Source organism: Sinohyriopsis cumingii, unplaced genomic scaffold (assembly GCF_028554795.1).
Source record: "Sinohyriopsis cumingii isolate HCF-2022 unplaced genomic scaffold, ASM2855479v2 utg001923l, whole genome shotgun sequence".
Taxonomy (NCBI): Eukaryota; Metazoa; Mollusca; class Bivalvia; order Unionida; family Unionidae; genus Sinohyriopsis; species Sinohyriopsis cumingii.
The window spans coordinates 530382-674560 of record NW_028316083.1 but is presented as its reverse complement, the minus strand read 5'-3'; the positions used below and the strand labels follow the sequence as shown (position 1 = coordinate 674560).

General features: G+C 36.9%; 1 protein-coding gene and 2 long non-coding RNA genes across 3 annotated transcripts; all 3 read left to right on the top strand.

Moving 5' to 3' along the window:
• The first annotated feature begins 23812 nt into the window (after nucleotides 1-23812).
• Nucleotides 23813-26068, top strand: LOC149771366 (uncharacterized). The gene is made up of 3 exons (XR_016418306.1): nucleotides 23813-23922; nucleotides 25106-25337; nucleotides 25940-26068. It is a non-coding gene; the product is annotated as an uncharacterized LOC149771366 (long non-coding RNA).
• A 3461-nt stretch (nucleotides 26069-29529) lies between these two features.
• Nucleotides 29530-91312, top strand: LOC149771365 (uncharacterized). The gene is made up of 5 exons (XM_089948548.1): nucleotides 29530-30769; nucleotides 40525-40693; nucleotides 51470-53161; nucleotides 56481-56551; nucleotides 87725-91312. The coding sequence occupies exons 1-5, from the start codon at nucleotides 29906-29908 to the stop codon at nucleotides 89225-89227; spliced, it is 4299 nt and encodes a 1432-aa protein (XP_089804674.1). The 5' UTR covers nucleotides 29530-29905; the 3' UTR covers nucleotides 89228-91312.
• Nucleotides 91313-97951: 6639 nt separating this feature from the next.
• LOC149771364 (uncharacterized) lies at nucleotides 97952-106508 on the top strand. The gene is made up of 3 exons (XR_016418308.1): nucleotides 97952-99147; nucleotides 102200-102304; nucleotides 106241-106508. It is a non-coding gene; the product is annotated as an uncharacterized LOC149771364 (long non-coding RNA).
• Nucleotides 106509-144179: the final 37671 nt, after the last annotated feature.

Here is a 144179-nt window from a genome sequence, read left to right as displayed (position 1 = left end):
AAAGATTGCTTTTTATTAAATAGGGAACCATATTTGGCTTGGTATCCCTCCTTGACTAAACTATTCTCGAAACAAACTTGACCCATTGGAACACCACAACAAACTTAACTTTTTAAACCTAACAGTGACCAAACTGGTATATGTCGCTTAGACATAATAATTTAAAATAAGATCAGTATGGCTATTTTTATGTACACTAAGTACTAATATTAGACAGATATGTTAGGAAGCAGGAAATTTAACAGATTCGTTAGATTTGAACTAATTGCACAGGTGGTTAACACATTATTGGTACCTTTTATTGTCCATTAGTAAAAACGGGACTTGATTTGAAATAAGTACGGGCTAGCGTTTTGGTGAGTACTTAACATCCATGGCTGTCTTGCTGAGCACCTTTTTCCTCCTTTACCACGCTCGGACAGAAAAATGAGTGTGTGGTGAGACAATTCCCACTCATGTTTAAAGTCTTTCAGTCAGGTTGTTAAGGACTAGTTAGTCCTACACCTGAGTGGCTAAATTTAAAAATAGTCTGTGAGTACATAAAAGCCTGGGGGATGAGGCTCTCTTTCCTTCCCCAGGAGTAATTAAAAATCACGCGGTGCGTTATTAAACCAGTGATACATGCTCCATTAGAGCGAAAATCACTTTAATTCAAGTAAGCAGGCAAGCAAATTCGGGTACCGTCTCTAGCACTCTTGATGACACCAACTGTCTGGGTTATTTTCTTTCTTGCAAGCCCCTATGTTCCACTTCTGTTTGTGATAATAACTTGTGATACTTCACATTTTCTAAAGTAGAAATCTTTACAAGCCGTACAAAATACAAAACTTATATGACTTTGGCTTTTGACACTTGCACAGACTCTTCACTTTATAAGTGTCACGAGAAAATTGTATATCCAAGTTTTACCATTTTCAAAAACACGCACACACTTGCAGCTTGACCAGAAATATGTATATCTTGTTTTGTGGATAAGTCACAGACAAGTCCAAGCATATATAGGTGGTTATGAACGTTAGGAATATCCCTTCCTTTTTACAGAAATATCAAAGTTTGTATGTGCATTTTCCCTTTTCCACTCTATATTAGTGCTTAGATTTGTTCCAAAAAAAAAAAGAAAAAAGAAACGAAATAATTTTGAAGAAAAAGAAACAACTGAATTTTGAATTCAGGTTTCTCTCTGTTTATAATTTTTTTTCAAGTTGACGGTGCATGACAGAGTACATTCGCCTACCTTTCCAAAGTGAGAGGCATTTCTTCACATGTCATTGCCTTTGTTAAATTCGGTTTCATTGGTTAGTTATCGTTAATCTTTAATTTTTTTCATGCATTTCTTTTTGATAGAAGATTTAAGGCTTTCTATTGTTGTAACGGTATTTATGTTGTTTGGTCTGTTGATGAAATTATCTATAGCAAAGTGCTTAAGATTTTTCAGTTTTTTTTATTATTTCAAGCCCTACAAAAGGAGACCAAGTTTGTCTTCAAAGACGATTGAAACTCTAAATTACACGGGCGTGAAGGAAAACATCGTTGTGTTTAATCTAATCATGCTTGCCGTATCTTTTTGTGTTTTAGAGGTCATATTTCTTCTTAAGTAAATACACGCATCAATAGACAGACAGATTGGGTCATCATCCTTGAGTTTCACTGTACTTTCGGTTCTTTACTTCATACAAACCCCAAATTTATTAGTTTGAAAAAGAAAAGATAACATGCCCCTCAATACTGTAACACGTCCGTTCTGACTCTACCGATGTGAGTGTTTATGTCGAAATGTTTAAGTGAGATATAAAAAAATGGTCAGCTTGAAAACGCGAACCAATACTGTGACGCTCAGTATTTTGATGTGGTAAGAGGAAATGGTACAACACACACAAAGAGGGCTTGTAAGTTCACATTTCAGTCTGTCTGCACTGTAATGGTAACAACGCAAGAACATAGGGATTATTATGCCACACAGCCCTAGAACATAACAATGCATCACCCGTTGTAAGCCATTTCATTGGCTATACTTATTTTCTTACCGCGTTCGCTTCGAATTGACTTGAGTAGCTATTCAGACAGTGACGAGAATGGCCATGCTTTACTGGGTCTATCCTATAGGCGATTTATATAAAAAAATATTTTTAAAAATTAAACTAATGCACGAACAATCGTACCATGGGCGATCCCATGGAAATTGTGTCCGTCTTATTGCAAAATACATCAACATTTAATTTAACCGTGCAGATCGCTAGAACAAACCTCTGATAATATACATTTTGAAAAGTGTTGTGTGACACGGATCGCCATTGTCGCTTGGTGTATGCTTTCTTGTTCGAAAAGAGATCGTTTCGTCTTGACTATAAAAATCTAATTTGACTAAGTTTTACGCACTACTTGAACTCACACATTTACGTTGTAGGTGTAAGCCGTCGTTCTCAGTTTTCTGGAAGTTCGTTTTTGCGTTTCTCAGATGTGATACTATTTTTTATGGACCGAACGAAATTTCTTTTGGCGTGAATCAGGACTCGTGGTTTTGTGGCATAATTGGAGAGCATTGATTAAAGCTCAGTTATGTCGTCTTCGAAATCGCTGACACGGATTTGAACTAAAACTTCAGGTTTTGTGTGAGGCGATACGGTACATCATTGCTTTTTACTTCCTCAATGAAATCGTTTCATCTTATTGCAAAATTACATTTGACTAGGTTTCATACGCAGCAGGTCCATGTATATAAGGAGAGTGTCTTAGCGTCAGAGTATTCATTCCGCTCTCAAACGATCAAGAAGATGGAAGAGTCAGCACAGATCGACCTGCTGGTCAAATATTTGCTAAAAGTCATACGAAAGCATAATTCACATGCGAAAGTGGCAACAAAACTTACTCTTTTGGTCGTTGATTTGATGAGAGTCATACGAAAGTGTGTAAGTGCTAATGAAGTTTGCTATATCTGCAAAGGTAAATGGGTATTTGTCTCCAGAATACCTGCTTCGTCTAAGAAAGAGAGACAAAAGTCAAGATACCTAATATCGTTGTCAGGAGAAAGGACACTGGAATTCAGAGTACCCTACGAGAAAAGAGAAGAAACAAAAACAAGACGAAACAGAGAAGAGGGATTCAGAAGAAGAAAAAATTGAAGATGATGAAGAACTTGTGCCAGTAAAAACATGGAAATGGAAAAATTGACAATGTGAGCCGATGCGTTGGCCCTGATGTGAAATTTCATACTACCTTCTAAAAGAGAATAGACCAGAAAGAAAACGTAAGTGTCTCTTGGTCTTGACATTGTATAATAAGGATGGCGTGTTTTGTTTTTACTCACACTTTATGAAATTGTTCTCTTTCACCTCTCTCTATCCCTCTGGATCATGTTTTAGTTAGAATTAAAATGGAAGGATGTTTTCCTTCACGCACGCTCTTTAGGCATGCAAGTCCGTAAACAATAGTCAGTCTATTCGTCCATCATTTTGTGTCTTGATGTTTCCTAAATCACACACTGATGCCATAAAATAACGGGTTAAATGGGTTTTGTAGTGTTGGGAGTGGGGGTGGGTGGGGTGTAGGTGTTTGGCAGAGTTGGTCATTGCAGGTGAGGGCTTAGGTGCTTTCAAAAAACTTTTTCTTCTTCACTCTGTGTTGATGGAATATAATGTGTTATTTTCTTCACTCTCTGTTGATAGTATATATATAAAGGGTTATTTCTTCACTGCGTGTGGATAGTGTATAATGGTTTTCTTCTTCTTCCCTCTGTGGTGTGCGTGTGTGTGTGTGTATGTGTGTTAGCGTATGTTGTGTAGATCGCATATTTGGTTGTTTTTCTTCTTCTTCCTCCCGAGTGTGGATAGTATATTTGCGGTTTGTATGCGTTAGCGACGTTGTGTGGATAGTACATTTGGGGTTTGTATGCGTTCGCGTACGTTTGTGTGGATAGTTTATTTGGGATTTGTATTATCTCCCTTCTGTGTTGATAGTGTATTTGGGGTTTGTATGCGTTCGCGTACGTTTGTGTGGATAGTTTATTTGGGGTTTGTATTATCTCCCTTCTGTGTTGATAGTATATTTGGGGTTTGCTTTTTCCTCTTCCCTCTGTGTGTGTGTGTGTGTGTGTGTGTGTGTGTGTGTTCGCGTACGTTGTGTGTGTGTGTGTGTGTGTGTGTTTGTTCGCGTACGTTGTGTAGATCGTATATTTGGTTGTTTTTTTTACTTCCTCCCGAGTGTGGATAGTATATTTTGGGGTTTGTTTTTTCCTCTTCCCTCTGTGTGTGTGTGTGTGTGTGTGTGTGAGTCTGCGCGCGTATGTTGTGTGTGTGTGTGTGTGTGTGTGTGTTTGTTCGCGTACGTTGTGTAGATCGTATATGTGGTTGTTTTTTTTTTCTTCCTCCCGAGTGTGGATAGTATATTTGGGGTTTGTTTTTTCCTCTTCCCTCTGTGTGTGTGTGTGTGTGTGTGTGTGTGTGTGTGAGAGAGAGAGAGTCTGCGCGCGTATGTTGTGTGTGTGTGTGTGTGTGTGTGTGTGTTTGTTCGCGTACGTTGTGTAGATCGTATATTTGGTTGTTTTTTTTTCTTCCTCCCGAGTGTGGATAGTATATTTTGGGGTTTGTTTTTTCCTCTTCCCTCTGTGTGTGTGTGTGTGTGTGTGTGTGTGTGTGTGTGTGAGTCTGCGCGCGTATGTTGTGTGTGTGTGTATTGGTCTCTGTTTGTCCCTATAAAACTCACTTTATCCCTATCAGATACACTCTACCTACCTACCTACAGTAGCGCGTATTCAGCTCAGCCACTTGCAACACTGTTGCCATTTATCCCCTAGTGTTCAGTACAGTGACGTCACTGACGCTGGAAATTTTGAGACTATAAATATCGACTTGGGGATTTCCATATTTTGTAGCTATACATATATACTAGAATTCATGAACAGGAACGTCACTCAAGCTGAGGCCATAAAAAGATAGTGGGATTTTCCAAAGGAAAAACCCACAAGTTGGAGCTATAAATAGATAGTGGGATTTCATAGGAATTTCAGCTGATTATAGATACATAGGTATTTATCCACGATCGTCACAGAAGTTGATATTGTAAGTAGTTACTAATTTTATCCATTTTAATCTAAACCATTGTAACTTAATTTTCGGAGATATGTTTATTTTCCTTTAAATTCTGGGACAATTTCGTCATTTTAACGTTACTTTTAGTCACATCCATTTTGTCGTTGAGCATTTCCTTGATTATAGCTATTTATAGCATCATTACAATTATGCAAATTTTTGAACACCCCAGCAAGATTTCAGGTCTTGGTAATGCTTTATATATAAATCTCACGCTTGTACTAGTGTATGTATGTTTCTGTCTCTGTTGTGTTTGACCCTCTACCATCATTGTCCCTAGACAATCCCACCATGTTCAATTCCCCTTGACGCTATACAGACCCACCATGTTCAATTTCCATATGTTAAATTCCCCTTGACGCTAGACAGTCCCACGATTTATTCCCATGTTCAATTCCCCTTGTCGCTCAACAGTCCCAAAATTTATTTCCCATGTTAATTTCCCCTTGTCGCTCAACAGTCCCAAAATCTATTTCCCATGTTAATTTCCCTTGTCGCTAGAGTGGCCCACGATTTTTCTCCATGTTAAATTTCCATTGTCGCTAGAGTGGCCCAGGGGTCTCTGTAATGCTAATTCCCATTGTCGCTAGGGTGGCCCACCTTACTACTACTGTGCATGTTTCAACTGCAAAACACTTCACTTTACAGACTTTCTCGAAAGTGCAAAATATCTGTGAAGCACCCTGTAAACTCCGAAGTAAACCGGAAGTGTAATGGTGGACAGTCTTTGACAGTGTACAAGACACGAAGCAACGGATAAGCATCGGTTAAAAGTGGCCATTCAGAATCAGAAAGGTGCATCTATGGTACATGGGGGAAACGGCGTGTCATGCTTTCTTTACAGTGGTATAAGTTATCAATGACTAATTAACTGATTTGTATTAAGGATGGTGTTTTCTTCATTAGTCTCCCATTGAATAAAGTTTCTGATATTTATTCCAAGTAGTGCTTTGAAGATGCAGATAAGATTATATTTTACTCCAAGGCATTATTATCGTGGGCTCTATATTATCGCGGCAAACGGGATTTTCCGATTCTTTTTGGACACGCTCCGTCTAGCGGTTGTTTACAGATGTAAATGGGTAGCCGGTAAGGACGCAAATATCTTATAGCGCAATTTCCTCTAAAATGTCAATAATTTTTATATTTTTACAATGATAAAGAATGGACATCGTTCTTTCTTTGTAAAGTGCATGCAATTACGTGTCGTCATATACAAAACTCCAGTCGTATTTGCTATACCTGCATTGGCTTTGACTAGAAATATATTCAGTGTATCGTCTGATGTTTGATGATTATAGGTCATGTACTGAAGGTGACGTACATGTCCTTACAATGTTAAGGCTGCAATTTCGTTCCATGATAGCCAGTATGGACAAAATTGAGAAAAAGTTGAATATGATCATACTTCTCGTACGTAAATAAGAATACAACAATTAAACATTATTGAAATCAGTAATATTTCAATAATAATAATAATAATAATAATACATTTTTTATAAATTAAATTATTTGCCCACATTGCAATTTAAATTCATATAAATTTAAATAATAATTGTTTTTAATTTGTAATGTTGTTATTCATTGATTTCCACTGTAATCACATTTGTGTGTTGTATTTGATCATTGGATCCTAAAGTTTATTGTGAAAATATTCTGCCAGTTCAAGCGTGGACATTCCTTCTCATGCGTAAGCTGCAATTTATCTTTATAGGTATAACGGTACCAATTGCGCATGTCCAGGTGGGCGGAGCTTAAGGTGTAAGGAAGATTGTATTTCGAAAAAAAAAAAAAAAATAACTGTGATTGGTGCATTATGTAACAGTTGTACTTTCTGTTAGGCTTAAAAAAAATTATGCCTTTTGGCAACATGTGAGATTATGTTAATTCCTATCTAGATCATATTTTGTATGTTTTATGATTTTTTGAAAATGTGGTACACATGTCTAAAATTGTGTCTGTTGTGACTAGATAACTCTTACCCCTGTCTAGTTCCAGCAGAGTTATCTCTCTTAAATGCAATGGAGTACCTAGTTTTGTCCTTGTCAAATTGACAATCTAACACTGCTCTCTAGAAAAGTGTGTGACATGCTCGCTAAAGTAGAATAGAAAATATATTTATTTCCCTAAACATTAGCATTAACGTGTATGGAAAAACAATTGGTACTGTGATACCTTATTATGATACATGCATGCTACCATACGTATGTTAGGCAAATACCGCGATGATATAGAGTTGTTCCCCCATGGTACGCTAATCTGCATCAGTAATTATATGCTGTTTTATTTACATTCACGTTTGACATAGGAATACAAAGAGGACAAATCATAGAAACATGAGTAAGCAACAATAGCAAAACAATTTTAATATCTATAGATAAGAACGTTAAGTACCGCCATAATACAGCGTTCCACACTGCTGGAGATAAACTATTCAAATGTGTCTTAGACTGTGATGAAATATGTACGCGCGGAATAATTTGAGGAGGCACAATAGAATACATACATGAAATGAACCAGTATAATGTGAAATTGGTGGTAAAATGTTCAAGCAGAGCAATGATTTGAAATGGCATGATGTCCAGGCAGGGAATGCAAGATATGATATAGAGTGGAGACAAACCATTCAAATGTCATTTCTGTGCTAAAGTATATAAGAAGATGATTTGAAGAGCCACAAAAGGATACACACTGTAGATAAACCATTTGAATGTAAAATCTGCCATAAAATTTTCAACCAACGTAGTCATTTAAAACAGCACATGAGAATATATACTTCAGAACGTCCCGTCAAATGTGAAGTTTGCGATGAATCTTTTATAGACCATCATTTGAAACGGCACATGAGAAAGCATACTGGAGAAAAACCGTTCAAATGTGAAGTTTAGCAGAAAATGTTTATGCAGAATGATAAATTAAAGGTGCACATGAGAAATCATACTGGAGATAAACCACTGAAATGTGAAGTTTGTGAGCAAATGTTTACGCATAATAGTAATTTGAAGGTGCACATGAGAATACATACTGGAGAAAAACCATTCAAATGTGAAGTTTGTGAGAAAATGTTCACCCAGAAGGGCAATTTAAAGGTACACATGAGAATGCATACTGGAGAAAAACCATTCAAATGTGAAGTTTGTAAGCAAATCTTTACGCAGAATAGTGTTTTAATGATGCACATGAGAATACATACTGGGGAAAAATCATTTAAATGTGAAGTTTGTGAGAAAATGTTTGCACAGAATGGTAATTTAAAGAGGCACATGAGAAAACATACTGGAGAAAAAACATTCAAATGCGAACTTTGTGAGCAAATGTTTACACAGAATAATAATTTAAGGGTGCACATGAGAATACATACTGGAGAAAAACCATTCAAATGTGAAGTTTGTGACAATATATTTACATACAATAGGGTTTTCAAGGAGCACATCAGAATACATACTGGAGAAAAACCATTCAAATGTGAAGTTTGTAAGAAAATGTTTACGCGTAATGTTGATTTAAAGGTCCACATGAGATTACATACTGGAGAAAAGCCATTTAAATGTGAAGTTTGTGAGAAAATGTTTACGCAGAATGGCAGTTTAAAGGTGCACATGAGAATACATACTGGAGAGAAACCCTTTAAATGTGAAGTTTGTGAGAAAATGTTTAGAGATAATAGTGCACTGAAAAAACACATGGTCATGCATGTTGCAGATATTAGTGAATAAAGAGTCAAAGCATAAACATATCAGTTTTATTTCCTAAGATTGCTTTAAACAGATATTGTGACTATTGATTTCTGTATATTATTTATATATATATTTTGGCATATGTGCTATTAAGTATGACCATTAAATTTTGGAGGCGGGTTAGAAAAATATCATGACCTCAAATACCTTGAGAGAAATGGTCTTCACAATGCCCAAAGGATATTTTTTAAAGAGGCAAAGGGCATTGTATTTTGAAAAGTCATAAGCTGAGGATGAAATTCTGTGTACAGGAATGGACATAGTTATTTTACTGGTTGTTAGACACAATGTTGAAATTGCTGTGCAATAAATATCAAAGGAAACTAAAACTGACTTGTGTTAATTTGCCTCTGCAAATATTTCACATGAAACAATGCTATCCTTCATGTGCTGATGTCAACCTTTGTCAACTTGCTCCAGTGTTCAAATAATTTATCAAACATTGTCCAATGGCAGTTATTTTTTAAAGGGTAACTGGAGATCTCAGCCTATAATAAAGTTGGCCAATAACAAAGTTGTACCAGTACAGTTTCGCCCCATAACATGCTCTGCTCATTAGAAAGCCTGCCCACAACAAAAGTCAGCCTTACCATTGATCTTGTTTATCTTACTAAGACTTGTTGCTGTTTAACAATAAATAGCAAAGTATGTTCATTCTGGACTAATGTTTGTATTTTTTTCATCATGTTTGGCTTTGTAACACTTGTTTTTAAACATGAAAGATTTGAATGAAACATGTTACTTACTAATTTGTTAATTATTAATTATTATGCAAACTTTAAGGGTTGGATATTTTATAAATGGGTGTTTTGAGTAAAAAAAATAATAAATGAATTGGCATTTAATCTACTGATATATTTATCTATTTAAAGCTAGTTACAGTGTTGTGTGTTGAACTTTTGTCTATGATTGTGGATTGTAAGGGTCATTTATACATAACATTACATTTTTATTTTCGTCCATCATTGTTAATTATAAGATGATGTTTATAGCATTATTTCATAGCTATTTTTGGCTTGACTTTAGATTGTACTCTGAGATAATAATTATTTGTGAACATCGTGTTTACTTACAATTCTTTTCAGGACAAAGTGTTTCCCTTGAAAATAGGAATAGCTGATATTTATCATGTTGTTTACTAAGCTTGAAGTTAAAGACCTGACCTTGTTTACAACTTAGAATGTTCTGGAAATGAGCTTTTTATCCACATCATGATCATCTTTAATTTTTTTTTTTATCTCTGGATGAGTTAAAGAGAAGCTATTAATTTCTTCTTTAAGTTAAATATATAAAATCATAGTTGAATTCAGATATAATATGAGAGGAATCATTTATTTAAATATTAATTTGAATCAAAATGTGCTCATTGATATTTTGGGTTAAATCTCTATTTTGAAATTATTGTGAATTCATTCCAAGAAATTCAGGATTATATCATTGGGATACTTCATGACCATTGACACATCAGCACATTGAAGACTTGAATTCATTTGGATCACTCTATACTTTTTTACTTTTGATGGAATATTTGGGCTTTAGTTCGCAATACTGTACATTCCTTTTAAGTTTTCATTTTTGTATTCAAGATAAGTAAATTATTTGTTGAATTATACAAAACTTGTTTGTTTTACTTTTTTTTCTGTCATTTAGTTGAAGACCAATGTGTGTATGTGAGAAACCTGCCAGTAGTTTCCCATGGGTCAGTGGTTCTTACCAGGGTCTTCACAGGTTCTTTCAACACCAATTATACTGGCTTCCATGAATAGCCTATCTTGTGATAAGAATTTTCATTGCCTCCAAAGCAACAATGACAGCAACCATAGTCATAATAGCCAGTCTCTCAATGAGTCTAAAACAAGTCAACTGCAGTCTCCTAATTACAGTCATATGATGTAAATTATACAAACGAGAGAGAGAGAGGAGAGAGAGATGGGTGTAATTGATACATATCAGGGCAACTACATTTGTATTTAATAAGAAATCGTTTTGACAGTTGTACACATAGGATGAAGATAGAGCCACTAGATCTCTCTAATCTTAGGGTAGTCGCTAAGAATTCAGATGGTGGAGTCCAAGGACTCTGATTTCTGGAAAATGTTTGGTTCCCAGAAGAAGAAACTAAATTGGAGTCCCAATTCTAAAGTTAAGATACCCATCAACCACCATTTAGCTTTGAAATGGTTTATACATAAAGTATAAGGTGCAAAGGAAGTCATTGCAGCTCATTTGGTAAAACGTTGAATTCATCATCATAGGGTAAAGGTGTCAATACCCTCCCAATTAAGTTCTAGAGATAGGTGTTACGAGTTTATGCTATTAAAATAAGTAACAGAAGAGAGTGAAGACAACACGATTGGTACAATTTAAAAAATAATTTATTTCACTGAAATACAAAGTGAAAAATGAGCAAAAAGAATTTACGAGCTTGCGAGTTAAATCCAAAAATAATCCAAGAATTAAAATCACAAGTCCTAGTAATAAAATGTCCTGAACAAAACTCAGTTCAAGCCCAAAAGAGATCCAAAATTGAAGGCGATAACGTGTCTGGTATGGCCAGCGTCGTACTGATGTGTCAAAAATCTCTTGTTGAATCACATAAATATTATTCCAGGTTTGAATTCCGTATAAATTCTAATGAATGTCTTTATCCATGAATTCTGTCAAAGGACTTTTGTATTTCCAGAAAAAATAATCACTTGAATTCAATAATTTGAAGAAAATAAATTTATCCCCAAACTGGACACAACACAATACAACTTAAAGTGCCAGATGTTAAAGCACAACTCGCAAACTCTTCACAATCACAAGATAATAGTTCTCAGCTTGACCTCAAGGTCACAATTTACATTGTCTAAAAACAACCATTACCAAATAGAAATGAGTTTTTGAACGATCTAATGAACCTTGTTTATTTTGAATATAAGACCCTATAACATTCACTTTGGAATCCCCAGAACTCTGACCCAAATCAGCATGTTTATGCCTTCTTGTTTACTTGAATAATAATTCGGTTAATGAGCTCATACCCATAGAAAATAATGAAGAACTGGTCGGCCTGGTGTCAGGATAATGTGACTGGGTGGGACATCATGCTACATGTGTGCGGCATGATGCCCCAGTTCTAGACATAACTATAACCTGCCACACTGAAGACATTGTAGCGATATGACTGCAAAATTGTTAAAACTGCATTAACAATCCAAATCACTCAAACATCACATTTGCATACCTAATAAAGTCGCATTGAGGTGGCTCTCTACAGTTTAGTATTTTGTATAGGATTAGAATTTTAAAGAATTTAGAATTTCTACTGGCTTCCTCGCAGGGTAAACTGGCTATAAAAAATGCCTTGTATATCTTAGGTACTGTATAATTCAAAGAACATTTAATTCCCTTTATGTTGGTGTATGATTGATGGGTGTAATATGGGTTACAGAATATACTTCTTGGCCTTACTCCAGATGTGCATGTCTAAACAAAACTGCTAGCTCTACTTGGTCATTTTCCTTTCCTGGATTTCAGAGCTACATTGTAAAAATAAAGTACCGATAACATTTTCCATTTATATTTATTATATTGGCAATTCATTCATTGCACTTTCAGAATCTGGTATTGTCTAGCTTGGCAAAATGCATTTTCCCTAATGTAATAGCTGCTTAAGATAATGTACCTTAGGGTGTTACCGGCAGATTTTATGCACAAATATAATGTTGCATAGACCTGGCTAATACAAAATTAATAAAAAATAATATACATTAGTGAGGTCAATAAGGTCCATATAATAAAGCAAAACATAAGAATATGATTCACTTGACCAGACTAGTCAATGGAAATTCAAAGAATAAAAGGTTGATACACCCCACCCCCAAATTTATACATGCATTTTTCATGTCCGAAGACCATTGTTAAGAATATATGATGCTCACAGTGCAAACACAAGCCCTTCCACTGGGTGATAGTTTTGAAAAACATTGTATACTTAATAGCTTGATGCAATTCATACTAGTTGTCATCAATGCAGTTTTTCAGAAATTCTACTTGACTTGAATCAATGTGTATACTGGTATGAGTGGTTCACTCTGCTTTCGATCCGACTGTTGGTTTTTCGCTACCTGTGTAATGTGCAGTGACTACCTGAGGTGTACATGCCTCTTATCAGTTTCAAGAACACAACCCGGAAATACCGAATTCGCAAATGTGTCCATATCTGTAATTATTACACAATAACAACCCAAAGAGTCACACCATATCTTTAAGTTAACAAATTTACCAGAGGACAATTTACAAAACTGTCCCTTTCTACCTTTAGACTAATTCAGATTGATTTGTTTTGAGCACAAGGGAACAGTCATTTTAGTTATCAGTGTGTTTAGCCCATACACAATTTCCACAAGTACAATATCCAAAGAAATGTCAGCCACATTACATCAAAGTAACCTAGACATATGCCAACATTCTCTCCACTGTGCATGTTTCAGCTGCAAACAACTTCACTTTACATACTCTCTCAAAAGTGCATAATATCTGGTGAGCGCTCCCTAAACTCCGAAGTAAACCGGAAGTGTAGTGGTGGACAGTCTCTGACAGTGTACAAGTCACGAAGCAACGGATCAGCATAGGTTAAAATTGGCCATTCAGAATCAGAAGGTACTTCTTTGGTACATGGGGGAAACGGCGTGTCATGCTTTCTTTACTGTGGTATAAGTTTTTAATGACTAATTAACTGTCTCGTATTAAGAACACTCATTACTGAGAAGCACACTCATTACTGGGAAGCAAAGTAGTGCGATTTTAAATACTTGATTTTACTCAAACTCTTACCATGGCACGAACAAAACAGCCAGAAAGTGAACAGATAGGAACCAAGTTTCCTCGTAAGAGCGCACCCTGAAAAGGTTTTGTATGTGGTTGGCATTGTTTGCATCTTGTGTGATCAAATCTTGATTACATTTTGCTTTACATTTGGCTTTTTGCTAATATTTTGAACGTTTACATTTTGCTTATTTTTTTTTACTTATATTTGAATGATATCTAGTTTTTCACAGTTTCCCAATACTACCTTAAATTTTGGTGGTATATTTTTGAGTGATCAAATATTGATTACATCTTGTTTCATTTTGTGATTTTGTATTACTTCAGAGCAGTTTAAAACTACTCTTGATTTTTGGTTTGAGAATAGTTAATATAATTAGTTTCAATAGACTGTCTTTTGCAGTATTTTGTCTTTCTACTTTGCAGTTTTAATTGACTTTGTGACATTGTATACATACTTGATTTTGGACGCAGTGGTGTGAGACCCACTGAGTGAATCGTACTTTCGCTCAGGTGAGCTCTACTAGTACAAACCCAATTAAACTGGAGAGTTGCAATAAGTACATAGAGAATAGAAACAACAAGAAAATCATGTATAGAGGAGCAAAGTTGGAAACGTATTTTCAAGCTAATGTAGAAAAGGGGAATGGAAGTGAAATTCTGATAGCTTCGTACCCTACAGGATGCCAGATGTTGGACTTCGGGATAGTCAATGACTGTCTGCGACAGTCCGATATAATTACGGCTATTAAATTGAATGGTATTGACATTAACAGGATTGAGGGAATCCAAAATGGGGGACGTATAAATGCATAATCTACCCCAAAGATTTCGAAACCCCCAGAATAGAAGAAGGGGAAATTAAAGTCAAAGGCCTCAAAGCAATGGTGTCAAAGGCACTGCCTATAATGATAGAGGTAGAGCTCACAACCAGAGAGATTTTCATACCAGGGCTCTCTCTAGAGATAGACAGCGAAGTCCTCATAGAGAAAATGTTGCACAAATACAAAGTGAACATCAAAGGACAAAAGATGGCAACATTATGAGGATATCAACCTATAAAAACAGGGGTAAGGATAGTAAACATCTTAAAAGAAGACACTACAAAGGTCCCAACCCTTTTCTATGTATTGGGGTTTTCTGTGGCAAGATCATGGTACAAGGACTGTGAAAATGAGAGGCATTGTAGTAGATGTAGGAAAGTAGGCCGCGCGCGTAGAAATTGCCAAAACCCCTACGCTCCAAAAACGTATGCTAGCGTGGCAGCAGAGACACACATTGTCACTGAGGGGGAAATGACAAACTATCCGGAAGAACCAAACCAGATTATAGAGCCAACCCTGGATAGAAATATCAAAATTCCTATGCCATCTTTACTTGACACAGTCAATAGTACTAATGTCAATCCAAATGATATCACAGTGTCAAAGGAGTTAGAATGGGAGGACTTCGAAACCCCCCAAAAGACTTGTAAACCAGAAATCAGGTGGGATGAAGGGTGCGATATCGCAAAAAAACATACTTCCTACTCCAAATAGAGGATGAGATCTCAAATGAAAACGAGGAAGAAGAAGGGCCGGTGGACCTGATACGGTTAAAACCACTCACGTAAACACCGGCGCACAATAAGAGAAAACATAATACTTTTTCACTAAGCTCCTCCCTGGAAGGGGAGTTGAGCTTAGACGAGTACAGTCTAAATAGAACACAACATGCCATAATACCGACACTACGAACGACAATAGAAATCAGGAAAACAAAGAAAAAACAAAAAAAGACATGGACGATAAAAAATGACAATGAAAACGGAAAGGACAATGAAACAGACGAGACAAACAACGAAAATGACATGGACATAAATCTAGAAACGGACAATGAAGAAACTGACAAAACAAAAAACGAAACAAATATGGAAGAGAAACCAAATAATGAAAATGAGGCACTGGTGTTGCTCCAGAGCTAGACTAAATACATTAAATAAATTATAATCTAAAACCTAAAACAAAATTGCATAAATATAAATATTAAAAATAAAAGTGATGCGGTACTTTGTCAAGTGTAGGCCCAAAAATGGAAGAAATAAACGTCCGAATTGCGACAATCAATAGCAATGGGATAGACAAAGAAAAAGTAGAAAAATTATCCAAAAAAAAACAAACTTTGATGTAATTCTGATACAAGAAACGCATAATGGTTTTGTACCAGAACTAAAATCTCTTTTAGAAAACAATTTAGATTATATAGTGGTCTGTAATGATTATATAAATAAAGATAGAAGAGGTGGAGTAGCAATAATTATTAAAAAAATAAACAGGGCTTAAGTTGGGAACGCTACGAGGAGGGGAAGTTTTTTAAGAGGGCGATTACTACACATTAAAATTTACAAGTGGCATATAATAATTGTATATATACCAGCAAATAGGAACCAAAAAGAAATATTTAACGAAATTCTTTTCAAATACCTACAGGATTACTCTATGGGCAACTTAATATTAGTGGGAGCTTTTAACTGGGTAGGATGAAATTGATAGAACAACTGATTTGACAGTAAATAATAAACCTTTTAAAGAGGAAATGACAAACTTAATAAATAAACATAAACTAGGTGATATATATAGGAAATTTAATAAGACGGGATTAAACTTCGAATACAAACAGGGAGAAGCCAGCAGGATTGATAAGTGTTATGTAACAAATTTTAAAACAACGATATACAAAAATGTAGAAATTAAAAAATGTAAACTTTCTAATCACAAAATGGTTGTAGCTGAATTAAAAATGCAAAGTATATGTAAATGGGAACCAGGACAGTGGAAAATAAACAACAAAATTTTAAATGATGTGGATTTTATAAATATAGTTAAAAATGAGATAGAAATTTTTAGAAATGAAGAAAATGCGGACACAATTAAAGAATGGGATATCTTAAAACAGACAATGAAAAAGACAGCTATACAATTTTCAAACATAAGATCAGAGAATTTAAAAAAGGAAAATAAAATCAACTAAAATTAATATTAAATATAGCAATAAATGAAGAAGAAAATAAACAGTTGATAATTAAGATAAAAGGAATAGAAGACGATGATGATCAGGGGATAACAATTAGAGCGGGTAAATTTACTGGAATATACAAAAGAACGAAAGGTCTATATAAACGGGAAGAATTGAGAATAGGGGGAGAGAACATTTTAAAAAAAATAATGTACATAATGTCATTTATACAGATAAATCTGAAATTTTAAATAGTATTTACTTATAGAGATATATACACCTCACAATGTACTGAATGTGATACAATAAACAACTCTTTAAACAATATAGCGTGTGAGATGATATCACCAGAACACAGAGACTTGTGTGATGATGTCATCTCAGACGAAGAAATAACGAACAACATTGGTATACTTACAAAAGGGAAATCACCAGGGAAAGACGGACTTATCGTGGATTTCTAAAATAAACTCAACGGAGAACTAACGCCGATCCTAAATGCTCTGTATAATAATATCTTTTTAAGTAAAAAAAAAGTATGTAAAAATCAACGAGGGAGGGAATAATTACAATAATTTATAAAGAAAAAGGGGATAGGGATGACATAAAAAAAACTGGAGACAAATATCAATGTTGAATAATAATTATAAAATCTTAAGTAGAATATTAACTATCAGAGTAAAATATAGCTTAGGAAAAACAATCAATATAAATCAAACTTGTGGCGTAAAGGGAGGGATATCCAAAGTAATATTTAAAATATCTAAACTGTAATAGACTATATCAATGAAACAGGTACGAATGGAGCTATGGTACTCTTCGACAAGAAAAAACTTTGACACATTAGAACACGACTATATACAAAAAGTGTTAGAAAAATTCGGTTTCAGAGAAAATTTCCGAAAATGGACTGAAATTCTACATACAGGAATAACTTCATGTGTACAGGTTAACGGGAAGTGTAGAAATAATTCGACATACAACGATCGGTGAGGTAATGTTGCCCACTATCCATGTTATTATACGTAATAGCAATTGAAATTCTAAGCCACAACATAAGGATAAAACCAGGAATACAAGGTATACATATTCCAATCCTAAAAGAGGAATTTAAATTGCTCGAACATGCTGATGATTGTACAAACTTTATGAGATGCATACTCTTTTCTACACTTAGAAAAAGAATTTGAAAACTTCGGGAAAGCATCAGGTTCAAAAATAAATCATGATAAGACCGAAATTCTAAACATAGGAGACTGGACAGGAAACCACCATAGTCTACCTCCCCATCTACTAAGAGATACAGTTAAAGCGCTAAGGATATACTTTGGGACAAAAGTGATCATAGAAAACTGCAAACACATAATCGAAAAAATCAGAGAAAATGCACAAATCTGGGCCCTAACGCCACTATGTATAATGGAGCTGCCCAAGTGGCTAAAACATACTTGTATTCAAACATAAATTATATATATATGATCCATTGATATGGAAAACAACATTTTAAATAAGCTAAATAATGAAATAATTAACTGCATATGGAATTACAAGACCAATTACATAATAAAAGAGACCCTTTAAAGAGCAAACTGCAGAGGGGTCCTGTGACTACAAACCCACCTACTACTAAAACCTTCAAATATAATAAATATAATGAAAAAAGTGCAACCCTTTACGGGGACAGCATGGGAGGCACTGTATGTCTACTGGTTTGGCTGCACTATGAAGAACCGACCAGAGATATATAAAAATAATAAACTAATAAAGAAACTTGAAGTGCCAAGGAAATTCAGAAATATAAAAGAAATACTTTTAAAATATAGAGATAAAATAGAGCTATGGCAACTAGAAACAGGAAACACTTATGAGTGGCTAAGAGAAGAAATAATACAAATAATAAGATGTAGAGTAAAACAGAACAACTGTGAGATAAACTGGGAAAGAACTTGAAACATTGGAAAAAAATAAGATTTGTCAAAATTCAACGTATAAGTTTTAAATATCTACACAATGCCTGGCTTGCAGGTGAAGAAGCTGTTACACGTTGCATGATTAGAACAGTACCGAAATGCCCTTTATGTGAAGTAGCAAATTTCACAAAACTCCATACGATTGCCCAATGTGACAAAACCAAAAATAATACAATTAGTTTGATAATGGAAATATGTAAGAAGTATAAATATCACAGGAATACTGTTATATATATATATATATATATATATATATATATATATATATATATATATATATATATATATATATATATAGATGTATATTTCGAAAATAAGGTAGTTTTAAAAATAATTGATTATATTACCACAGTTGTGCTATCCTGTGGCCATGTAATAATAATTGTCAAATAACAGTATAAAAAAAATTAAACCCAACTAGACATTATGAAATAGCGTGATACAAGACCGGGGGAGGGGAGATGGGGAAGGGACTCCGGTATACCGCATAGGGGTGGTACCGCAAACGGACTGCAGCCTCATTCTCATCTCTCATCTCATGGGGAGTGTCAAAGAAAACAAAATTACAAACAAAAAGAAATAATCTCATCTTCTAACTTGTTTGTTTTATAAATTTAAGATTTTAAAACTGGAATAAAAATAAATTTTAATTTACTTTTTAAAAAATACCATTCTCCCTTTTTTTAATTAGAGAGACGCCGCCTTTCAAAATTTGATAGGAAAGTATAGGGAAGCAGTGACCTGCATACTCATCCGACTCCTACATTGTTTAAACCTTCAAGGCTAAATCTGTTAGCACTGTTAAGGCTCTCAGGCGTTAACAACGTATACTTTTGTACTGTACGGTATACGTTATATGCCTGTAAGGCTTAACAGTGTTAACTGCCACATAGACTGTTCTTACGCATGTGCGTCATTTTCAGCAAACATCGGGTCAGTGATAAAACTTTTTCTATAGGCCTAGACGAATAAACCGGTACGTTCCAAACGAAATTAAAACTGTCAGTAAATTGACATTTGTAAATAGGGTTCTAAATACAAGAACAAAATGGGCTAGCTTGTAGCCAAGTAGGATTTAAAGTAATATTTTGTACATCAGTGTGCTTAATACATCCTTGATGAAGTATGCTTTGTCGGAATCATCGCTTTTGACGCACTTAAGAACTTTTACTTTTCATAAATGTAAAGCGTTCATAGTGATACATATCATTTCCTTTGAAAACGTTTATTTATTTTGCAAAGTATGGATAACATATAACTATGATATATTTTCTAGTACTCTTCGTTGCATGCTTTCATCCAAGCGACCCTTTTTTCCGTTAAGTTCTTGTTGTATATCTCTTATTTTGACGCACGTCACGTCCGTTGCTACCGAAAAAAGATAAGTTATATTCCAGTGCTACTTCAATAGCACATAGGAAGCACACGTTTATTGGAAACATGAAACAAACATAATTTAGCATTCCAATAACCGTTCATAGCTATTTATTATAAGATATTTTTTTTAAAGATTTTGTCCTAGAAGCTATACGAATCTACAAAAATAAAATTGGATATGAATCACAATGTTATTATAATAAATTGTTCACATGTAAATAAAAAAATAATTAGATTTATCTAAAATGACTTGTCAGCATTTTGTATTTCTTGGCAATGTGTTAATGTAGAATACGTCATTTATGCAGAATATGTCACTGAATGTACTTTTTGATGCTTCAAAACGGTTGGGCAACTTTCATAACTTGTTTTTTGTAGAAATGCAAATAATCGATGAGAAAGATATAATATTAAAGGATATTTTTAATTAGAAGCTGCAGACGTACTTACGAAATATGCCTTACAGGCACTTTTTTTTTTAAATATACACAAATTTTGTTAAGAAAGAACCACCTAAAAAGTTGGCAAAGACAGCTCCACATAAAACTTTAAAAATGCATTACAGTATTCTAAACAGTGTCACTGATTTTGTCACCCACCGTGTGTCACATTTTCATAACATGTTCACTTGCCGATTTGCTGTCTATTATTCGAGTTGTTATTAAAGACTTTTATGAGTATATTTTATTTCATTTCACAAGCATTAATGATAGAATTTTCAAAGACTTTTTCTGTCTATATGATGATTAGTGAAAACATATTTTTATGACTTAATTCGGTGAACTTCAGCATCAGAACATGAAATAAAATAATTACTTTAGCCATGGGCTAATTGACTTACACGATAATTGAGTACTGTTTAGCTCTGCTGGTCAAAGACCAGAAGGTCTTATGAGATGTTCTGTTCTTCTTTCATCTCTCTTCCAATATACAGTGTATGTCCATCCCTTAGCACAAACCTGCCATTGCTGCATGTCCTAAAATACACGTCAGATTGCCATAAAACTTTCTACACATGCATCCCATTTTCTAGCTGCTCCAAATGAAAATAGCACTGCTCTGACATCCAGTAAGGACACAATTCATGTCAGTAAGAAGTTTTCACTAGAAGATATTTAAATGATGCCTAGTTTCTCCTAAATTAAAATGTAGATTTTAAATCCAGTATGGCCACCAAGGCAGCCATCATTAAAAGTGACTTCATAGTTAATGTAATGTGCCAGACTTGAGATCAGAAGAGTACAGGTTCGAACCCTACCATCAAATCAGCTTGGGTCAGCTACATGTAGTGTGTCCTTGAAGACACTTTACTTCAGTTGCCTAAGCACTTAACAGCCTACATGTTATGCTGTCAAAACACTCATACCACAAAAACGTGTAATATGATTGGCCATATCGCAAATGTTATCACATTTTGTGGACCTTGATGCTTATTCACATAGCTTAAATTCATATTACCACTATTGGCGAATTCAGTTCAAATAGTACACATTCTAAAATTGCCATTAACTTGTAGTATCCTCTATTATAATATGTAAGTTTTGTTTGCACTCTTGTGGAGTAGTTAAGGAGTTACTTGGTCATTTGTCCATCATGTTTGGACTGATTTCTGAAATGTTTTTCTGGTGGCTTTTAATCACTCTAATTTTAGATTTATTATTATTAATATTATTGGCATTATCATTTTTTGTAGTATAATGGTTTTGACAAAGGGCAGAAAACCAGCCAAGAGAAAATATATCTCTGAGAGGTAGCTCTATGAGGGTCAGATAAGAAAGGTTTTCAGATAAATTTGCCAGTGACAACTTGGTTGCAAGTATTTCGCACGACGTGCCTTTAGTAGATAATCATACTGTGCCAGTACAATCAGGCATTCAGACATCATTTGATGTAGGAAATAAAGAATTTGAAGGTGAGTTATAATGTTGAAACTGTTCGGCTGCACTGCGTTATTTAATAGAGCTTTTTCTGCCATGGAGATGTAACATAAGGTCCATGTGCTAGTGAATGTCATTTGCTCCACAACATATATTAAAAGGATGTGGCTTTTAAAAAAAAATGTGTAAAAAGCCATTCATTCATAAATATAAAAGACAAGAACAGTTTGTCAGAGAGGACGGGTAAGCTGTAATTTGTGTAAATATTGATCGGGTTGTATTATCACGACCAGTATATATTGTAATGCCACCAAGAGTTCAATGTGTGTATATCAATCCTGATTATATGCCCTTGTGTCGTTAGCACGATTATGCATAACTGCTTTAAACACATTTTTCTTAACCTGTTTTTATTCCCTCCCTTTCATAGAAGCGCTGGGATATTGTGATATGGACCTTCATGGTTGTACATGTGTAATGTAGTGTAAATTCTCTATATTAGACCCTTTAAGCTGGGTGCATAAAACTTGGGTCAATTATAGTTATGTTTTTATTGTATGCACACTGTTTGAAATTTTATTCATCCACGGGCTTTTAGTATTTGTGATGTTAGACAAATTTGACAGTTGGCATGTGCGATCATTGTGATAAAGTGACCAAGATGTCAGCACATATCATACAAGAACACCTTGGACCTTGGTCATGCATTGTTACCCTGGGGTCTATCTCTATAATCTATAAGCCCTGGCCACCAAGAAATTAGCCTCAGAGTCATAACTTAATAAATATAATAAAGTACTCTGACATGCAACCAGCAACCCGTCCTGCCTAATGGTCTGGGAAAAAATTGTGGATAGACTTTAAATGGATATTTCAACAATTCCAACATATTTTTTACTTTTTAAGCAATGATTGCAGTTTGTATCTATTTTGGTAGTGTTGTGCACATTGGTTAGTTTTCAAATGTCCCCACAATATGTAACATTGGTTGGATGATGTTTTACACATTTATGCTAAGCAAGAATTTATTAACATTTCCACATTGTTAGTTAACTTAAATTCTTTTCTTTATTTTTAGATCCATGTGCCCAATTGACAACATACCAGAAGCAGAAGTCTAAAAGTGGAAAACTGGACTGCAATCCAGCATCAGCTTTTGAATATTGGAATGGAAGTGACCTTTATGCCTCCTAGCCACACCTGCATCTCATGTACTCAGACTGTTGACCAAAGTTTTCGTTGCATAGATTGTGGTACATCAGCACTATATTGTCAGTCTTGCATAGGTATTTTCCACAGCCTGCCTCATCTTCACACGTTTGAAGCATTTAAGGTATAACGGTATAGGAAAAAAGATTATACAACATACATCTTGCTTAAAGGGTTTATTCTTTGTTTATCAGAAATCTTTTAAAATACTGTAATGCCTTGATAATAAGCATTTGTGCTTCTTTTAAGTAAAGTTTGTATATGCTTATTTAGATAGGAATGTATCCAGATGCAACTGTATATAATCTTACTTTTTGCAAATCTTTGGTTAAGAAAAGTTATAAAGATGGAGAAGGTATAATCTTAACAATGGTGGTATTGAAATCTTCATGCTGATAACTTAACAAAGAAGAATACATTCGGAAAAGTACACTTTTATGTATTTATTGGTAGAATATTTGCTTTGAAAGTACAGTAAAGTCCAGTTCTGCTTGGACTGATCTTGTACTAGATTTTTTGGCACCTAAACTTCAGGCTGTAAATCTAGTCTTTGTCCAAGATTTTATCTTTCTTATAACAGAGATTGTGGGAAGGCAATTGAAGCCATTTCACATTTCAGATTATGTCAACAAAAGAGCTAATTTATTCTACTTTATTGTGCTGATTGGTCATGCAACTTGCTTTTATTTTCACTTTTACATTTTCGGATTTGTTTCTCGAATAAGATTATAATCATTGATTTATCTTTCCCAGAATAGTACCTTCATATATGTTCATGTGGATACACCAGTGTGGACACAACCAGACAATCATACTTGCATATCCAGCTATCGTCAAGACATTGTTGTAGTAGATGACAAAGGTAATATGTCATAAGATGTGAATATATAAATAGTTAAAAGTTTTAAACCTTTGTGATTTTAGAAAGAAGCTGTCACTTTCTGCAGTGTGGAAGCAATTGATCCGATATTCATCAGTGAATTTAATCCTAAGATTTTGTTCAGTGCTAACATTTTTATCATGTTAGGAGGTTAAGTTTACATTATACAGACCACACATACAGTGATGTATATTTGTTAATTCATACTTGTAATATCCTGAATTTGGGTAGTTGCCTTTATAAATAAAATCCTTGAATTTCAATACAGTTCATATTGTTCTTGAAAAGTCATTTAATTGTTTGAAAATCTCTGCACAAAACTTCTTGAATCCAGCTGATAAAATGCATATGTTACAACTGAATAAAATAGGTCACTTTAGAAATTAAGAATTCTGATATTTATGCATTCTCTCTCTCCCTCCCCCCCCCCCCCATGAATACATAATTAAACTGGAATCAAATTTAGTGGGTTAAATGATATACAATACTGGTGGATTACAGTGCAAGATATGCAGAAGGTTCAGTTTCAATACCCTTCTGCATGGACCAGTTTAGCATTAGACTAATGGGTGAGTTATACTTGGTAATGTGGTTGCTTTGTCTTTGTTTTTGTATCCCTCCCGATTTTGTATTATAGAAAATTCATTGAAAAAGATGCTGTGAAAATTGTTAACCGTGTGCCCAAGGTGCAAACTATTCTGTAATGATGTCTGTATATATGTTCCCTATATAATTTCCATGCCAATAACTGTACCATGAACCATTACCAGGAGTTTTGTCTGGCTTTCACTTTAATTAAGGAGGAAACCTATCATTTTCAGAATCAGCATGTCATTGTTAAAGTTCACTGTGACTGAAAATAAAATAGGCTTCTGCCCATAACGATCGGCTCTGTGTCAAAGACCTAAACTTTGTTAATGACTTACATGTGGTTTAAAGAAGAAATATAGTGATTTTTGTAAAAAAAATTAAATTGGGAAGACATAATATATTCTTGATCTCCAGTAAACAATGTATGGGAACAATTGTTCCAATGCATTACATGAAATGATACAGTTGTCTGTATTCGCTGTTAATTGTAAATTGAATTTATCAACAAGTGACTGTAAATATGTTCATATCATTGGAACCAAAGACTGAATATTCTACATGCATTTTCTTCCAGCCAGACAACATAAGCGAGTCATACAATTTTGCAGCTGTGAACTTCCAGCTGAGACCATGCTGAGAAGCTACCTTGGCCATCATCACCAAAAAAACCAGTACCTGCTTTCCACATAGGCCTTCTTGAGTAGTTGACAGCACTTATGTTGGAGTGCCAGGTGTCTGCTAAAGGATTTTGTGAAGCTTTGAAAACTAAGCACTCTAAACATCAACAAGGCCTGAATTAGTAAGAGGTAGATACTTACATTTTAAATTTTAATAGGTAGATTGAAATATTTTCTTAAATGTATATACATTTAGTCAAAAGCATGTCATGGAGAAATCTTAAACTCTTGCAGACACTATCTTTAATAAGAAATGCTTAATTGCTGGATTTAAAGTAATTTGTTTAATTCTAATTACATTGAAGTTTTAATGCTGCAATATATCACTGAAGAGTACTAGTTGAATGGACACAGAGACATTTGAATAAGTGCAGTTTGATAATATTGGCTTTATTTTATTTGCTTTTCAAAGGTTCGTTTTATTATTGTATATGTTGCTAAGTTAGAAATGTAAAAGATGTTCTGATAATTAAGTTTACAGTGATTTCTTCATTGCAATTGTTCTGTTTTGCATCCAAGTGTTTCATACTTTGTTGTGTCGTGCTAAGTCTTATACATAATTGTATACATTGTGTAGCTGTGTTCAGTCACTCTCTCTGTCTGTCATGAGAAAAATTATTGTAACATAGCATGTTGCGAGGAAACCTGTTTTAAGCAGGCAGATTGTATTAAAAGAATCAGAAGTGAACATAAATCTGGTATCAATTTTATTATATTTTTCTCTTTTCCAGGTGAGCAATGTGTACAAAATTTTGATGAAAGAGTGCCTGATCCAGTATCGAAATTTCCAACACAGACTTCGCCACCCTAAGCATCTTTGTGAAGATCTTGGTACCGGGACTCAGTGTCCAGCATGCTTTCAAGTACATTTATTATCTTCCTTTTTATACTGAACATGAATGACATATTTTCATAATATATTACAACCTTTTTTCTTAATTTTCTTGTCAGTATTAAACTTTGTTTGTCAAATATAACATACGAGTCCAATGTTGTGAGAAATAATGAACCAGGAGATCAATGCATGTCCTTTCTGTGTTACTAATAAATAATGTAAACAAATAAAACTTTAGAACATGTAAACTCCTTACGTTTTGGTTCCCTCTAGCTGAATACTGTTGTTTATACATTATGCTTGGTAGTGTTGGGCGTTATACCTCTTGATCTCAGAAATATGCTTATTGAACATTTAGGGGCTGTTCGTTTAGTACATGTGCACACGACTTAGACCACTAGGCGACCCAGGTGATTAGAATTATGCTATAGAAACCTTTAAAATGTTGCAGCCACATCAGTGCCCAAATACCGAGGCTCCATACCAAACACCCCATGCCTATATGTTTACACAATCGATGCCCCGTTAACCAAGTTGATTCAGCCAAATGGAATGGGCTAGAGTTCCCCCTTTTCTAGTAACAGAATTGAATAATACATACCACAATGTCGGCCAACAATACATCATTTTTGTAAGCATTGGATCGTTTGTTTTTGGTCGAACCTCCAAATGGTATCAAGAAAGAACAATTGTCCTTTGATTAACAAAAGTGATTTTCAGAAAGTATACAAAACTATCCCACATTTCTACCCTAAATCCATATGAAAATGTGATTTATAAATCTCGACATGAAGACCCACTCCATAACCTTCTTGAACTTGTAGCCCAGAAAAACCTAATTTTAAAATCAGATAAATAAATACATTATTTTAAAGATGGAAACGTTTACCAAACAGCAATACCGAAGGCTTTAACAATGTAGGGATCTGATGGCATACTGGAGAAGTAAGAGACACAGACGTCGCAGGGCTATACCACAAGGCGCAAAGCGAAGTGGCCAGGCCTGCGAAAGAGCCCCAGAAAATCCAGCATGCAGGCAATGAAGAAACAAAACAAACAAATGGGGAATAGTTTTGAAGGGGCAAATATAGCCCTGATATATATATATATATATATATATATATATATATACTTATATACTTATGCTTTAAAAACGTTTCTGTCTTTAAACTTGGAAGATAAAAATAATGCCGATTGCGTTAGTAATTACAAGGATATGTCAATCGATAAGAGAAACATGTATAAAGAAATGAAAGACCATGTGGCTTCTTATAGGACATATTCGATTAACTTCAAAATTTCAATCAAAAGGAAAAAGAGAATCGCCACACTATAAGATCATACATTAAAACAATAGGTTTGATTTACCTCTATATAAGGCACCGATTCTCTTAGAACTTATTGATTCCAAAATTTAACTAAATATCTTCAACTCAATAAAACTCTTTAATAAAAAAAACAAAACAACTGAATATACAAGATGAGAACTTGAGGGGAGATTCGACTCAGATGCTGTCCTAACATATACATCTATAGCACACACACAATATAGCAAATACTCACATAGTATACACAGGACTTAGGGGACCCGTGGCAAAGGTCACCATTACCAAACAAGGGAAGAGACTCAGACTAGGATAAAAATTTAGATCGGACGAACAACCTTTTACATAACACTAAAGAAAGAAAGAAAGAAAGAAAGAAAGAAAGAAAAGAATACCCGATCAAAAATTTTTTGGTATAAATTCTTTTATAAAAGAATGCAAACACCAGAACCTTAGGTGTAAACACAAACACATAAAAGCACTTTTAATTTTTTTTTAATTTAGCCCCCCCCCCCCGACACACACATAAAAAAGATTAAGGATAGGGTTTTTGTCATTAGTCTCCCCCTGAATCAAGTGTTTGTGATATTTATCCCACGTAGTGCTTTGAAGATGTAGATAAGATTACATTTTACTCCAACGTATTATTATCGCGGGCTCTATATTATCGCGGCAAACGCGATTTTCCGATTCATTTTGGACACGCGCCTTCTATCGGTTCTTTACAGATGTAAAGGAGAACCAGTAAGGACGCAAATATCTTGTAGCGCAATTTCCTCTAAAATGTCCATAATTTGTATAAGTTTACAATGATAAAGAATGAACATCGTGTTTTATTTGTAAAAAGCATGTAATTACGTGACCGCTCTGGTGGCCTACTGGTTAGAGCGTCCGCCACGGATGCGGGAGGTCGTGGGTTCGATCCCCGGTCGAGTCATATCAAAGACTTACAAAAATGGTACTAACAGCCACTTCGCTTGGCGCTCAGCATTATGGGGCCATCCATAAACGACGTCACGCGATTTTGGCCGATTTTTGACCCCTACCCACCCCTCGTCACAAATTTTTTAAACAAATTCCTTCCTCTCGTTATACATCGTCACAAATGTGTGAACCCCCTCCCCACAAAGTGCGTGGAGTCATTTATGGACGGTCCCTAAGAGGTTAGTGTTAGGACTGGTCGGCCTGGTGACAGGTTAATGTGACTGGGTGGGACATCGTGCTACATGTCTGCGGCATGATGCCCCAGTGCTGGACATCACTATAAACTGCCACACTGCAGACATCGTAGCGATATGACTGATTTTTTTTTTTAAAGCTACGTTAAACATCCAAATCACACACACACACGCGCGCGCGCAATTACATGTCGTCATATACAAAACTCCAGTCGTATTTGTTATGCCTGCATTTGGTTTGATTATGAAATATGTTCAGTGTTTGATGTTTGATAATTATAGGCCATGTACTGATGCTGACGTACATGTCCTTACAAGGTTAAGGCTGCAATTTCATTCCATGGTAATCATAATCATACTTATCGTACATAAATAAGAATACAAAAGTTAAATTGTCTTGAAATCAGTAATATAATAATAATAATAATAATAATAATAAATGTTTATAAATTTAAGTTTTTTACCCACATTGCATTTAAAATGCATATAAATTTAAATAATACTTATTTTTAGTTTATAATCTTGTAATTCGTGGATTTCCACTTTAAATATCTTTGTGTGTTTTGTTTGATCATTGGATCGTTTTGTTTATTGTGGAAAGGTTCTGCCAGTTCAAGCGTGGACATTCCTTCTCATAGGTAAGTTGCAATTTATGTTTATTATAATACCTGCTTGCTACCATACATATGTTAGGCAATACCGCGATAATATAGACTTGTTCCCCCATGATAACGTTAATCTCGGTCAATTATTATATGCTGTTTTATTTACATTTACGCGCTTCGTTTGACAATTTTTTTTTTTATAGGAATAGAAAGAGGAAATATCATAGAAACTTGACAGATTATAAGTAAGCAACAAAACAGTTTTAATATGTATCGATAAGAACATTAAGTACCGCCATAATACAGTGTTCCATACTACTGGAGATAAGCCACTCAAATGTGAATTAGACTGTGATGAAATATTTAGGCTCAGAGTAATTTGAGGAGGCACAATATAATACATACGTGAAATGAACCAGTCTAATATGAAATTGGTTATAAAATGTTCAAGCAGAGCAATGATTTGAAATGGCGTGGGATTATGTCCAGGCAGGGAATGCAAGATATGAAACAAAGTGGAGACAAAACATTCAAATGTCATTTTTGAGCTAAAGAATCTAAACGGGAAGATGATTTGAAGAGCCACAGAAGAATACATATTGCAGATAAACCATTTGAATGTAGAATCTGCCATAACATTTTCAACCATGGTCATTTAAAACAGCACATGAGAATACATATTAGATAACGTCCATTCAAATGTGAAGTTTATGATGACCGTTTTCGATACAATCATTTAAAACGGCACACGAGAATGCATACTGGAGAAAAACCGTTCAAATGTGAAGTTTGTGAGAAAATGTTTACACAAAATAATAAATTAAAGGTACACATGAGTAATCATACTGGAGAAAAACCATTCAAATGTGAAGTGTGTAGGGAAATGTTTACACAAAATAGTAAATTAAAGGTACACATGAGAAAACATACTGGAGAAAAACCATTCAAGTGTGAAGTTTGTGAGAAAATATTTACTCAGAATGGTAGTTTAATGATGCACATGAGAATACATACTGGAGAAAAACCATTCAGATGTGAAGTTTGTCAGAAAATGTTTACGCGGAATAGTTATTTAAATGTGCACATGAGAATACATACTGGAGAAGAAACATTCAAATGTGAAGTTTGTGGGAAATTCTTTACACAGAATAGTGATTTAAATATGCACATGAGAATACATACTGGAGAAAAACCATTCAAATGTGAAGTTTGTGAGAAAATGTTCACACGAAATGGTGATTTAAAAGTGCACATGAGAAAACATACTGGAGAAAAACCATTCAAATGTGAAATTTGTGAGAAAATGTTTTTGCACAATAGTGGTTTTAAGATGCACATGAGAATACATACTGGAGAAAAACCAATGAAATGTGAAGTTTGTGAGAAAAAGTTTACGCAGAATGGTAGTTTAATGATGCACATGAGAAAACATACTGGAGAAAAACCATTCAAATGTGAAGTTTGTCAGAAAATGTTTACACAGAATAGCAATTTAAAGATGCACATGAGAAGACATACTGGAGAGAAACCATTTAAATGTAAAGTTTGCAATAAAATGTTTAGGCATAATTGTGCACTGAAAAAACACATGGTCATGCATAATAAGGATATTAGTGAATAAACAGTCAAAGAATAAACATATATGTTTTTAGTTTGGAACATTTGCATTAAGTAGTAATTGTGATTATTGATTTCTGTATATTATATATATATTGGCATTAGTGCTATTAAGCATGACCATTGAATTCCCTTGATGCTTGGAGGTGGGTTAAAAATATCATGGCGTCAAACAGCTTGAGAGAATTTTGTTTTTACACAGGCCAAAGGCAATGGACTTTGAAAAGTCACAAGATGAGGATGAAATTCTGTGTACAGGAATAGACATAGTTTCTATACTGGTATTTAGACACAATGTTGAAATTGCTGTGCAATAAATGTCAATAGAAATTAATATTAACTTGTGTTTATTTACCTATGAAATAATGTTGTCCCTCATGTGCTGAAGTCAACCATTGTCCACTTGCTCCAGTGTTCAAATAATTTATCAAACACTGTCCACTTGCTCCAGTGTTCAAATAATTAATCAAACATTGTCCATGGGCAATTCTGTTTTAAAGGGTAACTGGAGATCTTGGCTTATAATGGAGTTAGCGAATAACAAATTTGGGCCAGCACAGGTTAAACCCATATAAATTTAATTAAGTAATTTTCCGTTAACATGCTCTGCCCACAAAAGAAGTCAGCCGTACCATTGATTTTGTTTGTCTTAGTAACATTTGTTGCTGTTGAACAATAAATAGCAAACTATGTTCATTCTTGACTAATGTTTATATTTTTTGATAATGTTTGGCTTTGTAATATTTGAGCAAGAAATATTTGAAGGAAACATATTACTTACTAATTAGTTAATCATTAATGATTAAACTGCATGCAGGCATCAGCAAAATGGTCTCCCAGTCTCTGGAGGGCTTCCTCGGTGTGGGTCACAAGAGCTGTATCATCTGCAGAAAGCATCTCCCTGATGAGCACAGCTCTAACTTTGATCTTTGAGTGCAGTCGTGCCAGGTTGAACAGCCTCCTGTCAGACCTGGTGTGTAGATATATGCCATCCGTGGACGAGTCAAAGGCATAGGACAAGAGCAAGGAGAAGAAGATCCTGAAAAGTGTTGGTGCCAGCACGCAGCCCTGCTTCATGATACTGTTAATTGGTAAGGAGATTGAGGAGTTCCCTTCATATCTGCATGGAAAGAGATTATCATGCTGCAGAGTTTTGGGGGCAAACGATCTTACTGAGAAGTTCAAAAAGGCCCTTCCTGCTGACCAAGTCAAAGGCCTTGGTGAGGTCGATGGAAATCATGTATAGTGGTTGACCTTGCTCTCTGCTCTTCTCTTGGATTTGTCGTAGGGAGAAGATCATGTCTGTCGTCGACCTGCCTTCTCTGAAGCTGCACTGGGATTCCGGGTACAAATGGTCCACCAGCAGCTGCAGCCTGTTGAGTATGATGCGGGCATACACTTTGCCAGTGATTCTCAGGAGCGAGTTCCCTCTGTAATTATTACAGTCGCTGCTTTCGCCCTTGTTTTTGTAAAGGGTCACAAATGTGGTATCGCACATGTCTTGGGGGACTGCTGCTTCCTCCCAGCAGAGGCAAAGTAACTCATGCAGTGGTTTAAGCAATGTTGGTTTCCCACGTTTGATAGCTTTGGCCGGGATGCTATCAGTACCTGGTGCTTTGTCATTTGGGAGGAAGTGGATTGCTTTGCTGAGGTTGGCACTTTGTCGAGCTCCTCCATGGTGGGCAGATTCTTTATGCTGCTGAGGGCTGCATCGGTGACTGACGTTTCTCGGGACTATAGCTCTGAGTAGTGCTCTGGCCATCTGTTGCCCACGGTCTATGAACTTCTTTCCCATCAGAGATTTCAGGAGAGCAACCCCTTTCACTGTTGTGCCTAGAGCCTTCTTGATGCCACTGTACATACCTTGGATGTTTCCGGACTTGGCACTGCACTGGATCCCTTCACATAGTTGTTGCCAGTACTCGTTTGCACACTGTCTAGCGATGTGATGGGTGTTGCTTCAGACACTTCTGACAGCAGCAAGCGTCCGTTCATTAAAGCATTTTTTGTAAGCTATGAAGCCTTTTCGTTTCTGCTCGATTTGTGGTTCCATCCTTGATAGGTGTGTGTTGAACCAGTCCTGGCTGGGTCGTTCCTTCTTGCCAAACGTTGACATAGCTGTACTGTAGATGGCACCCTTCATGGCGTTCCACTTGGCTGTAGCATCGTGCTCAGACAGGTCCTAGAGAACCTTGTTAAGGGCAGACACATACTCCTCCACCTTGGCGGAGACTGACATCTGCACAGTGTTTATGCGAGGGCATCCTTTTGGTTTTGAGTGGTGTAGTGTGTGTGGCTGTAGCTGCACTCTGTTGCTCACGAGGGCATGGTCGGAGTCGCAGTCTGCACTGTGGTAGGTTCTGGAAGAGAGGACGCTGTTAAGGGCAGAGCACCTGGTGATGACCAAGTCGAGTTGGTGCCAATGATGTGACCTGGGGTGTTTCCATGACACTTTGTTTTGTGGCTTACACTTGAAGAAGGTGTTTGTGACACACAGGCCATGGTAGGTGCAATAGCATCAGCAGTCTCTGACCATTTTCGTTGGTCTTTCCTGTGCCATGATATCCGAGGCAGGTAGGCCATGACTCGTGGTCCGCACATACTCTGGCATTAAAGTCGTCGAAGAGGAATAGTAGTTCGTGTTTGGGGGCATCCTTTGATATGTTCGTCCAGCTGCCCATAGAACTGATCCTTTATGTCTTCTGACGACGTGAGGGTGGGGGCGTAGACACTGATGATGTTGACAGGACCTGAAGTAGTGGTGAGGCGGATGGACAAGAGATGCTCAGTGCCCCCTGTGGGAGGTTCAACCGAGGCCAGGAGATTGTTTTTGATGGCGAAGCCCACTCCGTGCTGGCGGGGCTCCTCAGGTTATCGACCCTTCCAGAAGAAAGTGGTTTTACTCTCTGAGGGCGCCACTAGAGGCGAGCCTGGTTCCCTGGAGGGCAGCTATGCTGATATTTAGTCTGGTGAGTTCTCTATCGATGATGGCCGTCTTTCTGGTGTTGTCCATTTCTCTGAGATCGTCGGAGATGCCTGTACACATGGTGCACACATTCCAGCTTGCGAATCGAAGAGCTGGAGTCTTCTTTATTGGTTTCTGTTTATTTTGTCTGGTGTGGAGTTACCGTCTGCTTGAGCAATACACTGAGCTCCAGACACCCACTGGAGCAGGCAGACGATGGCGGGTAAACACCTTATTGACCAGGGGCTGCCCGGCTTGAGGCGGGCGGTAGTCGGCCAGTGGAACACGATGATCCTTCCCACCGTCAATGCTGACCCACCACGCCAATCGGGTGGGACTTATAACCCGTAAACTGTCAGCTTCCGTGTTATTTCCTCACTCAGTAGCGAGACTGGTGTATCCTCTCCAGGGCGCAAGCCTGGGCATGGAGTATGGAGATCATGGGCTGCCCAGACGTCAGGATCCCCCTCTCGTCCTTGCTGGTGGGGTCCAAAGGAATGGTGAGCATGACATTTGGTACCATTTTGGATGCAGCGGCTGCCATGAAGGAAGTCGTAGTCGACACCCACCCGCCTCGGGGGCTCCAATCCGGATTTTCTGTCTGGGTTTTCTCCCGTAGCCTTTCCTTCTCCTGAAGATATCCACAAGGCAGTGGAGCCATCATCCAATGGATGGGACTTGGTGGGTTTTAAATCAGAATTTCCTTCTCCTAGACGAACTGCCTGACAAGGCTAACGGGCTCCATCTGCTCGGGTTTGGAGTCAGAGTTTCCCTTCTCTTAGACTGGTTGACTGCCAAGGCTAACGAGCCCAGTCTGTCCACCCAGTTATACCGCTGGGTACTCGGTCTCCCCACACATCAGGCTCTGTGAAAACGGGGCCCCGCGTGAAGGTGCTGCTGTGGACACAATAGAGTAGGAGAGACCATAAGCAAGTAACCCCCTGTCCAGCAGAGCGAAACAGCGGTCCTGCGGAGATCACTACACCTGGAAAGGAGAGGCTATGAGAGACGCTTCACTGTCCTTTGGCAAGCGGGACGTCAGGCCCAGGCCTCGCACACTCCGCACCATCAGATTGGAAAAAACAAATGTCAGCGTGCAAGATACCATCATTGCCCCTTCCATCAAAATCAACGGTGTCACCCTGGAAGCAGTCAACAACTTTACCTACCTGGGGTCAACCATCAGCAACACTCTCTCGCTTGATATGGAGGTGGACAGAACGCTTGGAAAGGCAAACATCATAATGACACGACTAACGAAGAGGGTGTGGGAAAATAACGCGCTGACAGAGCACACCAATGTCCAAGTCTACCAAGCCTGCATTCTCAGTACCCTTCTATATGGAAGTGAGACCTGGAGTACCTACATGAGGCAAGAGCGCCGGCTCAACTCCTTCCATATAAGGTGCCTAAAACGCATCCTGAAAATCAGCTGATAAGACCGTGTTCCACACAGCGAGATCCTGCAGCGTGCAAGTACCCCCAGCATGTACTCCCTGCTGAGCAAACACCGGCTTCGATGGCTGGGACACGTCCGGCACATGGAGGATGGAAGGCTGCCAAAGGACATCCTATATGGACAGCTGGTCACTGACATGAGAAGAGTCGGCCGCCCCTAACTCCGTTTCAAGGATGTATGCAAAAGGGACATGAAGGCATGCGACATTTCACCCGATGGCTGGGAAGTGCAGGCCGAGGACCGAGGCACCTGGAGACTAACAGTAAGCAAGGGCATATCAGTCGCTGATGCAAGGAGAGGCCAGCTGGCGGCGGTGAAACGTAAGAGAAAGAAGAACGCGGCAGCTACCACAGTAACTCAGGCTGCCCAGTATGTCTGCACCAACTGCAATAGGGACTGTCACTCACGAATAGGCCTTCACAGCCACAGCAGACGATGTCAACATCCCAGAGACAGACAACACCCCAAGGCCGCTATTCGCAAGGTCTCTCGAGACAGTCGCCAATGATGGTGATGAATGATTATGCACACTTTAGGGGTTGGATATTTTGTAAATGGTTGTTTTGAGTTAAGAAAATAATAAATGAATTGGCATTTAATCAGCTAATATATTTATCTATTTATAACTATATATTTTGTGTTGAACTTTTGTCCATGATTGTGGATTGTAATGCTCATCTATACATATCGTTATGTCCCTTGTGGTTGTTGTAGGGTTTAACGCAATTTTTCAGCACACGGTAGGCTATACATGGCGGTCAGTATTAATGGTGGAGGAAGAACTCGGGAAATTCCCGGAAAGAACCACTGACAATCGAGAAGCTACTGGCAAGCTTTCTCACATACCCACATTGGCCGAATTCGAGACTCGAACCCACGCAGACAGGTGAGATGACAGTGATCCGTAACGGAGAGCGCTTTAGACCAATCGGCCACATTGGGCCCCACATTATGTCCCTGATACAACTTAGAATATTCTGGAAATGACCTTTTGGCCCACATCATGATCATCTTATTGTGCCTTAATTTTTTATCTGTGGATGGGTTAAAGAGAAACTATTAATTTCTACCTTAAGTTAAGTATCTAAAATCATAGTTGAATTCAGATATAATTTGAGAGGAAGCATTTGTTTAAATATTATTCATTTGAATCACAAAGTGCTCATATATATTTTGGACTAAATCACTACTTTGAAATGATAGTGAATTCATTTAAAGAGGATCAGGATTATATCATTATGATACATCAAGACCATTAACATATCGCACATTCAAGACTACTGTGATATTGTTGCAACATCAAACTTCATCTTGGTAACCTTTCATTTTTGTTCCTAAATTTGTTGACTAAAGTAAGAGGGTTGTAATCAGTGAATATAGCATTCGGAGAAATGGGTGAATCAATACACACCTCAGTTTGTTGCAAAGCCAAAAATCAACCTAAGTATTCCGGGATAGTGAAATAATTTCTCTAGTGTTTGAATGTTTAGTGAAATTGCACATTGGATTATCCACACAATAAGTTTCTTCTCGAGTTAATACTCCCTACATCACTTGCATCAAGAGACATTTTAAGTGATTGATTGAAATTTGCAGCTAAAAGAAATTGTGCACTCTTAATAGTAGCCTTCTAAAACATCCTGATATTTTTCAGACTAATAAAAGTTAGTTTTCTTACTCATCAAATTGATCAGGGCTCAACAATTATAGAAATATTTGAGCAAAATATTTGAAAAACTCCAGCTGTACCCAAAAATCGCATCAGTTGCTTTGTACTGCTGTTGCTAACCACTGGAGATATAGAGATAGTCTTAACCTTAATGTCAATAGCTGTGACTTGATAATATCCAACAATATGTATCACAAGCACAGCAATACCCACTTTTACTTAAATTAATGTAAAATTTGCTTGATTCAGTCGACCAATGAATGTATGGTTTGTGTGATTTTTCTAAAAGTCGAATATAATGACGTCATTGATGCACGCACCAACGCTGTCTATTCCAGATGTTAACATATCAATACAGGGTGGAATATGTAGGGATAATTTTCATATCAAATGGCATCAATTTATGTTGATAAAGTCCATCTGGAGTTACAATGTCGTAAAGGTCGAACTTCAGTTCATATGTTGCATTTCAAATTTTGCCAATGCACTCATCGATTCCTGCTATTGAAAATGAATCTGTACGGAAAGTGTTATCTGGTCTCAACACAAGAATACACGGTTAACTCCAGTTAATTTTAATGGGCCCAAATAAAGCATTTTCCAGCAAATATTGACTTTCTGTTTCCGATCATTCCTGCTTGAGGGAATGTATCATGTAAGGATGTTGTTTTACAGGTGTAGAAAATCTACAATTTCAACATCATGGTAGATTTTATTTATTCGTTTTGGAGCATCTGTAACCAAGCGCTCATATTCACGTGATAATTGTTTTAGTTCACTCTTTTCTGCAGATTGATTAAACAAAAGTCGTTACAATCCGTCTGCATAAATTCATTGAAATTCTTTATGTATGAGAAGGACACAATTAAAATGATTGATTATCAGGGGTATGTCTATCAACATACTCCTTTAACAGAGTGATATTACAAATTTGATGCTGTTTTCACCTTCCAGGAATGTTAATAATATGATATGAAAACTACTTTCTTTTGTATTTCTGTCATGCCTTCCATTTATTAATGATTGTAGAGTGAAGATTACTGCTTCGTGCTTCACACGCCTTTGACAGCTTATATTTAAAATCAGAGACATAACCAAGAAGATTAATCTCTGAATCTTTTGTTGAAAGAAGTTTCTCTTTCAATAAGATTTATGGTTCATGTACATTATGTTCAAAAACATGTTGAAAAAGACTGAAACTTATTGGTTCTTGAAATGATTCCCTAACCCCAAACAGCAGCAAATAAACACCTTTTGCCTAATCTTTTACATTATCAAGATATATGACAGAATCATTATCTTCAAAGTGGGATGAAATCGTTCCAAAGCTCCTTGACTTTCAAGGTGAGAGGAAATAAGATATCTAAATTGTTGCATGAATAACTAGTTGTAATTTCCAGATGTAACATTTGACTCTCCCTCAGATTGCACAGATTTAGGATGTCCAGAAAGTGTGAAAAAAGAAACTTTTTGAAAACATTTACTATCTTTTTATTAATAAAATTCCTTAAATGAATTGCTTCTGGAAATTTTGTCGACGCACTAATTATGGTCAAAATTCAAATAGGCTGTTTGCCTGATTGGGTTTTTGTACCATTTAACAAGTTTGTAGTATATATAAACATCTCTTAATATTGTTCGGTAAAAATGTTTAAAATGACTCCCAAATGACAAGCTTTATTAATATTTGTATTATGGATAATGCACATTTACAAAAAATGTGTCTAAAAAATAATATATATTGATATATTATTGATGAATGTTCACTGTTTCATCAGAACTACGTTTATATAATAAAAATTATGCATAATGCATTTAATCAAGAATTGTATAAATAATTAATCATAATGTATTGAGAAATAATTTAAAAATGCTCTTTCATTTATAAAGAATTAGTAAACTTATTTTTATGATATTAGTTTATACTTTCACTAGTTATTCTGTAAATTAGAATAATATAAAAATATTCTTAACTAACTGTAAACAGGGGACATAATTTAAAAAAAAATTATAAAAAAAACATTAATGAAGTATAGTGTTTTGGAATTTAGACTTTTTGGATATACCATACTAAGATGGTGAATCCAACACGTTTCCTTTAGCTGACGTTCCATCTCGGAATCTACTATAACAATAGGTTGAAAGAAGAAATCTTAGAAAGTATGGGAACTCTTGTTAAAATGTGTGGAAACATGAGATGAAAATGATTGATCGAGATAATTTTGTTATGTCTGATCCATGTTGGTTCATACGTTTATGTATTTGTTGACTGGTTTGTCCAATATATTGGATGCCACATTTTTTGCATGTGATCAAATAAATAACATTTGATGTTGCACAATTAATATCACAATGCATGTTAAATGTTTCTTTTGTATTATTACTAATGAAAGAAGTATTTTCATTAATACAAAAACAGTGCGAACATCTAGGTCTATTACATTTAACTGAGGATGCCTTTTTATATTATATTTTTTTCTAGTTTAGAATTAATTAGGAAATCTTTAAGATTTTTAAAGCGAAACCGGTCACACGTTCTACGTGTTGGTATTGTTTAATATATATGTGTGTGTGTCTGTGTCTCTGTGTGTGTGTGTGTGTGTGTGTGTGTGACCCAGGAACATCAGTTTGATACCTCAACAGCTGGTACCTCAGGTGGTCTCCATTTTCACATAAGGACACCATTTCTTTTATAAAATAACAAACTGGTACTTGTTTGGCTTCAATATTTTCTTTTAGTTCTCTGAAACAAATACGAGGTCTCAGAATCTTGTTCCTATTAGACAATGAGTGATTATCTTCCGTCACTTTAAGTAGAATTGAGAGAATGAGTAGGGTCAATGTGATCAGTAACCCTTAATTGATGAATACCGGGAGCAAGAGTTGCCGTATCTAAAGACTTGACGATAAATGTTTGAGCTAAAATAATAATTTTCTGATCAATACCATTGTCATGGGCTCTTTTCGCCTAGCTCTTGTAACTGAACAAGCAAGATATATATCAAGGATTCAGGGATTTTAATTTCAATACGATCAACTTTTCTCAGTTAGAAGTAAATTAACCATAGTAACTCGTTCTGAAACTTAAGTTTTAGGACAAAATTGTCCACTCTTCTCCATGAATTAGTTGTCCATAAAGGATGTCCGCAGATAATGCCTGTTCTCCTACCCAGCCTCTCTCCTTGTCGGCTTCTGTCAACATATGGCTTACTCCGCCCCCCCCCCCCCTCCGCTGAGGACGTCCCCATCTAGGATTATACACTGCTTTATGATCTGGCAGTGAAATAGTTGGTGCTCTCAAAATACAACGCTCACTGATCTCATCACAACATGTAGCTGAAACCAAATAAAAAAATAAACAAAAAGTTCTTTCTTTAAAAAAGTCTTTATTCAGCACATAGAACTAAAGTTGTCATCACACAGAAAGCTAAATTCGATAGACTGTCAATGTCTTACTCCACTTCAACAAACACAGACTGTAGCCATTCAAACAAGTTGTGAACAATTGGCAGACCATATCACTGCATTCAGTTGCGGATGTTGATGATGCAGTTGACAGAATAGAGACAAGAGATTCATGCTTCACAACACCGACGTCTGCCACTTCAGCTTGTGTGCTCACTGCTGCATGCCTGTGAATACGGCTATGATTGTGCTTTGCAGCCTGATACGGAAAGTACAGACCACACTGATTACAAACGCGCTTCTTATGATCAGCAGTCACCAATGGATAGTATAAATCAAAGGACATCCTCGGGATGTCGTGTGAAGGCTGCAAATGTAAAAGAGCCAGCCGTTGATAAAGCGACTATTGCTGCCAACTGGTGCATAGGTAATCCCATTATCTGTACTGTAGTGTGGGCCAGGTGGAGGTAAAAATCATCATTGTAGCTAGTGCGACGCTGAGCATAGCATGATTCACTGTTGCACTTCACAGTCTGCAAGCAATACTGCGACTGTTGAATGTGCCGACTTCACCACTCATCTGACGGTGGTATGATGTCCAGTTTTCCTGCATCGCATGATGCAAAAGATGCTACCAGATCAAATCCATCAATAACCGTTGAGTTCCATATTTCTGTCAGCACTTCACTGGTCTTCTGGAAATTGGCCCTTTCCAACTCTACATCACATCGGTCGCGTTGTTGTAGGCAGAGTGCCCTGGCTCAATGCACGCAACGAAAATCACCTCCACGTTGTTGTAATAGAACGCTCGATAGGCTGTAGTTAGTGTTTTAGGAAATCGAGAGTTCTCATCCGGACTGCCATGACCACAACTGGCATCACTGATCCATTAATACACGTAACAAGCTGAAAAGCAGGAAATTGTTTGAGTTCATCAAAATCAACAGTGTGTGTCATTGCTGTGCTACTGGCATGCTTCCCACTGCGAATGAAGACAGCAGTTTGCCCTGAATACGATACAGCCCATGGTTTTATAACACATGCAGCATAGACTGATGGGATCAGTTTGTGGCGTTCAGCAATAAAGCATTTGTCATCTGGCAGCTACACACGATACTCCATGTGCATCAGAATGGGCGCCTGGTTATTTTCTGCTCTAATCCTAGAAAAATAAACACAGTGTTCTCCCATAGCGAGAGCCAGATCTTTCAAGTAGCAGATTGTAGCTGATGAACATCAACGTGAATGCACCTTTCACTGTTTTCTGCCTTAATCGGCTTGACATGCACTGTGGTTATGTGACGCTCACCTTCAGTCGTCGCCAAATTACGTGGACGTCGACGTAGATATGTTCCTATTCGACTGATGCTGAAGCCATCTTGGACGAGGGCTTCATGCAAGATATTCAACGCTTTTCAGCCACTAAGCTTTTCAAATCGTCGCCTCGGATCAGCAGCTTCTCCACTCTGGTTGGTCATCTTATAAGAAGTGCCTTCCGACTTTCTGCCGACAAAACTTTTTGAGTCGCTGTCCAATGACTGGATGTTCTTCCGTAACTTCAGTCATCTTTCTCTTGAAGACAAGCCTGGAGTTATGTTTGCGTGCTCGTTCAGCTTCTAGACTTTGTATTCTTTTCTCCAGCTGCACTTTTTTGCCGCCGAGTTTATGAGACTTTGTTTTCATATCGTCTGTTCACAGTCCAGTGTTTTTACCTGTAGAAGATTAGCTAGTTGTGCGTTGACAGATTCTAACTCATTGCTTGCTGAGTTTTGTGCTGGTGTGGATCGTTGTTTTTTTCTTTCTTCACTATATATGATACTGTTCTCTTTTGCGTCTCCGCATCCGTCTCTCTTGCTATTACGTTAGCAGAAGATGCCTCTAACGTCTCTGAATGAATTTAACTGTTTATTATCACCACATTTGACGGAAGGTCTTGAGATAACATGGTTATCATCGAAGTAGTTGAATCCTATGCTTGGCTTAGACTGGCCTTAGGCGTCACATCGTGGGCCCACATGCTCATCAGACTACTTTTTTCTTTCTGCTGCTTTCGCATGCCAAATTCGTGTTAAGTTTTTTTACTTCTTCTTTATTCTGTTTACAATTGTTCCAATGCATATGTGCACGTTTATGTGCCAGATCTGCCTTCAGATAAGGGTGTGCAGCAATAAAAGAAGCCTGAAAGTCGCTATACAGTTTATAACGCGCATCCATTATAAGCATCGGTAATAAACAGAATAGTCTTTAATAATATGTAATATTAGTTGCAAAAATATAGATATTAAAAACTCTATTAAACAATATGTTGACTATGTCACTATTTAACACACACGTGTGTGGAAGCCAGCTGGATTCGAGGCTTTCAGATGTACTGTGCGTAGCAATAGTGTAGTGGTGGCTATTGCAGCCAGCCAACTGCTTCAAGGGAGGCTATCGCTAGCTCTGCAGTCGCATGATCAGTCAGGCTCTTCGTCACAGGCCAGTCACTGTATTATCTGAATTGAGAACGCTGTACAGGCAGTGGTGCATCTTACTTGGCCATTTGCCTTCTCCCTTAGGTCCGCAGGGCTGATATGTGACCATGTAATCAACCTCAGGCACTGGGAGCCAGACCTATGTATTAATGCCAACCCATTCATATATATTATGTGGCACGAATCGTACAAATTGAAATTAACAAATATTTTATACTTAGGGATCACCCATAAATGACATAACAAAAGTATTACCTTGTGGACGTCTGCAAGGTACTTTACATGCCCTTACCCTTATTAGCAGTTATCCGCATTTGACCAAACCCCCCTCCCACATCTTTGACGTCGTCCTTAATGGATTAACCCGAATAAGACAATTTTCAGACTTACCATATAATAAAAGACTCCGAGACTGTCACCTAGCTCTGTATATTTTAGTACGTATTGGATTGAAATTATCACAGATAAGTGATATTTAACATCTCGACATGAATGGTTTATAATTCTCCATAATAAAATTAAGTTTGTTTAACCCAATAACTATATTGTTTTCAGTATACAATCGTAACCCTGTCCTCATAGAGATAAGACCATTTGGAACATTTATGTCGTCATTCTTTTTATTTATTTCAGGTTGTTGCAATTAAAAATAGCAACGCATAGTCTCTTGCAATTAGTACACGTAGAAAGAAATGAGGATTTCTGATTAGTCGTATCAAAAGTTGGATTAGTAAAGTTGTGCCAGATTGAGATTTCGAAGTCCATGTATAAACCTGAGATGAAATTGTACCAAAAACATGCTCATAGGAAGACTTATTTACAAAGGAAATTCTGTGAGTTCAAAATGGAGGTACATCTAAATAAGTTGGATTGAGGGATAAGCCAGATTCAGTTTCAGATTGAAAAGGTACAAATGGAAATTGAGATGGAAGTAAGATGACTGCAGTTTCAGAAAGAGATGCAAGTAAGACGAAAGCAGTTGCAAAAATAGAGTAGAGAGCGAGAAAGACAATTGCAAATACTAGTAGCTAAGGACGAAAGAGAGAGAGAGATTGAAAGACAAATGCAGATACAAAAAGAACAAATGCAATTTGATAAAGAAGAACGAGAGAAAGACAAATGCAATTTGCGAAAGAATAAAAGTAAATGCGTTTACAAACGGAAAAGGATGAAAAGGAGTTTCAAATTAAATTAAAAGAATTAGAGCTGGTAAAAGGAAAATATTCCCCTACTTTTGATGTTTGAAGACATATCAAGTTAGTACCTCCTTTTCTGGAAAAAATTAGTAGGTCAACATTTTAATGGTTTTGAAAGAATTGCTAAGAGTTTTTAAGTGGCCAAGAGAGCATTGTACTTAATTATTACAATGTGCATTAACTGGTAAAACTAGTGATATTTATAATTCACTGTCACTAGAGCACAGTGCCGACTATGATATAGTCAAGGACTATATATTGATGGGATACGAGTTAGTCTCTAATGCTTATCTGCAAAATTTCAGAATATATAAAAAAAGAAGCTGGACAAACTCATGTCGAATTTGCTAGAGAAAAGGAGCAATTATTTGATATATAGCGCTTAGCCAAGAAAGTTGAGCGAGATTATGAAAGTCTCAAACAACATGTATTACCTGAAGATTTCAAAAACTGTGTCCATAGTGACATTATCTCTTGTCTTGATGAGCATAAGAATGAAACCTTGGAAAATGCTGCTCGTGCTTCTGATGAGTATTCTTTAACTTATAAATTTCCTTTTCTAAATAAGACATCCACTCAACAGTCTTCCGGCAGAAAAGTATTTCAACCTAATACAAATCTAATCAGGCATAACTTTTAAAAATTAGGCTTCAGATAAGCTTTATTCAAGATCTTTGTCTCTCTTACGTGTACCTATTGTAAGAAAAAAGAACACGTTGTTTCTGTTTGCTATAAATTGAAAAATAGGCATCAGAACCATGACAGGCCTATTCCAAATGCTCTTATTTTCTAAGAGGTCAAGGCCACGGCCATTTATTCAAAGCAATACATTTGATGGGTTTAATAAATTCCCGTCCGATTTTATCATGGATAATTATGAAGCAATGATATCGAAGGGTTCTATATAACTCTTGGGTGATTTGGTCAATCCCATCCCTATTAAAACTTTATGGGACACAGGAGCTTCTCCTAGTATTTGTTTGTTATGTACTTTGCCTTTTCAGGGAGTAGATTGCGGCTTTGTTAATGTTCCCCTCCACTGTGTCAATTTGTCATCAGACTTAGTCTCAGGACCCGTGACTGTCGGAACAGGGTATGCTGTACCAGTTGAGGGCATTCATTTATTGCTAGGCAACGACCTAGCTGGAGACAAGTTTGTGGTTAATCCACTTGTAGCTGATAAGCCTTGTTTGGACCAGAAAGTCGATCCAATTGATAAGAACTCGCTGATTTATTCCCAGCGTGTGCAGTCACCAGAGCTATGGCAAAGAAAGCTCTTGAGAATGATTTTGATAAGGAAAGTTTTCATTTATCTGACACATGTATTGGTCAGGCTTTTGATGGGGTCACTTTCACGCCTTGTTTGGATCCATCCGAGGGTATTGATCACAGTGATCCTATTTTAAGTACTCATGCTCTTTATTCTAGTCATGGTAATAAACGACAATCACTTGTCGTCGAACAGGAACACAATCTTGAAATATCCTCTCTGTTTCAAAGGACCATTAGTGAAACTGAAGCCTCTGACTTACATGTCTGTTATTTCATTAAAAATAGCATTCTTACGAGAAATGGAGGCCACCCGAGGTACCTGCTGTGATGAATGGTCAGTAAACTATCAAATTGTAGTTCCAAACTCTTACAGACAGGACATACTTAGCCTTGCCGATGAAACTCATTTGGCTGGTCATTTAGGGATTAATAAGACTTATCACTAGGTCGTGACTCACTTTTATTAACCAAAAGTCAATGGTGATGTTGGTAAATACTGTAGATCTTGTCATACTTGTCAAATGGTACGAAAACCCAGTCAGAAGATACATAAGGCTCATCTGCAACCTATTCATGTATTTGACGAACCATTTAGTAGAATTATGGTAGATTGTGTTGGTACCGTACCTAAGACCAAGTCAGGTAACCAATACTTGTTGACCATAATGTGTATGTCAACAAGGTTTACAGAGGCAATTCCTTTGAGGAACATTAAATCTAAAACAATAGCTAAAGCTTTAATAAAAGTTTTCTACTCAATTTAGCATTCCCAAATCTGTCCAATCGGGTCAAGATTCCTATTCTACGTCTTGAATTTTCCAACCTATTATGCTTGAATTTGGCATTCAGCAATTCAAGTCAAAAGTTAAGTTATGGTTAAAAGTTAAATTATGATTTGACAGAAGTAACATGGATAGAACTTTTGAGTCTGGTAATAGAATTCTGCCTCTCTTGCTAATTCTTCAAAATTTTCTTCAGTTTAGATATCACGGCCCTTACAAAGTTAAGAAGAAAATGAATGAGTTAAGTTAAAATTAAACATGGAATTTATTACGTTGTACCCATCCCACTCAGTGAAGATTTAAGTGAAGAAATATAATCGGATTCTATTGATGCTGTAGTGAGAAATCTTCGGAATTATGAAAGATCTGGACCAGCAACTTTCACATTTGCAACAGCCAGATAGAAATGATTTTAAACAGTTATGGTTTGATTGAGTACTTCTTTCCAATGTTCCTCCAAGAACGAACAACATTTTCCATGAAGTTGAAATTGTAAGTTCCAAACGTGTGAAACAACATTCGTACAAGATGAATCCTCTCAAACAGGAATACTTGAAAAAAGAAATTCAGTGTTTTCTGGAGAATGAATTCTTAGAGCCCAGTAAAAGTGATTGGAGTTCATTGTGCATACTTGTTCCAAAACCAGATCCATTTGTGCACTGATAATAAGAAGGTAAGCAGTGTGACAAAAAAAGATTCATTTCCATTACCAGGAATCGATGACTGTATTGATAAGATCAGAAATGCCAAGTATGTCACCAATGTTGACCTTCTGAATGATTTTGGCACATTCCACTAAGGGAACTTGAAAAGGAAATTTCAGCATTCGTGACTCTAGATGGACTCTACCAATATAAAGTAATGCCGTTTGGAATGAAAGGGGTTACAAGTACTTTTCAACGTCTTATGAACATGACCCACTCTGGTCTAGATAAGTGTGATGCTGACAGCGATAACAACTAATTTTTCCAGGGGGCTCGGAGTGGCCGAGTGGTCTAAAGCGCTCTCCGTTACGGATCACTGCCATCTCACTTCTGTCTTCGCCGGTTCGAGTCTCGAATTCAGCCAGTGTGGGTATGTGAGAAAGTTTGTCGGTAGCTTCTCGTGGGTCGGTGGTTATTTCCAGGGTTTTCCCTGATTCTTCCTCCACCATTACTACTGGCCGCCATGTATAGCCAATCGTGTGCTGAAAAATGACGTTAAACCCCACAACAACAACAACAACATCAACTAATGTATCCAAAAGTGAGTTGTGTCGTGCTAGTGTAACATTTCTTGGACATATCGTGGGACATGGACAAGTTCAACCTATAGATGCAAAGGTCAAGGCTATCTCTGAATTCCCTGTGCCGGTTAGTAAAGAGTAATTAGTGCAATTTTTAGGCATGGCTGGATACTATCGGAAACATTGTTCCAATCTTTCCTGACAAATTACTTGAGCAAGAAAAAACAAGTTTCTTTGGAATGAAAAATGTCAGGATGCTTTTGATCACTTAAAATCCATACTTAAAAGCGCGTTAGTTCTTACAGCTCCAAATAATCGGGAAGGAATGATTGCCTTTGATATTGGCATTACGACATTTTGACGTTTAGATTAGTTGAGCTCCTTCTATTATTGTGTTTAGTGACCACAACCCGCTTAACCTTCGACAGGACGAAAAATAAAAATCAAAGACTACTAATTTTATGTGATCTTAGTACTGTAGTGGGCTGATTTCGTTGCATGGACTATGTTTGTGATATTCTTCTTAGCGGCTAGATAGATTTGCTTATGAATCGTGAATCTGGTGGAAAGCCAAAACTTATCAGGTTTTCAACACTTTTTGATAATTACTCTGCACTTGCTTGCTGGGGCATGTTTGTCAAGCAAAGAACGGAGGCAGTTATCAAGTTGTTTTGCTGTAGGGGAAACAAGGTTGTCAGGTTTGCTAGGATGTCATGCATTAGTTGGGTTTTATTTAGTTAGGTGTGTTAAACTTGCACAACTTAGAACGTTCCTTATCAATCTGATCCTGCCAGAACACATCTGAAGCATCTTACTTTGTAAACACATTTGCTCCTGCAAAGACTGGCATAATTTCTCCAAGTGTTGTAAGTTTAGAATTTTCTCTTCAGAGAGCTTTATTTAGATTCCGTTTATCCAATCCAGTTCTTAACTTTCCGTTTGGCTTGTGAACAATTACAAGTGAGTTGATTCATTCAGCAAGCTCTTCCACTTTCCCGATTACATCCAGAACTTCCCATTTCTCAATTTCTACTTTCAAACATGATTATATCACGAAATGCAAATATTACTTTTCCGCATGCTTCAACAATTGGTTCTGCATCTTCTGTTACCTTGATGTTAATCTTGTTTGGCAAACATCCAAGATCATCCAACAGAACTACATATTCTTCAAATATATGTCTTAGTTTTATGTTCGTGTTTTATTTTTGTCTACGGCAAGCACACATTTGACTAATTTCATTGTGTCACAAGTACTACGTTCAATAATAGGTCTGACATTACTGTTACTTATGATGAAATGGGGTGCATACAGGTAATGTATACTGGTAATGTTTTGTCTTAGTTCTAGCATAATCTGACCTCCTACTGGGATGTCTCCTCCGTGCTTTATAATCAGACTAAAAGTGTCAAAATTTGTTGACAGTTATAGGTAGAAGAATAGACATGTGCTACCTTCGACTCAATTAATAATTAACAGTGACAGGACAAGGACAGTTTATAAATGTGATCACGCACCTTATAATTTATTTAATCTGAGATTATGATTTTTCCCCACTACATTGCTAATGCAAAATAATTGACAATTGAAAGAAACGAGCGAAGAATACAATAATAAACGACCATTGAAAAAAATAATCTTAGATTCACATTACTTTTATATGAATTGTGGATCAAAAGGCCTAGCATATAATTTGAAGGGTACGCAATGGCGATTTGGGCAGGTCGAGTTCGTTATGGGACAAGAAGGTTAGTGGGCAGATTCTGCTATAGACTGAGCTGTAATCACAATCATTGATTTCTGAAGCTCTGTAATTGTAATCTAATCGTCCTCATTGGCAGTTTAATGGCATAGTGTACTCATGATTATAAATGATTACAGTCAAGAAATTACTAGCTATATTCCTAATAAATATAAGAATAATAAATGTTTATAAACAGTTACAAACTTAGAATTGTTTGATTTTCTATATTATAATGTATGGTACATGCCCAGAACAAATCAAGATAATAAGGAAATACAAGTCCTAACATCTCTCTTAATGACTATTAGAAACCAACTGCCTCATTTTCCAAGTGGTTCCATTTTGGCTTGTTTACAACCATAAAGGAGTAGTCAGTAAGGACACAAACATCTTACAGCGCAATTTCCTCTAAAATGTCAATAATCTGTATAAGTTTACAATGATAAAGAATGAACATGTTTTGTTTTTGTTTTTTTCAAAGTGCATGCAATTACGTGTCTTAATTTACAAAACCCCAGTCGTATTTCCTATACCTGCATTGTCTTTGACTAGAAAATATATTCAGTGTATCTTCTGATGTTTGATGATTATAGGTCATATACTGATGGTGACATACATGTCCTTACAATGTTAAGGCTGTAAATTCATTCCATGGTAGTCAATATGGACCAAAATTGAGAAAAGTTTGCTTATGATCATACTTCTCGTATGTAAATAAGAATACAACTGTTAAACTGTCTTGAAATCGGTAATATTTCAATAATAATTATAATAATAATAATAATAATAATAATAATATTTTTTTTATAAAGTTAAAATGTTTGAACACCTTGCATTTAAAATTCATATAAAGTTAAATAATATTTGTTTTTAATTTGTATTGTTGTTTTTCATGGATTTCCACTTTAATTACCTGTGTGTTCTATTTGATCATTTTATCATTTTGTTTATTGTGGAAATGTTCTGCCACTTCAAGCGTGGACATTCCTTCTCATAGGTAAGTTGCAATATATGTTTATTATAATACTTGTATGCTACCATACGTATGTTAGGCAAAAAACCGCGATAACATAGAGTAGTTCACCCATGGTACGTTAATCTAGGTCAGCACTTATATGCAGTTCTTTTTACATTCACTCGCTTCGATTCGCAAAGATTTTTTTTATAGGAATAGAAAGTGGAAAAATCATAGAAACTTGACAGATTATAAGGAAGCAGCAATAGCAAAAAAGTTTTAATATGTCCGATCACAGAGGCTCGTAGATAATATTTGAGAGAAGTAACATTTTATTTTTATTCAGATTTATTACTTTCATTTTTTATTTATTACAATGTTGATGATGATCATACTTATCGTACGTAAACAAGATTACAACAGTTAAACTAACTTGAAATAAGTAATATTTCATTAATAATAATAATAATAATAATAAATTAATCTTTTATTGCCCACATTGCATTCAAAATTCGTATAAAGTTAAATAATAGTTGTTTTTAATTTGTAATCTTGTACTACATTGATTTCCACTTTAATTACAATTGTGTGTTCTATTTGATCATTGGATCATTCTGTTTATTGTGAAAATATTCTGCCAGTTCAAGCGTGGACATTCCTTCTTAGGGGTAAGTAGCAATTTATGTTTATTGTGCTGCCATACGTATCTTAGGCAAATACCGCGATAATATCGCCCCCCCTCCCATGATAGGTTAATCCAGAGGTGGGCAAACTTTCCAGTGCAAGTGCCGCATACACAAATTTACACCTTGTCGCGGGCCACATAGTTCATTAAGTAAAATAATTAATATTCAAAATAGCAAAAACAAAAGGTTTTTCTAAATAACATCATGATTGATTTTCAGTTGTTGATATGTTGTTAATATTTGAAAACTTAAACTTCAAAAGAAGCACATTTATTTCCTAAACAGAGTAACATAAACAGAGTCGCACTGACACTGTATGATGACTTGTTCCTAGGCCGCATGAAAACCGTTGGCGGGCCGCATGAAAGCCGTTGGCGGGCCGCACGCGGCCCGCGGGCCGTTGTTTGCCCACCCCTGAGTTAATGTTTGAACAATTCTGTTTTATTTACATTTACGTGCTTCGATTGACAAAGATATTTTTTATAGGAATAGAAACAGAGAAAGTCATAGAAATGTTTCAAATTATAACTAAACATCAATAGCAAAACAGTTTTAATATGTACAGATAAGAACGTTAAGTACCGCCATAATATAGCGTTCCAGACTACCGGAGATAAGCCATTCAAATGTGAATTAGACTGATGAAATATTTACGCGTAGAATAATTTGAAGAGGTACAATAGAATACAAACGTGAAATAAACCAGTCTAACGTGAAAATGGTGGTAAAATGTCCAAGCAGAGAAATGATTTGAAGTGGCATGGGATGGTATCTAGGCGGGGAATGCAAGATATGATACAAAGTGGAGAAAAAATATTCAAATGTCATTTTTGAGCTAAAGAATGTATCACTGAAAGGTGATTTGAAGAGCCACAAGATAAACTATTTGAATGTAAAATCTGCCATACAATTTTCAACCAACGTGAAGATTTCAAACAGCACATGAGAATACATACTGGAGAACGTCCATTCAAATGTCAAGTATCTGATGAACGGTTTACACACAATAATTTAAAACTGTACATGAGAATGCATACTGGAGAAAAACCGTTCAGCTGTGAAGTGTGTGAGAAACTATTTAGTCACGATAGGGGTTTAAAGGAGCACATGAGAATACATACTGGAGAAACACCATTTAAATGTGAAGTTTGTGAGAAAATGTTTACACACAATGGTTTATTAAAGGTGCACATGAGAAAACATACTGGAGAAAAACCATTTAAATGTGAAGTTTGTGAGAAAATGTTTACCCAGAATGGCAATTTAAAGGTGCACATGAGAGAACATACTGGAGAGAAACCATTCAAATGTGAAGTTTGTGAGCAAATGTTTACACATAATAGTGTTTTAAAGGTGCACATGAAAATACATACTGGAGAGAAACCATTTAAGTGTGAAGTTTGCGAGAAAACATTTACGCGGAATGGTAATTTAAATGTTCACATGAGAATACATACTGGGGAAAAACCATTTGAATGTGAAGTTTGTGAGAAAATGTTTGCACACAAAGGTGATTTAAAGGTGCACATGAACAAACATACTGGGGAAAAAACATTCAAATGTGAAGTTTGTGAGCAAATCTTTACGCACAATAATGTGTTAAAGATGCACATGAAAATACATACTGGAGAAAAATCATATAAATGTGGAGTTTGTGAGAAAATGTTTACGCAGAAATGTGATTTAAAGGTACACATGAGAATGCATACTGGAGAAAAACCATTCAAATGTGAAGTTTGTGAGCAAATGTTTATACAGTATAGTGATTTAAAGGTACACATAAGAATACATACTGGAGAAAAACCATTCAAATGTGAAGTTTGCGAGAAATTGTTTGCGCGGAATGGTAATTTAAAGATGCACATGAAATTACATACTGGAGAGAAACCTTTTAAATGTGAAGTTTGTGAAAAAATGTTTGCACACAAAGGTGATTTAAAGGTGCACATGAACAAACATACTGGGGAAAAAACATTCAGATGTAAAGTTTGTGAGCAGCTCTTTATGCAGAATAATGTGTTAAAGATGCACATGAAAATACACACTGGCGAAAAATCATTTAAATGTGAAGTTTGTGAGAAAATGTTTATGAGGAATGATAATTTAAAGAAGCACAGAAGAATGCATACTGGGGAAAAACCATTTAAATGTGAAGTTTGTGACAAAATGTTTACACATAGTTTTGATTTAAAGGTGCACATGAGAATACATACTGGAGAAAAACCATTCAAATGTGAAGTTTGTGACCAAACATTTGCACAGAATAGTGTTTTAAAGATGCACATGAAAATACATACTGGAGAGAAACCATTTAAATGTGAAGTTTGTGAGAAAATCTTTATGCAGAATGGTAATTTAAAGGTGCACATGAGATTACATACTGGACAAAAACCATTCAAATGTGAAGTTTGTGAGAAAATGTTTACGCAGAAAGGGGATTTAAAGGTGCACATGAGAATACATAGTGGAGAAAAACCATTCAAATGTGAAGTTTGTGAGAAAATGTTCAGGCATAATAGTGCACTGAAAAAACACACTGTCATGCATAATACTAATATTAGTGAATAAATGGTCAAAGAATAAACATTTCAGTTTTAGTTCCTAAGATTTGCTTTAAATAGTAATTGTGACTATTGATTTCTGTATATTATTTTTATATATATTTTGGCATATGTGCTATTAAGTATGACAGCTACATTTTCTTGACTTTTGGATGTGGGTTAAAGAAATATTATGACATAAAATACCTTGAGAGAAATGGTCTTCACAATGCCCAAAGAATATCTTTTAAACAGGCAAAGGACAGTGGATTTTGAAAAGTCATTAGCTGAGGATGAAATTCTCTGTACATGAATGGTATACCGGTAGTTATTTTACTGGTAGTTAGACACGGTGTTGAAATTGCTGTGCAATAAATTACAAAAGAAACTAACTAAAATTAACTTGTGTTTATTTGCTCTGAAATTATTTCACTTGAAACAATTCTATCCTTCATGTGCTGTTGTCAGTCATTGTCCACTTGCTCCATTATTCAAATTCATAAAACATTGTCCAAGGACAGTTCTCTTTTAAAGGGTAACTGGAGATCTCGACCTATAATGGAGTTGGCCAATAACAAAGTTGGGCCAGTACAGATTCAACCCATATAAATTTAATTAAGAAATTTCCCCATAACATACTCTGCTCATTACGAAGTCTTCCACAACAATAAGTCAGCCTTACCATTGATCTTGTTTGTCTTAGTAACATTTGTTGCTGTTGAACAATAAATAGCAAAGTATGTTCATTCTGGAATAATGTTTGTATTCTTTTTCATCATGTTTGGCTTTGTTACACATGTTGTAATTGAAAAAGAAAGATTTGAATGAAATGTGTTACTTACTAATTAGTTGATCATTAATTATTATGCAAACTTTAAGGGTTGGATATTTTGTAAATGGGTGTTTTGAATAACAAAAATCTAAATAAATTGGCATTTAATCTGATGATACATTTCTCTATACATTGTGTGTTGAACTGTCCATGATTGTGGATTGTAGGGGTCATTTATACATAACTTTACATAATTATTTTTGTCCATGATTGTTAATTATAAGATGTTTCAAGGATTATTTCATAGCTATTTTGGCTGATGATTGTAGAATGTACTGTAAGATAATATTTATTTGTAGACATCATGTTTACTTCAATTTCTTTTCAGGACAAAGTGTTTCCCTTGAAAATATGCATACATGATAGTTGTCATGCATTTAACTAAACTTGAAGTAAAATACCTGACCTTGTTTACAACTTAGAGTCTTCTGGAAATGAGGTTTTGACCCAAATCATGATCATCTTTTTTTATTTTATCAGTGGATGAGTTAAAGAGAAACTATTAGTTCTACCTTAAGTATCTAAAATCATAGATGAAATCAGATATGATTTGATACAAATCATTTATTTAAATATTAATTTGAATCACAATGTGCCTATTGACATTTTGGATTAAATCACTATTTTGAAATTATTGTGAATTATTTCAAAGAGATTCAGGATTATATACTTTGCATACATCACAACCATTGACACATCAGTACATTCAAGACTTAAATTGATAAGGATCACTCTGTACTTTTCTTTACTTTTGATGGAATATTTAAGATTTAGTTCACAATACTGTACATTCCATGTAAGTTTTCACTTTTGTATTCAAGATAAATAAATTATTTGTTGAATTTTACAAAAGTTGTTTGTTTTACTTTTTTCTGTTACTTAGCGTAATACCAATGTATATATGTGAGAAACCTGCCAGTAGTTTCCCATGGTTCAGTGGTTCTTACCAGGGTCCTCACAGGTTCTTTCTCCACCAGTGTTATTTGTTTGTGTGAATTGCCTATCATGTGCTGAGAATTGGCATTAAATCCAAACCAACAACAATGACAGCAACCATAGTCATAATAGCCAGTCTGTCAAGGAATCTAAGACAAGTCAACTCCAGTCTCCTAACTACAATATAATGATGTAAATTATACAAGAGAGATAGAGAGGGAGTGACTGAGTGAGTGGAATAAGAAGAAAATAAAATGGAATCCGTATTCTAAAGTTTGGATAACCATCTATCATCAGAACGAGAAAGTTCATCTGTAATCAGATATTGTTTCTGTAATATCTCTGTTTCGGTATTCTTGCAACATCCAACTTCATCTCGGTAATCTCTCATTTTTCTTTCCCAATTCGTTAACTAAATGCAGCAATCAGACAAAGGGTTGAATCAATAAACTGATCTTTATTGCCAAACCCAAATTAACCTAAACACTCCTGGATAGTGGAATAATTTCCCTAGTGGTTAAATGTTTAGTGAAATAGCACACTGGATGGTCCATGTCATGTTTTTCTTCTCGAGTTAATACTCCACCCTCCCCTACATCACACTTGCATCAAGAGACATTTTAAATGACTGGTTGAAACCTGGAGCTAAAAAATCTGGTGCACTCTTTCGTGTCATCTGTCTCCTCAAATGAATATTTTGCCTAAACATTTATTTGCGAGATTCACATTTGAATGATTTGTCTCTAGTGTGTGTCCTCATATGAATCTTCAAATGATATCTTTTCGGAAAATCTTTCGCACAAACTTTACACTTGAATGGTTTATATCCAGTATGTACCATCATGTGCTCTTTCAAATTTCTATGATGAAATATTTTAGGGCCAATTTCACATTTGAATGGTTTATCTTGAGTATGCATCATCATGTGCATCTTCAATCCTCTGCTGCACTGAAAAAGTTTATCACACAATTCACATTGGAATGGTGTATCTCCAGTATGTATCATAATGTGCATTTTCCAACCTCTACTGGACCGAAACAGTTTTGCACACATTTCACATTTGAATGGTTTATTCCCAGTATGTACCATCATGTGCGCATACGAAGGACTACTATACCTAAACGTTTTATCACAAACTTCGCAGGTGAACGGTAAATCCCTGGTATGTAGCATCATGTGCATCTTCAACTGAATATGCACCTAAACATGTTGTGACAAAGTTCACATTTAAATGGCTAATCTCCAGTATGTATTCGGATGTGCATCTTCAAATAACCACTTCTCGCAATGCTTTTTATCCGATTCGTATTTAATGCTTTATCTCCAGTATGCGTCATAATGTGCATCTTCAAATGACTACTATGCCCTAAATATTTTTTCGCAAAATTTTCATTCAATTGACTTAAAACCCATATGTGGACCAAAAGTAAGAACTTAGGTACGATTTCAAAGTCTTGGACCTTTTGTTTTTTTTACTACACAAAATTGATCTCTCAGAAACTTCACGGCGTTGTTCTGTAAAGTTGGCAAAAGTTGTTTAGACATGTAACTTTGTCCTCATTTATTGCAGTTCCCGAGAACATGGATTTTACTGATGGCATAATTGTTGTTGCAGAGAATATGCTTTCATTCCTTGATATTGTGTTCTTAATTATATCTTATTTAATTTATATTTGTTTTAATTTAATTGTTTATTTGTTAGTTTTAACTTTTTTCTATTCTATTACATACGATTTTGGTCTGGTGTTGTATACATTTTTAACATTTTTTTATTATAGAAAACTAACTTTTAACTGAATCTTTTCATAAACGCCTAATAATTGAAACACTGTTTCTATTTCTGAATAAGTAAAATGATTGGGTTTTTTGTCATGGTCCTAATGTTACCACATGATTTTAAGATTTAAACATCATCACATGACCCTCTATTTCGCAATTCCAGGAGTTCCAAAATTGTGCAAAAGTTCGATTTAATAAAGATGTTTTGTGAAATGATTTTATTTTGGGTTTTTAAACACTTGATGTCAAGTTGTTTTCCTCTGTTGTGAACAGTTTTGAGTTTTTGAGCTTTATTTTGAATTTTTTTGAGACTATTTGGATTATAAAAGATTAATTCGTTTCTCTTGAAATATTTAAGTGCTCATACAGAATTCTTGGACAAAGACATTTCTGGAAATTTTATTCAGAGATTCAAACAGCGGAATATAATTGGTTGTGGAACAACAAAGAACTGTATATACAACAGCACTATACTGGCTATAGTATACGTCATCGCCTTCTATTTCGGATTTTTCGCCGAAACTCAAATTTGAATTCATTAGAACATTTTATTATTAAGACTTCTAACATTTAATTCGTGGATTATTCTTGGATTATTTCTGGATTTGATTTCTTAAAACGGTAAGTTCTTATTTTTTTTTTTTCATTTTTACATTGTTCTTCCAGGGAAATAAATTATTTATATTTTTCAAAGCTTGTTGTTTTTTTACAATTTTTATGTTACTGTTTATTAAAGACGAAAGACGTAACAATTTATGACGCATGCCAATTTCACCACCTTAACAGACTCTAAAATTAGTTTTACAGGAACAGCAGGATGCATATTCATATCATTTTGAGCTTGATAGCAATTATTCAGTCACACCACCTATAAATTTCTTATAGCTCTGTTCGTGACAACTCTCTTTCCTCGGGCATGTGAATGTTTACACGTCCGAGGATCTTCGGCGTGATATAAATAGATGTTAAACTAAACATATTGACACAATGGGCTCTGCAACATGCATTCTATCATAGTGTAAAACCATACATCAAGAAAGTTTTAGAAATGGTGTATGAATATGGGATAGTTAGGAAATACAACTAACTGATTCCCAACATATGCCTTCTTAAGATGACGATTTCATTCGGTAAATATTGCTAATAGTGATGATGGCAATTTATTTTAGTTTTGAAATAGATTATTGTGAAGTGTTGATGGAAATACCATTGAGTGATTCATAGCCCGAAAATGATGTCTCGGGTTTGCCGCCCCACACTGAATCCCTCATAAACGCAAACTTTTACGTGACATGTTTTCACAATTGTCTATTATTTTCACATTTTGATTAAGGGTAGTATGATTAGGGCAATACTGCGTGTGATATCGTGCTTTTAATCTGGTTTAAGCAGGGCAATACAACGCAGATACTATGGTCACCATTTCCCCATGATATAGTCGTTTGGCTTCATTGTTTTTAAAATTTAGTCAGGCTAATTCTATTATTTATTAGAGTGAATTTCGAAAGGATGAGAGGCGTTGGTTGATAATTATATAAATTACTTTGATGTTCTCCACAAGGTATGCACTGCTTCGGTGCATAATGTTTGATTTAAATTTTGTCAAGATGTCTAGACCTGCATTATCTCTAATGCCAAAAGAATGAAATCCAAGCATCCAAGCATCCAAAATAACACACAAAATTTAACGATAGCCGGAACGAAAAATTCAGTGGTTGTAATAATCGTCAGTGGACCAGAGTATATATTCTATCCTTCCCGTGAATCTGATTTTAAAGTTTGTTAAGATGGCAAAAATGATATGCGTCATGCGGAAATACCATTTAATATAAACATAGTAATTGCGATAATAGGCCATCATCGAACTCCATGCTCTGCTTAATAAGTTGATACAGTTACATTTGCGAAGACCTTTCCTGTAAACTTTATAACCTAACATAATCTATCATTTTTAGTATATCATGTTTCAGATCTAGTCAACTTTCCCTGACTTTGAAATGACATAAAAACCCTCATGCAAAAGGACTGAAACTACTCACATTACGACTCAAGGTTTGGGTCCTCATTGGGGCTAAAACGTGACAGACGTGTGTCGCACTGAAGATCCTAATAATTCACATAATTCCTTGGAATACTATCTGGTAACATTGGTTCAGTAGAAATCATCTTTGCATGCTTGGATAAAATATTCACTATAAAGCACTTTTCTTACTAAAGTGTAACTATTTTATGATCAATAATAATAATAATAATAATAATAATAACAATAATAATGATAAGTATAAATAATATAGTACAGGAATTAGTTCTTAATCTTCAAATTGAAGCTAAAGTAACAAGGTTGTGATGGTATAATGTATGCGTCATCCATCATGTGGAGAATCTTCTGACATTAAAACAATATTTGAGGCCTGGGAGATCAACAGTCTGATTAGGTACATTTTCTTATCTCGAGTGATCAGTATTGATAATTACCATTGATTATTAATGGGTGAACAATACAATGGTATAACTAGTCCGCATGGCTGACTGGTGATTAAAAGAAGTGATGGGCACGTTTGAAAGCAAATTTCGTTGCAGTGGTTGATTTTGTTTCTTTTTCATTAAAATTCTAAAAGTTATTTTGAGATAAGTGGAAACGCTGGATTTAATGAAACGACTGCAGCAACTTCTTTAGTGTTTCAGAGTCAGAAATCTACCTCGGGCTATCTGCAACCTAAATGGTTGGGAAAAACAGAGAAATCCCAAGATTTGTTTACATCGGATGTGAGTGCCACCTGACTAACATTTATCACCAGATTGGCATAAAGGCTTTCCCGCTGCCCATTGAAGATCCCGTTATTCATGCCTCATTGACTAACATCTATGCCCAGACAGGCATCAAGGCACTGCCTCTGCCCATTGAAAATGTCCTTATTCATTAATCCTTGACTAACATCTATGCCCAGAAAGGCATCAATGCTCTGCCTCTACCCAATGAAAATGTCCTTATTCATGCCTCCTTGGCTAACATGTACGACCAGAAAGGCATTAAGGCTCTCCTTCTGCCTGCTGAATATCTCCTTTTACAGGACTACGTAACTAACATATATGCCCAGTAGTGCATAAAGGCTCTATCCGTTGAAAATCTCTTTATTAGTTTTACTTCCACTATTATTACAGGCATTATTTGCAAACTAGAATCATTACATTAAAATGAAATAGGTTTGTTATTTGACATTTTTTCTAAATCACTGATGTTAGCTTATTGACTTACACATGGATACATACACACATATACACAAATTTCTAAATAGGAAATGTATAACTATTCGTTTAAGTATTATTGAATATAATCATGCAATTTATGGTAACTTTCATCTCCAAATGAAACCAGTAATTGTACCGATTTAAGGATTACGCTGATGTGGTACCCATGAAGATGCTGAAACACTGTACTACAAGGTTGTTCTCATAGAACTACCACGTGGTTGACACAGAATACCAGGTGGTTGTCATTGTACAACCAGGTGATTGTCACTGTGCTACCAGATGGTTGTCACAGATTTGTCAAGCATCTTTTATAAAAGAAGCCCCCACCCCATTAAAAAATTGTTCAATTGTTTGTCCATTAATCTGCATACTAGAAATCTTGTCGATGAAAATTTTCCCTTTCAAAACGTCAAAATTCCTGACCAAAGTTTACAAATTTCCCTATTTGTTCCAAGATGAAGTCTCACTTGTATAATATTTGCCTACGAACTTGTAATATTTCAAACCCAAACACCCAGCAAATGTTAAATGGTGAGTAACTAACAGCAAGCATAGTGAAGCATATATAAGAATAATACGTAGGTAGTATTTGTAAACGTCTCTTTTGAATGCTTTATCTCTAGCATGCATCCTCCTTTGCCTCATGAAATTACGACTCTGCCTTAACATTATATCACAAGCTACAGATTTAAATGGATTATCTGCAAAATGATTATTGCCAAGTGATGCCTTCTGGGAACTGTTTCAATGTGACATCAAATCTGATATAGAATCGCAGTTCTTATAACTCTCCTCTTTTGTAGGCGTATCGGGCCTTGGGTACGCCTAGTCATGGGACCCGGTTCTTGGCCGTTCTCTTCATTTTGGCACACGCTCTTCAGGCAGCCTTGATCTCTTCATCAAACGCAAAAATACTTGGCATAATATTGGAGTTGAAGTTGAAACTAGATCAAACAATGACTGAAGGCCTATAGATGTTTATGCTAATTAGTTCACAATGTTTTGTCCGACATTTTATTTAACATTAAGACAGGCACAGTCACCAAGTTCAGCTCATTGTTTTCAAAAACAACTACGTTAGCTGGTAGACTATCCACAGACTCTACAGTTGCAGGAGCACAACAGAAACGCTACCATTGGAGGAACACTATACAAACATTATCACTCGAGGAACTCTACACAAACATTACGTTGGGAGGAACACTTCACAAACACTATATAAGAAGGAAACAAAAGACAAAAATAGAATGAACCAAGCTTTATATAATGACTTTGCAATGCGCATGCTAACAATACCGCAACTCGTGTTTCACCAGCAATGTCTGGAGAAAAGAGAACTATTTTGTGGTCTAGCTAAAGAATAAGAACTATTGATGAATGTTCACTTGAAAAGGTCTATTCTGAAGACAAGAAGAAACGATTAATAATTAATGTTGCTTCTAAGCGAAGATATCAGATGATTTTAAGTTTAATGTAATTTTTTATTACAATCACATACGCATGCTTCTCACAAATATGACTCCCTAAACGAAACGCCATCTTCAGTGAACAGTTTGAACGAGACATCATATCTGAATCACGATCGCATTTCTTATACCGCACCTCTTTTGTAGGAGTACATGGTCTTGTCGGTGAACCTGGTTCTGGGCTGTTCAATTCAGTTTTGACCATATAAGACAATACGGTCAATTTAACGGTGCAGAAGGAGTAGCCATATAATAGGGTAACCACTTTATGGTGAAATATTGTATAAAAAACTATATATATTTTCATCATTTCGATTAAGACGTATCTTGATTTGCGTAGTTGATTTGTTAACTCTCTTGGTTAATACAATGATGGTGTTGAACCACCGGTATTAGAAAATGACACGACTACGGAAAGTTTGATTCCAATTCAAACAGGAGCACCTATTAGTTTGCATGCTTTTGTTATGAAAGATCATTAAACATCTGTCAGACAAAGCCTGATACCGAAGCCTGAAGAGATAGAGAATGTCAGAATGTTGAATGTCACTGAAGACATGATAGAAGAGCTCTTCAGAGAGGAAATCAAGAAAAAACAAGTAGAATGGTCAGAGAAGTACAGACTTCAGGAACAGCAGAGAGAGCAGCAAAAATAAAATCCAAACAAACCTTCCACACAGAAGGGAAGGTTAAATAACCACACGCCGTTTGTGGAATAGTGAACACTTCTTGTTCCCTCTGCCTTCTTTGTCTTCTATGCCACACTCGAGGATGAACAACTGGTCTCCTTGCCTCATGCGGGTCCTGTACTGGTTCTTGTTGTTGTTGCTGTTCACGTTGTGGCTGTGGTGCAACTACTGGCTGTGGTGCTGATACTATTGCCTGTGGAGGCATCCTCGATTCAGGTGTCACCCTACAATTAGGTCTCATCATAGAGTGACACCTGATAGCTATTTTCAGTTCCTCCTCCTCTTTCTTTCGTTTCTCTTCCTCCTCCTTCTCTATTCTGCCTGGCTCTTCAACGGCCTCCGCTGTTAGCTCATCCAGGATGCGCCTGGCATATTCCAGGTGCATCTGGAGTTTCAAAATCTTCACTAGTCTGCTGCTCATTCTTCACTGTTGATCAATCAACGATGGGTAGCCCGACTGACGAGTGTTTCCGTATATATATATATATATATATATATATATATATATATATATATATATATATATATATACTTGAAGCACGCACGTGAACGAAAACACCCCCTTTACACCTTAACTTACTTAGTTGGATTAAAGTGATTTTCGCTCCAATGAAGATGTATCACTGTTTAATGCACGCACAGCGTGCTATTTAATTACTTCTGGGGGAAGGAAGGAGCGCCACATCCCCCAGGCCTTTATGTGTTCATGGAACACTTATTAATTAGGCCGTCAGATCGAGGTACTATTTAGTTCCTAGCGATCTGGATGTATGGCTGAGGTGAGTGGGATTGGACCCAGCACGCACTCATTGCTAAGGTTGCATTGCTTTGCTGATTGAGACGAATGGGATTGGACCCAACGCGCACTCGTGTATATTGCTATGGGGGCGTGCACTGTACGCGTGATGTTTGATGTCCGGCCGTGGTAGAGGAGGAAGAGGCTTGTGGATCGGGAGGCGGTTCGTGGCACACTTTTGGCGTTTCTAAGCTCCAGGGTATAGTTCTAAAAGTGTCGTCCTGCATAGTTTGGAGGATAACTCTGTGCTGTTTTAGAGTAGGTTAAAGATAGATAGCCAGGTTGACAGCCATTGGTTTTTATGTTGCCACCTTGTGCAGCGGGCCCTGATGGTCTTGGATATTTGGGACCACCTTGATTGGTATTGGTTTTTAGGGTCTTAGTATTCTAATTAGTGCTGTTTTCGTTGCAGATTTGTGCTGCTGGATCTGATGGTCGTTGGGTTATAGACCACCTTATACGTGTTAATTTGGGGTTATACTTCCTTAAGCAGAGAGATTTTTCATTTTGCAGCTTTGTGCTGCGGGATCTGACAGTCTTTGGAGTTTAGACCACCTTATATATTGATAATTTGGGGTCGTTTTGTTCCTAATCTGTTTTAGTGTGGACGATCCTGATGGTCTGCGTTCAAGTCCACCTTATGCAATCTGGTTTTGGGTGCTGTCGGTAACTCTAGGTATTTGTTGATGGCTGTCGCCATGGGTTTGTGTGAGTGAGTTCGTAGAGGTGTTAATTTTCATTTCAGATATTGTTTAAGAGACAAGGAGACGGTTAAGAGTAGAGCAGAAAGGCAGTATATATAAAAAATCAAAAAATAAATTTTTATTTTGTTAAATGTTTTAAATTTTTAAATTTTTTTTTGTTGTCTTGAATTCCTTATTTATTTTGATTCCTTATCTTATTGGCTTGCAGTGAAAACTTGTTTTATGGTTGTTTGTATGTTATTATGTAGTCCTGTTTTAATTAATTTCTATTTTCCTATTTAATTTTTTGTGGCCTTTATTGGTTTTTATTATTCGGGCTATGCACGTCTGTGTCAGTCTGTGAACCCACGAGATATAGCAGGCCGTCATAATTCCCAAACAGTGATTTTGCAATTTTTTTTATTTATTAGATTCGTCCTTAACTGGTTTTTATTATTTGGGCTTTGAATGGCTGTGCCAGTCTGTGAACCCACGAGACCGAGCTGGCCGTCATAATTCCCAAACAGTGATTTGTAATATTTTTGTCTGGTCTTTGATTTACTTTCTTAGATTTTTTTTGATTAGATTGGATTCGTGTATAAAACTTATGTTTTCGAATGTCAGATTAATATTGGGGTTTGTGTTCATTAAGATTTCTGGGTATGTTGCAAGGGATCCAATATTATGCTGTTTAACTTTAAACTTAGCCCTTTCTTTTTCAAGTGTGTGGCAGTTGCTAAAAATATGCTCTAGGTCTTCTGGGACCCTGCAGTGTTAGCAGTTAGAGTTATGTGGTTGTGGTTCTATGTACTGTCCGAAGCTGTTAGCCAGCTTGGTTTTGCCCGTGAGTATTCTATTTATGAATTTTTGTTCATTGCCTTTTGTTTTGGGTGGTTTCATATTTCTACAGACTTCTTTAATGATGGTTTTTAGTTTCCTGTCTTCAGTGCTTGTGTTCCATAATTCCTGCCATTTATTGTCAATGAGGGTTTTAGATATGCTATTGAGTTCGCATATGCTATAATCTAGGTTGATGTGAGTGGTTTCGTTTAGTGTTTGTTTAGCTGTTATATCTGTCATATCGTTACCTGGTATGTTAATATGGGATGGTATCCACATAAATTCTACTTGTAAGTTATTATTGTTCAGTTTTTTTTAACAATAAATTGGTTTGCCTAAGATAGTTTTCTCTTGATTTGGTGTTGTTATTAAGTATTGAGTTTATGACGCTTAGCGAGTCACTTATTATTACCGCTTGGGGTGTTTTGTTCTCCTTGATCCATTTGAGTGCTTCAAGTATGGCCCAGAATTCAGCTGTGTATATGGAGCAGAGGTTAGGTAGTCTTCGTCCTACTTTAACGTTAAGTTCGGGGATTAAGTAAGCTGCTGCTGTTCCTGGAGGTTCTGTTATTTTGGATCCATCAGTGTAAATCTTAATGTAGTTGCAATATTTTGAGTTGATTTCTTCTGTACAGATTGTGTTTAGTTTGAGTTCCTGTTCGTTTTTATTGCCATATTTCGTAATGAGGGTGTTCACTAAGGGGTTGATATGGATCTTTGTCATAATGATTTGCAATATCTGCTTGGAGGTTGTCTATAGGAAGTTGTTCAACTAATTGATGGACTAATTTCCATGCTGGTATGTTTTGTGTTAATTTAGTTCTGAAAGGTATATTGCATTTATTTATAGCTAGCCGGGGGGGGGGGTGTCGTGGTGTGTTGTTAGCCTGGCTGCATATCTGAGGGCGAGTTCTTGTCTTCTAAGGTGGAGTGGCAGTTCTCCAGTTAAGATTTGAAGCTCCACTAGTGATGTGGATGGTAGTGCTCCAGTGCAAATAATTAGGGCCTTTCTTTGTATGCTATCTAGTTTATTGAGGTTATTTTGGGGTGCCGAGTTGTAAATTTGGCATCCGTAATCTAGTTTAGATCTAATTAATGATTTATATAATGCTAGTAAGGTTTCTTGATTGGATCCCCAGGTGGTTTCTTTAAGGTTTGTAAGGAGGTTAATGTCTTTATTGCACCTTTTGACTAGTTCGTTTATGTGGTGTCCCCAGTTTGGCTTGGAGTCATAGTGCATTCCTAAAAATCGTGCTACTTTTACGAATTTAATTTCGTGATTTTGGATGGTGAGTTTTGGAAACTGCTTTTGTAATTTACCTTTGGTGGTGAATAATACTGCTATGTTTTTTTTCGTGGGATGATTTGAAACCCCAGTTATCAGCCCATTTCCCTATTTTGTTTAAACTTGTTTGAATATCGCTGATTACTTTGTGGTTGGAGGGATTTACTGCTCTCCATAGTCCACTATCATCAGCAAATTGTGAGAGTTCAATTAGTTTTGATGTTAAGTTGGTGTCCAAGTCATTAATCATGATGTTGAAAAGGGTTGGGCTGAGTACGCTCCTTTGTGGTGTACCGTTTTCAAGTGTGTTGGTTTAGAGTAGGTGTCGCCGACTCTGGTTGATATTTTACGGTCAGCGAGGAAGTTTTCAATGAATTTAAACATTCGACCTGTGATGGCGTAGTGGTTGAGTTTGGCTAATAAAGCTTTGGTCCATACAAGGTCGAATGCCTTTTCAAGGTCAATAAATACTGCAATTAAATTCCTATCAGCTTTGCGTTTGGAGTTGAACGCCAATTTAATTGCGGTTTCTAATCGTATTAGTTGATCCGTGGTGGATCTTTTGTTTCTAAATCCGCATTGATTATCGGAGATTAAATTATTGCTCTCTAGGTTGTGTTGAAGTCGGTTGGTGACTATGGTTTCCATGATCTTACAAATGTTGATTGTTAGCGAAATGGGTCTGTATGAGCTAATATCTTTAGGGTCTTTTCCTTGCTTGGGTATTGGAATTACTATTGCGTGCTTCCATTTATCGGGTAGTATGCCTGAGGTCCATATTTGGTTTAGTAATTTAATAATTGTTTGTTTAATCTTTTTTGGGATATTTTTGTATATTGTGTATCCTAATTGATCTTCCCCTGGGCTAGTTTCGTTTTTGGTTTTCAATGCTAGGTCCCATTCATAAGTTGTAATGTCTTTATTTAGGTTTGAGACTTTGTGACCGAGGTCTTTAAAGAGATTACTATGGGTTCTTTCTACTTTGTCCCTCTGTAATTGAAATGCTGGGGTGTGGTTGGTGTTGCTACTCGTATCTGAGAAATGCTGAGCTAGTCGGTCAGCTTTTTCTTTATTAGTAATGTCTCCAGCTATTTTTGGGGTGGCGTTAGTTGTCTTCTCTCTAATTGATCCAATCTTATTCCAGACTTGTTTGGTACTAGTTGTGATATTGATATTCGTGCAGTAATTATGCCAAGTTGATTCCTTTGCCTGTTTAATTATGTTTTTAAAGTTTTTCTCCTTTTGTTTATATATAGTGAAATCAATAGAGTTTTTAGTGCGTTTGAATTTATTGAGGGCTTTTTTCTTATCAGTGATGGCTTGTTTGCATTCATCATTCCACCATGGGCCTGCTTGTTTATTTGGGTTACCACTAGTTTTGGGTATGTTGGTGGTGGCTGCCTTTAGTATGGTATCAATCAGGTTTTCGTAATAGTTATTAATATTATCATTTTCTAGGTTTTTGGTGTCTACTTTGCTTAACGTTTCATTAAATGTGGTCCAATCTGCTTTTGAATATATCCATCTAGGGGTTCTTTTTAGCGAGTTGTATTGGACCGTCAACTACAGGGTGACTATTACTGGAAAGTGGTCACTGCCCAAGGGGTCAGTTTGATCCACTCTTCAGTCAGCCACCTGGGTTATTGATGGCGAGCAAATGGTGAGGTCGATGGCGGACATGAGATCGTTTTCTGGGTTGAGGCGTGTTTTTGTACCGTCATTTAAAATGGTTAGGTTAGATTCTACGCTCCATTCTTCAATCAGTTTGCCTCTTTTGTCCATCACACCGCCCCACCCCCACCCCACCAGCTCGTTATGGGCATTGAAATCTCAACAGATGACGATCTGATCTACTCGTTTGTGATCATTTATTTGTTTGTAAGTAATTAAGTTGGTTGTGCCTGATTTCCCCCCGGGTCATAGATGTTGAATATTTGTATTTGACCCTTGCCTGTGTGAATTATGAGGGACTGAATTTCGAATGTTTCGTTGTTACCTGGGGTTGGTGTTATAGTTATTGTTGTTACATTCGGGATGTTATCTGCTATATAGATGGCTAAACCCCCACCTCCTTGTCCCGTGGTTCGATTTTTGAAGTGACCTGGGGCGTATCCTGGGAGTTTGGGTATTTGTTTGGTTCTACTTATTATTTTTGTTTCTTGAATGCATATAATATCTGGTTTGTGTTCTAAATTTTGTAATTTGGCTTTGAGTTCACTGATATTACTTATTAGCCCTCTAGCATTCCATTGCCATATTATAATGTTGCGGTTTCTTGTACAATCCATTATTGGGGTGGTCCTTTACTGATTGTTTTGTGTTGAGGGTTATGATGTTAACTTTAAATTTGATTCGATTTTGCTTATTAGCTGTGTTATTTTATCCACGATGGAGTGGTGGTTGTTGATAAGTTCGGCTTTAATCTCTATGAGTAACTTTTCTATTGTCGGGTTTGACAGTGATTTGTTTTTGGTGTTAGTGTTATATGATTCTTCGGCATGGAGTTGTGAGTTTTTGTGGGATCTGATTAAGAGTGAATCTTGTTTATCTAATCTTGTTTGAACATGGTTGACCTTGTTTGACCTTGGTTGGTTAGGTGTTTTGGCTGCTGTTGCTTCAGTTGCTGGTTTGTTTGGGGTCATGTTATGGTGGTGATTTTTAATACTGATATAAATGATATTTCGGTTTGTTGTTATTGATATGAATGGGTGGGAGTGGAGTTATCGTCCCGTTGGGCGCCATTTTGGGTGTAGTTTTTCCTTTGATACATGAGTCGGGCCCTACTTTCGGTGGGTTTTCTATTATCATGGCTTTTTCGAGGATTGTGCAATGGCCATGTATTTGGGGGTGGGTGGCTGGTCTTGTTTTTGGAGTGGCTATTGGTATTTCTATAGGTATTGTATCGTCCAGTTCTTTCTTTGCCGATGGATCTAGTAAGTTTTTGAAACTTACAGTTGAGTTGATACTTAAATCGGCTGCTGATATTTGAATTAGTTCATTTCTCTCAGGGGTGGTTAGATGAGGTGTTGTCAAGACATTCCTTTCAGGAGTGGATGAGAAGTTGAGTTTCTTCTCGCAAAGTTCAAGGTGTTTGCACTGAGATCCAATTTCCCCATGATCATTTGCGGGTTTGGTGTCATAGGGGTGGGGGTTTATGTGATTTCATTTCCTTTTCAAGCCTATTGTTTCTCTGAATTTATTTTCTAGTGTTAAAGTTAAGTTTGTTTGTGATTGATTGAGACATTCCTACTTTGGTTTTGAATAAGGTGTAGGTTTGTTATTGTTGTTAATAGCGGTTGTGGTTAGGAAGAAACAAGGAGAGAGGAGATTCTGTTACGTTCCGTGTATCGGAAAATCTCACAGCGGTTAGCTTGTGCTTGTAACTTGTGAGGATTCTGACCAGGCGTGGTTCTACTGTGTTTCCTAGTGCCTGTTTTCGGGAACAGTGCTAACAGCTAAAGTTGTTATGATGAGAAAAGGGTATTGGTTAGTTGCGTAATTTGTCGTATTTATTCTCTATGATTGAAAATCAAACAATGATATTTGGTGCTTTTATCATGTGTGGATTCAATTCAGTCGGTTCTAGTATGGTTCCTAGAGACTGTTTAAGAGAATAGGCGGCAAATTGAGTAGATATGGAATTTAGTATAAGTAAGGTAAAATATATTATAGTGAGATGTAAACAGCACAGAGTTTTAATTGCCCGCAGGCTTAGTAATTTTCCTACCTTGTACTAAAGTACTTAATTATTATACGATGTGGTACGATCCAAAATGGCTGCGTGGCTCGATTTCCTTTGTCTGCTCTGGTCAAGATGGAGGCTAAGGGCTGCTAGTCGGTCAGGTTAGGTCCGATTTTGATGGTCTTTTTCCGTCTATGGCTGGATATGTAAGCTGTGTGGATTTGGCGGTCAAAGAATTTGCAATCTAAATGTCAAAGAACAAACCATCTATCAGTGCGGAGTGCGTGCCGAGAAAGGTATAGCGTATTGGTCCGGTGTCAAATTAGGTCTTCTCCCCTCAGTGGTCTTGATGTGACACCTTAACTTACATTATCCATATGATCACCCAAAAACGCGCTTACCTAAAAGAAACACTCACTCACTTTTTTCTAATGACAATCATTATTTTAGAATTTTTGACAAGCGACGGAAACGAAAGACGTAGAGTCACTCTTTCTAACCAAGACAAAATAATTATGTGCTTATAGAAGCACTTCTTTCTTTCCAAAATACTATAGGCAATGAAATGATTATTTCGTCTCTAGAGTATGGGGTAGCCCTGAAAAGGTCTGTTGTTTTGTGTGAACGAGGAGCGATGGCAATCTTTTTAGGATCTAAGTTTGCGGGTTCATCTAGCGAGAGGCTTTCCCACACGATAAGCTCTGCTTCTTCGGAATGAGAAGAACTCTTTGGGGTCGACACGGCAGTCGACAAAACCTCTATCTGGTTCCTGCTGTTCTTGTTGCTCCTTCTGAAGTCTGTACTTCTCCGTCCATTCTTCTTTCTCCTTCTTGATTTCCTCTCTGAAGAGCTCTTCTATCAGGTCTTCAGTGACTTTTAACATTCTGACATTGTATGTTTCTTCCGGCCTCGGTATCAGACTTGTCATGACCCGATACAAATTCACGAAGGCTTCGTTCGGCTTGGCTAGTCTTCGTAAGAGGATGAGTCAACAATGGATAGTCAGACTCGAGACTTCCCTGCTTTTATGGTCAAAGCGCGGACGCGAAGGAAAACATCCCTACACGGTTTCGAGTCGGAACGTTCAAATAGTGTCATGTGAGGGATAGAGAAAAGTCAAAGAGCATGGTTCATAATGCCCATGGCATAAAAGCAAACGACAAACGCATTTTGTTTTAAAACACATTTTTTATTCAAAATAACTCACAACTAACCATTCATAATTTTTTTAAATTAACCATACAATCAACTTGCAAACATTTTTTTCAACTAACTATTTATTTTGGACAAGGTTGACAACGTTGCGAACGAAATTGTGATTTCCACTGTTGGAAGTCATTGGGCCATTGATGTACACTACGCTTCCTAGCTAAAGACAAAGATAAGCATAGTGGTCACAAAACCAACGATCTACTTTCTCATCTCTACTGGAAGAATGACGATCAAAATAAGTCACTAAATGTTCTAAGAAATATCCAAGACTGCATTGATGTAGAAAATACACACAATATTGCCCACACACCAAGGAATCTGTGCCTTGTAATTTCACATTATTGAATCGGGTGGTCTGAGCATTTCTTCTCATAAAGTCAATGATATCGGCTTCCAAAAGGGGGCAATCCATACGAATCAAAATGATCCACACATCCTTCATGAGGAATGTAGACGGCTACCCAGTGAGTTCCTGGGAGATGACTGTCGTCTGTGTTCATCACATAAGCTTGATGGTCTTGAAGTTTGCGGTGAGGTAGTTCATCTTTAGCACATACGACAGGATTCCAAGAAGAAGTGTACGAACTGTGGTTCAAAAGGTAATAAAGTTCCCAGGTATTCATTGTTTGTGTTGTTTTTTCTTCACAGGTGATAATAAGTGATCAATTCGATCCGGACATAATCTTGGAATTTGTCTGACATGTAAACAGGTATGAGCTCCGACTTCGTACCTGGTTCAAGAGAGTTTCGATGCGACGGATCTCCAGAGGCGTTAATGGACGACAAGAATGGTCACGCAAGCTTTTATACCACTTATGAAACACGTCTTCGTCTGAGATGAAACTCCAAGCTTTCTCCAAATACTCATCCAATTTTTCTTCTTGACTCAACAGCAGACATTTATCGTGTTGAATTTGACTGGGATGATCATTCTGACATCCATAGCAATCTTTCTTGATCAATTTCTTAATTTACTCTGACGGGTAAATAGCAAAACAGGAGACTAAATGTTCTTCTTGTTCTGGCCATCTGGACTTCATCATTATGACTTCTTCGTCTTTGTCTTGGCCTTCTCCTTCCATGGTCTACTCCAATTCCATGTCCAAAGTTTCTCCACTACGTAAAGAGAAATAACAGTCTTCCATGGCTTCTAATAGTTTAGAATGACTTCTCTCAAACTGTTGATTTCTAGGGTATTATCGAATTCGGCATACAGGATGACGTTGACTGTCTCAGTTAGAGCTTCTGCAAACTGAAGTTCCACTCGAATATGGCCTGATTTTAAAGGGTGGAAATGTCCATCGTCGCTGCCTTGGTCTGGGGTGAAATCAAAAGCCCACAAAGCATAGCCTCCTGCATAATCATCGTACGAAATACCGTGACTAGTGTTGATTCCTAACTGACCGGTGGCTTCATACAGGGACAAGTACGATCTCAAGCAATTCTTCTCGTCACCAAACTTAGGTTCGAAAGGTCGGGTACACATGGTCTTGCTATCGCGATTGACTTCGATTTTTGACACTTTGTAGTGCTTAAACTGGAATGGATTTTGATCGACGGCTCCGTTGAGTGCTGTATTGCTTACGATGCCAACGATTAAACGTTTGGGGGGCCCCGAGTGGCCGAGTGGTCTAAAGCGCTCACCGTTCCGGATCACTGCCATCTCACCTCTCTCTGCGTGGGTTCGAGTCCAAAGCTCGGCTAGCGTGGGTACGTGGGAAAGCCTGTCAGTAGCTTCTCGTGGGTCGGTCGTTCTTACCTGGGTTTTCCAGGGTTCTTCCTCCACCATTAATACTGGCCGCCATGTATAGACTATCTTGTGCTGAAAAATGGCGTTAAACCCTAGAACAACAACAAATTAAACGTTTGGGTTACTGTCCCTGGAACAGATGATCTTCGATCATGGATCGGAGTCCAGAGGCAACGGTGAAAATTTTCACTTCCACTCTTCGTATCGGATACTTGGCGGTCGTTCTGCTCAAAGTATGGCTGATGTCGTTTCCCACTTTAGGTAACACTTCCACACGACGCACGTAGAGCCTGGCTTCTTGGATGATGGTTTTGTACTCGGCAGCATTAGCCATCAAATGGAAAGCGGCACTGCTACGATTCAGTCTCAGGCGGATATCCACTCCGTTCAACAAATACTTTTTTGTAACCACATGTCCAAATGCAAACGATCCATCAGTTCTAAACTTCGCCCTTGCAGGATTTTCTTTCTACGGTCATTAAAGCCCACATTGTGAGGATTGTCAGCTGCTGTCAGTGCTGCGTCGTTAAACTTGTTCTCACCCGCTATGTCAGTTGTCCGTACCACGCAAGCATCCAGATGAGTATTCTTGGTTTCTTTTCCGTATGTCAAAAGATTTTCCAGGTAGGCACGATAAGGGTATGTATCCATGCTTCTATTGACCAGTTTGTTATTCAAGTACAAATCCTCTTCACTGAACAAGGAATGCATTAAATTATTGATAGGAGCTACTCTAGCATTGTCTACTGGAACAGTGTCGTCCGTTTTGATCACTTTGACTTTCAGGTACAAGTAACTGCTATACAGATCGATGTAATCTTCGGGCTGACCTTTGATTTCAAAACTCGATGGGAGCGGAGGCTGTCAAAGAGGAGACGGGATGAAATTCCACCCATTGGGATTCTTGAATCGTCATCATGGTGGGTGGCATGGCAAACATATCCATTTCCGACTTGGAATAGGCGCAAGACTCTCGGTACATCATTTTTCTGTTTCTTAATAATTTAATAACCAAAAACGTCTAAGTCTCGGACGATCCTTCTTTTCTTAGTCTTTCTAGCTTTAGACGTGTGAAGGCTTCTGAAGGGGTGTTTTCTTCGTCGTCTTTTTCTGCCTTGTCCTTGCTGTGTCTTCAGGGAAGCCGGAATGCCTGACTCGGTAGCGTGCAGGGCATTTATAGGCGTTTCTCGTCGGCCCAAAATGTCTTTGCCCGTTTTCAGCAAGACATTTTGCCTGCTCTCAAGAATGCTTCTTTTACGTTTTGCTTGTCAATGATGACATTTTGGAGAAATTCTTTCCCTTGCGTCAGTGCAGCATTTTTCAAAGCGTGCAGTCCTATTGTCTCCATCGGTTTCAACATGGGGGACACCAAACGAAAGGCCGATTTTAACATATCTCCTAAACCGTGTCCTCGCTGTCGAGCAACGTCTTGGTACACTGGATACATGACTTACGAGTCGTTAGAGAATCGTTTTCGAAAATGGAGTTTCACCGTGACTTTCCCTTTGGAGAATGAAATATTTTGTCCCAGATCTCCTTTTATAGCAATGTTGACAGTGTCCAAATAAGACTTGCTGACGGGTAAATGGTGAGGATGAACAAATTCGCGGTGAACGTGATAAGTGTTTCCACCTTCCTCGTCAGCGTTCTGGCAGAATCCACTTTGAAAGGAATGACACACACTAACGGTACGGAGGTGTGTCCCACTACATTGTACTCCACCACATCGGAGTACACAAAGATCAAATTCAGTCCTTGATTCAGTTCTACTGGGGAACGAAAGAACTTGGCAAAATAATCGTTGTCGGAAATGACTGGTAATTCGTTTTTTCTTGATCATTGCCATCCTCATCTCCATGTCCCCGCCCAACATGTCAAACAATTCAGGACAAAATAAAATAGATATTGTTTTACCCCCCTCAAATTTCATCAGGAAGCGACGAGCTACTTTATGATGCTCAAGAGTGACACTTTTTCTGACACTCTCCAGGGCTTTAACAAGCACGACATTAACCTGGAAGCAATGGTGTTCACAAAATGCTGTCCACTAAAACAATAGCAGGGGGAAATAAAGAAGTGATAGGTCGACGTTTGAGTTTTTGTGTTAGGGGTTTTCTTGTCATATTTTACATGGGTATCCAAGTACTGTTGCATTTGCATGGGTATTCAAGTACTGTTCCATTGAGAACTTGGGTCGGGTGAATGATTTCTACCAAAGCCACTTCCCAATGGGCTTCGTGATATAATTTGATAGACTGAGGTAATTTGGCCTTGTAACAGCACGAAGGGTTATTGGGACACACCTCCATGTAACTGTCACTGGGTAAGGTTAAGTAAAATTGGTTATGGTGGCTCATAATTCCAGAGTTCTCTGGCTGTCCGAGGGGTTACTGGAAGTCAGAGGAGTATTTCCGCCCAAAATGGGATTGTTATTGTTGTTGAAATGGTGACTGGCACTGGACGCAAGATTCCCGTTGTTCCCGTTCGAGGAGAATTTCAAGGATGGATTGGGAAGCAGGTAACCGATGCAACTGCTCAATAAAATGGTCCATAATTGTTTGTCTCCTTGTTGCAAACTCAAATTGGCAATGGCTGCACCGATGATACAATACACCACAAAGATTTGTCAGAAAAAAAGATTTGCGTTTTAAGTACACGTTCTCCACACCACACCCACAAGGGTTGTTTCTGTAAATCTTGCAGAGAATAACTGGGTGAAGGACTGGTCGCTGCAATGGTAGAGTCAGCTGAGTCTGTGTTAAAGGGCATAATGGTCACTTCCTTTTATAGTCGATGACTTGCAAAGCGTCGATCCAAGAACCAAAACTGGGTGGATATCCTTTCCAACGTACTTTGACTTCTTTGACACGTCGTTTGCCCATTTTACGGGTTCTGCGTATAAGAATGCTTTCGATGTCGTACACGTCATCTTCTTCACGTTGTAACTCGGGCAAGTAAATCGTTCTTTTTAACACTTCTCCGTTCATGTCTTCCAATTTATAGACGGTAGGATGCACTCTTCAATTGACACGAAATCATTCGGTGGTCCATATAGGTAAGTAACCTTTGTCAAAAGTGCGTTTGGTTTTGCCAATGCGTACCCAATCTCCTACGGTCAACACTTCACCTTTCCTGGGAACAGCCACCGTAGTGGACGTACCAAACAGGTGATCAGAAACCAGCACTTCGTTGTCCGGAGTCACCTCTTGCGGAGCACGTCCAATCCTTCGATGGTAAGATTGGTTGTACGCTTGCACCAGGTGCGGCAAGATGCCGATGTACTTAAGAGTGTGGTGAAGCGTAAAATATGTCCACATGCGTTCTTTTAAAGTGCGTTGAAAACGTTCCACGATGCTGGCTTTGGTTTCGGAATTCTCGGTGGTGAAAAAATGAATGTCACGTTTCTTTAATTCTTTTTGGAAAGCTTGGTTCAGATATTCGGTGCCTTTGTCCATTTGCCATCGAAGAGGGTGACGACCGCTTTGTTTCAACACCAGTTGCAGGGCTCGCACTAACTCGCTGCTCGATTTGGAAGTCAATGGCACGAACCAGGCAAATTTGGAAAAGACGTCGATGACACAAAACAAATATTTGTAGCCACGATAGTAACTGGCCAAATGAGAGACATCGGCTAAATCGTCTTGCCATTGATGATCGATGCCTTCCACTTGGGTGCGACATCTGGAAAACTTGAGTCGAATGGGTTTGTGTAAAGTGTATGTAGCCTGTTCTTGCAACCATCGTTGCACTTGAGTAGGTAAACGGAGACTTTTCAGTCGAGTTTTGGCAGCACGATACAATTTCTGAACTCTTCCGTAACCTGCAGGATGGGATGGATCGTAGTAAGTGCTGGCTAACACCTTCTCCATTTTTTGTGTTTGGTAATAAGTCACCGACTCTTCGATGATGCTACTTTGGACGGGGCGTAAGGGCGGTTTGGAAACGGATTTACGTCTCCGATGGGCCACGGGAGTAGAAGTCAAAGCTAGCGTTGGAGTTGGGAAAGGAATGGCTTTGGCCTTCTTTTTTTCACTTCTACTATCCCTTCATTCTTTTCACTTCTGTCGAAGGAGGAGTGGACATCATCTTTTAACCGAAGCTTTCATTACTTCTCGTTGGGGTGTAGGGGAAAGGGTCAACAAGGATGCTGCAATCTTACTAGAAATGGGAAATGCTGATGGTGTTTGAAAAACTTCTCGTATCTCTTCTTCCTCAGGCTTTCGTGGGGGTAGCGTTTCTCACGATCCGTGGGGATAATGGTGCTGGTGTGGTGATGGACTTTTCATCAAGGTCTTAAAATCTTTCAGAGGGGGTAGAGCTGTTTCGGATAAAGCTTACTGGTTAAAGAGTTGCAGTCGTTGCAAGAGTTGACCGTACTTTTGCGATTATTCTGTTTCGGACACATCGTGACGATCCATCAACGAATACAATTCGTGCTGTAACTGGGACATCGCGCTCAAATTGGGATTGGGAGGTAAATGCGGGGTTCGTTGTTCTTGCCAACGAAGGTATTCCATCCATCGTTTGTAAGGCACTAAAGCTAATTTTTGTCCTTCCATTTGATGTCAAGGGTCACGTCTGAGATCTTGGGACTCCAGAGGTCCTTTTTATCTTGCTCCCACGAGGCCTCCCAGCATTGGTTCCCAACACTCCTTTCAGCAAAGGTCCTAGCCAGAGAGGCAAAATTCCTCCACGCTGGACCAACATCTTCTTCTTTTGACGAATGGGAATTTTCTTTTGAACCATTTGGCGAAGAACGTGACGATGTTTGCCTAAACATTGTTTCTGGTGTTTCGACAAAGGGATCGTGCCTTTCAAGACGTTCAAAAAACATTCTCACATGGTGTAGATGACATCTTTGGAGGTCGTTTGAATGAATTTTTTTTTTTCGCATGGGTGGAGAAGCTTTGGACAGGACAGACAATATGTCCCCATGTTTGACTAAACGAGAAGGCAGTCCTTTCCTTTTCTTTCCTAAAGGTTTAGAAGAGGGATGTTTTCGGGGTGGGGGGGTGGGGTGGGTGACTTCTTTGCTTCTTGGTTCCGGGACACACACCAAAAAATACACTGGCGTCGATGACTAAGCACACGCCCGTTTATCTTTTTTTTACTAACGCTTCGTCAAAAAAGTGTCAGTGAGTTTTCCAGAATTGCCAACAAATCCTCCCCTTTGGTGACTCCTCTTTCTCTTTGGACTACGGTGTCTTTTCTTGCGGTAACGTCGATGCTTGACTAAGGGTTTTTTCGGATGACGAGACTGTCCTTTTGTCATTTTTTTTTCCTTTGTAGACAGGAGAATGACGATAGTGACGGTGTCTACTTCTTTGTGGTAACATCGTTGGGAGTTCAGGGGTACAATAAAACACTGATACCCCTGCTTGGTCTCAGACCTTTTTTATACTGGAACGCGTCGCCACTGATTGTCTTGACGTCGTATCAACTTGATGACAGGCATCACAAGTCCTGGAGGGGTTCGCAACGGACTAAATCGAGTCAGTTCTTGCTGGGACAAATCCAGTAAACTCTGTAACATGCCCGATCTCTCTTGAACTTTGATTTTGGGAGCAGGTACTTTGTAAGTCGCTGCCACTGCCACTAAAGAGGAGGGTCCCGCCACTTGAGAAGTTCTTCGAGACATGGGCTTCCATGGGGTCATTAACGGAGAAGCAGATGAATCTGTGGCTACCGGAGACGCGGTCACTGTCGTTGCATGCCGTGGTTTGCGAATCTAAGGTTGCGTCCTGGCCGAAGTGCCTCTCTTGCGACTAGTTTTCTGTGGACTTTTCTTTTCGGAGGACTTCTCTGTTTCTTTTTTTGAGGGCTTTTCTTTTTCCGGGGTGGTGACCTGGTCTGGACACCGTTGCTCTTTTTATATTCTTCTTGTTCGTTGCCTTTGTTCTTGGGGAGAACTTTGGGAGCATTAGGATTACATCTTAAGAGGGAGCAAATGATGACACCTCCTAGAATACCGCTCCCTCCAGGTTTCAAAAGATTTGCTTTTTGGTTTGAGTGTCGATGCGGGGATCGGCCAGTTGGGCTAAAGCTACTTTGTTTCTATCACAAAAGCGTTTGGCTTGATGAGGAATCTGAATGATGCCTTGCAGTAATTGACGTGCTGTCGCCGTAAACCATCGTAAGACTTCTTTGAGACTGGCTTCTAAAACACGAGCACGTATTTGTGGATTTTTCTCGCGACTTATGCCAAAGAAGGCACTAATCAATTTGACGGGAAGATGAGACTGAAGGGACGTCATGTTGACGCTGTGTGAGACAGACGAAAAGTGTCCGAGGTTTTTATAGATTTTGGGGGGGGAGGGTAAGTCGAGAACGGAAACGTGTACAGGACAGGCCCTCCGTCTTGACACCAGTGGTGAAACAAATGGGCACGAAATCGCAAATCATCGGGGGTAGTGGGTTTCAAATCGACGAGTAAATATGCGCGTGGAGTTTGAGTGGCTTCGTCGTACGCCTGAGTGAGCCAAGGCGTTCCTAATTGTTTGGCTAAGACTTGCACTTGCGATTTATCGCGAGGGCTTTTAAACAAGACCACGTAATGAGCATTGAGACTGATGGTGCGATGGGCTTTACTTTGTTGAAACAAAGTGTGAGTGATGTAAACGACACTGGCATTACGATGATGCCCTTTGCGCGTGAACCACAGTTTAATTTCTTCTTCGTCTTCTCCTAACATGTCGTCGAAAATGACCAAATGGGTTTGACGAGGAACCGCGAGGTCCAGCAATGAGCATGTTAAAGGTATGGCGAAGATATAAAACCTCCCAAATGGCACGATCTAAGTGTTCATCGATAACTTTGAAAGTGGAGGAAGAGGAGGCAGAGACAGTAGAGGTAGCCATTGTGTCAGGAATGTCACTTGTGACACGAAGACAGACAAGAAAAGAGTTTATATATTTTTTCAGGACACGTTTATTGATGTTTTTTTAAAAATAAACACGAAAGACTAAAATACATAAAAGCCAAAGGCTTTTGTACAACGATAACATGCACATGAAAACGATCAAAGTGGAATAGAAACAAGTCTCTGTACAATATGTTTGGGGTAACCAAGATATCTTAGAGACAGAGTGTAATGTTCTGACAGGTTCTACAGGGGGTAATGTCACACAAGTGGCCTCCCGAAAGGGTCTTTCAGGAATGTCCATGACAGTCCTGTCCTCGGTGACGGGTTTTTCTGGTACTGTCACTAACACAGGTTGAAAAGCGACTTTTTTCCTTGGACGTTGGAAGGAAGGATCACAACTCTCGAGCATACTGGGCCACTTCTTGGGTCCAAGCCTCAAAACCCCATTTTTTTCCAGTCACGGACATATGTCCAATGCGGGTGTAAGTCACAAGCTACACACACATCGTCATACACATCTTCGGTAGCTAAAAGTTGACGAATCTTTTTTTCCCATAGAGGTCGAGAAGTATCCAAATGAAAAGGTAAGGCTTTGAGCAAAATGAGTCTCTCGTGACCATTTAAAGGCACCGTTTCATGTTGGATTGGAAAGTACTGTTCGTAAAGATTCCACAAGGAAACGGCTGGTAAACGAAATCCCAGAAAACAAGTCAGTAAGACACACACCACACGTCGACCAAAATTCAACGGAAATTAAGTTTTGGTAATCTTCCACGGTTTGAATAGTGTCATTGATTTCCTTCCACGGAATCTATTGAATCACTTGTGATAAAAGCCTTTGCATGGCAACCTGTTTTTATACCCTCTTTTCTCGGAAGTAATAAATGTACTTTCTACCCAGAGATATTCGTTCTCCAGTAGGGAATCTATATGCTCCAAGCTCCAACCTACAATCTTCTGATGTAAACGGTCTAAAGCGGAATAATAGGGTGACATCGAGAGGAGTTTGCTCAGGGCTGGATGACATTTGTAGGGTTGTAGACGTGAAGGTTGACATCCACAATGAAAACCAGTAAAGTGTCCACGATAAGGAGCGCCATCGCTTTCGCATCCGTCAAATTTGACACGCACAGCATCACTTTCCATAGGTGTAGTGGTAGTAGTAGTAGTTGTGAGAACAAAGTTCCCATGATGCTTTACTGCATCACTGAAGTCACAGCGTACAACATCACTCTCATCGCAAGACACAGGATCGTAGTCCGCTACGCAATTACAATGGCAACCACATGGACACTTACAGTTTCCTTCCTGACATTTTCCGTTGCAATGCATGGGTCTTATCTATCCATTACCAGTCACACTATGGGAAGGTAAATTGTTTTTACAATCCCCGAACTTGAACTATTTCTCTTTCAAAGGATTCATCCTGTTCGCTTGGTCTTGGTAGTCACAATGAACTATCGATCTTGCACATTGTTCCTTTTTATATGCTGACCAATCTTGACGTGATCGTACAGCAAAGTGAAGTGGTTGGAAAGCCGCACTCGCTTCTGGTACACGATTTGATAGACTTTTTCCAAGGGTCGACTGACGCTTTGGTGAGAGGGGTAAACGTACAATCTTGTTCGGTTGGTAGGTGGTCACTTTAAAGTTTCCATCCTCTCCAGATTCCAAGGCTTCTTTCACTACGCCAAAGTTCACCACTTGACTGGTGCGATAATTGAGAGTCAATCCTTTAACTTTACACTCCGTGTGCACTTCTCCTTGTTTGTCCCGGTATTCGTAGCCGTAACTTTTAGGAAAGCCACTAGCGAAACTTAAAATCTTCTCGTCGCGGTGTTCGTCTGTACAGGCTCCTAAACGGTCTCCTTCGATGTCAGGGTGATGCTGACCTATGCAATCGATGTAGATACAACTGTTCGTGTCAAAGTACATGACGCTACCCCCTAATAGTTCTAAAGCTTCGTACAATTTTAAGCGAGCATGGGCTGTTACGTAGGCAGCAATGATGACATTTCCAAATTCGTCGGCTTCTACAGAGTCCAGGTCTTCTTCGTAATTGACCAAGATCAAATCCTCACGAACGACGTCCACGTGTTTCATGTATTTGGTTTTGTCGTGAATCATCTAGAAGTAACTGGAAGGTTCTGTCAAATACTCCTTCTTGGGTAAACACGGTCGTTGTGCCATTTTACCTCACAAGCAATTTAACATCACTTTGGCAAACGATCGCCTGCCTTCTTTTTTCTCGATGTGGTCTAAAGTGATGCCTTCTTGTTCCCGGTATTTCTCTTTGAATGTCTCTTGGTCTTCGGGAGTGTGGCACAAAGAAGGATAGCCGCTGGCTTCTTGTTTCAGTTTCAAAAAGGCATCCACGCCGTCAACCAAAATGCCTTTCTGAATTGGGTCAACCTTGTGGTATTGCTGTGTCTTGGGAAAGTGGTAAATTTCGCATACTTCTAACAGTTGGTATCCCAGGTCCAGAGCTTTGAAAATTTACACGCTGACCCACGTTCCCGTCAAGGTGCGTTCCTCCTGGGTGTGCTGACAAGGTTGATCTTGGTTGCACGTTTCGGCACATGTACGGCACAAGGGAAACATCAGTTTGCCATTGCAATGGTGAGGTAACACGGGATGGTACAAGTCGGTGGAAGGCAAGACTTTGCACTTGATTAAACCATCGTATTGTCGAATGTTGGCCAGGTCGATGTGTTCTGTCAGCAATTGCTGGTGCCCTGCAGGAAAGCGACAATATTTGCACACGTAAGGATACAGCGAACACACGTATAAGTATTTGATTTCTTCTCCTTTCTCTTCGTCGGCTTGGTACAGCAAACAGGTGGCATTGGTCCTTCCTCCGTATAAACTATCCCTCGGGTTCAGGGGGTCCACCCACTAGTAACTTTCCAGGATGCGTTTAAACTTGGGATCGGTTTTCAAACGGTGATCGTACTCGTGTTCCCACATTTCGACCACTTGGTGTCCTTGCTGTTCTAACTTCAATCGTCGCAGACAAGTGGCCTGGTACAAGTCTTCCATGGCTCGTTGTAAAAACTGGTTTTTAGTGCCACGATCAGTTTAACAGACCGGACAACCGTGAAATAAGCAGCCGTTAAACTCGTACATGATCTTGGGGTTTTCTAAGTCCCAGCCATCCACCGAATACGTTCCAATGGTCGTTTGAGGACTGATGACATCTAGGGTGTTTTCGGGCATGAATCGTTGTATGTACACTAAGGAACACGCTTTGACAATGGTGCAAGCTTCTTTCAAAGGATCGACCCCTCCGTGTTCTATGAACAGTTCTCGAAATTTTCCAGAGCAACGCCGTAAAATGTCCACGACGGAACGACAATACTTTAACATTTCTTCCTGAAAGTCGAAGGGATCTGAGGCGTGAGCGTGGTACCAAGCGTAGAAAGCTTCTCGTTGTTCTGTACGCATGTTGTCGGGGTCGTAGTCTTTAGCCTCAGGCAAATGGGGTAGAACGGCATGTTGATTGGCTTCGGTATTGAAAAAGTGAGGAAAATAACCTTTAGCCATTTCTGTCATTCCAAACGTTTTAGGCATTCGACTCAAAGGCATGGCCAAGTCGCTCATCAAATCTTTAAACTGTACTTGTCCTACTTGCATGGGAATGATTTTGGCTCCATTCAAAGTCACTTTAGGACGTGCGGTACCTTGTTCCGTATAGTATCTCAAAAGAAACTGTCCATCGTATCCCGAGAAATTGTGGGCCATCACCGTGGTATGGCAGTGACAATCTCCGTAACGTTCCATGTCCTCTTGGCTTCACGTCTCGTCCATGGGGTCTAAAACCCATTGGGCGAATTCGGCTAGCGCATTCTGTCCTCGAAATATTTTTTCACGTCCTCCAGGAATCTTACTGCACTGAGGGCAATGCACTTTTCGCAGGCTCGATGAGCCACGCCGAAATTAGGAATGTAAATGCCAGTCTCTTTCATGCATTCGAAATCACAAAAGATGAAATTCCCTTTCTTCTTGTCATCTTCCTGTTGGGATTGGTATTTTTGAATGTAACATTGGTGTTCCAAGTCCACGATTTGGTGAAAAATGTGACATCGTTTCTTTCCTGAACATACGTGTGCCTAAGCATTATTGGTAAGTATGCCTTGTCCACACGTACCACACAATCTCAGCAGTTGACAAGCACATTTCTGCTGTGAACCTTGTGTCTTCAGATGTTGCTGGTAACAGGTAGGGCTGACAAACGTTCGCTGACAAGCAGGACGATGCACTCGTTCTTATCCTCCGTCCAGACAAGGTTGAAAGGTCAAGCATCCTGAGCATTTCGAACCACAATACTTGTCTTGCTCTCGATTGTTATAGCCATAGTCACATTTCTCACAATAATAACTGTATCCCAAGAATGCGGTGATACTCGTAATGGTATCGAAATGTTCATTGTGATAATAGACGTGAATGTATTTTCCATCCTTAAAATCTTGGCCTTGAAACAAGAGAGGCCCAAGCACTTCTTGAGGGTGCACTTTTCAAGGTGTAGCGTGGAGCTAGGACGTCTTGCAATTTTTGCATTTCAGGAATGCCACAGAGTGTGTCTTTGGACAGGCCTGCTTGTTGTAGCAGGAGTTCTGCTTCATTTCGTTGTTTGGCTCGGTCGGATTGTCGAATATTTTTCCAGGCTCTTTTCCATTCTAACGTGTCGTTCTTGTTGGCATACGTTCATCCCACCACGATGTCACGGGATAAACACATGTGGTCTTGCGTGTTATTAATTTGGACAATGCTACGCTAAATGCTGAGAAGGTCGTCAACCAATAACACTTTTCTGCGTTGTCCGGTCCCCTCTGGGAGAGAGACGTGAGTCATGAACAGTGTCGCTTTTCCGTCGGTGATGTGAAATTAGTCATTAGATTGTTGCTCGTGTTGTATCTTGTCCACGACTTTGGAAGGGGTCAATTCTACTGGGCTACTAAATTCGATCCAAACAGGGGATTTCAAACCGTCATGATGAATGGAAAGTCTCAAGCGATCGTCTTCTTTGGCTTGACATTGGTGTTTCAGTGTGGTTAACAAAGAATCCCACACCTCGGTGATGAAGCCCTCTGCTTTCTTCAGCGGTACGTCGGTTTTGAAATCTTTAAACTTCACCCTGTAAGTGAAAGCAGTGGTTCTAAATTTTCTAGAGGAGCACTTTTCCATCTCTCGAATGTGATAGTAATTTTTAGTGTTTACTAAGGGTAGTGAACTTTGACTGGATGTAGAATCGCTGGGTCTGGTTTCTGGTTCACTCATGTCATCTTCAAAATCACTGGCATGAATTTGTGCCAAGACATCAGCTATTGTACGAGGCGATAAATCAGGTTTCGGCCTCTTATTTTCTTCTTTCTTCTCAAATGGATGCGATCGTTTCATCTTGACTGCAAAAAGTCAAATGACTACATTTTAAACACCATAGGTCACTTTCTATCCATGGCAGATCAGCGTATATATAAAGGGTGTGTGTCTTGCCTTCCCATATTTATTTCACTCTCAAACCGAGCAGAACGATGGAAGAACCTAAACAGATCGAACTTTTGATCAGAGCTTTGCCAGGGGTCATCAGAAAATTTTCTTCAGACAATCCGACGGACTACTCACTCTCCTTTCGAGATAAAAGTCAAGATACTTGCTGTATCTGTAAGAAGAAAGGGCATTGGCCTTCAGAGTGTTCAGACCGTCAAAAAAGCAAAGCAGGGGCTAGAAGAGACAAAAGTCAAGATACCTGTTATCATTGTCAAGAAAAAAGACATTGGTCTTCAGAATGCCCTAAGAAACAAGAGGAACAAGAAGAAGAAGAGAGGGATTCTGGAGAGGAAGAAGAGGAAGAACACAGACACGTGAAGAAACAGAAACAGGGGAAGAAAAGAAGAAGGGGAGAAAATGAGGAAGAAGTGGAGGAAAAAGTATGAAAGTGAAGAAATTGAAAAAACAGAGAGAGTAAAGGCAGACACAGAAGAAGCCTAAGAACTTTTTGTTATGTTGTGATGTGAATTGGATTGTAAAATTTGGACCAGAATACAATAAGTATAAAACGTAAGTGTCTCTTGGTTTTAATTGTTAGAATAAGAACATACACTCACACACTCATACATTCACCCATACCATAGGGGTAAAAAGGGCTTTTTTGAGTTTTAATTGATATTGGCAATTGAAATATTATCTCTTTTCGAGAGAAATTGGTGGTCCTGAGAAGGGTCTTTGGGTATTTGTTGGTCTAAACAACAAACTTAGGGATGGGAAGCAATCAACTTTAACTGCCTTAAGCCTTTGCCACGGCCAAGGCCTACTTCTGGTTTGCCTCCTGTCGATGATGCTTTGGTACTTATCACTAAGGATGGTACGGCAGGAGTAGTCAAAGGGGTAGGCTGTTTATCTCGGGAAGGTCTTTTTCTCTTCGGTCGTAATAAAGAAGTCTGATACATTTTTTTTTCAGACTTCTTAACTCTGCTAAAATGTCTAAAAGTATCGTGACAGTTTGATTTTCACTACCTTGTTTCTTCGCTGCTTCTTCTTCTTCTTGTCGTTTTCTTCTTACCTCTTTTTCTAGCTGTTGTTGAAAAAGAAAAGCTTGTTCTGCTTCCTTTTGCTGCTGTATAAATTTTTCCAATTCTTCTTTCCGTCTCTGTTTAAAATTCTCCACGTGTGGTAAAGAAGGAGAAGGTGGCGAAGGTAATGGTTCAGGAACAAATTCTTGCGAAAGAAAATCGACAAAAATCCCAATTAAAATTAGCCTCTTCTGGAAGCAGGTTCGTGTTGACTTGGGTATCGTTGCTATTCCATCGCTTTTCATCTCCACGGCTGGTGCACCCCACGGTGTCGCATGGACTGACTGCGCACAAACGCTAGCGCCTCTATATAGAAGATGTGACGTCACACACTGCTCTCTTCGGATTGACCGTGTGGTGACTGAATTCTGTAACGCGTGTTTGGATTGGTCAACCAACTCAATCCATTTCGATCCTCCTTCCTTTATAAATAACCGCAGTTCGCTGCATTCGATTACCTGTTCTCGTCACAAGATGTGGACCAACGTAGAGTCCTCTACTCTCGTATCGTCAATGCTGTTCCGTACAGACTTACCCATGTATGTCAGATCATCGTGGACCATTGTTATAATCACGGATACAAGCGTTTGGAAAAGAAGAATTTATGTGGAGAGAAGGCTGTTTGAAGAGGGTTCTGATTTACGGACTAGAAGTCAGACAAAGTTTCAAGAAAAGAAGACCTATGCGATGGCCTCTGTGTAATGTTAACATAAGCCCAAAGGCCCTTTTCAGGGTCCCTCATTTGCCTCGAAAAGAAATGACTTTCTTGCCTAACCCCAAATACTTTTTTTGTAAATGTTGTATCCGTGCTTTGTCTCTTGTCTATGTTCTCTCTGTACTTGCCGCTCTTTGCTCAGTCCTGTGACGTCACCTCCCCTATTTGCAACAGATATAGACTAGTACATAAGGCTTAAGCATGAGTCAGAAAATTGCTTGTGTTACCAATCTCCCATACCGTGACGTCAGACGCTCTCTTTCCTTTGTCCCTATACAGACCCAATAGTCCCCATGTTCCATTTCCCTTGAGGTTACAATGGCCCAAGGTGTGCTTCAAAGTCTTGACGCTATACAGGCCCAAGGGGGGGTCTGTAATGCTAATTCCCATTGAGGCTATAAAGCTTGAGGCTATACAGGCCCGGGGGTGGGTGGGTCCGTAATGTATTTTCCCATTGAGGCTATATCGCCCCACTTTACTACTAACAGTTAAACTGTCTTGAAATCAGTAATATTTCAATAATAATAATAATAATAATAAATTTAAATTTTTGCCCACATTGCATTCAACATTCATATAAAGTTAGATAATAATTGTTTCTAATTTGTAATCTTATTATTCATCGATTTCCACATTAATTACATTTGTGTGTTTTATTTAATCATTAGATCCTTTTGTTTATTGGTGAAATATTCGGCCAGTTAAAGCGTGGATATTCCCTATCAGAGGTAAATTGCATTTTATGTTTATGTGCATGTTACCATACGTATGTCAGGCAAGTACCGCGATAATATAGAGTAGATTCCCACCCCCCACCCCCTTTGGTAGGTTAATCTGGGCCAGTGATTCTGTTTTATTTACATTTATGCGCTTCGATAGACAAATTTTTTTTTTATAGGAATAGAAACAGGGAAAATCATAGAAACTTTTAAAATTATAAGTAAGCAGCAATAGCAAAACAGTTTTAATATACACCGATAAAAACATTAACTACCGCAATAATCCAGCGTTCTAGACTACTGGAGATGAGCCATTCAAATGTGAATTAGACTGTGATGGAATATTTACGTGCAAGATAATTTGAAGAGGAACAATGGAACACATAAGTAAAATGAACCAGTCTAACGTGAAAATTATGGTAAAATGTTCAAGCAGAGCAATGATTTTAAGTAACATGGGAATGTTGTTGTAGTTGTTGTTGTAGGGTTTAACGCCATTTTTCAACACACGATAGGCCAGTATTAATGGTGGAGGAAGAACCCAAAACATGGGAATGAAAGATATGATACAGAGTGGAGACAAATCATTCAAATGTGATTTTTGTGCAAAAGTGTGTAATGGGGAAGATGAGTTGAAGAGCCACAAAAGAATACATATTGCAAATAAACCATTTGAATGTAAAATCTGCCATAAAATTTTCAACCAACGTGGTCATTTAAAACAGCACATGAGAATACATAGCGGAGAACGTCCATTCAAATGTGAAGTTTGTGATAAACGATTTACACACAATAATTTAAAACGACACATGAGAATGCATACTGGAGAAAAACCGTTCAAATGTGAAGTGTGTGAGAAACTATTTAGTCACAATAGGGGTTTAAAGGAGCACATGAGAATACATACTGGAGAAAAACCATTCAAATGTGAAATTTGTGAGAAAATGTTTACCCAGAATAGTTGTTTAAAGGAGCACATGAGAATACATACTGGAGAAAAAACATTCAAATGTAAAATTTGTGAGAAAATATATACCAAGAATAGTTGCTTAAAGGTGCACATAAGAAAACATACTGGAGAAAAACCATTTAAATGTGAAGTTTGTGAGAAAATGTTTACACGGAACGGTGAATTAAAGGTGCACATGAGAATACATACTGGGGAAAAACCATTCAAATGTGAAGTTTGTGAGAAAATGTTTAAACAGAATGGTGAATTAAAGATGCACATGATAAAACATACTGGAGAAAAACTATTCAAATGTAAAATTTGTCAGAAAATGTTTACCCAGAATGCTTATTTAAAGGTGCACATAAGAAGACATACTGGAGAAAAACCATTCAAATGTGAAATTTGCGAGAAAATGTTTACACAGAAGGGTGCATTAAAGATGCACATGAGAATACATACTGGGTACAGACCATTCAAATGTGAAGTTTGTGGGAAAATGTTTACACAAAATAGTATTTTAAAGAGGCACATGAAAATGCATACTGGAGAAAAATCATTTAAATGTGAAGTTTGTGGGAAAATCTTTGCACAGAATAGTAATTTAAAGAGGCACATGGAAATGCATACTGGAGAAAAATCATTTAAATGTGAAGTTTGTGAGAAAATCTTTACACAGAATAGTATTTTAAAGAGGCACATGAAAATACATACTGGAGAAAAATCATTTAAATGTGAAGTTTGTGGGAAAATGTTTGCACATAATGGTGATATAAAGAGGCACATGAGAATACATACTGGAGAGAAACCATTCAAATGTGAAGTTTGTGAGAAATGTTTTATGCAGTATGGTAATTTAAAGACGCACATGAGAATGCATACTGGAGAAAAATCATTTAAATGTGAAGTTTGTGGGAAAATGTTTGCACATAATGGTGATATAAAGATTCACATGAGAATACATACTGGAGAGAAACCATTGAAATGTGAAGTTTGCAATAAAATGTTTAGGCATAATAGTGCACTGAAAAAACACATGGTCATGCATGGTGTTGATATTAGTGAATAAACAGTCAAAGCATAAACATATCAGTTTTATTTCCTAAGATTTGATTTAAATAGTAATTGTGATTATTGATTTCTGTATATTATTATTATATATATATATATATATATATATATATATATATATTGGCATATGTGCTATTAAGTATGATTGTTAATTTTCTTGAGGGTGGGATGCAGGTTAGAAAATATCGTGACCTCAAATACCTTGAGAGAAATGGTCTTCACAATGCCCAAAGAATATTTTTTAAACAGGGAAAGGACAATGGATTTTGAAAAGCCACAAGCTGAGGATGAAGTTCTGTGTACAGGAATGGACATTGTGTTTTTACTGGTATTTAGACACAATGTTGAAATTGCGGTGCAATACATATCAAAAGAAATTAATATTAACTTGTGTTTATTTGCCTCTTCTTTCAATGAAAACTTATTTTCCAAGATCAGTGGATGATGAAACGTGTAACAAGGATTGCCTTTGGGTCAACTTGTCTCCTTATTGGAGATAGTAATGTCATTATAATGACATCCTTATCTGACATCCTGGGGAGGGAAAGATTTAAGTACTTTGTCATGGAATGGAAATGACTTAAAAATCATCTTGGAGGGCCTCCAGATGTCACCACAGACAACACTCATACAATCCAACATTCTGCAGTAAGAAATAACACTTATTACAAAAAGGGTGGCATTAGTGCTATTAAGGATGATCGTTAAATTTTCTTGATGCTAGGAGATGGGTTAGAAGTATATTATGACCTCAGATAGCTTGAGAGAAATGATCTTCACAATAGTCCCAAAGAATTTTTTTTGAGACATGCCAAGGGCAATAGATTTTGAAAAGTCACAAGAGGAAATTCTGTGTACAGTAATGGACAGTTATTTTACTAGTATTTAGACATAATGTTGAAATTGCTGTACAATAAATATCACAAGAAACTAAAATTAACTTGTGTTTGTCTGCCTCTGAAAATATTTCACAGGAAACAATGCTATTCTTCATATTCTGATGTCAGCCTTTGATCACTTGCTCCAGTGTTCAGATAATTTATCAAACAGTGTCCAAGGGCAATCCACTTTTAAAGGGCAACTGGGGATCTCAGCCAATAATGGAGTTGGCCAATAACAAAGTTGTGCCAGTACCGTTGGGACCCATGCAAACTTAATTGATCTTGTTTGCCTTAGTAACACTTGTTGCTGTTGAACAATAAATAGCAAACTATGTTCATTCTGGAATAATGTTTGTATTCTTTTCATTATGTTTGGCTTGGTTACACATGTTATTGAACATGACGGATTCGAATGAAACATGTTACTTACTAATTAGTTAATCATTAATTATTATGCAAACTTTAGGGGTTGGATATTTTGTAAATGGGTATTTTGAGTAACCCAAAATATAAATGAATTATTATTTAATCTGCTGAAATATTTATCTAATGAACTTTTGTCCACGATTGTGGATTGTAAGGGTCATTTATATATGACATGACATGGTTATTTTCATCCATGATTGTTAATTTTGAGATGATGTTTAAAGCATTAATTCATAGCTATTTTTTGCCCATCACTGTAGGTTGTACTCTAAGATAATAATCATTTGTAAACATCTTGTTTACTTCAATTTCTTTTCAGGACAAAGTGTTTCCATTGAAAATAGATATACCTGATAGTTGTCATGTTGTTTACTAAACTTTAAGTAAAAGTCCTTACCTTGTTTACAGGTTAGAATGTTCTGGAAATGAGGTTTTGACCCACATCATGTTCATTTTTATTATCAGTGGATGAATTAAAGAGAAATTATTAGTTCTACTTTAAGTATCTAATATCACTGATGACTTCAGATATGATTTGATAGGAACATGCTCATTGAAATTTTGGGTTTAATCACTATTATTGTGAATTCATTCAAAGAGATTCAGGATTATATCATTGGGATACATCAAGACCATTGATACATCAGCACATTCAAAATTTGAATTCATCTGGATCACTCTGTACATTTTTTTTTATACTTTTGATGGAATATTTTGGATTTAGTTCAAAATACTGTGGATTCCTTTTAAGTCTTCACTTTTATATTCAAGATAAATTATTTGCTGAATTTTGCAGAAGTTGTTTGTTTTACTTTATTCTGTTACTTAGCTTAAGATCGGTGCGTGTATGTGAGAAACCTGCCAGTAGTTTCCCCATGGGTAGGTGGTTCTTACTAGGGTCCTCACAATTTCTTTGTCCACCAGTTTTACTTGCTTGTGTGAATAGCCTGTCTTGTGCTGAGAATTGGCATTAAATCCAAAACAACAACAATGACTGCAATCATATTCATAATAGCCAGTCTCTCAAGAAATCTAAAACAAGTCATCTCCAGTCTCCTAATTACATGATGTAAATTATACAAGAGAGAGAGAGAGAGACTGAGTGTAAGAAGAAAATAAGAGAGAGACCTCCTTGGGTTATATAGTGACAAGATTGATAGTGACAATGGGAAATTACATGACATGTAAGGTTACGTCACGGTACTGACGATGAGCAACAATGTTGCAAGGAGCTGACCTCAATCGGGACCAAAGAGCAGGAAAAAACATAGAATGCTTGACGCGAATGGACCTGACGAGCACAGACAGAGATAACACAAACAGACATTATACAAACAACTATACAGCAGCACTAACAAAAATTGAGGCAAGAAAGCAAATCTTTTCGAGGCATATGAGTGGCCGTGAAAAGGTCCGTTGGATTCTTCTATTTTCTCCAGTTGTTCCACCAGCTCCTCACTTTCCCACTTTCTTCTTCATTTCTTTATCTGGCATCCAGTCAGGATGGCCCATTGATCTAAATTTTTCCTATGTCTTGATCCAGTTGTTATTGATTCTTTATAACTCTTCTTTTTTCTTTCTTTTGTCTTGTTCCTTTGTCTCCTTTACCCATGTGTCTTTAATTTCTTCATCTCCTCTTTCAGTACCTTTCTTATGATTTCTTGAATTTTTTAGCTGGCCCAGTCCCCACTTTACAAAGGACCACTCAGTCCAATACAATGTCTCTTCTAGAAAGCACCTGACTTTGATTACATTGTCAAGTGCGTTCTTCAAACTTCCTACTCTCACATACAGAGGTTGAATCGATCTTATTTTTTCCACTTCTTCCTCAATCATTCCTTGTACAAGGTCTCTGGCTAATTTCAAACTGGTCACGAAATCTACGCAACTAGGATACTTTAATTCCTTTTCTAGCTTTTCCATCACGTAAGTGATAGCCATCATCCAGTACCATTAGTTCTTTAACTCTTTGAACAGCTATATGGACATTTTCTTTTATTCTGTGTAGAATGACGAACCCGTTGACTTTATATTTGTCAAGCACGGACGTGAATGAAAACATTCCCTACACTCACTTCACATATTATCTACTATCCACACAAGGGAAGGAGCGAAAAAACAAACCTTATTATACTATCAACAAAACCAAATATACTATCCACAAACGGAAGAAGAAAATCGAACCCAAAATATACTGTCAATATCCACAATATACTATCCACACAGAGGTCAAGAGCAAAAACAAACCAAAATATACTATCCACACAGTAGAAGGAGCAAAAACCAACCATGCATATACTATCCACAGACGCGATAGTTCTTGTTGGGTTTAACGCCATTTTTCAGCACGATAGGCTATACATGGCGGCCAGTATTAATGGTGGAGAAAGAACCCGGGAAAACCCCGGAAAGAACCACCGACCCACGAGAAGCTACTGGCAAGCTTTCTCAAATACCCACATTGGCTGAATCCGAGACTCGAACCGGCGCAGACAGAGGTGAGATGGCAATGATCCGTAACGGTGAGCGCTTTAAACCACTCGGCCACTCGGGGCCCCCCACACACGCGAAGAAGAAAAAACTAACCCTAATATTTACTATCCACACACGAAGAAGAAAGAAACAAACCCAAATATACCATCCACACAAAAGGGAAGGTAAAATACCACACACTCTACTATCCACACAAATGTACGCGAATGCTTACAAACCCCCAAAATCTACTATCCACACAAGCTTATGCTCACTTATGCAAACACACTCTACTATTCACACAAACGTACATGAGCTCATACAAACACACACAATCAGTAAATGAGTGTTTATAATTACACTACTCCACATTCACACCAAATACAACTTGAACAGTCTCTTTTCTAGAGCACTAAGGTAGCCCTTAGAAGGGCTGTTATTTGTGAACTCCAAATGCAGCTGGCTAATACCTGCACCTTCGATGCCGAGAACCACACACGCAGCGCCTACGCAAATCTTCCTCCCAGTTCAGTCTTGCTCTTGGGAGCGCAGAGGCTGGTTGATTGGCTTCAGACTCCCAATCTTCCGTTTGTGGAATTCCGAAGTATTCTTGTCTTCTATGTCACATCCGTGAATGACGACGTTGTGGTACTGCTAGTGTCTGCGGTAATGATACAGCTTGTGGTACTGCAGCTGGTGTTTCTCGTGGATCTTGTGCATGTGGCTGTCGTGCTGTTGCTGGTACTGTTTGTAGAGGCGTCCTCACCTCAGACTTGACCTCACACAAAGGTCTTAGCATGAGGTGAAGAAGGATTCTTTTTTCCTTATCTTTCTTATTTTTCGTCTTCTCTTCTTCTATTTTCACTTCCTCTTCAATCGACTTTATAGCCAGCTCATCCAATAAACGCCCAGATGCATCAATTTGCTTATACAGTTCATCTTCTTTTAGTTGTCTCGTTGACAACGGGTAACCAGACTGACGAGAGTTTCCCTTTATATATGTCAATCGCGGACGTGAAGGGAAACATCCCCTGATACCAAAACGTACAAGACCATATCATCACTCATAAGAAACATGGAACGCGCGGACTTACAAGAAACGCTCGCTCACTTTTAACTTACAATCACTAATTATAAATTTTGACAAGCTACGGAAATGAAGTGCATACAGGCACACTTCTAACAAAGATAAAGAAATGAAGTGCTTACAGACGCACTTCTGTTTTTTATTCTTTTTCTAACTTACTAACTTACCATTGGCAATTAAATTAGTATCTCTTTGCTAGAGTATTTGGTACCCTTGAAAAGGGCTGTTTTTTGTGGACGAGGAGTATGGCAATCTTTTATTATCTAAGACTGAGTCCCCGTCTGGCGGTAGGCTGTCCCACAAAATAGAGTCTGCTTCTTCGGAAAGAGAAGGAGAACTGTTTGGTGTCTACACGGCAGTCAACAAAACCTCTGACTGGTTCATGCTGCCGCTGCTCTTGCAGCTGCTGCTGTCTCTGCTGCTTCTGAAGTCTCTACGTCTCTGTCCATTCTTCTTTCTCTTTCTGGGGCCCCGAGTGGCCGAGTGGTCTAAAGCGCTCTCCGTTACGGATCACTGCCATCTCACCTCTGTCTGCGCCGGTTCGAGTCTCGGATTCGGCTAATGTGGGTATGTGAGAAAGCTTGCCAGTAGCTTCTCGTGGGTCGGTGGTTCTTTCCGGGGTTTTCCCGGGTTCTTCCTCCACCATTAATACTGGCCGCCATGTATAGCCTATCGTGTGCTGAAAAATGGCGTTAAACCATACAACAACAACTTTCTCTTTCTTGGTTTCCTCTCTGAAGAGTTCTTCTGCCAGGTCTTCAGTTACTTTCAATATTCTGACATTCTCTATGTCTGAAGAATTCGATATCAGGCTTTGCCTGACACGATGTGAATTCACGTAAGCTTCGTTCAACTTGGCTAGTCTTGAGCACATCTTCAAAGAAGGATGAGTCAACAATGGATAGCCAGGCTGAAGACTGCTCCGCTTTATATGGTTCAAGCGCGGACGCGATAGAAAATATCCCTACACTGTTTGAAGTCGGATCACTAGAATAGAGAAGTCAAAGAGCATGGTTCATCATAAAAAATGGCAAACAAACGACAGACTCATTTTTTCAGAACACAACATTTTTATTAAAATCACTATCATTCAGCAATAAACAATCTATATTTTTTTAAAAATAAACAATCCTATAAACTAACAAACATTTTTTCAAATAACAAAATATTTTCAACAAGGTTGACAACGTTGTGAAATGAAGCTAGACTTCCACTCTTGGAAGTCATCGGACCATTGATGTACACCACGTTTCGTGGCTAAAGATAAAAGATAACCATAAAGGTCACCAAAACATCGATCTACATTGTGATCATTTCTAGAAGAGTGACGATCAAAATAAGTCACTAAATGTTCTAAAGAATATCCAAGGCTGCGTTGATGAAGACAATACACACAGTATTGTCCACACACCGTGGAATTTGTGCCTTGTAATTTCACTTTATTGAATCGTGTTGTCTGAGCATTTATTCTCATAAAGTCAACGATAACGTCTTCCAAAGAGGCAATCGATACAAATCAAATATTCCACACAACCTTCTTTAGGGAAGTAGACGGCTACCCAGTGGGTTCCTGGGAGACAACTGTCTTCCGTGTTGATGACATAAGCTTGATGGTCTTGAGGTTTGCGATGAGGCAGTTCATCTTTAGCGCACACGATTGGATTCCATGAAGCAGTGTACAAACTGCGGTTCAAAAGTTAATAAAGTTCTTAGGTATCCATTTTTGTGTTTTTCTTCTTCTTGTTTTTCTTCACAGGTAATGAAAAGTGATCAATTCAATCCTGACTTTCTGTTTGAAAATGTCTGACGAGTGACCGTTTCGTGGCTTCGTCTCTGCACTCTTAGCCAAGAGAGCTTCGATGTGATGGATCTCTAGAGTCATCAATGGAGAAGAGGAATGTTCTCGCAAATCTTTATATCACTGATGTAACACGGCTTCTTCCGAGATGAGACTCCAAAGTTCGTCCAGATACTTGTCCAACGTTTCTTCTTGACTCAGCATCAGACATTTATCGTGTTGAATTTGACTGGGATGATCGTTTTGACATCCATAGCAATCTTTCTTGATCAATTCCGTAATTTGTTCTGCCAAGTGTTTGGCAAAACAGGAGACTAAGTGATGTTCTTGTTCTGGACTTCATGACTATGTCTTTTTCGTGTTTGACTTGGGGTTCTACTTCCAAGTTCTCCTCCCATTCCATAGATTCTCCACTATTCAAAGAGTGATAACAGTCTTCCATAGCTTCTAATATTCTAGAATGACTTCTCTCAAACTGTTGATTTTTATGGTATTGTCGAATTCAGCATACGAGAGGACGTTTACCGTGTGGGTAGAGGTTTAGCCAACTGAAGTTCCACTCGAATCTGACAGGATGTTATAGGGTGGAAATGGCCCTCATCGCTGCCTTGGTCTGGAGCGAAATCAAAAGCCCACAAAATGTAACCTCCTCCATAATCCTCGTACGTAATGCCATGACTGGTGATGGGCCCTAACTGTCCCGTGGCTTCGTACAGGGACAAGTACAACCTCAAGTAATTCTTCTTGTTGCCAAACTTAAGTTCGAAGGGTCTAGTACACAAGGTCTTGCCATCGCGACTGACTTCAATCTTGGCTAAGTCGTAGTGATAAAAGTGGAAATGATTTTCATTCTTGACTCCGTTGAAGCCTGTGCTGCTCACGATACCAAGGATTAAACGTTTGGGTAACTGCCCTTGGAACATTTGATCTTCTACCATAGAGTGATGTCCGGTGGGAATGGTGGAAGTTTTCACTTCCACGCGTCGTATCGGATACTTGGCGGTCGTTCTGCTCAAAGTATGACTGATATCGTTTCCCGCTTTAGGTAACACTTCCACACGTCGCACGTAGAGATTGGCTTCCTCGATGTTGGTTTTGTAAGTGTCATCAGTTGCATCCATTAAATGAAAAGTGGTACTGGAGAGATTCAGTCTCAAGCAGACATCCACACCATTCAGCAAATACTTTTCTTGTAACCACACGTTCAAATGCAAACGATACATCGGTTCTAAACTCTTGCTGTCTATGATCTTGTTTCGTCGTTTTATAAATCCGTTATTGTGGTATTTCTTTACATCCACTTCGGTGTTCTTAAATTGACCTGGTGTGTCAGGTATCCATACCACGTAAGCATCCAGATGAGTGTTCTTGGCGTCTATTCCGTACGTCAAGAGATTATCCAGATAGGCACAATAAGTGTAAGTATCCATGCTGCTACTGACCAGTTTGTTATTCAAGTACAAATCCACTGGTCTGAACAAGGAATGCATACAAGTGTTGACGGGAGCTTCTGGCTCAGTGTCTATAGCATTTTTCATCCTTATCTACAACTTTGACTTTCAAGTACAAGTAACTGCTATTCAGATCGATGTAAGCTTTGGGTTTTCATTTGATTCCAAACTCAATGGGAGCTGACCATGAGTCCTTTGCAGAGGAGATGGGATAAAATTCGACCCATTTGGAATTCTTGCATCGTCATCATAGTAGGCCACATGGCAAACAGATCAAGTTCCGACTTGGAACAGGCACAAGGCTCTCGGTGAATCATTTTTTCATAATCAAAAAAGGCTAAGTCTCGAGCAGTTCTTCATTTCTTAGTCTTTCTAGCTTTATGAGTGTAAGGTCTTCTGAAGGGGTGTTTTCGTCGTCTATTTTTGCTTTGTTCTTGCTGTGGCGTCAGGGAAACGGGAATGCCTGACTCGGCAGCGCCCAGGGCATTTACTGACGTTTCTAGTCGGCCCAAAATATATTTGCCAGCTTGAAGTAAGACAGTTTTGCCCGCCCTCAAGAAAGGTTCTTTATGGTTTTGTTTGTCAATGATGACATTTTGTAGAAATTCTTTGCCCTGTGTCAATGCGGAATCTTTCAAAGCGTGCAATTCTCGTGTCACCATCGGTTTCAGCACCGGAGTCACTGAACGAAAGGCTGATTTCAGCATATCTCCTAAACGCTGTCGAGCGACGCCTCAGTACAATGGATACATGACTTATGAGTTGTTAGAGAATCGTTTTCGAAAATGGAGTTTCACCGCGACTTTTCCTTTCGTGAATGGAATATTTTGTCCCAGATCTCTTTTTATAGCAATGTTGACAGTGTCAAAATACGACTTACTGACGGGTAAATAGTGAGGATGTATGAATTCGCGGTGAACGTGATAGGCGTTTCCACCCTTCTCGTCAGTGACCATGGCAGAATCTACTTTGAAAGGATTGACACGTAGAAACGGTACAAAGGTGTGTCCCACCACGTTGTACTCCACCACATCAGAGTAAACAAAGATCAAATTGAGTCCTTGGTTCAGTTCTACAGGGGAACGAAAAAACTTGTACAATTCCATATTGCTGTTGATCTTCGGCTTGAAACTCGGGGACATTTTTGTGTCTCCACCTAAAATCTCAAACAAGACAAGATTAAAACTGAAGGAACAACGTTTGGCTATCCTGAAATTTCATCAGTAGGCGACGAGTCACTTTATGATACTCGAGGGTGACGCTTTTTTTCACTCTGTTCAGAGCTTTGTCAATGGCTAACACGAACCTGAAAGCAATGGTCTCCACCAAATGTTGACCACTGAACTAATAGCCTGACGGAATTTTCATAGTGTAGATACTGACTGACGGATTGTTTGCTGGTCTTGTGTCACCTGAAAACCCGATTTCATTCATAACTTGTTGCAATTGTTCGTTCAGGATTTCGACCTCAAAAATGTTTTGCTTTTCAGTGATGTTTTAGATTTGAGTAGAGTGAATGATTTCCAACAAAGCCGCTTCCCATGGGGCTTCGTGATCTGACTGGATGACCTGAGGTAATTTGACCGTGAAACAACACAAAGTATTATTGGGAAATACATTCATGGATCTACACTGGGTAAGGTTAAGTAAAATTGGTTGTTTTTCTTAATTCCAGTGTTCTGTTATCCGAGGGGCACTCGAAGTCAGAGGAGTCTTTCTGACCAAAATGTGGCTGCTGTTGTTGGAGTGGCAAGTGATGCTGGACGCAAGATTCCCACCGTTCCCGTTCGAGGAGTATTTCAGGTAAGGATTGGGAAGAAGATATCTGATGCAACTGCTCAATAAAATGGTCCACAATTGTTTGCCTCCTTGCTGCAAACTGAGATTTGCATTGGCCGCACCCATGACACAATACACTACAAAGATTTGACAGAAAAAGACGATTTGCGTTTTAGGCACACTTTCTCCACACCACACCCACAACGGATGTTTTTATAGATCTTGCTGAGAAGATCTTGGTGGAGGAGTCGTCGATGCAATGGTAGCGGTAGCTGAGGATGTGTGGAAGGGCATGATGATCACATCTTTTTATTGTCGATGACTTGCAAAGCGTCGATCCAAGAATAAAAACTGGGAGGATATTCTTTCCAACGCACTTTGACTTCTTTGACAGGTTGTTTTCCCACTTTACGGGTTCTTCGTTAGTCTGTCACTCTTTCTTTACACTATTTAGCTTAAAATGCTGTATGATACTTAGTACACCTGTGTATTGCAATTTACTGAATTTGGGTCCTACATGAGGGTCAAGATCACAACAGTTTTTCATTTCTGCTTTGTTACCCTGTGGTTATTTGAGATGGTAGAATGAAACTTTGTACGCTTGTAAACACTGTGAAAGAATGTGCAGCACATCACAATCAGGGTTATATCCTGGTGGCAATCTTGGTCAAGCTTTCCTCATTTCACTCCTTTTCTAATTGAGAAATGGTCAGTGAAAGTAGGTGATAATTGGTAGAAAGATTATAATAAATGCATAATTGATTAATTTGCGGAGAAATGTTGCATACAAAATTTAGGGTCATGTTAATCTGTTTGTTAGCTCAATACCAGTAACCTAAGTTCTGCAGCACAAATCTTAACCAAACATGATAATTTACTTGCACTTGAGTCACTAGACACAGTTGTAAGTATGGAGAGGTCAAAGGTCATGGTCACATTGATTGATAAAAGTGAACTGGTTTTTGTCTGAAAATCGTACATTCTTTATGTATGTTCAGAGTTACTGTTAGATGCAGTTGTTTGTATACCGTTTTGACTTGGTTGCTTAACTATAAACATTATCTGGGCCAGTTCTGAATTGCTGATGTGTAAGATGCCATGTTATGCATGGGGTCTTCAATTGTTTGCAGAATTAAGAAATTACACCGGGTAGGTCTTGAGTTGTTGATTTATATAATGATGCCATGCTGTGCATAAGGTCTTCATTTGTTTGCATAATTAAGAATTTACACCAGGCAGGTCCCGAGTTGCTGTTGTGTGGGGTCTTCACTTATATACATAATTAATAAATTACACTGGGCAGGTCCTGAGTTGCTGTTGTGTAAGATGCCATGCCAGGATCTAAAAGTGACATTTCCCACCGGTATAATTCTACACTGAATAAGCCAAGCATTTGTCCAGCAACAAAATCTGACATGCAGATATTTACTACAGTGCATAGAACATCATCAAGGCACAGGGAAAATTGACCAAAATTAATGCATTTTAAAACTTTAGTCATCTGCATACGTTGTTGCTCATCGACTCATAAAACTAGCTAAATAACCCTTCGTTGAATCTTGACATGTCTCTCTTAGTCTTTCTTCATTTGTCTGGATTTTTACCACTTTTGATGCAAAATATCAGCGGCAGAGTATTTGTTCTCTCTGTCTCATGTTTGGTATCAGTTTGCACACCAGCTTCATCTGACAATTCATTGCCAAGCATTATATCCAAGACATTGTTGTCCACCTCAACTAACTAAATTTCTCAGTCTAGATACTGTGAAATGCACAAACTGCCCGTCGCTATTTACGGCACTCTCCCATTATCCCCAGCGGCAAAAGAGGCCCTATTCACCAAATATGACTGCAATTTTTAAAATTACAAACTTGTGTTGGTATTTATTAATAATTTATAATGCATAGAAATAAATTATTCATGATATTTTATAAATGGACTGTTATTTAATATTTTAACTGGTAAAAATAGTTCTAGGCTGAGTGTGCAATACAGAATTACAGATTGAACATCCATGTCGAATGCCAGATCAGCTGTTTAAGATTAAAAGGATATGTACTAAAACAAGTTATCAAGTATTTTGGGGGAGAAGTCAGGTGTATAGACCATCATGTTACACATGTTGGTGAGTACAACATCATTCCATTAAAAGTTGCTCACCATTGCCCATATACCTGCATTTCATGCTGAAGTGACTTTGGTCAAGTTTTGCAAACAGTTCAGTTTTGGGGCCATTTTTTATACTGTAAAGGTATTTCTGTACAATTTCATATTTATATGGGGTTGAATTTTAAAATAAAAAGACCTTCCCAGATTTTTGACTCTGCTCTGGCTATTTAAATAATACCTCAAATATCTAAGGTATTGTTAAAACAACTTTTAATTCCCTTTATTTGGTGTGATTGATGGGTGTAATTTGGACTATAGAGTATACAGATTGGTCTTACTTAAGATGTTCACCTTTAAAAACAACTGCTTACTCCACTTGGTCGTTTTCACTTCATGGACTTCAAGGTAAATTGTATTTAAAAAAAGCAAGCTGATAACTTTTGTTTACTTTTTATCTGGTATTATCTGATCTGGCAAAATTGTTTTCCTGTTTTAATAATTTAGACTAATTCAGTCTGTTTTTTCAAGCACATGGGAGCAGCCATCCTGGTTAGCGCTGTGCCTTAGATCATTTTCAGTTTCCACAAGTACAATATCCAAAGAAATTTCAGCCATAGTACATGAAAATAACATAGAGGTGTGCCAACATTCTCTCCATTGTGCATGTTGCAAATGATAACAACTTTACCTTCTACATGGCACTATCTTGGAAGTACAAAATATATGCAGAGCACATCAAGGTCACAATTGGTGTGGGGACATGTGTGTTCTATTGACATGTGTCCAGTTAATGGCTCGGTTTGAAAGATCATGATGAAACCAAGTCATTACTCCTGTCTTTCTAGGTCACATTATGAATGGAGTTGAAGGTGATGAATATTTTAATGTTTGAACGTTTGTATTTCTTCATTTATAAGAAACTGTTTAATAGAAGAAATTTACATTATTCATTTTTTTTCTCTTACAGATGAACTGAAATGTCTCATCCAGAAGATAGGTGGTCATCAGGTTGAGAAAGAAGAAATGGAACCTGTCCATGTTATCCTGGTTGAAGGAGAAAATATTGCATCTAGTAAGCTTTTGTTTTGCTTGCTTTAGCATTAGATTAGAACGTTTTTCTGTAATGGCACAAATCCTATATCTTTTTGAGATATGTCCATCTACTTGACTGTAGAACCTGCATCTATTGCCATGTCATATTTGCACACCTGTACTAAATCTTTCATCTTTTTTATTAGCTTATCAGCATCAGAGTCAATTGGATATTTTTTGCCAAGTTTTCTAGAGGTCAGACTGTTAGACGTTTACAAACATGATTTTATTTATACGACTCCATGTTTCAATATTATTTTGATGTCTATTTTGAGGTATAACTCTGTTCAAAAGGATTTCTTTAATAAAAAAACAAATACTGTACATTAGTTCCATATGGGTTTTTATTTGGTTTGTGTAGTGCTTCATTTTTAAAGGAATTAAATTGCTGGGAATTCACACAAAGACTTGTTTATGCTTGATTGTGTGGGGAAACAATTTCTTGTCACTAAAATTAGTTGCATCAGGCAACTGGGCAAGCGTGAATGTTTGCTTGGTATATTTAGGTAAGCTATCACTGATACATACAGCAACTTTCTTTATCAAACGGGTATATAACAAAATAGTGGATAATGCTTTGTCTTTCTGTCTAAATAGTTTTGTTTCCGGAGTATAAATCTCTCACTGTTAATACACTTTCAACCAAACTTGCAAGTTGCATATAGGTGCCTTTTGATACATAAATTTTCTGCATTCAGTATCTGTTATGTATGTTACAATGGAAGCAATTTGTGTACAACAAGAAAGATATATGGACTTATCAGGGGACAAGATATGTTATATCATCTCAGCATGACTCTTTATTCTTTTTCTTTATTGTTTTTCATGTCATGCATATCACTACATTTTACGTTAAAATGGTACACTTTCACCTTTTGTCATCGACATGTTATAGGTCCCACTACTCTGATTCTGATTTTTTATTAATTGGCATTGTAATACATTGTACCGTTCGGAATTATTTTTAACAATGTTATATGAATGCAAATACTTCCTGGATACAATATTCATTTGTTTGCTGCATATTTGTTTGTTTTAATTTCAAGAACCTTTCCAGATGCAGTAGATAAACAGTGGGTGTTTGATTGTATAATTAGATGAGCATTGCAAGATACAAAATAATACTTGATCAGCTCTAAAGAAGGTAACTCATGTGTTGAATTTTGCGCACACCTGGTCATGAGGCCAAGTGTGCTAATGGTTTGACCCTTTGTCTATTGTGTTGTCCAGTATCCCTAAACAATTTGCTAATTTCAGCTTCTTAGAAAATGCCAGATCAGCTTCATTTAACTTAGGCACAGATTATCCAAGCACAAACGCCTTTCAAATGTGTGCAAATATTGTTGATCAAACATAAAATATGGCTTTTGAAACTGAAAATTAATAAAAACAACAATTTTAGACAATGTGTTCTCTAAAACAAAGCATCATGGTATGAGGACCATAACATTTTGTACAAATTATGTCAGTTCACCACCAAATAGTGTCACCATTACTAAAGAAATCATTACATTACCTTCTTAAAAACCTATCAACATAAATTGACCAATTAGTTTTCTTCATAAAAATATTCTGGATTTTAAGTTTATACAAATGTTTCCAGTCTGCCATAAAATTTGTTTCTGGTACTAAATCTAGACAGACTTTTAAAACTTTCTTCTGAACAACCACTTTGCCCCTGTGGACTTAATGGTATAGAATTGGGCTGATGTACCTGCCTGCATATCATATGAGGCAGTTGATGGATGCAGAAGCAATGATGGCTCAGGTGTTAGCCTGTCGGGCTCGTGACTGAAAGGGTATTGTGTTTTCTTACGTGGTAACCATTACTATTTTGGCCTAATCATTATGCCTTTTCTCACGGAATTATATCTTATGCTAGCGTGTATATAGATTATTATTTTCAGGTACATTAATTAAAAATATGCAATTAGAACAATAACAATATGTCTTTATCAGTTATATCATCATCTCTTTAATTCCACTCATCATAAAAATTGTAGAATATTTTTAAAAGCAAAGGAATGCTGCATAAGAATAGCATAAGACCTAATTTGTCCATCATAGCGACTGCATATGACCCATTTTCAAAAGAAAATAGATGGGATTCTTTAATTTTGAACTTTGCCTCGCAGATTATGCAGTTAGGTAACAGATCAGTCTCTGCTTTTAAAGAAAATGAGACCAGATTTTAACCATTTCACCACTAAGTAACTACAAGGGAAATACTACCATTTAACACTAAGTAACTTTCACGATCTTAGTAAATGTTGGCAGCATATTTTCATTGACTTGTATAGGGGAACATCAGGGGAACATCATACTGCTCACAAACCATTGTTTGTTTGGTCCTTTTGTGTGGGTGATCTCTCACTGATGTACCAGGGTTGCTTGCCAAATAATTGCAATGTTTCTTGTTGCATACAAGGCACAATCTCTGATCCATCTGCACATGTTGGCCAATGGCCTTTGTCATCAAGTCTACTGTCATTGCTGCTTTCGCTTCTGGGACGCTTGAAAGGGTGCGTGGACCTGAATGTTCCAGTAAGTGCATGAGTAACATCAAGACGAAATGACAGCAAGTCCCATTTCCTTTTACTAGGTGGATTATGATCAATGACTGTTCCCTCAATGACATCGGCATTGTACAACAACTGCTCCTGCAACATCGCTTCTGCTTTTCAGTACCACCACATAGACTTCTCAGAACGATTTGTCCTTGTATTCTGATCAAGCCTGTATACTCCTCCAATGTACTGTGCATAGGCAAGGCAAGCACAGTTGGTGTTGCTGGAGGCACGTTCTCACTCCCATCTTTTTTTTTTTCGTGCTGTGGTCAAATCGGGTTCAACAGGTGTATGGAAAGATGACAGGTAGTGTACAAATTCTGTTGTCCTTCCAATAAGATGCAAGTAATGGATCACAAATTAGCCACTCTGATGATCCTCTGGCTATACATCTTGCTACTGCATTTGACAAGACTAAGTCCTTTGGATATCCCTTTTGATTTGTGCGCACTGTGCCACAAAGTTAGGTATTTATGCTGTAAAGGTAATCAGCTAACCGAGGACTTGTGTAAAACTTGTTTAGATGACACAGTCTTTCATTTGCAAAGGTCTTATTATTTCAGTAACTACTCTGGCTGCCAAGCATAGATTTCTGGAATTTTTCATTTAAAAAGTGGTAGAACCATGTATTCAGCTCTGTTTGAGTGAATGTTCCCAATTTTGTATCAATGTGTGCTACTGTTTATAACATGAACAAACATACAGAATATGTACAATGGGATGGTATATATTTATGAAAACACCATTATGCTTATGAAAATATATGCTGAATACTTTGGAGTACATGCTTAAAATTCAGTTGTCTTGCATAATTTGAGTACATTGAAACATGTCTTAATCCATTTTCAGTAAACTTGGGTAAAATATAATAATAAATAACTTATCACCTTGTCGGATATATCATGATAACAAGCTTACATGTCCTTCACTAAACAAAATATCACCTGTGGCCTTGTAAATTAGGTTACACTGTACTAATAAATACTTGGGTCTTGGGATCCCCAGATCAAATTATCCAATTTTGCTCAGTTCTATTGAAACCCCCACATTCATCCTTAAGTCTAGTTGGTCCTGAATGAAAATGATGCCTCTCTGACATCCAATATTACGGCTACAATTGTCATCTTGAAAATCTTGTCTTTGCTACTCCTGATGAATGGATATCTGGCATCCAGTACTGCCACCACAGTGTAGAAAATCTTGATACTGCTACTCCTGAATGGATGGTTATATTGACACTGCATTTTCACTAAAAGACTTATCATGTCTGCTTAATCAGAATAAAAGACAGGTTGTTTTTGAAACCAATTTTTGTATTCAATCTGCAACAAGTTATAATTTATTTTCAGAGACAATTGAACCAGAGAATGACATTGATGCAGATGCATCAGATGCTTCAGTGGATGATTTTCAAGACGACCAGGATATTATTTGTGGTCACTGGAGTGTATTAATACTGACTGCTCAGTGTATGTGGCCTTAACATTTGCATTGTGAGGTTGGCATTGTGTAGACAAGGACACGTAAATCAATGCGCTATCATTAATTATCTCACTTGTGCTCACTATACTCCAATTTTAATGCTGCTGTAACTAAAGGTACTGATATGTCAAATTTGCAAACAAGTTTTTTTTAAATCATTATGAACAGACCATGTAAATGTCAGTATGTGAGAATGGATATATTAGATTGTTTTTAAAAAATCAGAGCTAGAATGTTTTATTAAGTTATTTTAGGGCCAGATTTTTATTTCCCAAAACTATCACAAGCACTCGTGCGTCCAAAATTAAATGGTCTCATTGGGACAGGGTCAAAGCTATTGGTATGCTAGATGGTGGGACAAGTAGTCATGCTATCACAGCAGACATGGAAATCACATTTTGTCACAATGTAACAATTATAGTTTGATATCTTCATCTGTTTGCCTTTTAATTGAATCTAGCTTGGATGAAAAAGCTCATCTTTCAGGAGAAGATATGTGTTACATGCCTTTTCATTGGGATCAGGGGTCATTCAGGATTTAAATATTTGTAAATAAAGGCACAGTAAATTTTGGTTTATGTGTTACTAACAAGAGCCATATGTAGCTTCTTTTCATTCACAATTCATCCCAATAGCTGGCTTTTTTGATCTTGGTGAGTTGAGCAGTCATTTCTGAGCCTAATTTATACAGGTTGGCTGACAAAAGAGTAATCTGTTTCACAGTTCTATATAAACTGCCGGTAGTGAAATTAGTGTTTTGTCACGATGTACAAAAGAAAGCTTACAATCAGTGATTATTTTTAAGAGTTGGTGATGGTTTAATTTATGGAATGGATTATGATAAGCAGGATACAATAATTTTGTGTAAAACAGAAGTTTGGGAAAGAACAACATATCTGTATATATTATGATATTCAAAAAAGTTTGTTGATGTAGTAATAACAATAATAATCATGGATATTCTATGCATAGTATTTGTTCTCCAAATTTTTTTAAGGTGAACATACACACAGATGTTACCAGTGTACAAAGGCCAGTTTGGCCTCTTGCCATAGATGGCCATTATTGACAGATTTGATTGTACTGTACAACTCAGACCTGTCAACCCTTACGATTTGACTCTTACAAAATTACCTTTAATAGACTTATGAATTAATTACAAAGATATGATCATTACAGTGAAATACAGATACTGTTTTATCCATGTTTGCTCCAGACCTGGATTTCATATTATATTCAATGGAGTTGATCAGGGAACCAGACTAGCATTACAGTAGCACCTCGGATGCTTAAAACTGCCCATATTTTTGAAAAAGATGATTGGCTCACCAAGTAAAATTGAAGAAGAAAAAAATACCAAAGAACTAGGTGAAGTTGAGAGATGTTTAGTCTTAAAACCCCATATTGCTGATGTGCATAAACCACTGGACTTAAACACCATTTTTCTGAGCAAGCATTTTTTTTTATTAAAAAATTTCAGATTTATTAATTGTTCTTTATTTCACAGCTTGTCAAAGCAATTTCAGTTGAGATTACCTATCACTAGAAAAGAAGGTAGTATCAAATCCCCTAGTAGCAAACTTGCATATGCACATGTATACATATGACATCCACCATTTGCATGAATGCTCTTATCACTCTGAAGTAGATTTAATTGTCAATTATTATCTTTTGAAAATCCAAACGTTTTCATCAGTTAAAAAGGTCAGTTAATAGTAGTAATGCCAGCAAAGTTACGTAAGGGAAGTTAACAAAGTGTTCCAAATACACATTATTGCACAATGAGCGAATTGAAGATCACTATTAACAAGCATTTTCAATCTTACTGTACTTTATTCAAAATCAGTTTCCAATTATATTCTTAATATTTTATTAGTTCCATTTTTGCATTTGACAATGACATAACACATTTTTATGTATCAAGCTGTATAAGTAACTGTTTTTACATATACGTATAGCTCATGATTGCAGTAAGGAAATAGGATTAGAAATAAATTCACAATGGTGTAATTTATAACAAAAGCACAGGGAAATAGGGGACATTGCAACAACAACAAAAAAACAGCAATATAATCAAAATGTGTTTTTATTCGGTTAATATAAGAAGCTCCATTAAGTGTTGGAATGCATAGGAAATATACAGTTGCAAGATTTAATGGACTTCAGGGGACATGCAATTGTTTTTCAAGGAATTTAATAGCTGATATATTCACATCATCATTACTGAGGTTTCTCTTTTATTCTAAAATAAACAATGAATGGTGACAGTAACTTGTTTAATTTCACTTGCACACATTACAGCCAAAAGATACTCTTTGTGTGGCTACAATGATGACAACATATATAGATGACATGCAGCTTAATTTAATTCTTGAAGTCAAAATTTTTTTTAAATATAATTTTTTATTTAACTATTTATTGATTTTAGTTGAGGAATATTTTAGCATAACATTTTGTATCAGATAAACATGATATTTGCAGGCATAAACCAAAATTACTTCAAACATTTCTGGGATAACCCTGTATATATATATATATATATATATATATATATATATATATATATATATATATATATATATATGATTGTTAGGATTAATTGTTAGATTATAATAAGAATTTAAGAATAATATATCCATTGCAGAAAATACATTTGAAGAAAGAACATTGTGGACTAAAGAAGACCAGAAGGCTGCAAAAAAGTCCGCTTAATCATTACATCGAATCAAGAAAGCTACCAGGAATGCCACATTGTCAGAATGCCAAGGTTAAAGAAGCTGCTCTCGCCAACGGAATTTGGCAGCAAATTAAAAGCGTTATTCGAAACAGAATTTTAAAGTGTTAAAATGTCTGAATCTTGGTACATGTACCAACAGGCAAAACAGTTCAAAGTGTAGTTGTAAAGCTCTGTCTCAAGATCAGTGAGCACTTTGTAGTTGGTGTTTTCTACATCAAAGCTGGCTGTGGCCGATTTCGTCAGCAGCAGTGTTCAAGTTGTGTTAGTAGTATATAAATTGTTCAATTGTAGACTAATACAATTTTAATTGGACCTGGATTGAGTTTTCTTTAATCTGACAAATCAGTCATTAAAAGCAGCTTTACATTGGGAACAGCTGTTTAGATATCTGATATCACTAATATGACAAAATCCTGCGTTGTCTCGATTTGATGACTTGTTGGATAAAGTGGTGGCTGTACCTTCATCCTGAAACACCCACGGGTATGCAGGTCATTGTTATTTCATTTAAAATGTTGGTTGCTATATACTTACCAGGGGTCAGTTATAATATTAACTATGCTCAAGGAATGGTTTTCTTTCTGATTTTGGTAGACAATTCTGACAGGTCCTATACCACATCATTCAGCACCTTGTTGGGATTCTTGACAAACTGTCCTCATCACAATTGATCTTTCTGCACTTAATTATAACATTATAGGGAGACAGAGCAGTCAACAAGCGGTTTCTGGTTGTATCTCGTTTTTGCAGTAGGCAGCATGCTAGTCAGGATTAATGTCCATCCTAACTTAAAATTCTTTTCCATATTCCACAGCCCTCTTTATGCAGATAACATTTCAACCCAAAGAGACTGAATACTAAAGACGGTAGCACAAGATATAAGGAATGGGGGTGTTTGGGGAGCAGGATATGATTTAAAAGGCAGAAACACTGGCAAGGCATGTTGATTTTGAAGTCAGGGTGCGATGCCCTGCTGTATCTCCCTAGCTGGAATACTGATCAAGGTACTTGAAGATCATTTTGTCCAAAAGATATTCAGCGAATTTCGCATCTTTTTAAAATGTTAATCATACATTGGAAAACTTAAAAATGTTTGTTAACAGTAATATTTTTAAAAACCAGTTACATATTTTATGTCAAGACAAATTCAGTTATGCTTCTCTTAAGATAGTGGTAGCTTACAATTTAGCAGAGTAACTAGGCTATGCATGCCTTTGACAACAGGAGTAAGACATAGGCTTTTTTAATATAAATAAAATTCAGATGGCTAAAGATTTCTGTATTCACATAAGTATCTTTGATCTTTTATCTTTGAGAAAAGGTGTGGGATTGATGGATTCGATCCATGCTTATTTATAAGAATGTGGCAAATGTTTTCATTAGTGGGTATGATATTACTTAAATGGATGGTGTGTCACTAAATTTTGAAATCAGTTTTTCGTACAATTTAGATTACAGTATTCTTTTTAATTATTCATTGAAACCCGCATTAAAAATAAGAGCAGAAATTTTGACAGATACAAATCTGTAATTGTTTTGTACAGAGTAAACAATAAAATAACCCTCATGCACTGGTGTAAAATAGGATCAGAATTCTGTGTGAGACATGAGGCTTTGCTGAGTAGTATCTGATGCAAAATTCTTAACCTCGATTGGAATTTTCCAATCGTACACAGAAGCATAATGCAGGATTTTTCTCAAATTTTTAATGAAAAATGAGGGTTGGATTTAAAATAGTTTATTGAAAATACTGATTAATACTTATTTAACTTGCACATTTTGTACATTATGATAGAGCATAAAATGTTTGGTTGACACATTTAGGTGTTTGATATTCGGCAAACAGGTGATGATAAAACATGAGTAATTGCTATTATTAGTATGATGAGAGTTTTCTAATTGTGTAGTTATCTGTGTTGACTCTTAGACTTTTCAGTTTAATTACAAGAGCACTTAATGGAAATAAATTTAAGTACCATTCATATAGTTAGAAGGCTTTTATAAGTAAACAATCTACAAATAATGTGTCAGCGAATGTGGAGCGGAGACATGTATATTTCGTTAAGGTATTAGCTAAACTATGAAGTAAGGGAAATGTTTGAGCAAATACCCCAGTTTTCACATCTAATTTGTTATGATCAATGGTTTAGTATCGCATCTTCTATAAAATAATAGTCAGAAGATAACAGTAAGTTTTTGTTTCAAAATATTCTCAGATTGTTATCCTATACTTGGAATAACAGGATGGACAAATTAGATTTTCAGCTGATTTCTTTTGCTATCTGGATATTAATCAACATAAATTTATTACAGCTATCTGAATACTAATCAACATAAATTTATTACAGCTATCTGGATACTAATCAACATAAATGTATTACAGCTGCATATTGAATACAAGCAGCATGGTTTAGATGTATATTAAATGTTTATACACGTATTCATAACCCATTAAGTAACAATTTCAAATATTACTTTATGATTTTACAAATATTCTCGTGAAACATTTTCTTAATATTTCTTTTTAAAATTTAGTGTTCTATTGCAATTGGCAAAAACTACAAAATACACAGCATTGTTTCAAAATGTAACGTGTAACAAGGATAGACAAACTAATTTTTATATGATTCTTTTAAATTTAATGAAGAGTCGGGAGCCAGTAATGGACAGGTTTGGTTCCGGGAGTATCTACATCACATCAGATTAAAATGCTGTATATTTAGCATTTCCTATGACACATAATTAGCTTGTTTTATTGATTCTTCTTGAAAAAGAGTGCCCCCAATGGAAATTCTCATGTAATCTGATAACAGAAATATTTATATATGTATAATGTAGTAATTATTTAGTATGTTGGGTCAGTAATTTATTATTGTTAGTCATTGTTTCAGTTTATGTTGAATGAAACTTGACAAATTTTGATGATAATTTGTATTTTTAAGTATTTATGTTCTGTTGATTTATTATTTCACAAAATATCACATGCATAGAAATTTGAAAATACATGCTAAAATAAAAGAATTAAACGAGTTATAATGGATCTTTACTGCCATATGGGGTTGATTAAATGTCATATATTAAGCAAAAATCACAGCACTTTAACATTTTCTTTACGTGACATCTCCACCCCCAAAATTTCATCCATGCGATATATATATATATATATATATATATATATATATATATATATATATATATATATATATATATATATATATATATATTTGCATTGCATGTTTATTTCACATGAGTTTATTAAGGTTTTGGTACATAGCAAATTATGTGGGTGATTTTCTCATAAAATAACAAATCACGAGAATCACATAGCTGTGTCATTTCTGTTCCATAAATCTTACACGAAATAAAAATAGTGTTACGTGTTAGGCTCGAATAAACAGTAACACAAGAGAAAGTAAAAACAGCTAGCTTTGAAAAAATATAATTTATTTTCCTGGAAAAATTCTGTAAAAATGAAACAAAGCACTAAGTTACGATTTTAAGAATCAAATCCAAACATTAATCCAAGAATAATCCACAAAATAAAATTTTAGTAGTGCTAATAAAAAATGTTCTTCTGATTTCAAGTTTGAATCTCAACAAAGATCCAAGATGGGAGATGATGATGTATGTTGTAACCTGTAGTGTCGAAGTCTACAGCTCCCTGTAGAAACAAGAACTATCACTCCAGTTTTGGAAATCTGAATACATTTTTTATAAGAACTGTTTTTGATTAAGAATGTCACATGAGCACACATATTTTTCCAGGAAGAAAGAATTTATCCTTTTGAATCTAAGTATTTTGAAATAATTCTTAACAGCACAACATACACCTTCCAGTGTAAAGAAAAAACCCAGCTACTACTGAGAATATCTCTCCAAAATTAAGGTTATATTGAATTCTAAAACGCAAAACGGGGGTCATGTGATCATGTTCTAGAACCTCGTCGAAGTTATGTACTTGTTAAATATCACGTACATCCTGTGTGGCCCTGACGAAAACCAATCATTTTACTCTAGGTATTAAAAAATGAAAAATATTGTTTACATCTTAAATCAGTAGTCCCATCATGACCTTGACAACAACCAATCATTTTAAAATAAAAATAGAACTTATTTACATGGTTGCTACTAATTTTGAATCATGATCAGGATCTGGATCGATACTTGGTGTTTACAAAACGAACAGTCAAGGTCAAACTATTTTCTGGAATATGTATCATCTCCATTGAGTAAATTTACAATAGAATGTAATGAAAAATAAATACAATTTAAAAATGACAAACAATTTAATTGAAATAAACATATATTAAATCAGATATAATTAAATAAATTCTACATAACACTTCCCCCAAAAAAGAAAAGATTTTTATGATAAAGCTTTCTTTTTACCACAGACTAATTATACATGAGATTAAAAAGAACTCGTATAAATTGCACACAGTGGACATGAAATAATACATTATTTTACACGGGAATGTGCGTCTGCTATTAAATTATATTTTGCCTTGATGTGCCTGATGTCAAGATTATATTCCTGTAACAACAAACTTCAGTTTAGTAGTCTTTGATTTTCATCTTTCTTCTAACTGATGAAAGTAATGGGGTTGTGGTCACTAAATACAATAATCAAAGATGGAGCTGAACTAATGTAAACTTCAAAATGTTGTAATGTCAATATCAAAGCCAAACATTCCTTGTCAATTGTTGAATAATTTCTTAGGTGCTTATTTGATTTCTTAGAAAAATAGCACCCTGGATGATCAATACCATTTTCATCTTCTTGAATCAAAACTGCTCCATCCCAGCATCACTTGCATGAACAGACAGTTTAAATGATTGGCTAAAATTTGGGGCTGTATAAACTGTTACGCTTTTAAGTATGCCTTTAAACTTGTCAAAAGCCTGCTGACATGTTTCAGCCCAAAGGAGCTTGTTCCTACTCAATAAATTTGTCAGGAGTTCAACAATTATAGAAAAATTGGACAAAATTTTCGATAGTGTCCGGTCATACACAAAAATTGAATCAGTTGCTTTTTAGCAAACGGTCACGGGAAATTCAGAGATAGCCTTGTCATTAGCATCTATAGGTTTAACTTGTCCATGTCCCACGATGTGTCCTAGAAAGGTTTCACTAGCACAGCAGATCTCATTTTTAGATAAATTAATTGTCAGACATGCATCTGTGAGTCTGTCAAAGAATTTCCGAATTGTTGCTAAATGTTCTTTCCAGGTGTCGTTGTAGATAATGACATCAGCGATGTAAGCATCACAATTGTCAAGACTATAGGTAATCATATTCATAAGACGTTGAAATGTACTTGGAGACCCTTTCATCCCAAACGGCATTACTTTATATTGGTAAAGTCCATCTGGAGTCACCAATGCCGAAATTTCCTTCGCTATTTCCGTTAGTGGAATTTGCCAAACTCTTTTCAGAAGACTTGACATTCCCGATGTTGTCAATACAGTCATCGATTCTTGGTAATGTGAATGAATCTGTTTTTGTCACACTATTCTCCTTCCTATAATCAGTAAACATACGGAACGTTATATGTGGTTTGGGAACAAGTATGCATGGTGAACTTGAGTCACTTTTATTCACAGGTGCTCGACGCGAGCTTGATGTTGAGAAAAAAAAACAATAATGTAAAGGAAAAAATCATCCAGAGTGAGAAACAAAAAATACCTTAGGTTACCCCCATGGCCCGTTCTGACATAGGACCCTCTCTATCATAATATATAAGAGAGAAGGTACGGAACTTCCAAATACTCCGCTCCACCCATGACCCTCGATTTCCTTCTGCTATTTCCGTCTTTAAAGGCATACGACCATACTATATGGCTTGTTTTACTTCTGAGATATTTGTCTATCCATCAAGCCATAATTGTCTCCAGGTAGGTCGTTGCTTAGTAATAAATGAATGCCCTCAACGGGTAACACCGAGAATGTTCCGACTGTCACGGGTCCTGAGACTAAGTTCTGATGACAAATGTACACAACTGAGAGGAACAATAACAAAGCCGAACTCTACTCCATGAATAAGAACACACTCTTTGGAAGAAGACTTCTCAGGAAAGGCAAAGTACCTGACAATAAGAGACTCTGAGAATCTCCTGTGTCCCTTAAAATAGGATTGGCCGAATCACCCAAGAGTGATATAAAACCTTTCAATATGAATGGTTCATAATTCTCCATAATAAAATCATGCTGGGGTTCATTAGACCCAACAAATGTATTGCTTGATATACATGACCGTGACCTTGATCTCTTAGAAATAAGAGCATTTGGAACAGGTCTGTCTTGATTCTGATGCCTATTTGTCAATTTGCAGCAATCAGAAATAACGTGTCCTTTCTTCTCGCAATAGGTACACGTAGGAAAAGACAAGGATCTTGAATCAAGCTTCTCTGAAGCTTGATTTCCAGAAGTGCCCGTTTGAGTTTTAAAGGGGCTTGTATTAGGCTGAAATACTCTTTTGCCAGAAGACTGTTGAGTAGACGACTTATTTACAAAGAGAACTTTATGAGTTAAAGAAAACTTATCAGCAGCATGAGCATAATTTTCCAATGTTTCAATATGAAGCTCGTCAAGATAAGACTTAATGTCACTATGGACACAGTTTTTGAAATAATACAAATTGTTTGAGACTTTAATGATCTCGTTTAACTTTCTTGGCTTAGCACCATCTATCAAATATTTGCTCTTTATCTCTAGCAAATTCGACATGAGTTTGACCGGCTTCTTTTCTATAGTTTGTGAATTTTTGCCGATAAGCTTCAGGGACTAACTCATAACACCTTAGGATGCATTCTTTAACCACATCATAATTACCACTTTGGTGAACTGACAGTGAATTGTAAATATCACTAGCCTTACCAGTGAGTATACATTGTAATAACTTAGACCAATGCTCCCTTGGCCATTTCAAATTTTCGGCAACTTTTTCAAAACGAGTAAAATATTTGTCTGTTTCTTTTTCTCTGAAAGGGGGCACTAATCTAATATTCTTTGCAAGATCAAAACTTAAATTTAGATATGAAGTATGAATGTGCTTTTCACTTGCAAGTTCCATTTCGTTTAATTCTAAATTGATATTCCCTCTCTTTTTCTCGTTATTCCTTATCTAATTGCATTTGCATTTGTTCCTTTTGTAATTGCATTTCTTTTTCTTTTTCTTTCTTCCGCTTGTAAATGCATTTGTCTTTCTGTTTTCTTCAGCTTGTAAATGCATTATTTTCTTCTCTCTCTCTCTCTCTCTCTCTCTCTCTCTCTCTCTCTCTCTCTTCCTCATATTGTAACTGCCTTTGATTTTCTTGCAACTGCACTTGTCTTTATTTTTTCTTTATCTTCCGCTTGCAATTGCATTTGTTTTTCTCTTTCTTCTTTCTGAAGCTCCAGCTTCCTCAACTCCAATTCCATTTTATATTTTGATTCTAATTCCTTCAATTTATGACAGAGTTTGATAAAGATTTACCGATCGAAACCAAGTCACTTTTATCCAAAACATTCTTTTTTACCAAATATTGAACCAAAATATTTCTCATTTCCTGTTTCGTTAAGGAAACCTTTACCACAGAAAGATCGTATTTTCTGGCAAGTTTGAAAAGGTATAATTGTTCCTGGGTAGGATTTAAAAGAAAGATTCCCACTTTTGATGACATTTTAGAAAAAGATTGCTGATTTCACTAAATATTTTAAAAATTTGGGGAATTCAAATTTCAAAAAGAAAAATGCTCTGCCTCTGCCCATTGAAAATGTCCTTATTCATGTCTCCTTGCTAACATGTACGCCCAGAAAGGCATTAAGGCTCTCCTTCTGCCTGCTGAATATCTCCTTTTACGGACTACGTAACTAACAATATGCCCAGTAGTGCATAAAGGCTCTACCCGTTGAAAATCTCTTTATTAGTTTTACTTCCACTATCATTACAGGCATTATTTGCAAACTAGAATCATTACATTAAAATGAAATAGGTTTGTTATTGGAGATCTTTATTGAATCATCGATGTCAGTGTATTGACTTACACATGGATATGTACACACATATAAACAACATTTTTAAATGGGAAATGTATTACCATTCGTATGAGTAGTTATTAATATATTCATGCCATTTATGACATCTTTCATCTCCAAATGAAATCAGTATTTGAACCGATTTAAGGATTACGCTGATGTGGTACCCATGAAGATGCTGAAACACTGTACTACAAGGTTGTTCTCATAGTACTACCACGTGGTTGTCACAGAACTACCACGTGGTTGACATGTTACTACCAGGTGATAGTCACTGTACTACCAGATGGTTGTCACAGATTTGTCAAGCATCATTTATGAAACAAGCCACCCCACCCCAATTAAAAATTGTTCAATTGTTTGTCCATTAATCTGCATACTAGAAATCTTGTCGATGAAAATTCTTCCTTTTAAAACGTCAAAATTCCTGACCATATTTTGCAAATTTCCCAATTTGTTCCAAGGTGACGTATCATTTGTATAACATTTGCCTACGAGCCTGTACTATTTCAAACCCAAACACCCATCAAATATTAAATGGTGAGTCCCTAACAGCAAGCATAGTGAAGCATATATAAGAATACTACATAGGTAGTATTTGTAAACTGCAAGTGCGACAACTGAACTGAAAGCTTCGAAAAAACTTTCATACTTAAACGAAATAATACCCTCTTTCATTTTGAATTCTCTTCTGTGGTTCATCAGATGCTCCTTGAGGCTTGTTTGATCCAACAAATATATTGTTTTCACTGTAACATCTAAATAGTTTATCACCAGTATACATCCTCGTGTGCCTTTTCTAATTATTGCTGACCTAAACATTTTATTACAATCTTCACATTTGAACAAGTTATCTTCAGCATGTACCCACTTGTGCCTCTTTAAATTGCCATTGAGCTTAAAAAGCCCCTATCATAATTTTCACATTCGAATGGTTTATCTCTGGTATGAAAACATTGTAAGAATCTTTAAACTACTACGCTGGACAAACATTTTACCACAAACTTCACATTTGGATGGATAATCTCCAGTATTATTATTCGCGTCTTCAAAGCATTATTCTGCCCTATTATTTGATCAGAAATATTACATTTAAAATCTCCTGTGTTTATTATTATGAATCTTTTCAATTTACTGCCTTTGCTAAGCATTTTATCACATATTTCACATTTTAATCGGTTAACCCAGTACGTATCATCACGTGTTTGCTCAATACACAACTCTAGGTAAAAGGGTTATTACAAACGTCTCTTTTGAGTGTTTTATCTCTAGCATGCATCCTCCTGTGCGTCATTACGACTCTGCCTTAACATTATATCACAAACTACAGATTTAAATGGATTATCTGCAAAATGATAATTGCCAAGTGATGCCTTCAGGGAACTGTTTCAGTGTGACATCAAATCTGATATAGAATCGTAGTTCTTATAACTCTCCTCTTTTGAAGAAGTATCGGGCCTTGGGTACGCCTATTCAGTCGACCAGCACAACACAAACGCTACCATTGGAGGAACACTATACAAACATTACCGCTCGAGGAACTCTACACAAACATTACGGTGGGAGGAACACTTCACAAACACTATAGAAGAAGTAAACAATAAAAGACAAAAATAGAATGAACCTAGCTTTATATAATGACTTTGCAATGCGCATGCTAACAATACCGAAATTCGTGTTTCACCAGCAATGTCTGGAGAAAGGAGAACTACTTGTGGTCGAGCTAAAGAATAAAAACTATTAATGAATGTTCACTTGAAAAAGTCTATTTTGAAGACAAGAAGAAACGTTTAATAATTAATGTTGCTTTTAAACGACGATATCAGATGCTTTTAAGTTTAATGTAAGTTTATATTACAATCACATACGCATGATTCTCACCAATATATATGTGCCTAATCGAAACACCATCCTCAGGGAACAGTTTCAACGTAACATCATATCTGAATCACGATCGCATTTCTTATACCGCATCTCTTTTGTAGGAGTGTATGGTCCTGATTACCCCTCATCGGTGAACCTGGTTCTGGGTTGTGCAATTCAGTTTTGACCGTATACGGTAAATTTAACGGTGCGGAAGGGGTAGCTATATAATAGGGTAACCACTTCATGGTGAAATATTGTATAAAAAACTATATATATTTTCATCATTTCGATAAGACTTATCTTGATTTGCGTAGTTGATTTGTTAACTCTCTTGGTTAATACAATGATGGTGTTGAACCACCTGTATTAGAAAATGACACAACTACGGAAGGTTTGATTCCAATTCAAACAGGAGCACATATTAGTTTGCATGCCTTTGTTCTAAAAGATCACAAAAGCAACAGAAAGACAATTGTATCTTCAAACCATTCAGTGTGTTAGACATTATGTAAGCCTAGAATTTGAATATATTTTTAGAAATATAATTTCATAAGGGCACAGGCATTTTCAAACTTTTGAGCAATTGTTGTCATGCTAAAGTGAAATTTCATAATTTTACTGCTGGCAGATGAGATTGTCCCAAGATTAAAGTCTCATTTATTTCGATCTATGTTTACGGATGTCAATTTATGTATTAATTAGATTAAGCAATAATGCTTGCAATGGCGATATGCATTTTATTCTTTTCTCTGTCTGTCGTTTCTTCAAATTATTTTGCTGGTTGAAACAGCACGTTTAAGATATTATTGGCAACATTATGCTCCCAAAATTAGAGCTAAGTTCCCTTCATTTTTGGGCTTGAATCGGAGGGCATATAAACCATACTCCAATAATAATGAATTTGATATTCTACCAACTGAATTGCAATGACTTCATTTGCACCACATACTTTATGTATATACAGCCACCATTTCAAGATTTAAACAATGATTGATAGTTATCATGATTTTAAGATAATAGGGACTCCATTATAATTTCTTCTTCATGAACCCGAAAATTTTACTAGGATTTAAAATCATTGATTCCAAGTTTGAACTCTAAGTGACTATTCTGGGATCAGGGAGATCCAGTGTCTCAATGTTCATCATAAGTCCACAATTCTCAATGCGATTTCTCTTTAAATACAAATGTGGTTACCATGTGATATGTCAATGTCACATCTCTCTCTCTCTCTCTCTCTCTCTCACGCGTAATTTACATCATATGATTGTAATAAGCAGGATGAAGTTTTGTTTGGTAGAATGCTTGTTACAACTTTTTACTAAGCAGATTGGTTGTTACAACTTGTTATTAAGCAGACTGGTTATTACAACACTTTGTTATTGTTACTTTGGGTTTATCACCATTTCTCATCGCAAGACAGGCTATACATGGCGGCCAGTATAACTGGTGGATGATGAAACTGGAAAAAAAAATCCAGGTAAGAACCTCCAACCTTAGAAAGCTATTGGTGGATTTCTCACGCATGCATACTGGTCTTAAAACAAGTTATATACTGAAATATGAAACAACCACAATTCAACCACAAAATAAGTGATTTCCATATAATACAATGTGAACAGTGAATTAAATTCAAAATATTCCATCACAATTCAAAACGTATTCTGAATTAATTCCGGTATTGAATGTTCTGATGTGCCAATAGTCTTCTCGGTGTATCACATTAACATAATCCAGAATGTCCTTAAATGAATTCAAATTAATCCCAAAGTAGTGATTTAGTCCAAAATATCAATGAGCACTTTATAGTTCAAATGCTTAAGTTTAAAACAAATTATTCGTCTCAAGTTATATCTGATTTCAACTAAAAATTGTTTTAGATACTGAACATGAGCAGGAATGAGCGATTTATGTTTAACCCAGTTTCAGATAAAAACATTACGACACAATAAGTTGACCTTGATATGGGTGAAAAGCTCATTTCTAGAACATGCAAAGCTACAAACAAGGTCAGTTATTTTCCTCAAATTTTAGTGTAAAACATGACAATTTTCTGGAAGTCTGTGTTGTTTATAATGTCCTGAACTTCATTCCAAGTAAACATATTTAAATATGATCTGAATTTTAAAGCATAATCTACAATCATGGACAAAAAATAGATATGTAATATGTTGATTATAAAATACCCTGACGATTGACTTTGCCAAATATTCAACACTATATATATATATATATATATATATATATATATATATATATATATATATATATATATATCGTTTCTTGTTTTCTTGCCTCTTCTCTGATTCTCTCTGTTCACCTCTTGTTTCTCAGTATTAGGTGCAAAAGGAGTAGTAGGTTCATCCTAAAATTAACAGTCTTGCTTGACCCCTTGTTAAGTTGCTGCTGTTCTTGCTGTTTCGCGTTTAACACCATTTCTCAGTGCAGGATAGGTTAAGCATGGCGGCAAATATAGCTGGTGGAGGAAAAACCCTAGGAAAACCAGGGTAGGAAAAACTGACCCACATGACGCTACTGGCAGCTTTCCCAGATGCCTTCATTGAATCAAACCTGAGACTTCAAGCCAAATTGACAGAGGTGAGCAAAGGCTTTAGACTACTGGGCCACCTGGGGCCCAATCCAGATGGGACCCTTCTTTTAAACAAGTAGACCGTTTGGCCTGTCCTAAACCAATGTCATCTGAAATGTTTGTCAGAAACCTTGAGCCCATTGGCTAAATGCTGTTTTTTTTTTGTTTTTTGTTTTGAAGTTGATTAAAAACACATAAAATATTGATACTAAGCTCCCATCTGAGCCTCATCTACAGTTCCCTCACCATTATGAAGACTGCCTGTTTATCCTATCAAAACTACATTTTGTGTGAAGAAAACAATGCATGTAGCCTACGAATTGGGGAACAGTACTAATTCTCTTCTCATTATGTTCGTAGTTATCCATGATTAGCACTCACTTTAACAACATGAATCATCATAAGCTGTCCTTTGCACATGCTGACTTGGCAATGCATTTGCTGGTTAAATAAAATAACATATCAAAAAGAAAAGAGTACAATATTTTCACACCTTAATTCTAGTTATGATCAGTGAGTGCTTTCTACAAATGTGACACATCCACATCACAATCACAATAACCAATTGTAAACTTAAAGCTACTTTTTGTACTGATTGTTGTTTAACATAATTACAGTCCACTGCAACTACATTTCTGTTTTCAACTTTAATCAATCATCAGGGAGACTATTGCAACATTCAGGAAGCAAAATTACTCCAAGAGCCACGAATATTCGTACCTGTAAAAACTTTGCATACATAATATACAATACAGAGATCCAAAAGCAAATATGAGCATATATATGCAGTCAGAAATCTCAAGAATAGACGTGAATGTCACAGTTATTCAGAGGTGCCGCGTGTGGCTGATTGGTCTAAAGGGCACACCGTTACGGATCACTGCTGTCTCACCTCTGCCTGCATGGGTTAGAATCTCGGGTTCGGCCAATGTCGATACGTGAGAAAGCTTACCAGTAGCTTCTCGTGGTTAGTTGTGTCTTTCCGGAGTTTTCTCGGGTTCTTCCTCCATCATTTATGCTGGCCGCTATGAATAGCTTATCGGGTGAAGAAAAATGGCACTAAACCCAAAACAAAACCAACAATTATACAGAATTCACCACCTTGCAGAAATCAGGAAATGTTTGCAATCCATATTGGTTGAGTCCCTCTTCAGCAGAACATGAATGATGGTTCAGTGGCTAATTATATCATAATGGGGACTGATCATTTAACGTTTCATGATGGGGTCTGGTGTGTCCACATAATTAAAGTTGAACAAAATTTGGTTATGTCAGGCAAATAAAATTTAGTCTGGGCAAGTGATTTTATAAAGAGACTTGCCCAAGGCCTGTGTTAGATAAATTATTTGAACAAAGGAGCAATTGGGAACTAGTTGACATCAGGACATGATAGAAAGTATTGTCTTATGTGAAGTATGTTGAGAGGCAAATAAACACTTGTCAAAAATTGACTGAAGCATATTTCCTTTCATATTTATGCACAGCAATTTTAGCCTGAACATTGTATCGCATACTTCACATTTGAGAGTTTTCCTGCAGGATCTATTCTCATATGCCTCTTCAAATTAATTTCCGTTTAGACATTTTAACACAAACGTCATACAGGAATGGTTCAAAGTACCATAATGTGTAAACATTTAATGACAAACTTCATTTTTGAATCTTTTTCTCCAGTATGAGCTTGAATGTACGTCTTCAAATTACCACATCGCTTAAACATTTTATGACAGATTTTATACTCAAATAGTGTATGCATTATCTATCATCATGTGGCTCTTCGAACCACCTATCACTCGATACATTTGAGAACAAACTTTGCATTTGAATGCTTTATCATCAATAGGCATCCTCATGTGTAGTTTTAAATTACCATTATGCACAAACCTTTTACCACAGACTTCACGTTTAAATGTTTTATGTATATCATGTGCAATCATGTGGCTCTTTAAATTACTATTCCCACTAAACATTTTATCAGAAACTTCACATTTAAATGGTTTTCTCGAGCATGTTTTCTAATGTGTATCTTCAAATTACCATACTCTGTGTGTGTGTGCGTGTGTGTGTGCATGTGTGCGTGTGTGTGAGTGTGTGATTTGGATTTTAAATTACTATACTGTGTGTTTGTGTGTGTGTTGTGTGTGTGTGTGTGTGTGTGTGTGTGTGTGTGCGTGCGTTTGTGTGATTTGGATTTTTAACGTAGTTTTAACAATTTTTCAATCATATCGCAACGATGTCTACAGTGTGGCAGCTTATAGTGATGTATAGCACTGGGGCATCATGCCGCAGACAGATAGCATGATGTCCCACCCAGTCACATTATCCTGACACCAGGCCGACCAGTCCTAACACTAACCTCTTAATGCTGACTTTGTTATGACTCGGCTGGGTATCGAACCGACAAACTCCCGCCTCAAAGGCATTACTCTAGCCAATAGTTTCCGAGCGAGATTGCAATTTTCTAATCAAATCCAAAGCGCTTCTATTAAAAAAAAGTAATTTCCGTCAAATACCGGATGAAAAAATATTTTATTTTTTGTTTCTCCAAAGATGTGTTATCGTCTGAAATAGAATAATATCTAGCAAGCACATTCAACTCTTTTGATATAACCTTTCCATCTTAATATTTCAACCAGAATTCTCCATTTTAAATGACCATGTAAAAACTTGCTGGATTAACTGTGTAAAGACAAGATACCAGGATCGGAGAAAATGACCATACATAATGACTTTAAATTTCTAAAGAATTTTAATTTCTCTGAAGTTTTCCCGAAATTCGCATCTGGAACAAGCCCCCAATTTCAGTTACGACTCATTATCCTTAGACTAAGTAACGCACAAAGGAAAACCAGTTTTTTTTTTAAATTTAGAAGATAATTTCAATCTCTAAGATAAACAAAATATTAAAGTTTAAGAGGAACGTAGAAAATTTTGAATTCAATTCAAAATTATCCGAAATGTTTTGTCAAAAGTGCAAAATGATAAAGTGTTCCAAATAAATTCTTAGTCCTGAAGTACCAACAGTCTTTAGGAATCACAATGGCACAATCCAAATCATCTTTACTTGAATTCACAATAATAATAATAATAATAATAATAATAAATAAATAAATAAATAAATAAATAAATAAATAAATAATGAAGACATTGTTTGACACCTTATCTTTAGCAGATGTAAGCGCTCTACAACATTAGACAAACATATATAATGATATCATTACAAAGAGCAAATACCACGAAGTTACAAAACCAAAAACATGTCGGCAACATTTAAGGTAATGAAAAATTATTAGGTCTTTAAGTGTGTTCTTGCAATTATAATAGGTGAGTTTTAAGAGATCTCTTGAATGAGATTATTGTGTGTTTTTGTCTACGTTCAGTGGTCAATTCGTTCCACGTTGATGGGCTCTGGTATGCAAAACAACGTTGTCCATATGACATCATTTTCATAGTGCGAATAATGAGAAAACGGGTGTCAGAAGAGGATCGTAAGTATCATGCTGATGTGTTTACATGAGTGAGGTCGGATAAGTATTTTGTGCTGGAACCCGTCAGTGAAACGTAGCACAAAGAACACATTTGGTGTTTGATTTTGGATCGAATGGATAGCCAGTGTAGGGTACACGGCAGGACGAGGTGCGCTTTGATCATGATACTCTAAGGATGATCAGAGCAATTGTGTTTTGAACTTTTTGAAGTTTCTGGAGTAGATATTGAGCCGAACCTGACAGAATTCAGTTACAATAGCCCAGTCTTGAAAGTACTAAGGAACACAAAAGTATTTTAGTGGCATCGACTTAAAGATAATTCCAGCTGTGGCTGATCCGTCTCAGCTCAAGGTATGCAGCCTTGCATATATTTATGACAAGTTGGTGCAGTGTGAGAGTACTGTCGAGAGTAACACCTAGGTTTCGTACTGATTGTGTGAATTTAATGTTGGTGTTGCTGATATTTATTGTTTGAGGTAAAGGATGTGAATGGGAAAGTTTTTATGTTTTAGTCAGAATGGCTTTAGTGTTATCATCATTCATCTGCAGCTTGTTACATGTCATGCATGATTTCACATCGGAATGCACCTCTCTACACCTTGGATGGTATCATCAACTTCAGTTGAGTGGCTAGATGTGTATGTGTATGTGCCATCAGCGTACAATAGAAGATACACTGGATAATGGCCTATGACACTTGAGAGCGCATGAGTGTATAGAATGAAAAGAATGTGTCCAAGAAAAAACCCCTGTGGAACACCGCAACATAGATCAACTGGACTGGAGTGTATTCCATTTGCGGACGCATTTTGTGTCCTGTTGACCAAATGAGACTTGAACCACAGTAGGGATGTATCATGAATGCCAAATACATGCTGGAGATGGTGAAGTAATATGTCATTGTCTAGTGTGTGAAATGCTGCAGACATGTCAATTTGGGTGAGGACTGTAATCTTTCCGCTATCCAAACTAGAAAGAAGGTCATTAACTATTTTCAGAAGAGAATTTTCAGTAGTGTGGCAAGGGTGATATGCAGACTGTGCATTGCTAGAAAGACTGTTTGAATTCAGATGAGATACAAGTTGGGATAGAACAACCTTTAATAAGATTTTCGATATGAATGTGAGATTAGAAACTGGACGGTAGCTAATTTAATGGGTCGAGTATTGGTTTCTTAAGCATAGGCTTTACAATGGCAGTTTTGATGGGAGTTCAACGGATGAGAAAGAGGTGTTAATAACATAAGTTAGTGAAGACAATGTTGGACCTAAGCACTCAAGCAGCAGTGATGTCGGCATCGGATCAGGTCCACATGACTTAGATGTACACTTCATTACGATTCTACATACTATATCCATAAAGACAGGTTCAAATGATGCTAACGGTTGCTGCTGCAATTCTGTATCGCAAGTGTATGGCGAAGACAAGTCAATTGAAATTGTGTTCTCAAGCTTATCTCAAATGGTTTATGGCAGTCACTTTTAGCAGTGCGAAGCTGGTGCCTAACACTGATATATCAGTGAGAACACTTTTTAATTGATAATCTGCACTTGGTTGCTGGGGCATGTTTGTCAAGCAAAGAACGCAGGCAGTTATCAAATTGTTTTGCTGTAGGAGGCAACATGGTTGTCAGGTTTACTTGAATGTCATTCATTAGTTGGGTTCTATTTATCATAGGGAGGTTTCTCTTAGTAGCAATTAAAGGTAGACCTGGTAGAGCATTGGTGTCTGATACGTCAAAATTGCATATAATGCCCCGAGTGGTTTAAAGCGCTCATGGTTACGGATCACTGCCATTTCACCTCTGTCTGCGTGAGTTCGAGTCTCAGGCTCCGCTAATGTGGGTACATGAGAAAGCCTGCCAGTAGCTTCTCGTGGGTCGGTGGTTCTTCCCGTGGTTTTCCAGGGTTCATCCTCCACCAATTATACTGGCGGCCATGGATAGCCTATCTTGTGCTGAAAAATCGCGTTAAACCATACAACAACAACAACAACTATAAGTGGTTAGAGTGTCCGCCTCAGTTAGAGTATATACACATACAAGTGGTTAGAGTGTCTGCCTCGGATGCGTGACGTCCTTTTCAAGATGTTGGAGTCCTTGACTCCACCATTTGAATTCTTAGCGACTACCCTAAGATTAAGAAGTTGCGGTCGCTCTATCTTCATCCTATGTCCACATTCTCAATGTGATTTCTCATTAAATACAAATGTAGTTACCCTGGTATGTATCAATTACATCCATCTCTCTCTTTCTCTCTCTCAAAAGACACAATATCGGTGAGCGACCTACGTGGCAACACAACTCTCCAGAATTAATCATCCAGTCAGAAAGTATGCCAAACACATAGACAGATTAATTATCAAGACTAAATCGAGAACTTGCATCTATCCTCTTTATAATCCTATCAAAATATGGAATCTGAAGTTATGTACAAGAAGCTAAACACTAGATAAAGATATACATAAAAATATTAGGAACTGATATTCAACATAGCTACACAACTAATATGAATGAGGATAAGATATTAATTTACATTACAGCAATAACCTATGCAATGCTTCAAGGTCACTGACTCTAGATTTCGCGGTTAATCTCATTATTAACGTGCATAAATAATGCATTATATTCCGTAGAGCGAGGATAGATAGCATTTCAGAAATACAGAAAGCTTTGAAAAGGCAATATTGCATTCATCTAAGACCATATGACTATTCTTGCAAGACATCTTATCATTAGTCACAAATCAAAATGCATTTAGAAAGGAGTATTTAAAGTGATGGATTGCATAGTTTATAATGATTCATTGCATAGTTTCTAGTGAGACGTCGCATAGTTTGCAGTGATGCATTGCATAATGTGCAGTGATGCATTGCATAGTTTATAAGGAGACATTGTAGAGTTTGTAGTAATTCATTGCATAGTTTGTAGTGGCTCATAGCATAGTTTGCAGTGATGGATTGCATAGTTTGTAATAATATATTACATAGTTTGCAGTATTGTATTGCAATCTTTGTAGTAATAGATTAAATATGTTTTAGTGATACATTGCATAGTTTGTCGTGATACATTGCATAATATTACATTTGCTAGTCATTACTCTATATCCTCGTAGTCTATTTTCTCTATTATTGTCTGCCTTACTCACTACACTGCTCTTCTTCTCATATTCTTCCTCCTTTCTCATTTCTTCCTCAGTGCTGTTATCTTCTTCTTCCTCATTCATATTCTTCCCCATTTTATTCAGTTCCTTCTCATTTTTCATTCATTATCATCTGATCGTCCTACACCATAAATCGACAATACTCCTACTTTCACAGAGTCGTGAACTCACAGTTCTCGAGAGAATGCAGATCTCCTTGACGTCGCAAACTAAACATTTGTTTGCACTGATCAGCATCGAGTCACAAAGACATAAACATTTGAAGGAAATCCTATTATTCTCATTTGTGAAAGGAAATAAAGACAAATATAATTAAATAAACTGCAAAATCGGATTCAGTTGAAGTATCTCTTTAACCACACGAATAAAACCATACTAATACTGAAGTAATAGCTCAGATAACAACATATATGTAGGCCAACAAAACTTGAAAACAATCCATTTGTTTGTATGAGAATTTGAATTTTTTTAAGAAAAAAGACATCACTCTCAAGCTCCAATCTGGCTGAATTTCCTCAGAACACACGGCTTTTAAAGTTGGCCATACATTCTTGGCCGTATCTATCCCAGTTTTCTTTACCCTGTCTATAGCGATCTCAAGCTTAATTTCTCTTGTATTCTATCTTATACCGGTATAGTAGATATAACTCCATCTACAAATACCTCAACATCGTTTTCTGTATCGCTCAGCTACACCTTTACTGAAGGCGCAGGTGACAATGTATCCGCTGTAAACAGGATTTTTCCAGGCGTATAAATAAAACGAAGATCGTACCTATGAACTCGAAATCGTTGAATTCGTGGAGGACTCTCGCTGAATCCCTTGGAGAATATTGCAAATAGTGGCTTATGATCAGTTTCTACTTCAACTGTTCGACCGTAGTCGACTGATAAAACCTTTCACATGGAAATGACAGCGCAAGTATTTCTCTTTCAATCGGGGCATTACAACGTTATGTGTCAGTAACAGCTCCAGAAGCATAAGTAACTGTTAATCATTTATCACCAAGTTTTTGCAAAAATACAGCACCAAGTCCGTTTTGCTTGCTTTTGCTAAAGTTATGATTTGCTTTGTACAGTCATAAAATTGCAATACTGGTTCACTTGATACTAGATTATTAAGATCTTTGAACACTCCTTGATTTAGAGTCCAGTTCCATTGATTTTTCTTGTCTAATAGAGTTCTCAGTGCTACTGTACGACTCGAAAAGTCAGACAAAATTCTTGGCTGGTCATTGATCAAGCCAAGAAATTTCTGCAAGTCTGTTTTGCTTGTTGTTCCCTCTATGCCTTGTATGGCTTTCACTTTTCTTTGATCTGACTTCATGTCATCTTTTGATCCAAAATGACCGAAAACTGTTCATTCAGACACTAACAATGCACTTTTCTTTCTGTAGCTTCAGCTTGATCTTTCTGGCTTTGTCCAAAACTTGTATAAGACGTAAATCATGCTCCATTTGGTCTTTTTCATATCATTCTTTTGACGTATCAATTCCTTCATTGTTTTCAAATAGTGTATTAATTGTTCTGTGATAAATATATGGGGCACTTGATATTCGAAAAGATGGTCGTAAGTAACGATATCTGCCAAAAGGTGTGTTAAACGTGCACAACTTAGAAAGTTCCTTATCAAATTGAATCTGCCAGAACACAACTGAAGTATCTTACTTTGTAAACACCTTTGCTCCTGCAAAGCCTGGCATAATTTCTCCATGTGTTGTAAATTTGGAATGTTCTCTTCGGATAGCTTTATTCAAACCAATCCTTAATTTCACGGTTAGCTTGTGAACAATGCTTGTGAACAATTACAAGTGAGTTAACTCATTCATCAGGCACTTCCACTTTCCCGATTGCATCGAGAACTTCCCTTTTCTCAAGTTCTTCTTTCAAATTATCATTATATCGATTGATGTTGGCAAACCAGGGAAGGAGCACCTCTTCTGACGGGTTTGAAGGCATTAGAACCGTTTCTATGGCGTTGTCGCCGATACACAAGACCATAAATTACACAATCATACGATTCGTATGAAAACGTGGAGAGAAACCTTAATAACATTATCAAACCAAATTGGGCTGAAAAAATAAGCGTCTGCATCGATATGTTTGAGACGGCTAGACGGAAATTACAATTCTCCTTTAGATAGGCAAATACGGTAAGACATTGCAACGTGTAGGCAGCGAAACATGTATAAACTGGTTTCAAATTTCAGTACGAACTGGTTTGATGTAAAACCTTAGTTTATGGAATGCATGTAAAGTCATTACGTTTATTCACGTTCTCTGTAGTAGAAATCTGAGCAAGTGCGATGAACGTTACTGAAGTAGGTATAGAAAACGTTATTGTAACTAAATAAGAAATTAAATACAGCATAAATTAGATATGTTATTGGAAATATTTTAAAATTAACGTACTAACCTTGTAATTTTGTATTTCAAGAAACAAAATATGGTAAAGGAAAGCATCCCTGTGTGAGAATTACCACAGTCCAGGTATATTCTACCTATGAAACGAATTGTATATTAGCTGAATCATAAACAATGCACGTATTGTCTGTAATATAGAAAGAGTTCAAATTGTAATAGTTAAAGACACTATCACTGGAAAGTTAATTGTCAATGCGGCTGTCGTTGACTTGGGACCTGGCGAGATGTCGCTATTGGACTCATGGGAATCTCTGTTTACTGCATGAATAGATTTATTTCAGCCTGGGTTGTAGATAGCTCGATTTCGAGGCTGGATTAGGTATATTATGCATTCGTCTTGTCGGGAATTTCAGTGTTACTGCAAGAAGAATTCTCACCGGCTTTGTATACATTTTATGCTTGAAATCGTGTCAGTTGTAATTGTGTTCGTTACCCTTGTGATGATGTACCTGGTGCTGATGTTTCAGAACAGATCCCTCTTGCGGGCAAAAAGTACGAAATTCACTGAAGAATCGTCCAGTCGTTCCGGATTGATGCTGGTCGGCGTGAAGTCTGATGGTTGGAGGGGTTTCGGTGCGAGTCTGTTCCGTAGATCATAATTATCCGGAGTGACACCTTTATCCATGATATTCTCCACTATTCTTTTGTTTATTCTCCACGAACTGTTATGATATAGTTTGCATCATAAGTTATGATTTAAGTTTCTATCATACATTTCCATGAACTGTTATGATACGGGTTGTTTATCATAACCTTCTTCTTATCTGTTGCTATGAGAAGGGATTGCTCATAACTTAAGATATGCCTTTGCCCATGGTGTGTGTGTGTGTGTGTGTGTGTATGAGAGAGAGAGAGAGAGAGAGAGCGATGAAGGAGTTCAGGCTCTCTAACAAGGGTGTCACCAATGACCGTGTAGAGACGGCTACAACTTGGCGAATGAGGTACGGAATCGCTCTAAGGACAAGACAGAGCTGTTCTGACTCGAGGAACGAACTTTTTGTTGATATATATATATATATATATATATATATATATATATATATATATATATATATATATAATGCTAGATTCTAAAGATACATTTATAAAGAATTATTTTTAAAATTCACGAAATACAAATAAAATTACACCTTTCCACTGAGGTTACCAATTTCATTGCATAATTACTGCCTTTTAGAATGTAATACAGACTTAAATCTCAATTACTTCATGATATCCAATGAGTATAACGTTCAATATTTGCCATTAATGGAACAATCGTTTTGAAGAAACATATTTTACTAAATTTAAAACAGAGTACTAATTTGGAATAGGTTACTAAACATTACTCATTATTACTCAAAGAATCTTTATTTGCAAATTAAATCTAAGCATGAAGTTGGTAGCGAATTAATCTTTTCCAATAATTCCTACCACAAATACAAGTAACCATTTCATTATATTATAATATAAAATAAAAGAAACTTACAAAAATGTTGGAAAATAGTAATTTTACAGTTAAAATCTCAAATATTAAAAAGTGCCCATTCTTCAAAGATGTTTGCGAACACATACGATTCTTACCTGTAAGGAAAAGACAGAGCTGTTCTGACTCGAGGAATGAACTAACCTTTCGTAAGCCCGCTACTCGATTTATACAGTTTTGGCCTTCTTTCAGTCCATTTAGAACAAGACCCTTGATCTTTCCCATGATAATCATGTGAATCATCTGTGTAACTCGTCCATTATTGATTTAATCATTTGCCTGTTCAGCAGCTTCCCCAAAATCTAAATTGCTGACATTTAGATACTTTTTTCTTTTTTCTTTTTTGGTGCACCAGACATATCCCCCCCCCTTAACCAAAGAGTAAAGCTGTTTTATGTGTGTATGTTTGACCCCTGATATGTAGTTTGTATTCTTTAGAAAAGGATTCCGAACAAAAATTTGTTTAGAGTAAATTTTGTCGGGGTATTTTTTAGAGTCCTGGTGTTTTCTACAGGTTAGATTTTCCGAATCGGTTTCATTCACCGTCTTCGAAATTTCATCCCTGATTACATATATAGTATGCACATAGGAGATTTTTATTAAACGAAGATTGGAAAACAATACCAACGGATACCAAACAAATAAAACGTACAAAATTATTACTAAATTAATTAACACGCTCATCTAATATACTTGAATATATGAAAACAAATAAGTGCAAATAAAAACAACTTTATTTTTTAATATATGTCACGAATTACTACGTGTTACTAAGTGTCTCTCTGTGCTTTGTCCGAAAACAGTATGGTGGCATCCGGGCAAAATGATGTTATGGTCTATTTTTAGGGTACCATTTTTAGCACAAGGTAGATTTAGGTACAAGTGCCATACTATGGTGTTTTTTTTTTCTTTTAAAAGCTCTTTCAGAAAAAATTGTTTCCCGTATTAGCATCCGACAAACATATTCAAAGTGAGATAGCTTTTATTAAAGGTATTATTGTAAATACATCTGAGTTGCCTCCCTTCATTCATACAAGTGCCTGTAAAACCGGTAGATATTAAGCCTGTATTTATAAATCCCGAGGCTATTCCAACCCGTTGGAAACGTTTCAATATTGATCAAATTAAGTCACTTTTATGGAATTAGCTATACGTATTGCAACCAGTGTTAAATTAATAATGATGAATATATAAATGCGAGTATAAACATGTTAGAAAACATTTCCTGTAGGTTCGCTTTTTTACCCTGTAATGCTACATGATCTGTTTCTTGAACCTCGGTATATGTAATGATTAATGTCCTAGAAAACTACATATTCAGAATCATGAAGCCCACATTGTTATGACAAAACATACCTAACCATATAGTTTTTGTTATTTTAATTATTATTGTAAAAAATTTTTATTAATGGGAGTATTTTTTTTTAAATCCGCCTATCTAGATGAAACAAAATGTAGTCGTATTTATCCAATTACCTCTTGACGCATAAGCTCATATATTTAGTTGAATATATGAAAACATTACATAGTGAGGGAATGTAAATAAAAACAACTTTATTTTTTGCGCATATGACCCGAATTACTACGTGTTCCTAAATGTCTCTGGGTGATTTGTCCTAAAACAGTATCGCGCTAGCTGGGCACAATGATGTTATGGACTATTTTTAAACAAGGTAGATTAAAATAAAGTACAAGCGCCATAATATGGTGTTTTTGTCTTTTAAGAACCCTTTCAAAACAATTGACTTTACGTCAGATACTAGATCGCTCCGCCTACCATAACGACATGTTAACCTCCGACAAGCACGTAGTATATGGCAAATAAATATGTTTCAGTCTAAGTGATATGTTGTTGTTTTTTTTTTTTTTAAATAATTTGAATTGTTCTTAAAAATGTAAAATTACAAAGTTGCATAAATTATACTGCAATAGACAATATTTATATTTGTATTTTAATTTCGTATAGTAATAACCTATGTTTTTTATTAAAGTAATTAATAAAAATCAATTTCAAAGCCGCACGAGAACGTATCCATGGAAACGACAATTCGCTGCAAAAGATGAGTATGTATTAGGTATATAAATCATCCTTATTAATTTTATCTGGTTTATTGTCATGCTGCCTTAGAAGTAAATGAAACAAAAATAAATAACAAAATCGTAAATAATTACTATTTAGAAGTATATTTTTGTGCATGATAATTTTAAAGATTTACTGTGTTCGTCAGGCGGAATTTTGATTAGTTATGTATGTTGGTGTTAACATGTAAATACATGCTTCATATGTCGGACGATATTTATATGAAACCATTATTTGGGCATTTCTTTATTATTACATTTTTGTACCCCACCCCTCCTTCAGCTAAATGATAAAGTATAGAGTCACTCAAGTGTCTGAAAGATCGAAACGATACATTATTATTTTTGGGACAATCAAACATTAAAATGTAGATTTTCAAAATTTAAAATAACACAGTCTGGGGTTCAATACTTCCTATACATGAAAATAAAATATATAAAACTCGAAAGTTATTGAGTTCTCCACCCATATTCAAGAAACGTTTTATATTTTTACATATATATTTCAATTTTAACTCTTTTTCTCTTTAAGCTATCGACGGGACATGTTTTCTACATACGTTAATGCAGACAAACATGTTGTAATTGCTATCAATTGTTTCCAAAGTCAGGTGATCGTACGCGCGACCACACAAAAGGTCTTTATCCATAGATGTTTTGTCTATGTTTCGGGAAGGGAATAAATCTAATTCCTCTTTTAGACTATCTGGGTGTCGAATGTCAGAATTACAAGACTCCCAGCGACTTCTTTTCACCCTTATTAATGGAGAAATCAACAAATCATTTCAAAATTTGTAAATGCTTATAATCAATTCATTATTACTACAAGAAGCTTGCCGGAGGAAAATAGCGGACGAAAGCAATGCCCGGGTGTGTGTCTAATTTACGACCGCTGATTGGTTAATTGATCAGCATAACTGACAAGTACAGATAGGTCAAATGTTTCCATTATTAGCATCAGACGAACATATCAGACAGATAGCTAGTATACAAGGTACAATTGTAAATATATCTGAGTTGCCTCCCTTCATTCATACAAGTGGCTGTAAGACCAGTAGATATTAAGCCTGTATTTATAAATCCCGAGGCTATACCAACCCGTCGAAAACGTTTCAATATTAATAAAATTAATTCGCTTTTATGGAATTTGCTATACGTAATCCACCCAGTGTTCAATTAATAATGATGAATATATAAGATGCGAGTAGAAACATGTTATAAATCGTTTCCTGTAATTTGGCTATTTTAACTTGTAATGCTATGATTTGTCTCTTTAATTTCGCTAATTTGTGACGATTGTTTCAATATCATTTAAATGTATTCAGAATTAAATAGAATAACAAACTATCATATATAAACTAACGTTGTTTATTTTAGTGACGTCATTCTCATAACGTCAAGTTTGAAAACTATCTCTCAATTTGCTTAATTTGTTTACTGTGTAAAACCGGCTTTGTGTATAATTTTAAAAGTTCTATTGAGGGCGGCCACCACCATCACCAATTAACATGGAAGAAAGGAACAGGAAAACAAGAGCAAAGAAATAATACTTAGAAGAGGAAACGATTAGCATCCCGCTAAGCCTTGAACAAAGGAAGTGCACAGAACAAAGGAACTCTCAAACAAAGGAACGATAGGAACACGTAACAGAAAACAAAGGAACAAAGGAGAGACTTGGAGCGGAGGAGCAGACTGGGCGTTTGGACAAAAACAAAAGATAAGTCATCAATCAATGCTAAACGCAATTTAAGTAGAAGAATGCAAATTAGGTCCAAATAAATGGGTCTATTTAATCCAAACACGCAAACACACAAGCCATCAAACAACCCTATCAACAAGTCAGTAAAAATAATGGATATATCACAACTCCAAACAGCATAAATAAAGCGGAAAAAATCAACGACATTAACTGACAATACATCTGGGGGGGGGGGGGACCAGTTTCCCCTACATAATTTATAAATATATAATTTCAACAATAACCAATCAGTATCATCTGACTAATGCACTCATTATATCACAAAAATGCAACCAGCGGCAACCTGGAAGACAGAAAAAAAAATGGAGGAAAAAAACTTCCGAGTTTTGTCTACTAATGAGATTAATAAAAAAAGATTAATAAATTAAGTAAAATAACAAATTACGATATCATATATATATACAAGAAAAACACAATGGTTCCACCAATGAATTAATTAAATTGTGTGAAAAGCAAATGGATGGCATTGTTATTCTAAATGATTGTATAGGGAAAGATATTAGAAAGGGGTTGCGGTTATAATAAAAAAACAAAATAGAAATTAGATGGGAAAGAAAAGTGGAAGGAGTTTTTTTAAAGGGAAGATTAATACATATAAATATTGAAGAAATACATTTAATAAATACCTACTTTCCGGCCAATAAATATCAGAAACAGCAATTTTTAGAGAATTTAAACAAATACATAGAGAGATATAGCATAGAAAAACTTATAATGGGTGGGGATTTCAACTGTGTGGGGGATGAAATAGATAGGACGAGCCGTTAACTACAAACGATCAAATAGTATTTAAACCGGAGATAGAGAAATTCATAAATAACCACAAATTGTTAGATATATACAGAAGATTAAATTTACTAAAAACTTAATACACATATGATTACAAAATAGGTGAAGGTAGTAGGCTAGACAAATTGTATGGAACCTTCTTTAACCTAAACATATATAAAGAGACAGGGATATTAGAATTTAAAGTATCATACCATAAGCTGATTTTCCTAGAAGTAGAAATAAATAATAAAAAATGAGATGGGGCAAAGGAGTATGGAACCTGAATTGTGAACTACTAGAATCACCGGATTTAAAAGGAGAAATCAAAGAACAAATAACAAATATCATTAACAAGGAGAACACTGATATCATTCATGAATGGGATATAATATAACTGAGAAAACAAATTCTTCAAAACAATATAGATATCGCACTCACAGATGAGAGCATACAGGAAGAAAATGGAAAAATAATCCATCATATATATACTCAAGACAAATGTGATAAATTAAGAGAAGAATTAAAAAATCAAATTAAATAAGATAACAGAAGATGAAAATAAAGGAAAAGAAATCAGGACTGGTAAATATGCAAATATAAAAAAAGCTGTAGATTTGTATAAAAGAGAGGAACTAAGAAGAGGAGGGGTGGGGAACCTAGAAATTCTAAAAATAAGTGGGAATAAACGCAGTTCTGATAAATATGAAATTTTAAATTATATAAAAGGATATTATAGCGACCTATATAAATCTCAAGAAATAGAGGAAAAATAGATTGATGAATACCTGGATGGATTAGAATGCGAAATGATATCATCTGAACATAAAGACTTATGTGATGATTTCATTTCGATAAATGAAATCACAACAGCAATAAAAAATTTATCACTAGGGAAAACGCCAGTGAGAGATGGACTTACTGCAGAATTCTATGTTAAATTCTGTAGTGAGTTGTCGCCCGTACTTGAATGGTTCTATAATAATAATTATTATATATATGGCCTGATTACAAAAAGAATATGAAAGAAAAACCAAATATTCCCATCTGGACATAAATGCACACGGTCTGGAGAAAGATAACGTTATATGAAACCAGAGTGTGTGAAAAAAAAACAAAAAAAAAAAAAAAAAAAAAAAAAAAAAAAACGTTGGGATGAAGGCGGAATAAATCCAGCAGAATTTGATTGCTACGGCATACGACTATCATATACAGCTCAGAAATCATATTACATGGCCTTGTGCGGGGAAGGAAACTCCCGACCAGCACGAGGCGCACGCCTCGATTAAGCAAGACGTCTTGTTTCTTTTGTCTGGTGTGGAATTACCGTCTGCTTGTCATGCTGAACAACACACTGAGCTCCAGACACCCACTGGATCAGGCAGACGATGGCGGGTCAACACCTTATTGACCGGGGGCTGCCCGGCTTGAGGCGGGCGATAGTTGGCCAGTGGGACACGATGATCCCTCCCACCGTCAAAGCTGACCCGTGGCGCCCCTTCCCTACGCCAATCGGGTGGGACTTATAACCCGTAAACTGTCAGCTTCCGTGTTGTTTCCTCACTCAGTAGCGAGACTGGAGTGTCCTCTCCAGGGCGCAAGCCTGGGCGTGGAGTATGGAGATCCTGGGCTGCCCAGACGTCAGGATCCCCCTCTCGTCCTTGCTGGTGAGGTCCAAAGGAATGCTGAGCATGACATTTGGCACCAGTTTGGATGCAGGAGCTGCCGGAAGGATGTCGTAGTCGACCCCCAGCCGCCTTAGGGGCTCCACTCCTGATTTTCTGTCTGGGTTTACTCCCATAGCCTTTCCTTCTCCTGAAGATATCCACAAGGCAGTGGAGCCATAATCCAATGGATGGGACTTGGATGGTTTTGAATCAGAGTTTCCTTCTGCTAGATGAACTGCCTGACAAGGCTAACGAGCTTCATCTGCCCGGGTTTGGGGTCAGAGTTTCCCTTCTCTTAGACTGGTTGCCTGCCAAGGCTAATGAGCCCAGTCTGCCCACCCAGTTATACCGCCGGGTACTCGGTCGCGCCACACAGCAGGCTCTGTTAAAAACAGGGGGCACCGCGTGAAGGTGCTGCTGTGGACACAATAGTGTAGGAGAGGCCATATGCAAGTAACCTCCTGCCCCGCAGAGCGAGACAGTGGTCCTGCGGCGATCACTACACCTGGGAAGGAGAGGCTATGAGAGACGCTTCACTTTCCTTTGGCAAGCGGGACGTCAGGCCCAGGCCACACACACCCCGCAAGACGTCTAATAGATGTCTAATAGAGGAAATAACATCACTGGGCGAGCGTAGACTCAGGTCGTTTTCCCCAATATGGAGGAAAACTACGTCAGGAACCCTCACCCAGTGGAAACTATCAGTTAAAATGCGATGAACATCCGCTCCTGGGAAACCACGGAAATGGACTTCCAAATTAGCCGGCCATACTAAGTTAGATACACGAGTAAATCGTTCCAGATTGCAAACAAGGCTGTGACCACAGATTAGTGTGGTGAATGAAATCTAGAAACATGCAGCTCCTTAAATATGGCACAGCCTAATCACTCCAAATTAATCCGAGAAGTGAGAAATGACAAAATAGAGCACCATTTCTCACAACCTTGATATAAGATAAGAAGAATCAAAACACTGGAAATTTAAAATAAATGATAACAAAAAGTAACTTAATATAATGAAAATAATAATAAATGGATGAGATAAATCCATAAGCAAGATAAACCAAGGGGACGTATGATATTTTGCCGTCCTAACAATCCAATATATAACATACACACAATATTGCACACACATGTAGCAAACACAGGACATAGGAGACCTCTGGCAAAGGTCACTGAGACATAAAAGGAAGGGAAAACTGACTAGCAGTTGAACCTAGCACAGTGGAACCAACCTTTGAATAACACTAGGGAAAGAACAAAATACCCCAACCAAACATTTAATTCAAATAAATAATTTTGGATCGAAATTCTTTTTGAAAAAAATAAACAAACAACACACCTTTGGAGGAAACACCTACACATAAAATACTTTTATTTTTCTAAACTTGGTAGGGGGATCTGTCTGGTGCCCCCTCCCTCCCCCGTAGAATATCTCAAAAACGGATTGGATGACAACTATTCTGAATTCTGAATTGCATCAAGCTATTTAGTAGACAGTGTTTTTTTTCTTCAAAATTTTCATCAGGGAAAGAGCTTGTGTTTGCCATGTAAGCATCACATTCTGTCAAAAATGGCCCTTCGATGTGAAAAATGCATGAAATTCTTATGTTTGCACTGAATGTTAAAAGAGCACTGATCTCACTTGCTTGTTTTTTTCTTTTGAATGGTAAAAGATTAGGATTAATCGGTTAATCATGCTGAAAGAAACAATAGCTTCAATCTCATCCAGATACTCATTCTGATCTAAGTGCACAAGAGAGTGACTTTGACGGACATATTTAGCTTCTACAGGATTTGTTTTATGGTACGTGCTTATCATAAGCCAAGCCGGTAAAATGCTTTTAACCTTGAACTGAATTTTCCGCTATAAATATTTGTTATATATCTTATTTTATTATTTACAATGATTTTGTAAACTCCAGAAAGCATTAAAGTTAGTTGTAAGTAAACTGGTGTCTGAGATGAAATTTCTCTGATGTGTCGAGCAATTTGTATATGAATGGTCATTTTCATTGGCTATGTATCAATGAATTTATTTGATATGTCACTTTTTTAGTTTATCAGGGTCCCACACATCAGTATATCACTATTCCAGCATTGGGTAATGTTAATTGTTTAAGCTTTGACTTCTCCAGACTAGCTAGACTTGTGTTGCGATTACCCACCCAACACACACACACACATACTCACACACACACACACACTGACACAACACTAATGCTGCTATTAGCATCTCCAGAATGATAATGAAAAGTTAGGAACCGCTTCTTTTATATCAGTCTAAAAGTACTTCTAAAACACGTGATTTACTTAAATGTGTGCTCTTTTTTTAAGTTTGCTTGAAGAGTTTATAGAAAGATTTCACTTTTGTCACTGACAACTAACATAGCATTTCTGTCATTCTCTCCTAAAATGTATAACTTCCAGATCTCTTCTTGACATTCATGAAATATTGTAAAGAAATGTTGATTCTCTACCGACTGATGCTATGATGGTAAACAAAGACCAAAAGCATTGTGAGTTGCAAACAATTTGAAATCTTTCAAGAAATGCAGTCAGTCATACCTCACAAGATAAATAATGCAGTACTTTTTGCCGCAAAATAGTACATTTTTAAAAGCGTAATACCATATTTAGTTTTGTGCACAAAAAGATTTCCTTTATACCATTATACTAGATAATGGCTAAATATGTGATGTGTACACAACTTCTTAAACAATTGGCCCCTGGCTATGGTGTGACTTTTTCAGCTATTATTGTTTACGATTTAAAGATATGGCTATATTGGTGAACAAGGTGTTTCGGGCTTGTTTTGTTCTTCAAATTGGTGTCAGGCATGTACACCTACCATAGTTGCCCTGTAGTATGTTGATAGTGAAATGCAAATAGTCTGCTAGGAAGAAGAGCTAGCCTCCCATAGCAGTAGACACGTGGGTTCAAGGCAAGTAGCCTATCTAAAAAACGGCTTGGATGACATCTATTCTGAATTGCATCAAACAATTTAGTATACAATGGTTTTCAAAAATTTCTTCCAGGAAAAGGGCTTGCGTTTGCACTGTGAACACCACATGCTGTCAAAACTGGCCTTTGGATGTGAAAAATACATGATTAAATTGGGATTGGGGTGAATAAACTTCTTCTCTTATGAACTGCCATTGACGTTTCTGGTCAAGTGAATCATATTGTTGTGCTTTGGTTTAATATAGGTATCTAAAATTATGGACCTTTTTGACCTCACTTGTATATTTGATTTTTATGTTTTTTTTTATACTAGGTCGCTGATTGCGGCATTAATTTTGTACATAAAATCTGTCCCCTGCCCCCTTAATTATGTCCTCAAACTGTAGATTGTCAGAAGCATGAATCAAGTCTATTTAAAACTGCAACAAATATATATATATATATATATATATATATATATATGTGTGTGTGTGTGTGTGTGTGTGTGTGTGTGTCAACATTGTACTGAATGAAAAAAGCAGCTGAGCTGAATGTAGTCCGTCAATTAATCATCCTGGCCGGCAGTCCCAGTGATCAAGATTTTGTTAAGATTCCGCTTCCTACAAGAGACAACCATATACCAGGCGTGACCGTGAAGTATAATTTGGTAAAGGCACCTGCTCTAAAGATTGTAAACAATGTTCGAAGCACTTGTGTCAGTGTAATTGATTGCGAATCCATCCGTCAAATTCATTGACCATAACACAGTTTAATGCCAACTCGACGGCTAATTACCAAATCATGGTTTACACTGACAACCCATTAGGCAAGACAAAGAGCAGAGAAGAGCGACGAGCGAATTGGCTTTTGTACTTTTTACTTCTGTGACACGTCACGCGCAGTGATATCAGTTTCTAAAAATAGCCCTTCAGACAAGGCGAACCGATGGGCCTTCAGTGTTCTTTACCGTGTTTTTGTTGGTATTATTGTTTGTACTGAAAACCATGTGTCAGGCGTTAAATTTGTTCATCTCAATATAGATGTGCTTTCCAATATTTAGTTAGTGGTGCTTAAGTCTGCAGACTATAAATCATATAATCAAATTTGATGAATATTTCTAGAATACTGTAATACACAAATTAATTGCATTTCATCGCCGATAGATATACCCTGAATATGTTGAGATCTAAATTCCAAGGGAACTGCCAACCCCACCTCACCCCATTGAATAATGCCTATGAAGCATCATTATATTTGATTCATGTTTTAACATACACAGAGAGAGGAATGTGTGTAGGAAAGTGACTATTTCGTATATTTTGCTTAGCGCACAAAATTACACTCTGCTTAGTTGTTGTGATATTATGCATGTAGATTCTAGAAATGTTTCATATGTATTCCACAAGTTTAAAAACAATGTATCATTGTTTCTTTGGTGGTGGGGTGAGTTTTTTTTATTATGCTTTAGTAGTTTTATTAACCTTTTTTTTTGGTTCTGATGTGTTAATCGGTAACAAAGTTAAGAAAAGAGGAGGTACAGTTTATATGTTTATTTAAATGTCGCTTTTACAAACAAATCCTAATTTTTAATGATAGTTTAGAACATATAATAATGCATTATGTTCATTACAGTTATGTTGTTCAACGGAGCAGTACTGGCTGATTACATTTATACTATGTGAGTAATGCATATACAATTACATTTTCTAACGGAAATAATGTGGATGAAGTATTCTTATATGTGATTTATGTTTCAAATAAAAAGGGGTGTATGTAGCAAAGTAACTATTTCTTATATTTTGTTTAGCGCATAAAAATACACTCTGCTTAGTTGATGTGATATGCTTTTATGATATTCAAATGTTGCATAGATATTCCATATATTAAAAAACAATGCATCAATATGTGTTTTGGGTTTTTATTTATTTGTTTTGTTGGTATTATGCATTTGTGATTTTATTAACCATTTCTGATTCTCGGTGCTTTGTCCAAAAATAGGATGGCGGCAGACGGGCACGATAATGTTATGGTCTATTTTAGCACAAGATATATTTAAGTACAAGTACCATTAACTATTTTTGTGCCGGGTTGCCTTTTTTAGGCTCATGGAAGAGGGGCTTAGTAGTTCGGAAGTGACATTGTTTCTATATCTTATGGTTGTCGTTGAATCCTTTGAAAACATTCCCTCTTTCCATTTTCATTCATTTCCATCATTGTTTTGCTCTTTAATTTTTCTTTTCCATTATTTGTAGCAAGATTCTAGTGACTTCAGGACAAAGATATTGCCCAGAGGGTTCCAGTGGCAAACATTTATTATATAACTTCATCAGTGACTAATGACGAATTTTAATATGATTTCCACACAGCGGGATACTCGTTGCCTTGGCACTGATGTGAATGCAATTCTGGAAAAATGTTTTTTTTTTTTAAATGGACCATTTCATAAATATGCGTTATACTGCTTTGTCGATAACATCACCAAATATATAGATATCAACAAAGCGTAAGTATGACCAGCTAGATTTTTTAAATTCTAAGATCAATTTTTGTATATAAGTTAATATATTTTTAAATCCCGAACATAACGTACCCCAAAAATAATTAACTGATTTAGATTATTTTATTAAACATCAATAAAGAGGCATTTACATTCCAAGAGTGGTATTCTGCAAGCTAAATTATTTTAATGTTTGAAACATTTGAATAACTCATTTCAAGTTCTAAAAATGAATAAAAGGACTTCGCTTGTTCAGAATTCTTCTTTACGTTGTTATGATTATGTCTTCAAAATGTATATTGTCAGAAACATTAAGCTGGTTCATATAAAACAGCATCACACACA

Bases quoted from the DNA above. Each gene is read 5' to 3' on its own strand.
- LOC149771365 (XM_089948548.1), top strand. From the start codon at position 29,906: ATGCATACTGGAGAAAAACCGTTCAAATGTGAAGTTTGTGAGAAAATG. The intron at 40,694-51,469 runs GTAATCCCATTA...GGTGATTTGAAG, and splicing joins TGCTGCCAACTGGTGCATAG to AGCCACAAGATAAACTATTT. The intron at 53,162-56,480 runs GTGAATAAATGG...CATTTATTGCAG, and splicing joins CATGCATAATACTAATATTA to TTCCCGAGAACATGGATTTT.